The 143,445-nt window shown below is 36.5% G+C and overlaps 11 protein-coding genes and 1 pseudogene across 11 annotated transcripts in view; 5 read left to right on the top strand and 7 right to left on the bottom strand.

Moving 5' to 3' along the window:
• Nucleotides 1-8,333, top strand: part of LOC146169301 (uncharacterized) — a 9,455-nt gene extending 1,122 nt beyond the window's left edge. The window contains exons 4-12 of the mRNA XM_083386533.1: nt 169-571; nt 1,186-1,330; nt 1,882-2,017; nt 2,531-2,742; nt 5,259-5,332; nt 5,798-5,953; nt 6,578-6,725; nt 7,096-7,231; nt 8,128-8,333. Coding sequence (XP_083242659.1) covers nt 169-571; nt 1,186-1,330; nt 1,882-2,017; nt 2,531-2,742; nt 5,259-5,332; nt 5,798-5,953; nt 6,578-6,725; nt 7,096-7,231; nt 8,128-8,333 — 1,616 coding nt within the window. The remainder of the gene's footprint in view (nt 1-168; nt 572-1,185; nt 1,331-1,881; nt 2,018-2,530; nt 2,743-5,258; nt 5,333-5,797; nt 5,954-6,577; nt 6,726-7,095; nt 7,232-8,127) is intronic.
• Nucleotides 8,334-9,991: 1,658 nt separating this feature from the next.
• Nucleotides 9,992-25,436, bottom strand: LOC146169300 (ATP-binding cassette sub-family C member 4-like). Its single transcript, XM_083386521.1, has 25 exons — nt 25,425-25,436; nt 23,239-23,328; nt 20,825-20,988; nt 20,044-20,169; nt 19,598-19,736; nt 18,843-18,953; nt 18,330-18,479; nt 18,096-18,194; nt 17,440-17,631; nt 16,850-17,062; nt 16,718-16,786; nt 16,437-16,551; nt 15,910-16,057; nt 15,499-15,644; nt 14,782-14,928; nt 14,356-14,435; nt 13,712-13,862; nt 13,475-13,594; nt 12,925-13,142; nt 12,077-12,271; nt 11,370-11,528; nt 11,148-11,237; nt 10,690-10,862; nt 10,307-10,412; nt 9,992-10,147 (listed from the first exon to the last, which is right to left on the bottom strand). The coding sequence occupies exons 1-25, from the start codon at nt 25,434-25,436 to the stop codon at nt 9,992-9,994; spliced, it is 3,369 nt and encodes a 1,122-aa protein (XP_083242647.1).
• Nucleotides 25,437-33,075: 7,639 nt separating this feature from the next.
• On the bottom strand, nt 33,076-39,879 carry LOC146169299 (sodium-coupled monocarboxylate transporter 1-like). Its single transcript, XM_083386510.1, has 13 exons — nt 39,772-39,879; nt 39,545-39,648; nt 37,841-38,029; nt 37,152-37,217; nt 36,796-36,915; nt 36,575-36,729; nt 36,233-36,373; nt 35,617-35,835; nt 35,253-35,365; nt 34,821-34,978; nt 34,269-34,456; nt 33,796-33,917; nt 33,076-33,320 (listed from the first exon to the last, which is right to left on the bottom strand). The coding sequence occupies exons 1-13, from the start codon at nt 39,827-39,829 to the stop codon at nt 33,076-33,078; spliced, it is 1,878 nt and encodes a 625-aa protein (XP_083242636.1). The 5' UTR covers nt 39,830-39,879.
• A 662-nt stretch (nt 39,880-40,541) lies between these two features.
• Nucleotides 40,542-48,948, bottom strand: LOC146169298 (ATP-binding cassette sub-family C member 4-like; annotated as a pseudogene).
• Nucleotides 48,949-53,255: 4,307 nt separating this feature from the next.
• On the bottom strand, nt 53,256-59,591 carry LOC146169297 (gap junction delta-2 protein-like). The gene is made up of 8 exons (XM_083386489.1): nt 59,454-59,591; nt 58,381-58,494; nt 57,954-58,061; nt 57,407-57,535; nt 56,598-56,773; nt 55,768-55,918; nt 55,139-55,231; nt 53,256-53,474 (listed from the first exon to the last, which is right to left on the bottom strand). The coding sequence occupies exons 1-8, from the start codon at nt 59,577-59,579 to the stop codon at nt 53,256-53,258; spliced, it is 1,116 nt and encodes a 371-aa protein (XP_083242615.1). The 5' UTR covers nt 59,580-59,591.
• Nucleotides 59,592-62,245: 2,654 nt separating this feature from the next.
• Nucleotides 62,246-85,223, bottom strand: LOC146169296 (centrosomal protein 128-like). The gene is made up of 25 exons (XM_083389168.1): nt 84,948-85,223; nt 83,917-84,112; nt 83,560-83,636; nt 83,170-83,252; nt 82,519-82,701; nt 81,802-81,947; nt 81,063-81,191; nt 76,081-76,241; nt 75,209-75,366; nt 74,515-74,622; nt 73,821-73,948; nt 73,324-73,370; nt 72,304-72,455; nt 71,607-71,706; nt 71,239-71,400; nt 70,579-70,725; nt 69,626-69,790; nt 68,548-68,781; nt 67,400-67,489; nt 66,655-66,757; nt 66,419-66,504; nt 65,495-65,563; nt 64,627-64,670; nt 63,071-63,244; nt 62,246-62,424 (listed from the first exon to the last, which is right to left on the bottom strand). The coding sequence occupies exons 1-25, from the start codon at nt 85,221-85,223 to the stop codon at nt 62,373-62,375; spliced, it is 3,270 nt and encodes a 1,089-aa protein (XP_083245294.1). The 3' UTR covers nt 62,246-62,372.
• Nucleotides 85,224-90,045: 4,822 nt separating this feature from the next.
• On the top strand, nt 90,046-93,152 carry LOC146169295 (WD repeat domain-containing protein 83-like). The gene is made up of 6 exons (XM_083388936.1): nt 90,046-90,203; nt 90,290-90,391; nt 91,100-91,296; nt 91,597-91,776; nt 92,084-92,282; nt 92,752-93,152. The coding sequence occupies exons 1-6, from the start codon at nt 90,155-90,157 to the stop codon at nt 93,030-93,032; spliced, it is 1,008 nt and encodes a 335-aa protein (XP_083245062.1). The 5' UTR covers nt 90,046-90,154; the 3' UTR covers nt 93,033-93,152.
• A 953-nt stretch (nt 93,153-94,105) lies between these two features.
• LOC146169294 (sodium-coupled monocarboxylate transporter 2-like) lies at nt 94,106-103,774 on the bottom strand. The gene is made up of 13 exons (XM_083386478.1): nt 103,714-103,774; nt 103,259-103,362; nt 101,788-101,976; nt 101,477-101,542; nt 100,889-101,008; nt 100,242-100,396; nt 99,656-99,796; nt 98,259-98,477; nt 97,931-98,043; nt 97,127-97,284; nt 95,580-95,787; nt 95,014-95,145; nt 94,106-94,332 (listed from the first exon to the last, which is right to left on the bottom strand). Exons 1-13 carry the CDS (start codon nt 103,772-103,774, stop codon nt 94,106-94,108), a joined length of 1,893 nt encoding a protein of 630 aa, XP_083242604.1.
• Nucleotides 103,775-109,421: 5,647 nt separating this feature from the next.
• Nucleotides 109,422-110,468, bottom strand: LOC146169293 (uncharacterized). The gene has a single exon (XM_083386467.1). The coding sequence runs from the start codon at nt 110,412-110,414 to the stop codon at nt 109,422-109,424; it is 993 nt and encodes a 330-aa protein (XP_083242593.1). The 5' UTR covers nt 110,415-110,468.
• A 3,040-nt stretch (nt 110,469-113,508) lies between these two features.
• Nucleotides 113,509-122,362, top strand: LOC146169292 (sodium/iodide cotransporter-like). Its single transcript, XM_083386455.1, has 11 exons — nt 113,509-113,563; nt 113,648-113,748; nt 114,719-114,907; nt 115,690-115,809; nt 117,170-117,324; nt 118,172-118,390; nt 119,120-119,232; nt 119,474-119,631; nt 120,142-120,332; nt 121,018-121,139; nt 122,127-122,362. Exons 1-11 carry the CDS (start codon nt 113,509-113,511, stop codon nt 122,360-122,362), a joined length of 1,659 nt encoding a protein of 552 aa, XP_083242581.1.
• A 2,484-nt stretch (nt 122,363-124,846) lies between these two features.
• On the top strand, nt 124,847-130,346 carry LOC146169291 (sodium-coupled monocarboxylate transporter 2-like). The gene is made up of 13 exons (XM_083386444.1): nt 124,847-124,892; nt 125,198-125,301; nt 125,435-125,623; nt 126,112-126,177; nt 126,475-126,594; nt 126,854-127,008; nt 127,108-127,248; nt 127,341-127,559; nt 127,895-128,007; nt 128,268-128,425; nt 129,029-129,216; nt 129,540-129,661; nt 130,150-130,346. The coding sequence occupies exons 1-13, from the start codon at nt 124,847-124,849 to the stop codon at nt 130,344-130,346; spliced, it is 1,818 nt and encodes a 605-aa protein (XP_083242570.1).
• Nucleotides 130,347-132,244: 1,898 nt separating this feature from the next.
• LOC146169290 (sodium-coupled monocarboxylate transporter 2-like) lies at nt 132,245-140,189 on the top strand. The gene is made up of 12 exons (XM_083386434.1): nt 132,245-132,302; nt 132,390-132,493; nt 132,823-133,011; nt 133,433-133,498; nt 134,046-134,165; nt 134,234-134,388; nt 134,587-134,727; nt 137,660-137,878; nt 138,110-138,222; nt 138,352-138,509; nt 138,905-139,061; nt 139,945-140,189. Exons 1-12 carry the CDS (start codon nt 132,245-132,247, stop codon nt 140,187-140,189), a joined length of 1,725 nt encoding a protein of 574 aa, XP_083242560.1.
• The last annotated feature ends 3,256 nt before the right edge of the window (nt 140,190-143,445 follow it).

Below are 143,445 nucleotides of genomic sequence, written 5' to 3'. Positions count from 1 at the left end.
AATAAGTTTTTCGTTTAAAACATGATCCCTTGCGATTTTAGTAAATGTAAAGGAAGTGGTGGGCGGTCTGTTGAGACTGAATTCAACAAGGGCAAATCGAGCAATGGCACCATGTTTCATGATTTATGACGCGCAATTAGGGGAAATTGAAATTACTAATTCGTCCAGACATCTTCATGCTCTCGCCTCTGCTGCTGGTGAGCTACACCAGTTTCGACGAGCAGAAAAACTACCCGAAGACGGCCGCCTGGATGAAGAAGATGAAGGCACTGCCCTACTTTGACGAGTGCCAGGCGGAAGGACTTGCAGGTTTAAAGGCTTTTTACGTGGAAAATATGGCCAAGGCTGGCGGCGGCGCTGGCGCGTCACAGGATCCGGTCAAGTTCTACTACAACCCTTTCAGCCCGCCGAGTCGGGCCGCGTGGATGACTTTGAAGGCACTCAACCTGAAGAGCGAAGATAAGGTGGTAGACCTGCAAACTGGCGAGCAAAAGAAACCAGAGTACTTGGCCGTCAACCCGTTGGGGAGGGTACCAAGCGTTGTAGATGGCAAGACCGCGGTCGGAGAAAGGTACTATACATTCGCCTAAGTTGACTTGAGCTGTCGTTGAGCCCTATCAAATAGTTACATGAAACAGGATAGAATAACAAATACACATACGATAAACTCGAGGATAATGTGAGTTTAGAACTTTAAAAGTAGGTATGAACCTTATTGGCTGACAACATGAGAATGTGCCGAAATCGTACAAAGGCTCGGCATATGTAACACAAATCGACACCTGTAAATAAACTATAACTTGTTTTTGTGAACAACCTAAGAAAAACTTTTATTATTATTTTCACAAAGTTGTGTTTATATAAACACACTTCCATGTTAAAATTAGTTGAACCCATGAACCCAAGTAAATTATTTACCCAAAAATTTAAACTAGTTTATCTGACCAAAAAATTCTAATTTAGGTCAAGAGATTTCGAGACTTAATTACTTTAAGACAAGGTACTTAATTGTCTTATCCATAAATAAAACTCTGCTGAGAACCACAGTCTCGAACAATTTAGTATAGTTTTTGAACCATTCACGATTAGCGGAAACACGCATTTTTACAGTGACTTGTGCGAGTTTAAATGCCTACTCTACACATAAAAAATATTTATTTGACAGTCTTTGTTTTGTCCACGCAGTCGTGCCGTGGCTACATACCTGTGCAACAAGTACGACAAGGCAGGAGCCGAGCCGCTCTATCCAAAGAACGACGCAGAACGGGCGCTGGTGGACCAGATGCTTTACGTAAGCGAGAGCATAGACCAAATGATGGAGTCTTACACGGTGAGTTTTTATTGTTAAACCCTTATATGGTGAGCTTTAGTTAGCAGCAAATCTGGTGCAAGTGTTGAACAGCTACAGATTCTTATTTTTGCTGAACGATGGTTTTATGTAAACATAGTGATTTGTTTATTTTATAAGGATCAGGGATATTTGGTAATAAGTAAAACGTACCGAAAAGGTGTTATAAATGTAACTATAAAGTTCATTTAATTAATTATTGAAGTTATGGAGTATGTTTTTTGAATTTATAGACGGCTTACTTTAAGACTCTTTGAAACATTTACTAAATGGTTGTATGTTGGGAACTTCATAAATTATTTGTAGTAATATTAAAATTGACAAAACCATAATATTTAAAATTTACTCACATTTGCGAACTAAGATTTGTGTTCGTAATCGTTCTGGGCACATTTATTTTCTGGAAAACTATAAACAAACGCACTGCAATTAACTTAAAAGGCGACGAATACTACAAATTAAACATTAACTTGCCTATCAATTTACCGAGTTTATTTTAAAAGAGATATTTAAAACCGGTTAATTTTCTTTAGAACTTGGTCGGCGTTGTGTTCAAGGGACAGGAAACAAAACTGGAGAAGGTGGATGAAGTGAGAAAGGCACTGGATCTTATTGAAGGATTCTTGAAAGACAGGCCCTTCATTGCTGCAAAGCATTTGACCGTGGCAGGTAAGATAAAGTTACACTTAACTGTAGCTAACATTTTACATATTTCGTTACCTTACGTTGTCGGGAGTGCAAAAGTTTTTAGTAAACTCCAAACAAACGATGTAAAACTTACATTTGTTTGTTTGAATCAAGTAGCATTACAGAATGATAAATTATATTTTAATATTGTCAACGCTTCGCACCATCTTGTTTCATGAGGTGAAAAAACAAACCAGTTAAAACACAATCCGGTAAAAGTCTATAAAATTCTTACTTTGGCCAACGAAGATCGTTTAAATGTTTTTTTTAATTGCTCTATCTTTTTTTTTAATTGCTCTATCTTTTTTTTTAATTGATCTATCTTCTAAATCGCAATTATCTTAACTGTTTTCCGAATTTCCACCACATAAAACCATGGCGTAACACCATAATATCGTACATGTGCAACAAATTAAGAACCATTGAGTTTCGAATCAGGTAACTGCGGCTAGAACCACTGTATGTAAGCTTCATATGTTTCTATGCATCGCTCAGACTTTTTCATGCTCACCCCTCTGCTGTTGCTGCACCACACCGCGTTCGACGAGTACGACAAGTATCCGAAAACAGCGGCCTGGGAAAAGAAGATGAGAGCTCTACCCTACTTCGACCAGTGCCAGGCTGAGGGACTGGCTGGGACAGACGCAATGTACAAGGGCAGCATCGCCAAGGCTGGAGGCGGCGAAGCACCAGCAAAGAAGGAACCGGTTTCCACCCAATTCTAAAAAGCCGCAGCAGATTTTTCAGCAGGCAACAAGCAAAACGAACGTGATTGAAATATGAGCTGTTCATTCTGCTTTGTTGCTATCTCGGGGTAGATTCTGATGCGGCCTTGGACATGAAATTATTATTACACACCTGTCGGAGTGTCGGAAGCCCACGTCGCCATCGTAATAATGCGAAATAATTACTGTTAAAAATACTACTACAAAGGCCTTATACATATCACATTCACATAATATAAAACAAGATCTTTCGTTGCTGAATTGCCGCTAAACTTAACATAGCTGAAGTAAATTCTGAAAAATATTGTCAAAAATTTTACTTTTAGTCTGTAACAATAAAGCCAGTACCGGACGACGTAAAATGTTGTTATTTGGTAATAAAAAATGTTTTATTAAACGAGTTTTAGGATCTATTCGCTTTTAATGGTTCTGTGGCAATTCGCGAACCAAGATATAATTTGTTACAATATGTATTGCATTGATCAATTACACTATAACATTGTAGTTACACTAACATTATGCAGTGTGTATTTAAAAAAACATATTTATGAGTAGTCAACTTCTTTTTTGTATATGAACAAATAAAATACATTATATCCATTCCTCACGTCGTCATAGAAACATCTCGAAGGTTTTTGTGTGATGGGCGTGGAGTGCGTTCTGCGTTATCATAGTGACTCAGCAGTTATGGCGAACTTTTGCGTGACTAGGGGGCACTGGGGCAAACTAAAAATAGCCTTGGGATGCCTTGGTTGTGAGAAAGGTATCATATAACGCCGGGCGCGTCTGTCCGCTGTACTCTGTTTAGCGAAATAGAACAAAGATATTTTGACCAAAATTGTTTGAAAATTACGCTTTACTTCCACCTAGTGGTATGAATATGCGACGGCGAATAATTAATTGATCGGAAGTGTTTCGACGTCATTAACAGTGGGATATTTAACGTAAGCCTAAGTGTGATAGTGTTTTATTAACTGATTCTGGTTGGACAACATTTAATTTTAATTTTTTTATTACGGTACGTAACTTTTGTTTATATGAAGCATTATGATGAAAACAAAAACAGAAAAACAATAGAACATCATCTATTTTGTCCCAAAACACTTATGATATATATGTAAAAAAAAGAACAACGGATATTTCACTATAATGGTTAAAATTTACGATATTAGTTTGAAGGACAAAATTGGTTTAGTACAGGCGTGAAAGTAGAAAAATGTACTTACCGGAACGTGTAAAAATTTTCCGAGATGACGTCACTAGTTTCAGCATAACAGAATGTCTACCTCAAGTAACCTTAGAATGTACAACAAGTAACATTAGAAATCCTGAGGTTATAAATATTTGTTTAAATTCATGCAACCAGACGGCGGAACAGCCTAATGAAAAAGGGATATAGCCTTATAAAAAAATATATATGCGTGTGCATGTTTTCATGAATTGTCAAAAAACAATATTTGTTTACCGGTACGGTAATACCTGCAAAAATTATATACCGGAAAGTCGTATCAGACTACTTTTAAAACTGTTTAATCAGTCAATAAATACTACCGAAAAAGAATAACTTGAATCAAAAGACATATTAAACGTTTCGCTTGTTCAGCCATGATTTTTCACCTGCATCTCTGGCATTGTTGCTATGCTGTGGCGCAACAATTTCGCAAAATGGCATTGGGTGAATTCTTATTTGAGTTATGCTGAATCATGCAGTTATGTTGAGAGGACGGCAATCAGTTTAGAAACGTATTGGCAATAGTTGCCAACTACAGTACATTTTTAAGGTTATTTTAAATTCTATTTTAATTGAAATCTCAAGATATTGCAAAAACAAACTCCAAATCGTGTTTTCCCGTACATAAACCATTATAAATTTGACGAAAAAGCATACACACCAAACACGTAGTCTTGCACAACAAATGAATTGTTTCTAGTAATAAATTAAAAAAGCTATCCGCCAAAAGGACAACAATTTAGTTAGTTGCCAGTAGTGCTCCATATAAAAGCACTTTTATTTTCAAATGAGATATTAATACGCCTATAACCAGTGCCAATAAGAATACACAAACATAAGTCATTTTTACGAACCAGCGAAAGTCAAAGTTAAGTGTTTCTAGCAGGTGCATTTTAAAACTTGTCGAATTGCAGAAGCTCCTTGCTATTGCGTTGTGCCAAGGAAAATCACTCAAGCGTGCACAAACTCGAGCTGGCGACTTAGCAATGGTGGCGCAACCGGCCATACAGTAAAAGGGAGTAACTTTGCCTGAAAACTATTGCATCTTGAGTGGGGAATAAAAGAACATTTTGAGCAACAGGATTTATTCTCTAACGTGTGTCTAACTGTAAATGCGAGGAAAGGCATTGTTATGCCAAGCCTAGATTTTGCAATACGTGATTTCGTTTTGTAAACTGTTACAAAGCTCTTTTAAAATTCGTGATTTACGTTTTATTAAACTAATTTTTTTCATGCTATTTCAACGTGGCGTCTAATAATATAACAGGAAACCGCTACAGCCGACAAACAACTTGTGATGACTTTGGAACTGTATTGGTTCGAACCAAGTCCGCCTTGTCGGTAAGTGTTTACATTACCATTTTAAAGAATACACGTAAAGCATGTGATAACGCGACTTAAATACAAGTGATTTACCACAGTTGTAAACAAATTATTTAACAAAGTCAAGTCCCAGTCCAAGTCATCAATTCTCTAAGTCAAGTCCAAGTCAAGTCATAGTTTGAGCAAGTCAATTTCAAGTCAAGTCCTTGTCATAAAAAAGAAACGTTAAACAATGGGAATTGTTACAGTGGTACGATTATAAACAATAACTGAACTAAAAAGCAAGAAAACGCAATATATAGCAAGCAAATTATTTTATGTGCAAAAATTAGGATAGATACACTTCATTTTTACCCGAAAAGACTTGTCCGAAAGACTTAAGTCAATCAAGTTATTTGAAAACAGTAACTTAGTGCACTTAAGTCAAGTAATCAAGTAATTGACTTAAGTTACAACGTAAAAACACTTGTTTTGTTCTCTTAGCTGCAACTATATGGCACTGAAAGCTCTTGGATTGGATTGCGTTAAGAGGCCAATCAATCTACTTACCAAAGAGCACAAAAAGGATGAGTTTACCAGTCTTAATCCCCGGCAGAAGGTCCCTTGCATCAAGGACGGCGATTTCGTCATTGCCGAAAGGTTGAAATTTGTTTTGCATCTAAATGTATTTCGCCTGTATTTATGTTGTTATGTGTTTAAAAGCACGTCTTGCTTAATAAGAATGTACGAAATGCGCATGGTTCCACGTTTTAACTGCTTCATTGTTATTGCTTGGCCAGTTGACATAACCGCTTTGGGTAGAAGTCTTCCTCTTTTCTGACTTGCTTTGACCGAAAAATTGGTTAAAACAACGTTTAAACTGTCTGTCATTTTAAAATTTATCATAAATTTGCGAAACAACACCCATTGGCGACAGCCGTCTGGTATTAAGTCTAAACAACGTTTCGTTTACCGTATTGATTTTGTTCGTCTGTATTAAATCGACATGTATCAAAACAGCTCCTATGATTAGAGAGGATTTTCTTAAATATAAACGACAGGATAAATTCTATTCTGTACTTTTCCAAGATGCGGGTGTGATGTTAAACTACGGGTGGCCAACCAATAACTTTCACTCCCATGATTTTCCCCTTTGAAAATCGCGCGAACTTCATCTTTACATATTTTTGCAATTTCGGCGCAATAAGTTACTTTACATTAAAAGACCCTTAAGTTGTTTGTTACCTGTCCTAATTGAAAGAACGACATTCGTTTTTATCACAGCCGTGCGATTTCGGCGTACCTGTGCAACAGATACGAGGGCGAGGGGGTAACAGAGAGTCTGTACCCACGTGACCCCGTGGCCAGAGGCGTCGTTGACCAACTGCTCTACGTCAGTGAAAACGTCACGGACATGATACAGGACTACGTGGTAAGTGATGGCGCCAATGTTGAACTAAAATGATTTGCCAGTCGTATAAAGTAAGAATGTATCCATTTTCGATTGTTGGTATTTGTCATTATTGACCTACGTTTGCATTCAAGCTGCACGATAAGCTACATTTTTAATCGCGCTTATTTCTCTTTGGCAAGTTAACATTGCCATTTTGGCAATTCTGTGACTTGTTAGCAACGCAGGTAAAGATCAGCCCCGACAAGAGTCAGAAAAACATGTAATAGGCCGCAAAAAAATAGATCATTCCTCCACCGTTTTTTTTAAACTAAACATTTATCAATTTGGCTTCCTCAGCAAAACAACTGCGCACCGCAAACTTGCATAAACTAACTGAATATCCCAACAGAATTTCGTGGGCGTCGTGTTCGCCGGTGAAGAGGTGAAAGCCGAGAACATTGGGGTTGCTCGAAGGGCTTTGGGCTTCATCGAGGGCTACTTGGCCGACAAGGACTTTGTCGCTGCCAATCACGTCACTATTGCCGGTAAGTTGTCCACGGCAGCTCTCAAGTTTATGTAAGGCCGGTCTCCAGCACTTCAGAAGTAGGCTATCTTTTGGTTTTTAAATTTTTGCCAAGAATTCGAACAAAAATGGTAGTTGTAGTTTGCATCCCAACCCTAATTCCAAAACGGAATTCCGAAACGTAAACCTGGTAAAAATGTTGATAGACTAAAAACGCTGGTAAATATCTTTATAAAATGACGTTTTTAATCGCACATCAGAATTTAAAGATGTTCTGTTTACAGAATGAAACTTTACAAATGTACGAGCTATTATAAGGCAATGCAAAAAGTGATAAAAACATTGCTGTGGAAGCGAGTTTAGTAGTTTTTAAACATACTATGTGTACAGGAATATAGCTACTTAAAAACCGGTACCGGGCATATAAATAACCAATAGCATGGAATTACCGTTCATTATTGCACGACGCTTTTGAGGTCCTGTAAAGTTTTATCTTGTGTAAACTATGGATAATAAATAACAAGTTATAATCGATATATTCAATGCCACCTGGTAGACTTCTGATTTAACCCCGTAGTCTTTCCTCTTGGTGGTGTAAACTAATGAAACTTGAGTAACTCGCTTTAAAATCAGTTTTACAATTTTACCCTAAAAGAGGCAAATTTGTTTATGCGACGTGATTGGAAAAGTTTGTGGGGCTTTAGACGAATAAAGCTATAGGAAATTTCATTAATTTGTTTACAACACAACCTTTCTTGGGTTTTCTTTATTTGTTTGTTACAAAAAATCGTAATCTTTTGCTGCAGTTTTTTGACAATAAGTTGGTACACTAGGGTTTTAATACGCACAGTTTAAGAACCTTTGCGCTAAATCCTTCTATTCCCTCTTCTAAATCCTTTCTATTTCCTCCTCGCGCAGATATCCACATGTCGTCGCCCCTCACGATGCTAGAATTAACTGACTTCGACTACGCGACCGAGTTTCCCAAAACTGGTGCCTGGTTCCAGAGAATTAAGTCGCTTCCCTACTGGGAGGAGTGCAACGGTGCTGGTCTCGCCTTCATGACCGATATGTTCACGTCACGCGGCAAGAACTTCAGTGACGTCACAGATAAGAAAGAGTAAATCTCTTACGCGATCTCCCTGTCAATGGGCCTATTTGAAAGCTGACATTTTGCTCTTTTTCAACAAATATTATTTTTTCATAGTTGATCTGTGATCCAATCATCGAACTATACATTTCGAATAAAACACTTTTTATTGGGAATTTGACCAAAAGACATATGAAAGCGAGAGTTAAAAACTTTTTCTCTTTTACAAAAAACACGTGCGATTAAGGTACCAACCGTGGTAAAAAATAAATATCGACTGCCTTTATATAAGTAGGACATTTAGGCTAAACTATATATGGTTACTGTGTAAGTGGGAAATCACCGTTTTATTTTATTTTCTACCAGTGAATAATGTTCTGCAATTAGTTTGTGACAAATCTCCTACAGAAATCTTTAAATGACTGTAACAACTTGTTTGTATATAAACTGTTGCTGTACCAGGCATAGTAATAATTGTTAAAAACATCCCTTCTGGTCAATGTAATTGTTAACCTACGTTTCGACCATTTCTTCAAATCGGCTGTCAGGGTGAATGACACCGAACGCTCGTAGTACACATGGAAAAACACAAAGTAAATGATGCAAGAAAAAGCGCGAGGTACAATATGATGTTGTTTTGTGCACAATATTTCAAACGTTATACACAACGTTTAAAACGTTTTCGACTTTCTTCAAATTTGTTTTTTACTCGCAGTCGGGTACGATAATTATGTTCTTTGATCATTTAGAATTGAATATACGTTGTTTTCAATACATTAATTACTGGAACCTAATGTTCAAACAATTCGCAAAGTTTTACTTACTTTTGCTTTTTCTTTCTACTTTCTCACTCGCCATGTATTTAAATGATTTCGTAATACTGACATCTTGTTTTCAATAGTTTTTATTTAAAATAATTGTCCGAAACGACCCTCGTTTTTACGATCAGATTTCCGTGGACAACTAAGAGTTTGACAATTTTATTTACAACAGTTTGTCAAAAAAAAACAGTTTTCCATCAACATTGGTTTCCAAGTTTAGAAACATCGATTTTCGAGAGAGCACTGACACCAAAGGTCAATCAGCCAAACTACCATATTATGGTCTGCATATCAACGTAATTCGTAGTCACAAATAATCTACGTAATATATATGGATAAACGTGGCATAGTCTCGAACCGTTGATTAGGTTTTCTATACGCTTGTTGAAACAAACGTAACCCACTAGGTTTGATGTCAGAAATACGTAAAACGTAATTTGCAATATGAATTTCAAATGGTAAAATAGTACAAAAAGGAGAAGACGATACATTTCACCCGCTAGGTTGAGCTGGGGCAAACTTCTTACATCTCATGACAGTCTACCGACTCATCGCAGATATTGTCATTCAATCTTGGCAGATTTTTCTGTAAAACAAAAGTCACATAGCCCGCTTTTGTGTTTTAATGGCAAAAATCAAACAAGAGTGTTAGCTATTTGGACCAATGACTTCACGGACATGATACTTACCGCAAATCTAAACAAGTGATTATCGCACATATTTGCGACACCAGTAATACAAAACAGGTTTTCATTACCACTACATGACAAAACCCGCACTTTATGATTTGATAGCTGTTTTGTTTGCACTTCAGTATTACGCAATATGATTTGTGTGGAGACAAATCTTTAGCATTTAAGTAGCCTAGATTTCAAAATTGAATAAACACAATACCCTGGGCTTTTGCTCGGAGTGCTGTGCTCCTGTTTAATCCCGTCGCGTTAACCATTTCATTGAATATACTTCTTGGATTGGCAAGTAGTTTGTGGGGTTCATTAAGTTCCGATATGGCACCGTCATTAATTACCTTTAATACAGAAAAGTTGGTAACACGGATAACGTGGTATCAAACAATATACAAACCGTTCATTTTAAAACCAGGTTCAATCAATTATTAGAAAGTAAACTACAAGCCTGAAATGCTCTTATTACCAAAAAAGCCAGTTGAAAAACGATTGCTTTTTACCATGATACGGTCGCAGTCCATGATGGTCTCAACACGATGGGCAACCGTCAGAACAGTGCAGTGCTCGAATGTTTCACGGATCGTCTTTTGAACCACTTCATCCGTTCTAAACAAAGTAAACACAATCACGATAGCTCAAACTCCGAGGAGTCAAACGGGGAACTATTGACTAAAAATGATTGCCATACTTCCAGGACTGCTTAAAGTTCTACAATACTCTTTATTCGCCCTTTTTGTTATTTTTGATTTCGCCCTTTTTGTTATATTTTTGAATTCTCTCGCGTACTCTAGGTAAAATCCCCCCCAAACAAATATTTTTAATCGGCTCAAACCTGTAGAAGGTTCATTGCCATTTTGCGCCAATTACAATGTCGATCTGATACCTCAAGTCGACATTGGCCGTTGCTTCGTCAATCACAAGTATTTTGTTCTGCCTCAGAATGGCTCGGGCTAAACAAAGAAGCTGACGCTGACCCACGCTGAAGTTGGAGCCGGCCTCAGAAACCACCATATCTAATTTGGCTGGAAAACTCTGAATATATTTGTTCATTTCGACCTGAAAGTAAAAACAATAGTTATTGAAACTATGCCTTTTGAGGATAAAATCAATGTAAGCATTTAGAATTAAATTTTATAAATATTTGCGTGGTTAATGTATCAGAGGCTGTTTTTGTTAGACTTAGCAACAAACGGAACACTAATGCTAATTTGTGTTTTCCACTATTTAAAAGAAATTTTTTTAAATATAAACAACGCCAATCTCGACTATCCGGAAAATCTAGTTTCTAAATGACTTTATTATAATTCGTAATAATATTAGACATACAACTATATCGTTTACCTTTCCCAAAGCACACCATAGTTGGTCGTCTGCATAAATTGAAAATGGGTCAATGTTCTTTCGGAGAGATCCCGCAAACAAAGTCGGATCCTTTTATAAAAAGTGTATAATATAAAAAAAACATACGTTGTCAAACAATACATTTTCAATCTTGTTTACTAATAAATAATCATGACAAGATTACGTCGGAATATGAAGCGTTTTTTTTTTCTTGTTGTTTACCTGGGGAATCACCGAAATTGAGGAACGAAGGTTTGTGAGGCCGATCGTTGAAATGTCTACGTCATCGATTAGAACTCTTCCCGCGCTGAGTTCGTTCAAGCGGAACAACGCTGCGATGATGGAGCTTTTTCCGGCACCGGTCCGCCCGACTATTCCAAGCTTTAAAAATGTAAGTAGTGTAAACAAATTATTCAATGAAACATGCACACACATATGTGTGTTAACAACTAAGATTTAGCCCTTCTGAAGCTGCTATTTGACCAACGATTACGGCTGCAATGGCTTTCGATGTACTATAGTGCCAACATATTATAAAATTGCTGTTCAACATGCCTATTAAGTTTCTACGCTTAGTACGTAAATTCCCAAACTGGGGATCGCGACGCTGCTTGGGGTCGGGCAAAAAAGTTACATCTTTAAATTGGTTAATCTGTTCTGTTTGATATGCTAATGGCAAACTTGATGCAAACAAAACCCTTGCAATGCACATTACGCGAACAAATGCGTGTCAAAGCAGACAACGAGAAATTTTACGGTTTAATCTGTTAATCCGCAGAAAATTTTAATGAATTGAAAGGGCCGCAGACTGAAAAGTTTGGGAAGCCCTGAAGTAAGGTAGAGAAATTAAATAGCCAGATAACATTTACAAGGTGGTCGTTAAGTGTAAATAAGAAATATAGATTTGTTCTATATTGCCAAGAAAATACTTTTTCCCCTGCTTGAATTTCAAATGACAGCGAGTGTAAAACTTCCGGACCTTCTTTATAGTGAGCAAACGATACGTTTTCAAACTTTATTCGACCGCTAGATGGCCGCCCAGAGTCGGACTTAGAAGTAGGGATGGTGTGTGGCGCCTCTTGCGGCAAATTGCAGTATTCCTGGATTCGCTCCACTGAGGTCATCTGTATTGAAACATGTGTTACCACGTATAATTCAAACGAATCAGTTTTAAAAATATATTAGACGATGTTTCGTACAAAATAGGAACATGCTTAAATTAAACGATTATTATCTTAAAAAAACAAATAGATCTATCAGGTAAATCACAGTAAACTTGGGTTAAAAATCTCTATTCGGTAAAAATCTAATTTAAATTGAATTTTTTGTGATGTTTTAAGCTGGGCTGCCGAGTCGGTTGAAAGCAACCTCAGTATGACTCCCGAGTCTGTCTTCGGCTGAAAAAATTATAGTGAACTGATTAAAAAAAAACACTCGGCTACTTATGTAATTAAGTTACGGTGAATATAAGGCAATTTACTCATAGGGGTGTCGTATAAGTCATCCTACAACAATATGTGGTGGAATAATATTTCACCTTTACAATTTACGGTTTGGTCCTTAAGGATTTGCTTTTTGATACTGTGCATGCGCACTTCGGACTCGGATAGTCTTATGTAATTTTAATTGAGACCCAAATCCCGAGTCCCGTGCCGACTTCGACTCCGTAGCCCTATTTTCAAGTTGTCAAAACAAAATTGTACACAGTAATCAGCTTCAGTTAGATTCAGGAACACAGTCCCAGAATTTTTTTGTTGTAAATAAACCTGTAACGTACTTGATTTTCAACCTCGGTGCTCAGACGAACGCACCACTGAAAGATGCCCATAATTTGTACCGCATAGGCAAGCGTCAGACCGACCTGACTAGCGTCTATGGACACAAGGGACGTGGTCAATAAGGACAAGAAGGCCACACCGCCAATGAAGAGTACGCTTATGGCATCAAGACGGAAGCTCAGCCATCGGGTACCGCACTGGTACATGAACCAAGCCCCTAACAAAATAGAACATCACGTCCGACATTTAATGCTGGTAATACGATACGTTGCGATACGTTACGATACGTTACGATACGTTACGATACGTTACGATACGTTACGATACGTTACGATACGTTACGATACGTTACGATACGTTACGATACGTTACGATACGTTACGATACGTTACGATACGTTACGATACGTTACGATACGTTACGATACGTTACGATACGTTACGATACGTTACGATACGTTACGATACGTTACGATACGTTGCGATACGTTACGATACGTTACGATACGTTACGATACGTTACGATACGTTACGATACGTTAAATCTTACTGCTATGCACATCTTGAAGACGATGAAACTTATTTTCAAAGCTCTCTTGCATTCCAAAAGCACGGATCGTTGTCAATCCCTGAAGGGTAGATGATTGATGTGAAAACACTGGACTTCTGCCTGTGGTCGTAAACATTGGTTGCTTAACTGGTCGTGAATGTTTGGGGACTTTTGTAACTGCATTTTGATATAATACCCCCGACAAATATTTGTGATACACTAAATAAAGTCACTTACTTGCTCCTTCAAATCGCTTGATGTCACGTGACGTCTTAAGATAGTATTGACGTAACCACAGAAAATAGACAACTAGTGGAATAATGACCAACAGCACAAAGTAGTTAATCACTGCAGCCAGAATCAGGATAGAAACAATGAGCGATAACGTCTGAAAATGTTTTGTTAGAGACTGGAGGCCACGATTCAACTTTAACAACGAAAAAAGTAAATAAATTCAACCTTTAACATCGAAGTTTCACCATAATGTATATAGTATATTCATTCGCAAAAATTTTGTTAATGTGATTCCTGGTAATAAAAAACTGCGTTAGTGATGCGAAACGACCCATATTTATACAAAAATCAATTGAGAATAAAAGGCGGGTTAAAAACCCTTTGTTTGGGAACAACTGTATTGTAAAGAGTTTTCATACAGGTTTCCAACTCGTCACATGAAAAAAAATTGTTACATAACAATACAAAATAAGAAAATATATACGGGGTTGAGTTCGTAAGTTGAATTCAAAATGCGTTTGTTTAAACGTCAGCTTTTTCTAACATAACGGGTTGCTTCATTTACCAAACATATATATTTCGACCAGTATATAATTTAACTATAAACTCTTTGCTGCTGGTTAAAAGTATTGTTCTATAAAACTAACTTGTACGAATTCCATCAACAACCAAGTCAAAATCTCGTCGACCTGCCCCATGTCTTTTGAGAAGCGATTCAGAATTCGACCTGAAATATGTAAATGTTTCGGAAACAAGTTTAACTGAGGACCTCATTGTGTAGTAAGTATATATTGGCGGATCATGGTCGAACGCCAGACGCAACAACTCTTGTTGGAACTACATATTTTTATTTTTGCAAGCGCTGATTTTTAATGTTTACAAACTACGGAAAGCAAAACAACTCGGTTATGAAGGCAACGGTAATTTAAATTAAATAACGATTATTGTGTTTAGCCCAGTTGGTGTGGAGTTTATTGTCGTGAGTTTGAATCTATCAAGCGGACTATATTTTTTTATAGGAAAGCTCAGTTTGACTGTATATCTCTTTTTTAACCCTAAAGATATACACGTACCAACGGGATTTGTGTCGAAGAAGCGGATAGGAGCTTTCAGGATCGCCACAAGCATTCTGTCGTGCATACGCCTCCCCGACACCACCAAGTGGTAGTTTTGCAGAATATTTTGTGACAACATCACAATAACGAAGCCAGCTGTTAAGTCTGTTATTCCAGTAAATTAAAAGCACAGAAATATAATTAAATTAAAAGGCTCACCACGTAGTAAAAATGTAGCATATGGAAACAGGTCGGTATTGCTAAATCGTACGACATATTACCTAAAGGAATTTAATTTACATAGTTTTGATGTATATGTACTTAAACATTGATATAATAATTTCTTTGCTATGTCTTAAAGTAATTTGAGGTTAGTTAATAAAATTGCGTTTGTGGTAAATAACGTAAGCGACGCATATTAATACAAAACTAAATTTACCTGGTAAAATAGACAGATAAATGCAAGGTTTTTAGTTGTAATGTGTATGTAATTTGTTTGACTCAATGAGATAATAAACATACGCATGTCTTATAGCTGTTAATTACACAAACGCTTTGCTTGTTTTACGATTGAAATTATTGGATTTATAACATTTAAAACATTCAATATTAATTTTACACACTTATTCATTGAAATAATATCTTTTGAACATGATAAAATAATATTTTAGGTTTTTTGTGTAAACGATCATCACGATTCAACTGCTGTTTTGAGATTCAAGGATTGTCACTTACAAGAGAAAATGCTTATGTAATAAGTGTTGTCACATTTGCTCTTCATCATCTTTGTAGAGGCATTCGTAAAATTGTTGACACCAACCGAAAAGTTAAATCCAGTTGACAACGACCCAGCCTCGACAATGTTTTGTGACTGCTTGGCCCTAGAACATATTAATTTTATATGTTTTCTTTTTAAAGTCAGAAAATATCGACACCGACTGCCCAAATTAAGTTTATTAAATAACAAAACAAGGAAGTTGTAAAATTACTGAATTTAAACCGCTCAAACGCACATAACATTAGAAATTTGAAACGTTTTTAATTTCCAACTCTTGTGGTATTTGATAGCTAACTTATTCACAATGTTTCAATCGGTGCATGAAAGTTGTAATTTAATTGCTCCATATAGAAATATCCACCACCCACCAAACTGAAATCCACCAATCACAGAGTACAAAAAGGGATTGATTGACAACGAGAAGAATCACCAATGTTGCGAATCTTAGCTTGTTGCTGGCAAGATATTCAACATACGACTGCCACCCTATACTTCCTTGAGATTTTGGTCTTTCTTCTGTTATGTCACCAACGTACTGAGACTAAAATAAACTTATTTAATGATAACTGTTGGACTGTATGGTACTTCTATACTGTTGTAAGATCCAAGGTCCTTTGTTAAATCTCGTAAACACCATAAAGAATAGTACAAAAATACAATTTACGATAATTTACGTTCATTAAAGAATCATGATAACCCATACCTATAAAAATCATCTACAATCAGTATTAATAATTAATTTATTAAAATACCTTGCTTTCACCACTTGTCTTTGTTTTTATATTGTGGTTATGAATTGATATATTTCCATTATATTTGTGCTCAATAGTACTTTCTGAGTATGAAATAAACAGTTTTTCATAGGCTTTGCTAACAAACTGAGTAAGAAATATACCTTTCAATGAAAAATCAATTGTTGATGCATTCTCGTCTGGCAATTTAAGCCATTCTGCAAAATCGTTTTCGCGAAATTGCAATTCGGCGAATGTTCCGACTGAAGATATCTTACCCTGTAAAAAAACAAAGCAGCCAATCAGCAACATGTATCTCGAAAACTTGTTCGATCAAAACGAAAAACCCAGAAAAAAAGTAAGTGTGGGGAATAAACGCAATTAAAAAAACAGATAATTAAAACATTAACGAGGTACTAAGATAAAAAATCTGCATTTTTATTACCTGCTTTAAAACCACAATACAATCTGCCTCTTTCAAGTACTGCAATTGATGCGTGACACATACTCTGATCTGCAAAAACGTTGCAAAAATTCCGACATGTCAAAAAATTGATTATAAAAAGCGAAAACCAACCTTGTGCTTAAGAAATCCACAAATGCACTGCTCAAACAGCTGATTCGCTATAGCGACATCGACTGCACTTAAGGGATCGTCTAACAGGTAGATGTCGCTGTTGAGTCGGTAGGCGGCGCGGGCCAGGTTCACCCGGGCCTTCTGACCCCCGCTGAGGGTAACTCCCCGTTCACCCACGAGGGTGTCGCTACCGTGTTTCAAGTTCTCTATATCCTAAAGTATCGGAATTTAGGGAAATAAGAGCTTTATTGGCAATAAGCTTTATTGGCAATAATGGAATTCCGGGTCTAAATATCACCGCACAATTCTGTGTCGAAATATAACCGTATAGATTGATATATAAACAACTATTGCATTATTTACAATAAAAATCCGCCAAATCTAATTAATTTAAATACTGAAACAAACTTAGCGTTTTTTTTAGAAAATAGTTTTAACTGCCCTTTTAGTCTAATAAAAGGTTAATAGAGGTATCTTCGCATAGAGGTTTTTCTCTTTCCAACGAGGCAGACTAATAGCAGAGAAAAAAAACTTAAATGTATTAGGTTTGTTGTAATAGTTTCCAGCGTATATATATATTCAAAAATAACCTCGGTCAGAGCGCAAGCTTCCACGACGTTGTCGTATCTCTCCTGGTCACACTCCTCCCCGAACAAGATGTTGTCGCGCACGCTCGCCGAGAAGACCCACGGAACCTGGCTGACGTAACTGATTCGACCAGTGACGTCAATACTGCCCAACTTGGCCGGGAGTTCCCCCAGGATGGCGCTTAGTAATGATGACTTGACATAAATAGGGTTAATTAGTTTAATAATGATTTCAAAAAGATAATATTTTATCTGTTGGTATACAGTTCTATTTCTTTGCTGTCCTGGCACTGGTCCTTAAGTTCCGATTAATTGAGCATGATGAGCTTAGCAGGCAAAATTGACAAGACGTTTAACATATGGATTACCTAACCTGGCTAAACTTGCTTGGTTCATGACCAAATTTTGAGAATTTATTCAATTTTTGTGTAATTTCAGTTTCTGTCAAAAAATATTTTATACATTATTTTAACTGATTTTAATATTTGGCCTTACACTATATTGTACTCGTAAACATAATTATCGTTATTTTCTTTTTTATGAAGTATAATTTTTTTTATGAAGTACCAACCCCTAAAATTTCACATTCACTCAAAAGTTTGACTATAAACAAAAAAAATTGACAAAACTTATTTCAGTTCACTAAAAAATCCACTAACCTTGCCGGAAGCAACCGGGCCAACAACGGCCACTAATTGTCCAGGACGAACTGACAAGGTGATATTCTCCAGAGCAATGTCATTGCGATCCGACACGGCCTGTAAGGATATATTTTAAGTACCGTTAGAGCAATTATCATAGATTATTAAAAAAAAAACAGAGTTTGCCTCTTCCAAGAGCCATTTCTGATTTTGGCACACAAGAAGAGCAAGCGGTCGCCATTTACTTTTCACCTCGGTATCTTTCTTAAATGCCAAGTTGACTTCATCCCAGTATGCGGTAAATTCGCAAAAGTCTATGCTGGTGTCCGGCGGGCAGCTGGTAACATTTGCTTCTGAGCTTATCTTGATGGGAATATCAATTTCATCCAATAGTAGAAAAGACTGTTTTGCAAAATAAAATATTCATACGTTTAACTTATAAATTTTAAAGAAGCATTAGAAATAAAATAAAGTTTTAGGTTTTCATATCAGAATTATTGATGCAACGAGAAAACGCGTTCTTTACATACAAGGTCATTCATGATCATGTTCCGACAATAAATAGTCATTAGTGTTAGTAATTTAATTGATATACCAAGGGTTAATAAACAAGTATCACTTATTAATTTTTATTTAGTTTATCGGTGCTGCCGTTCTTCACCGTACTGAATGGACCTTATTTACCACCACGTGCTTCTTAACAAAAAGTTTACAAATCATTAAAAAGAAGCAATGATTAAATTAAATTAACATTTGTTGACTTGCCTCAATTCGTTTTAGACTTATCCTTGTTTCGGCCAATTTTTCAACTCCAGCTGAGAAAAATATACCTAACGGAACGCGGATGGTGGTAAACCAAGTCATAACTGTAAACACCTGTAGAAGCAAACTTTTTATCTTTTCACCAAAACCAATACATTACTTTAGCACATCCTAATCATCTAACCTAAAATATGTGCATAACATTATCCAGGAATTCTGTTTTGATATTTCACAGATGGTCAGTAAATAACTTTCAGGGATTGGTAAAGACAAAATATCCATTAAATTAATAATAATCATAGTTTTATTCAGATAAATGTTACAATAAAGACAACGCTGTTGTAAAGAGGTGTAAACGACACTTTTATAACTTTAGCATAACAAACCCAAAAAAGACGCGTGACTCAGTTTTGTGACAAACATAACAACATGTAATAATAAAATCAAAATGACAACATGTGCATGAGCATTGAGCAACCAGGTTTTAAATGCCACATAATACTGAAATTGTTTATGTTATTTTCAAGTTACTTATAAAATCTTTCTTTGGGTAAATTCTTTATTCCGAGTTAAAAAATTCCGCATGTCAGCCATTTGAGCACTGTTCAAAACGCATATTTGAACCTTTATTTGCGCGGAACAGGCTTTCAGTTAAAATTGTTAAAACAAATATGTAGAATCGTGTGGGTAGCGATTTTTTAAACGAATGCAGTTACACATGTGGACCGGACATTTTAGCAGGAAATAAATAGCCCTACCAGAGCCGAAGTGATTGTTCCACCGAGTGACGAGTAGAGCACGAAGGTGGCGAGTAGCAGAATTCGGGTGTTCGAGTAGGTGATGACATAGTTGCAAGCCTTCAGATAACTCGACCGCAGAATGTTGCGAATCTCTGCTCTGTGAAAGTATACATGGCAAGTTTACCGTTTAAGTGTAAAATAGCCTATTTAAGACTTTTAATGTTACGTTTATATTTCGTTACAGTGCATTAAAATTACAGTTAGTTGCGAAAATAGGCTACGTCGCACTCATTTTCAAGTCTACGACCATTTTTGTACTTTCAATTGTAATTTTTTTTTGCACTTTTAATTGTAAGTTTCCAGACTGCATTATGAAGGTAGCTTGAGAGCGTTTCACTACAACAAAATTCAAATTCTAATAACTATAGAAATATAGAAATAATAAATTTAAATCAAGCATAAACCTTCGTACAGATCCAACAAGGTATTTAAAGGACTCTTCCCAGGCGTAGAACTTCACAACTCTCATTGCCGCAAGTATTTCGCTCATGATCCGAACCCTTGCATCGGTCTGAACCGCTGTTTTTGCCCTGTGTGTGTTTTTGTGTTTGACAAGAAAGTTAAATTGTAACAAAATGTGTGTTAGAGTTGATTTACCGTCGGCGATCACTAGTGATTCTAGTGAGAAACTGGCCCCAATATTTTTTAAGTCATAGTATTGTAAGTTTTTTGTCAATGCTTGATATGAAATATAGTAACATATAATACGTTAGTATAGCCTTTGCAACTCTCATTGCCTCCAATAGCTTACTCATATTGCAAACCTTCGTGGTGGTTTGAACGGCAGTTTTAGCCCCAAGTTCAGGGATAGCGCGAACTATTGACCCACGTGTTACAAAGTGACCAACCACAGATTTTTAATGACCCACCTGGCTCTCTTGAAATACCGAATTATAATTTAACATTTTAGGAACGAAAAAAAGGTTTCGCAAAATTTTTGTTGCAAGGCACACTATACTGTTTAAACCTGGACTTCCCGAATTGGGGATCGTGTAAAATGTTTTAGGGGTCGCGAGTAGTTGCACATTAACTTCGCTTGTTTCGCTTGTCTCTGTAAGAGGTAAAGAGTGGAGGAAAGTTAGGGAAGGGCTATCTCATATTTTAAGAGCTTTTCTGACCATTATAATAAAATGAGACCTTGCAGTCAATGAGTTTGGTTTAACTAACATGGTATAGATACGTTACCTTATTCGTCCGAAATATCGCCCAAAGAAACTTTGACCTAGCAATGCGATGACAATAATGGCCAGGCTAATCAACGAAGACACGCCAACTTTCCGCCAAAGCAGATATACCACCGCGAAAGCCTGCAGAGGTCCGAGCCATATGTAATGAATCAAAGGAAAAAACTGGGAATAACAGTGAACTGTAATAGATATTGAGAGTTAATGCTCACAATATGAAAATCGAAGTTAAATGAGAAAGTTTAAAATGATGATTAGATTGCTTTAGTAGAACTTTTGCCAAAATAAAAACATTTTAAACTCGTAGAGCGACTTAACATGCTGCGAAGAGATTAATGTCATTGATAACAGCATAATGGTAGGGGCTAGGTCAGTGGTTCTCAAAGTTTTTTTTCATATTCCTCCCTTTAAGACTCAAACACTATTAATTCCTCCCCAACAAATACCAAAAAGGAATATTGTCAAAATTTTACAGTATACATATATGATGTGCAAGATTCGTTTTTATGATTTATCTCAGAGATAACAGTGAACATTACAAAAGTAGGGTAGAAAAATGCAAAAAGCTATTTTACCGAACAAAATGTTTTTTTTCATTGTTAATGTAAACCATGAGCTTCATGTCTAAAAAAAGCATGTCAGTTACTTAAGTGTGACTCATTTTTCTATGTTTGATTTCGCACTGGCAATCACGGCTGCGGAGTTGGTTAAAAACAACCCGAGTCCGACTCCGGCTAAACATCATATTTCATTACGTCCCGAGTCCAAATCAGCCTCTGTATTTCACCAATTTACGTAACTAAATTAAGGTGGATATTCCGCAATCCACTCTAGGGTCATGGAAAATATGCCACGAGCATATGCTATTCCACCTTAACAATTTACAGTTTTCTGCCTTATCAGTTTCGAAATTTGGTACTGCGCATGCCGCACACGTCGGACTCGGGTAGTTTTACCTGGTCTTACTTGACTCCCGCGTCCGACTCAGCAGCCCTGCTGTGATCTGACATCTAATTTACGTATCTTAATTGAAATATACTTCGATGCTTTCAAGCCGATACCTAAAAAACACACGTGCTTACTTTTAATGTAGAACAGTGGTTATCAACCTTTTTAGCTTGCGGACGGTAAAATTTTAAAACAATTTTTGCGAACCGATCAACCTTCAAAAATTAAAATCAACCCAAAATGTAATTATGACACAATTATGCAACTTAGAAGCAAATAACGAAAACTTCTATGTAATGAGAAATTTGCTGCTGTCTTTTTGATTCTATTGAAGTTTTTCACGTACAACTGGTTTTAAAGTTTAGAATTTAAACGAGTTGTAGCCTACTTTTAAATAGTCGGGCACAACACTTGCAGCATTGTGACGTAAGATGAAGTCCAAAGTAGACCGTTAACTCTATGTTACGTCACAATGCTGCAAATTACGGAACTGGCTAAGTTCTAAATTTGATGGACAAGCCGCCTTCAACATCTTGCTTTTTGCAATTGAGATATAAATTTGTAATATATTTGGCGGACCGACAGGAAAGTTGACGCGGACCGGCGGTTGAGAACCACTGATGTAGAATGCCCTGCTTTAACGTAGTAAACGTTACGTCAAATTTGGGGCACTGTGACGTAATACGAACGGTTAGTGGTAAACAACAAGTTTGACGCTCATAAAAAACAATAGTAATACAACACAGTTAAGACACTTATTTGTGACACGAACTGGCAATGCGTGCAACCATTTAGTTAGCGCTAGTGTTATTGATGTAATGGTTGCACTTTCTTAAGGTGATATAACGTGCGCGTTAAATCAATTGGCGTGCCATGCAAAATCATCTTGCGTGCCACAAGTGGCACGCGTGCCGGGGGTTGCCGACCCCTGACGTAGGTTAACACAGTTAAAGCAGCATATTGTCTTCACATTAGGCTACTTTAATTCATATAGTAAATAGACGTTCCCATTTAATTTTGTGCACTTGGTTAAATACCTAATGATAAAAAGTGATCCATTTTCATCCACTTTTCCTCCCCAATTCCTCCCTTGAACAAATTTCCTCGCCCAAATTTTAAATTCCCCCCTAAGTGAGCCAAGTGGCTCCCTTTGAGAACCACTGGACTAGGTCAATCTTATAGCAGCAATTAAAGTTGGAAAATTCAAGACAGGAATATTTAACCATTTAATGGGTCTATACGACAACGAGAACAGACATCTTTACAGACTTTTTTTGGAAGAATTACTCGTGGTCTGTTATTTTTTTTATATGCATAGTGAGGGCAATATATTCAAGTTTTGCTTATTTTTGACGCATTTCAATGTCGCTAAAACGATTTGTTTTAATTTTTGTCAAGTAAATTAAACCCGTATAATCGCTTCGAAATAAGTTAAAACAAATCTCACAAGATCGAATAAAGTCTTACCCGGAAGAATCGTATGACGTCAGTGGCCCCAAGGTTTACGATGTGCCCAGTTGTCGCATTTGCAAGTGATTTTTGACTCAAACGCAATGTCTGCAATACAAAGGAAACTTCTCAAACTGAATGAAAGTGCTTATGAACAATTTTTATACAAAAAAAAACTTAGCAACAAAGTTTTGGCTCTACATGACTTATCGAAAAAATAACTTTTATTTTATGCTTTTATTATTCAGTCGCATTTAGAAATACTGAGGGCAAAATTTTAACCTTAGCTACTTTAAAGGCCATTTGGTTGTGAATGATTGTATCTATTTCGGGTATTACTGAAATATTATATTGTCCCGACAGAGACTAAAGATCAGTAACGTGCGGTGACGTTCCTAGATGGTGAGGCACTAATTTTTTCAAGCCACGCTTTTCTTTAACAATCACAAAAACGGTATCGTACTAATAAAGATAAAAAAATTAGCGGCATGCTTTCACGTTTATTACTAAAATGAAACCAAGAAACAGGGAAAGCATAAAAGGCGATTTTTTTAAAGCACAGCCACCGGTAGCGTAGCCAGCCAAAAAATTAGGGAGGTGGGGTCTGGGCAAAAAGTTTAAACTTTTGTTGTTTAGCTTTTGCCATTGTATGAACTGCGTATCGAACACAAATAAATACGCTAGCAAACCGTTTCGAGCAGCAACCTACTGAGTTTTAGCGCAATACTAAAAAATCATTCAGAGAGCAAAAACAAAATGACTAAAAAGTAAAACTACATCAATAAGTAGCCTATAGCGAATTTAATAATAACTAAATCGTTTATGACGTAACAGTGCATGCCAATTGAAGTTCTGGCATGCCTGTGATCGACTTTTGTGATACTGCAAAACAAATATTAAGAGTACACAATATTTATAAATTTTTAGGGGGTCATGGCCTCTGTGGCCCCCTGGCTGAGCCTATGACAGTCACATCCACTCCTTTTTTACCAATCTCTTTGAAAGTTGCGTGTTATTTTTTTGTCCAGTCGTCTGATGCAAACCTTTTAAATGGGAAACAGATTTGCCTTTATTTATGACTCTAACTTTAGATTGATTGAAAGTGTAAATTTTCCTCCATTTTATTTAAATTTTACAAAAAAAAATCCTTTACACTGCAAGAAGTCAATGTAGAAATGTTTCAGAGCTGGGACGTCACATTTGAGGCATGCCTCAAATCCTAGCTAAATCGTTTATCATATTTTCCGAGAGAATTGGGAAAGAAAAAGGAACGCATAATGCAGTACATAGAACTTTTGTGATCTGAAGAGAGGCACAGCTTGGCACTGCCTCTTTTCGCGTATTTCAACGATTTTGAACGCTTGATATGAATAACGCAACAGAAATTGGAAACAATAACGCTTTAGGTATTGAAGTGTAAAATTTGCGGGAGAAGGAGTATGGACTACAGGAATCCATTCAAATTAAAGCACCCAAAAACATGCAATGTGTACTGTACTTTAGCAAATAATATATATTCTGTGATAAACATCTCTGTAATATACGTTTTGCTTTGCCAGATGTTGGCAGGTGAGGCACTGCCTGCCTCCCCTGACCGCACGTCCCTGCTAAAGATAGATATTTCTAACCTTCGCTTTATGCAATATACCTGTTTATCATTTTACAAAGTGGTTATACTTGATGGCCCAAAACTGTGTGACCCCCTTTGATTAGGTTTTGTAAAAATATGTCATAGAACGTAACAATAGAGGTACAACGCTGTTTTAACCTTTAGTACTGTATGATGAAAAAACTGTATTAAAAATATAAAAATACGTAATGTTATAAAAGGAAAGTGTTGTTATGACTAAAGTAATTGACTTGACTTAAGTTCATTTAAGTCACTGTTTTCAAGTTACTTGACTTGTATTGGACTAAAACATCAAGTAAAAAGTTTAAACTAAGTGTCTTCATTTAAAATTTGTTATAATCTGACGAGATTACCAATTTCAATTTTACTGGTTTATCGTTTGATTACTATATCAGTTATTTTACGTGGAGGACTTCTCTAACAATGACTTGTCTGGGATTTGACTTGTTATTTATAAAATAAACTTAACTAATACTTCAGCCATTTCAAAATCACGAGTTTACAACACTGCAAATAGAAATGCATTTATGTTATATACATACATATATATATATATTTGAGATAAAACTAACACCTTTTTGTACATCAGAGCGCAGGTTGCAACACTCAGCTCCCACCCTAATAATTCGCATTTAAAGAAGAACCACTGGTACAAGATTGAGTAAATAAGGACGGTGGCTGTGATTGCGGCAGCGTAAAGGTAGGCTGCAGTGAGAGAAGTTCCACTGCCATCGAAATATCCGATCAGTCCCGCCAGCAAAAAAGGATTCAGCACGGCTATTGTTCTCTGTCAAATATTAAAGATAAGAACAAAACTGCAAAACGAAAATAAACAAGTACATCTGACAGAATTATAGTTATAGGTATGTCAATCAAAAGCATTCTCTCCTGAATTATATTGTGCTAACTATAACTTAGTAATGCAAAAGTGTTTTTCGAAACAGGCTCAGAGGGAAGCAAGTTAAGAAACAACCATGGCAACCATTAATTGGATCCTATTGGTACAAACAACTTCACATTGGAGGAGATCTACAATTCCAAGTCAAGTCATGATAGACAAACACATACGTCTACAATAACTTTGATCTAACCCTTCTGAAGTGGTTGTTTGATCAACGATGCCGGTTTGCGTATCATATTACATAGTCATAGTTCATGGTACGTTTTTGAGATAAATTTCGTTGAAGTGAAACAACTTGCGTATAGTGACAGCCATAAGTTAGGACTATTTCCAATTTTGAGAAACATTTTATCAAATGATGTTTTCTGATATATTTATGTTCACTTACTAACAATAAGTCGTTGTGAAAGAAATATTATTAGGGTCCGCCAAACTACAGCTTTTCTCTAGTATATAGTCAATTACACGTGTTTGCTGAATTTCTCAACATGGTCAAATAAGTTTAATTTAGCTCAAAACGTTACCTTTTTTTATTTAGGTAGCCTAAATTAAAAAATGCAGGCACTAAAAAAATGTTTAAATTCAACTGGCAATTAAATTAATAACCAGATGATTTTAAAGAAATGTTAAATACGTCTTACATTGGCCAGCTCCCACGTTCCGTAAAATAGCTATCTTGCCAAGTATGTTTTTACAACAGATCGCAAAAAACTTGGTCGTTTCCCAGAGGCTTCTGATGATCTCAATTCCTTTCGCCACTCTCTGTATGGTAATTAAAAAGGTGTAACACAGTTAAAGCAGGTTTGTTTTCTTAATTGGTCGGCCGATTCGATTAGTCCAGTGTTTCTTAACAGATGTTTTTCCAGGGTTTTATCCAGGGCTGCGGAGTCGGACTCGGGACTCTGGGCTCAAGGAGTCGGTTTGTTTTGCTGGAGTCGGATTCAGGACTCGAGTAAGACCACGTAAAACTACTCGAGAACCGAGTCGGACATGCGCATGCGCAGTACCAAATTATAAAACTGATATGGCTGCCAACTGAAAATTGTGGAATAGCATATGGTGGAATATTTTTCAACTATGCATTATGAATAAATGAATTATACGAAACTCTTATAATTGGATAGCTGAATATCCACGTTATTTTAGTTACGTAAATTGGCGGAATACAGATTGTAGAGTCAGGGCCGGACTCGGGACTCGACGAAATCGCACATTTGACCGGAGTCGGATTAGTGACTCGAGAGTCAGCCTCGGGTTATTTTTAACCGACTCCGCAGCCCTGGTATTATCAAGCGACAATTAGCGTTGTCAAACCTGTTGATATTATCAAGCTTAAGCAAGAAATTTAACATCTGTTTTGGGGAAAATAAGGGGATGTCAGAATATTTAATTTGGTTGAAGTAAATATTGAAGTAGAAAACTTGTGTGTTGCGTTCAACGTATTTGGTCACAGCTTCTCAAAAATGTGTTACTTTTCAGGAGTTTAAAAAAGATAGTTTAAAACAAAAGCCGGGTGCCGTATTCTTGTCCTTATAGACAGTGCAATTGCTAATTAATATTGATAAGAAGAGCAGGTGTAGTGCGAAATGAAATCGTATTTTGTCTGTCTGCATGGCAAAAGCTATTTTGGACATTTAATCGGCTATTCATGTCCACAAACCTCTCCAAACGTTCGCACATCTGTGTAGAGAAATCGCCGTCCATTAAATCATAAAAGTCTGTTTCTTTTAAGTCTTCCTTGCTGCCATCTTTGAAAATGTCGTTCATCCACCTGTAGGTCAAATATCACGTTGTCAGAACGTTTATCCTTGGTTATCACACGAAGGGTTGTCTAATACTTGGCCCTTTATTGTGATACCGATACCGAAACGCCTCTGCGTATTTTTAATAATATGGCGGTGATGAAGCCCAGGTTAGTGAAGCATTTCCACACATAAAGCCCAGTATTCATGAACATATAACCAATATAAAGAGGTGTGATTATTATTTCTTTGTAATATCTTTGTTTTTAGGCGCCTATACGCTACAATAACTGTATGCTCACCAAAAAGAGAGGTACGACAATATATTGGCGGTGACCATCGGGTTAGGTTTTGGATCTTTCTTTGAAGCCATATTTTCTTCAAAATAAGGTCAATAACCACGTTGAAATTCTATAAGCCTTCAAAGTTGGAAAATTGATTAAAACAAATTCAAAGGAGTTGTAGTTGTTTAACTCAATAGGATTTATATAATATATTACCTGATGGTATCAACTCTGAATCTAACTAAGTACAACAGCGTTAACGAACTACCGCAAACTAAAATATGTTTTTGTTTGTAATGTTTAACGAATATGTTAAACATTTTAAAAATGAGCTTGGTATAGACGAGATATTAACACAAGACAACCCTACATTTGCTTGTATTACTTGGCTTATGTCCTTACCCAAGCAGAAAAGATAAGCAAGAGGTAAGCGGTTTTTCTCTAAAGTTTTTGAAATTTACATACAACCTGTTTTTACTTTAAACCATTCTTGTTCGAATTCTTGCCAAAGGCTTCGCTGTCAGGATTTTTTATTGCAAATCGCTGTTGGGAAATCTGACGTTTTGAAAATTATCGAATTGAAGTTTACTCTTTACTTAACCAACGAAAAATATTCTACTTTACCTGGTCAGTAAACTTATTGCTATAAATCAACTGCTTTTATTCACTGCTGCTAAGAGGCCAAAGTGTGCCTGCGGTTTTGAAGCAACGCTAGGCCAAAGTAACAAACTAAACAAATGCAGAAAATGGATGCTTTGTAGAAGGCTTTAAATAATTGCGTCTGCACTCTGCATTCGATCCTTACAGGCGTTTTTCACACTATTTTGTCAAAAAAAAAGAAAAACACGAAAAAGTGCCTCTCTGGCAAAGTCAATAAAGCGCACAAAGTCGTCACAATGTAGAAGTAATTAGGCATGACCATCAAAATTTAACCAAAAAAGCAGGGTTTGAAGATTGGGCACTTCCGGTCGCAAAGCCTCCTTGGAATTAAATTCAGATTATAATCCTATATAAAGAAATTTTGTACACGTGTTTCAAAAAATTGGCAATGTGGAAGAAGAACTAATCTGGTAAACTTGCGTAAATCGACAAAAAATATTCGTATTAAAAACAAATTGCTCGTAGACGTTAAAAACACGAAAAAGAATGTAAAGCAGGTAATAAAATAAATACTAATTCAGAAGTACAAAAGAATCGAAACTTTTGCACCAACGGTGACATCATTTGAAGAAACTTACCTCATGCTAAAAGGTTCCTACGAATATTATAAGCCTTAACAAATGTTATAGCCAAACATAAGAATGTCTGTATCGTAGATATAGAAAACAAGGAAATTTGACGAGAGGCAGTATAAACCTATATTTGCGCCAGAACGCCACAGGCAAAGCAGTTTCATTGTCTTAACAATTTACTCGTTTTAACGCAAAAGAGCTGTTTTGCATCGCTTTACGCTTGTTACAGTATATATACTTGGAATAGCAAATAGTCAGAACAGATGTGGCCCACACTTATCTAGTAGCACAGATGTGGATCACACCCAAATTTTGCATCAGACTTGTGTCTTGTAAACATCCAGATACTTCATTAATCACGCTATCCGGCGGTGACACCACCAAGCACTTAAACTCGAGTTACTAGTGAACGGCTTTGTCCGCTGCATTTTGTCTGGACTGGGCAAAACTTGACTCAAAGTGACCTTAAAATTGTTGAGGTGTGAATACGATAGGTCGCAATTTGTTGCCCTGAAAAAAAAAAAAAACTTCTTGTACCCAAGGTTTTCGCAATCATGCACAAAAGCAGTATTTATACATTACCCGACATGTTCATTGCAACAATCGTGTATTTTTTGCTTTACACGTTTGTTTAATTGTACACCCCGCTGAGTTCTCGTATGCACGCGCAACAGAAATCGTGATATGGCAACAGACAGCAAAATCAATTTGTTCCAAGGCCATTTCACGACTTGATTACTTGTGAGAGTAAAAAGGAAAAGCCAAACCACCGCAAACGTAACTCAGTATGTTTAATCTCTACTATAGTTTAGTGTTATTAATAAGCCTATTGGTATTTATAGAAGTGATTTGACCAGTGCAATGACATATCTTAATGACTTGGCTCAAGTGCACTTGAGTAAATGTTTTTAAATGACATGACCTAACTCTTTTGGGCAAATTACTTGAATTGTAATTCAGTCATATAGGAAATGACTGACATTAATCGTAGGTGTTCAAATTAAAATTACTTTTGGTAAATTATGGGGTTAATTAGCTTAATATTTAGATCAAAAAATGACTGCTTGAAACGTGATACCAAAAGCAACACACCAACAGAAGAGCCAGATAAACACGTATGAAAACATCTTGATCCTTGACGAAATAAAAACACTAGATTGTCCAATACCTGCTAATTATATTTTTAATTAAAGGTCGTTTGCATTAGGACTAAGCTAAGGGCGATACAAAACACAAAAGTGAACACAAGAAAATAGTGATATAAGCACTGCGTTATATTTGTATGGTTTTTAGCCTAACTATTTAGTACATGTTGGCTGCTGAAAATCATTGGCTTATTTTATGAGGGTAAAGCCAAACAAATTACACTGAACAAATTTTATTTTATATTGGCAAAATCTCAATGTAGGAGACGTGACGCGTTGGGCACAAAAATATTGGCACGTTTTATAAAGCTTTTAGAATATTGGTACTATTTCATAAAGCGCTTATATTGGGAAATCAGCTTTATCCAAGAGCTGTTTCGCTGGATAGCGCAAAATTCACAGAAAAAGAAACCGCAATTAAAGTATATGGTGTCTAACAATGCATTTAAAATTATGGCGGCAAGTTTTTGTTTAAATTACAAAAAAACTCCCGCCTATTGGATTCATTGGAAAAAAACGTTTACGTTTAAAAGGAGATGTGACACTTTCAGCATACAAAACGTATTTGTAAGTTGTTCAATTGCATTTAACAAGTTGATTTTTGCTAACAGGTCATGCGGGAAAGAATGCCCCCTGTGTCTATCACACAGCAATCGAATATGGAACAAAGTTTACATTTAGCTGGATTCTTTTCAGTGAAAAAGAAAAACAATTGTAATAAATAAATGTAATAAATGCGCTTTGCGTCAAATCGTGCAATAAACTACAGGAAGGATATTTTATTTTGATAAAAGCCAACCGAATATTCGAAAACTGAACTACCGTGTTGTATTTGAGAAGGATTAACGTATTTTATTCATATATACAACGTAATCTAAACATATTAGAAACTTATACTGTCAAAATATCATAATTGTTTTCCACAATGTAGCAAAATGCCGAAGCTAGTTTTGGTAAACTTCGTAAACAAATCTTTTAAAACGTGGTAAAATATAGGCTATTAAATAGGGGTAAAAACATTCCTAAAATATGTTTGAAGGTTGACATAAATTAGGAAATAAATTACTTCTGTATGCCGGGAACTGCAAAATACGTTTGTACAGGATTGTTACATGTTTCGCAAAGCCTTATCCTTGAAAATTCATTAAAAAAATACCTATTTTTGAACAAAGAGTTTAAACAGAAATGCATTTAACGAAATAAATTGTACGTCACATCTGACGGGATTGCGGTTTGAGGTAATCTGCAAATAAAATTAATTTCATTTGTTATATGTAATCGGGCGAACATATTTACATTATACTAATTACTGAAGGCGCTTTTAGGGTCGAAAACTAATTTGTGGGGTTCTCCCAGTTCACCATCGTCCAATACCTTAAATCAGTGGTTCTTAACCTTTTTCCTTGCTAACAAAATAACACAATACCAAAATGTGAGTTAGTTTTACATTTATTTGAGCAAAGAAAGAAATTACTGTAACACATTGTTTGTGTCTCATCCAGCATCCCCGCAACCTCTTTGAACAAGCACCTCTTGTGCTCAATTTAGACAGCCTGTTCAAAGTTCACTTACAAGCCACTTCGATTCGCATCATGTCACGTGCCGTAAAATAGTATACTCCACCGCTACCAAGATGGCGTTGGAAATTATGAGAAAAAGCAATTGCAGAATCACAATCATTCTTGTTCAGTTATCTTAAAAAGCTTTGCGTGATCTAGTTGCAATTGTGCTCTTGAATAAATTTCTTGTCAGCGTTACGCATAAAAACAGTGTTTATTTTTAAAAAAAGTTGCCGCGACCCATTGTGGAAATATATTTGCTAATAACAGGTGTTTGAATCTAACTTTTAATAGAAAAGGTTTGTTATCCACTACGTCCATATAAAAGCTTATCGGCCTGTCGTGAATTGTAACTTACATAAACATGTGTATACATCCAGGGAAGTATCCCATCCACTTGTTCCATGTCCTTCGAGAAATGGTTCAGGATTTATCCTGCAGATTAAACTTGGTAAGAATCAGAACTCGTACACAGAGTTCCGCCTTTTTCCTGGTTAAAAGTTTTATTTGGCTGACTTGAACCCTTTTCTTTTATGTGTTAAGCTATCAACTTTTAAAAGAGTGTTTGACTTTGTTGGTATCCCGAAGGCAGAATCTTTAAAAGCACGTTTAGTCCGTTTGTCTTTTGCAAACCACATTTCAGACTGTTTTGGAATACTTTTACTCACAAATAAGTCCCCCAAAACCGACCAACGACGTATTTGGGATAATCTGTTTTATCAAAACAAGTACGAGAAAGGTAAACGAGTTCGTGCGATAGTTAAAATAATTTCGTTTACGTAGTTGAAATCGGCAAAAAATATAACTTGGGAGGGTGACCTGGCTACATAGCTCACTACTGCAACGCAACTTTTTCCGAAAAGTTGGATAGCCCTTAAAGACGCGTTAAAATTGATTGCGTGTTTGGCAAAATAACAAATTTGTTAAACTTACTACTGTTACGTTCAAAAGCATGTTGTACAAAAAAAATGAGAACAATGGTCTCGGTAAAATATAAATTTATTAACTACTTAAGCTGTTCAACGGATCAGTGAGGAATGGATATAAGAGTATAACAGTATTTAGTTTGTTTGTTAGTGTAGCTGTAAGTATATAGGCAGTGTTATAATGTTTCAGAGTACTGATCGCCGAACCAGTAAAACAGCTGCGTCGAGCCCCAGGGGTTGAATCCCCTTAGAACTGCATTGTGTATTAACCTATAGCCTCTTCTTGGTTGCTCAGTCAAAGTGTTCGAATTCATAAAAAAAAAAACTAAGGCTAAGCGCAAAACATTGCAAACCTGCACGTAGTATCGTCAAATTATATTGTTTAAATTGCATCGCATCATTTTTTCAATAATCAAGTACACTTATAACTTTAAAATCAGTCGACATGTAAGCCCTCTTCATTTTGAATATTTGTCAAAGGAACATTCTCCATTTTCGACTGTTTGTCAACTTTAATGCGGCTTATTTGGTTGGAGACGAGGCCGTCGTTTTTGTCTGTGATTGTTTCAATATGTAACGGAACTCCGAATCGCAAAAACTTGCGCACTTTCTCCGGAAGTCTCTTGTTGTCCAAGATGGGAGAAAAGAGTCTTGGGTCGAGATTCTTTGGGTCATTTGCTCCTGAATTGCAAATAAAACGCATTTTGAGTTACAACATTATTTAACATAAAGGATAATGCTCTTCTGATAAAACGTAAAATTAGTATCTCAAATAGGTAAATCGGAAAGTTTGCATGTTTTGCTATATGGTTAATTAAAGCATTACTTTCGGTCTTACATTATTGACTAATATCAGTATTGTAATAATCAATTAACTTAATATTTTCGCAAAATGAAGCCGAATTGACCTGGGAAACAGTAGTGTTTTTAATTTATAGTTTCACTCAAATGTATGCTATGTTACGTTTTTTTTTTCTATTTGCTAATTAAAATATTGCCAGGATCGACAATTTTTCAAATTGTATCAATTTATGTATATTTATGTAATCACTTCACTTGAACTTATAAAATCACAATTACTTATTTACAACACTGTTAATTATTCATAACAATATGTTAAGACGGGGTATCAACTGCACATGAAACACCAACTGACCTGTCAAAAATGAAACACCGAGACCAATAACAATCGTTAGCAGAACTCCCATGAGGCATGTGTACATCAAGGATAAGGCATACATCGGGTTGTAATATGGTTCGTCAGAAGGTTCCAAAGTACTGCACACAAAACCAATGTAAAAGTTGTCGTACAGCGACTTATGGAAATTACAAATGCGCCATTGTAGACTAATATTTAGAGTCCCATTTACCCTCATAACAAAATTAACAATCGGTTGGTACACAAGTAATGTCTTCGTGCATCTTGTGTGAATTATTTGCATTGTTGTTTATAGCAAAACAAGTAGGCTTATTTAATTTAGGCCTGCGCAAGTCATTTTTACTATTTGCTGCTCATTATAAAGCCAAAATTAATTATTTTACTATTCGTCAGAATGTGGATTATTTAAGTAAAAAAAGGGATTTAAACAAACGTTTTGCATTCATTCATTCATTTGGAAAATAACATACGTGAAACTAGTTGTGTTATATACGTTGAAACTGCTTTGAGTAGTGAAGTTGGCCGCGTTATTCTTCGAGCATCCTTCAACCGAAGTTGGCAAAACTCCCTGGGATTCGGGGGATCTCCCTCCCAACAAACCACCGATTCCAATCCAGATCATAATGGCAGAAGACGTAATATGACCTACAATCGCCCCCTAAAAAGTTGACAAAGCAATAACACTAAGCATGTTTCGATGGGCTTTGTAAGACTCCTTCTGGCATGTTAAGCCTTGTTCCGTTCAATATATTTTTATGCATTTTTTGTTTGGTTTTAAGTCTTAATACTATGTTATTATAATTTTGTAAATATTGCTGATTTAAAGGCTTTATTGGATGTTTCCTGATTTAGTCCTAGGAGGATCAAGTTCGCAAAACTGTGAAAAAAAAACAATGTTCAAATAAACTTCAGTAATTAGATAGTCAAAGATAAAATGGTTTTATACAATGATTTAGAGTCACAGTTTTCTTCTTAAATCCAAAAATGTCATGAAAGTCCCTACAAAAAAATAAATTCCTTACCTTTGCATTTGCCCACGGAAAGAATAATCCCAAAGTGTAGACACCCAGAATTGGACCCCCCATAGCCCCACGTATCGTCATCACTATAGATAATATTGTTCCCGTCAACAGGGATGCGGCGTAGGCAAGTGCTGTCACCGTAAAACCAAAGGCAAAAACTAAAAAAAATGTACTTTATATTGGCATGTGTTTGGATAAGTTTACGTTCCTCGTTTCTTAATCTCAGGTGGAGAATCAGCAATATAAGAAAGTGTTACTTTAAGTCAGTCTAAGATATCCTTCAGAACACTTGTATGATAAGTCATTCGTTTCATAAACATTTTAAGCCAGATTGTAAAGATTTTGTCCTATGTGCGTATTATTAACGAGATGCAGGTAATAAATCAAAAAATGAGAATATGTTATATGGTAAAACCATAAAATTTAGGGCACCTAATAATTTTCCAATGACGAGCTTTGAAGTATGGCTGAGATTCGGTCTCTTGACAAGCACAAAGTCCCCGAGAATCTGTGCGCTTAGTGAATTGATCCCAGAGGAGACAGAACTGAAATATACATGTTTAAATTGCTATTACATTTGGTCTGTATGAGTCAAGGTTAAAGGATAAGGCGTTGTGTTTAATATGGGAAATATGTAGGTTAGGATGGCTTGGATCAACTCCTTTCTAATTCCCAAGCCAGATAAAACGATTGTGGTAAAACCGTCGGTAGGCCATATTTTCCAATTATTTTTGCATATTAAAAACTTAATTTGTAGATGTTATAACAACACCCGAGTCACAGTTGTACAGTAAACCTCATTGTTCCGCTGTAAGCGGCTGCCACAAATAATCCGGCCATTCCCGGTGTCTCTTGAAAAATAATGAGCACCAGGTAGGGCATCATTTGATCCTTCATCTTGATTTCGCCCGACTTTAGAGGGTCGCATGTCTCGAAGTAAGCGTAAGCCACACAACCACTTAGTATCGATATCGCGGTCAAGATGATGCTCGGAAACATGGCACTTATCGAAGCTCTAGAATACAAACAAATATTGGGAATCACACTACGTTAGATTACTGTGGTCGTTCATTCATAAGACGCTACTCTAGGTGTAGGTGCCTTAAATGTGGTCCGGCAATTTCGGAAATCATATAATGTCATTATACAGAATCTTTACTTAAGAAAATTCATTGTTTTGCGAGAGCCGACATATAGCTAACCGATCAAGTAAAATAGTGATGTTTTTCATTTTTTTATTTTTTTTTCATGTATTATTCCAGAACATTTTCATATGTTTTCAATTTTACAACCTTGAAATAAAACATGGTGCGTCTACCTTATTAAACATGAAAGCTATATTTAAGCCACATTAATTGCAATAATACAACTTGTTTTATTCGGTAGACACTAAGGATTTTTGGTTTACTTACACCCTGGCACCGTTAACAGATTTGCAAGCCAAGTATCTCTGGTAGATTGACTGGTTTGCACAAGACAGGACCGAATAACTGAGGCTTAAACCAATCGACATTGTCCAAAACGTACTTCGTCTCGTCGGATCAGGATTCATACTGTAATCAAATGTTTTATAAAAATTAGTGCATGAAGCGAACTTTCGACGTTCAAAATCGTTTTGCTTTGGCTAAATTAATATAATTTTTTTCTTGTGAATTTCAGGACATTTAATCGTTTTCAACGTTAACGATAAACTGTTTTCAAGACTAAAATGGCATAACCTAGTGACTCTAGCGAAAATTGGAAAAAAATCGTACTCAAAGAAGTTGTTTCTTCCTCCTCTTTCAACTGCCTGCATGACTTCTCCCATTCCTCCAACCACAATAGCAGCCTTCACCAACGCTGCAAGAGCTCCGGTTACCATGATAGAAGCTTGGGCAACGTCGGTCCAAACAACCGCTTTAATGCCGCCCTAAAATAACTCGTTAATGCATCCGTAATGTCCATAAACGGCATCCTGGATGTTTTAATTACTCACAAAAGTAGTGTAGAGCGTACATATGCCGCTGGTTAGAAATATGCTCCAATGCATCGAAATCGGTGTGACTGCATTCAAAGCAAGAGCGGGGACGTACACAGTCACGCCCATGTAGGTAAGCTGATAAAATAAAACATTCCTATAGGAAACTACATTCAGTAAAAACGTAACTTGCGACAATAACTGGCAGAAAAATTACTCGGTAATCAGTTTAAGAAATTTACAGTACATAAGAGAATGTTTCTCAGGAAAATTAACGGATTTAACGGCAAACAGCATATAGTGACCGGTCACAGCTCTAATAACAAATAAACAATGAACAGCCTATATTTTGGCGTTTAGAAAGAAATTCGAACCATGTTAATGACTTCGGTTCCAGAAACGGCTTGACGCACAATCGGGTGAAACCTTAACTCCAAATACTGCAAAAATAAAAGGGATGTTTATCGTTTATAGTAGGTTGGTTTTCTAGGCTGTCAGGTAAATTGCAAAGAAGCTAAATTTTTTTTTTTTAATTGGTTTACAAAAGTTTACTTTAAAGGGTACAGCTAATTCAAACACGGTTATTTTTTTGATGCAAACTATTTAACACCACTACGACTGCAAACTATTCAACACGACTGTCGACTACAGTCAGGAGTTCATCATAGAAAGTACGGTGCTTAAACGATAGTCGAATCTATACCAGTGGGTTAACGCAGGGTACCTTAACCGAGAACCTCTACCCTTGCGTAGATCCGGTGTGTTACTACACAAGTGCAACGATATTGTTTTGTACAGTTAAAAGTCTAATTTAGCATGACTTCTTAAGACCTTTTTCCATGTGACGTTTAATGATACGCAAGTTGATTTGAATAACACATGGAAATAACCTACGTTAAAAAGTATTTTTTGATTAGAATACGGCCGAAAATGTTGGGCGACTAACATGGCGGGCCACAAACTATTTAAGGCTAGAATGTGCTAACAGAACCACTGCTTGAAATTACAGTTACACAAATAACCCCGTTTTCGCTAGTTACGAAAATATCCACTTTTACTTTACCTCGTATAAGGTGTTAAGTTGCAGATTGTGCATCACAGGAATGTAGTACAAACAGGCAAACAAGGTAGGTACGATTAGTGCGAACGCGTACCAGCCACTGACAAGGCCGAAAGCATATGCCTCTGTCGGAAAGCCGATGACCGTTACAGCAGATATGAAAGTCACCGATATCGACATGCCGAGAGCAACCTGGAAGAATTCGCATAACCAAAACGCCCAGAAAATACCGTCTTGCACATTGAATCGTCATATAGAATTGTTTATAGATATATGAATTAAATTACTTACGTAGTTTAAAATACGAATATGTCACGGTGCTTTTCTAATTTTATCTTTCCCTTAAACCAGGGGTTCCCAACCTTTTACCAATCCCGTACCACTTGAACGTTTTCTAACGCCACGCGTACCACTTCTTGTATAACAGTGGTTCTTCACCTTTTTTCTACCGCGCCCGCCTTTGGTAATTGTTCTGTGCCTTGCGCCCCCCTTAGATATTAAACAACAATAATAAAGGAAATTTGTAGTGTGAAGCGCGAAAGAAATTGCGTTTATTTGGTTTGTATTGGCTAAACCTTAATTTTTGAGACACACAAAAGCTGCTCGTGCTCGATATATTGGTTTTCATCGAGCTAATTTTGACAAACATGTTGTAAAAATTGAAACATTGCGTTAATCGTGTTTTTGAAGGGGCGATGGCACACAATGCAAAGGCTATATACTGCAAATAACATTACAAATTGGCGCAATAAAGTCGGTGTTCCCCCCAATTAATGATGCGCAAAAAGTTGTTCGTAGTTTAATTTTTTGTAGTTTTGTTGTTAAAATTGGCAAAACACAGTTTGTGGAGAGGGTGGCATGCTGCACAACTTAGATCTTCTTCAACCATATCATACTGTTCTGAATAAACACAGCCCCAAAGTTCGCAAATCCCTAAATTATGATCGTGTTTCTTCAGTTACTTTTCTAAACATGTGTGATTTTGATGTTATGCATAAGACAGCATACAAGCAGATTTAGTAACTAAAGCAACATGGATCTGATAAAAAATTATAAAAAGTTAAATTTTGGAATACAACTTGCGCCCCCCTAAGATTTGCTTGGCGCCCCCAGTTAAGAACCACTGTTGTACAACAACTATTTTGATCGAATCATATTTTTGCCTATTTCTAGCTTACAACTAGCATTATTCAATGCTATTTGTAAATTAAGCTATAAATCAGTAGATGATATCTATCAAGAGCAATCGTTTGACATAATTAACGCCCACTGTTAAACAGCGTTGTACGCTTTACAAAGAAACTGTGCTTGTCGACAATTGCTATGACCTGTCTTCTGAAGATCGTAATGGTACGAAACAACAGGAATAATTACGTAACAATGAATAGGCTTTAGGAAATTTTTTTGTAAAAAGAGATCAACAAAATATAAAGTTGTGAATCCAGGTTTTTGTGAAAAAAACGGAAGGCAGTCGCGTATCACCTGGAAAACCGTCGCGTACCACTAGTGGTACGCGTACCACAGGTTGGGAACCCCTGCCTTGAACATTATTACATATTTTCCTTTTAAAAACGCGTATTTTGTAGTAAAAACGCAAGCATAATTTAACGTTGTTTTTATAAGGAATAACACTATGAATACCAAATAATGCATAAGGCCTATAGTGTAATTAATTTATAAGGCCTAGTATAAATTGAAACACGTTACTGGATTCATCTCTTTTCCTCCATAATAGTAGTTGACAACGTTTTTTACTTTACGGTCCTTTACGGCAAAGTAGATCCCAATAAGTCCAGAAAGAACCAAAGTTCCTGCATGTTTAAAAAAATTTATAAGACAATTACAAGAAAATAATATTCAAACTCTACCTAGATCTTTAGTATAGCTTTGCAACTATCGTTAACACTTTAAACGCTTGTAAGTTAATTACCGACCTGCAAAGACGATCACATCGCCGGTTCCAAAGTATTCTGCAGACACTTTTTCCGACATTTTAAACGTTTCACAGACGAATATTCGAGCGAATTAATTTTTGACCTAATTACTGCCACAGTACATGTAAAAAAATGTTGTCAATTTTAGTAAGGTACTTCACAGCGTAGCTGCGACATGGCAAAATCAAAACGTAATCCAACAGAAGCACGCGTTTATAAAGTACAGCGGCGAAATAAGGAAAAAAGGAGATCTGTACGCTTCGGTGCACGTGGATGGACGTCAATAGGTTCTCCACAGGAACCCCTTCAGAAGCGGCCATGTTTGTATAAGCTGTCTTGAGAACGAATGCTTCGAAGGGTTTGTGCGACTTTCGAGACAAGCGTTGAAGAGCTAGAACCAAAGGCAGGTAGACCAGCTTCCATAGCTGCCTTAATAACGGAACCCTGGGGATTGGTGCGACGTTCGAGAAGTGCGGGAAAGCAGTAGCTTCCTTAAGCGGCTGTTGCCAATCGAATATCCTCCGGCATGTGTTGTAGCCACGAGTGTGCAAACGAGAAAACGTCGCGGGTGAAGCGGGCATCTACTCTCAAACCCACGTTGATTGGCTGCTGCGCTGCGCGTTCTAATCGGGAAAGCGCAGATGGCGCGCAGCTGCAGAAAGCAAGCCTTCTTTCGATTGCTGTGCTGGGTTTCGAGCTGGTGTAGCCAAAATCCTAACTGTGTTGCCCAGAGCGTGGGAAGCTTTGTAGAAAAGACGAAAGATATTCAACTAACGTTCCTTATTCTTCGGTTTTTCAACTTCTTCTTTGACTTTTAAAACGCTTTGTTTGTAGTCGTTTACTACAAACAAGGAAAAAACATAAGAAGCAACAACAATTAAATTGTTTTAAGTAAACGTACTATGCAATAAACGAGTTGTAACTAATTAGTACAGAATTAGTACAGGCTAAGTTCTCTTTCTCATTTGCTATATTTCTGTATCGTATTGCGCCTATACGAAAAAAAGGGACGAGTTATTATGACAGCGTACCACACAGCAGCGAGTCTTTTTTAAAAGGTATGGTCTTCATATATTTTAGTTGATGAAAAATAAGCCTGGTGTTTTTTGCAAGTTAATTGTGGCAACTAAATGACTTTACCGTGTCTGCCCACAGTTTTTAAAATTTAATTAGGGTTTTTTAATTAGAGTAAAAAATTATCCCATAAACTAAAATTCGCTTCGTGCAGTAAAAGAAAAAAAAAAAAAAAATTGGTGTTGTACATGGAGCCTTCGGGCTGAACAGATTGGCCCAAAACGTAAACGTACTAAATGTAGAAGAATAAGAAAAAACGTACCTTTAAGCGCAGTGGTTCCCAACTTTTTTGTCCTGTATACCCTTTTAGTCGATATTCAAATCTAATTACCCCCTATAAATTTAGTTTGCTAAAATATCATTTGCATTATTATTTTGGTGTAATTCTTCAAACAGAAATTAAACTCTCGATTATAAGCTCTACAGAAAATGACGTCACATCAGCTCAATCCACTTGCACAATAATTCTAAAACAAGTGAAAGCTCTGTGTTTTTTTTTTCTCGAAAATTCTTCGTTTGTCTAGTTTCTTCATTGTTGCCTTAAATCGATTATACGAGAACTCTTTTTTTATACGAGAACTCTTCTCAGCTCATATATGGTAAATGCAGCAATACCACCTATGACAAAAAACCCTACACATTACAAAGTTCCCATCTATTGGGGAATCCCCCCCTGATTTGGAACCACTGTTTTAAAGTTATAATTTTGTCCATTTGACATAGTAATGACGTCATTTGGTATCGGATTTTGTCGCGATGCTTTCTGTCCGATATATCGGGTATCAGTATCGAAATAAAATGCTAAGTGTCAGACATTCCTATAGCTTCAAGTTTGTCTTAGCCCACTTTGCTAAAATAATATTAAACCAAAGACACCATGTGTCTAATCGCACCCTCTAAATTAAACCCTTCGGCAAACAAAATAATGGCGTTATCCTTGTGCGTGAGTCGATAACACCTTTGTTATCGACAGCCTTTTGTATTGAACTAGGCTAACACCTCTCCAACCTAAAACTTTTAACTATTTAAAGAAACTGTGTGCTGTTCTTAAGGTTATTTCTTCATGACGTCACGTTTTGACGTAACTTTGTAATGTTAAAATGCTTCGCAATATTTTTTTTACTCGAACCAAATCTGAATAATAAAAAGTACCAAAAGTTTAAGAAAGAACCAAAGGTTTGATTTGAAAGATACTACGTTGCTATATTGCACCGGGAAACGCCTTGGCCGATGTATCCCGAGGTACCGTACGCGATATCCGCAGCGTTGCCATCTCATATAGTAAAATAAAATATTTACAAGTTTAATTCTAACTGCTAAAAGACTAGTGGCGTTGTACCGACGAAAAAATCAATTACCACTTCAACTAGCGCGAAAATTTGCTAATCTACCTGAATTTTTCGTGGTTAAACATAGAAAACAATGTTATTTTAAAGTTATTAGGCTGTATAGCTTCTTAATCGCTAATCTGCGTTTTCCCATCCTCGTGCAAGCTTGTTGAAGCCGCATGTTATAACAAATAATTTCACGATAAAACTGTTTGGTTAAAAATCTTGTCTACTGCTTCATATGCGAGGACGTTTAAACGTGGACAAATCAAGTTAAGAAACGAAATGTCACATCTCCAGTGATCTATAATATAATTAATCCCAAGAGGCCTGGCGTCCTATCTGCTTGGCAACATACGTTTAAGAAAAAATGCATTTATTTCGTTGTCAGCACAAATATATATATATTAATATATGAAGGCGATTTTTCTAAATTTTATTAGGCCTATAAACTAAAATGATTACAACAGCGTTATATACAACCGCATGCTTATCTCAGCTTGACCAATTGTGTATGGATCGAAGCTGTTGATCAACGATATAGCGGAAAACGAATTGCTGAAGCTATTAAAAGAGAAATTAATTAAAGGAGACCACAACTAACAGTCGTAATTATTGATTACCTAAACAAGGACCATTTTTATATACCTTGTGTTGAGTTTTCTGAAATTTTATGTGTACACCGAAAACCTATTGGCGCTTTGCATTGATGTTGTTTTTAATAGAACATGAATTTAAGAAAATATTAAGCCCTTTTTAGGTCGATAAGTTCGAAGCCTGGAAGCTTTGTAAACGAGAAAAATTCACACAGTAATCTTCTGTCCCAGAATATTCTTTTCACATGGAACGCACGAACCGTGCTTAACTTGACCCCAAGATAGATCATATTACGTTTAAAACTACTTTGGAAAAGCGTCGCGGTCCGTTTTTTTTCCTTTTGTTATATATTCTCCTCATCCCTTGTTAAATGAAAAATAGTACAGAAGCAGGTTTAACAAATTTCTTATATAATTTTATTTATGTATTTCAAAGAAGCATTTATTCGACACTTGTAACAATACAGTACCTATACTTGTTCGATTGTTCGTCATAAACTGAGATTTAGTCCCAAAGCTTTGGTTGGCACAATTAAAAAAAAAGTAATTTTCAACACCAAAACAAGCTTTTTCATTTTCAAACACAACTTTTCTCAATCAAAAAATATCTTTTTCAAAAGACAATTTTCGTAAAAGCGACGGATATATTTTAAAGAGAACGAAAAGTGATTTTACTTAGCACCAAATATTTAATTGAGCTTTTATCCGTTTTGATGTTTTAGGTATTTTTGTTCGGTGTAAAACATAGCAATAAAAAATTGCGTCTGCTTTTCGTTTAGTGTTACTCACATTTATTTCGAGTTGTATTTGACAGACGGACAAATAACAATAAACCTGTAAAAAGTTTCTTAAACCAAGTTCGCTTCTTAGCATTGCTAACGAACTAAAGCGGAAACGCCCCCCCATAAAACCTAGTCCTATCAACATTCATTTTTCAAACGGACCAGGAGTATAAGATGTAAGCATAATAACCGGTAGCCATAGACATAAGTATGCTACAAGTATCAAAGCTATACTTCAACATAGCATTTTACCAAGCACAATAACCGGTAGCCATAGACATAAGTATGCTACAAGTATCATAGCTATAGGCCTACTTCAAAATAGCATTTTACCATGATTGCAGTCGATAATGGTCTCAACACGATGGGCGACCGTAATGACCTTGCATTTCGCGAATGTTTCGCGGATTGTCTTTTGAACAAGTTCGTCCGTTCTGGGATAAATTAGTATTAAGATGGTGTTTAAGCATTCACAGAACCTGGCTTTGACCACTAACAACATGTGTATTTTTTAATTATCAATTTTATTTTTCCAACTTGTTAAAATTATGTGAACCTTGTTTTGGGTGGCATAACATTCGTAAAATAAACTAATGTTGAAAAACTGTTAACCTAAGTTTATTCTTGATTCGGAAATGTTTAATCTCTACAACAGCAGCATATAAGTAAGTAAGTAAGTAAGTAAGTAAGTAATGTTTATTTTCCGTTGGCGCTGAAATTAAATGCACAAAAGGGCCTATATGAAGAAACAAATTCATGCGCGTTACGACTGATATATCTTACAAAATTGCTATTTGAAGATCGGTTTAACGAATAAATTTAATAAACTGTTGAACATTTACAAAAACACCCCCAAAACCCTTTTCATACATGAGCTTTGACAGGAATTAGGAGTTTTTTAATCTTTAGAATAATAGTGTTTACCTACAATTTTTTCACAAATTCAAACTTCCTCGCCAAGGGCGTCTACGAATATCTTCAAAGGGTTAACGCTTCGGATTTATGTCCAATAAAAAAATTTAAAGCGAGGATTGAAATACCTCGAGTCGACGTTGGCCGTTGCTTCGTAAATCACAAGTATTTTGTTTTGCCTCAGAATGGCTCGGGACAAACAAAGAAGCTGACGTTGACCCACGCTGAGCTTGAAGCCAGCTTCAGAAACCGCCATTTCTAGCTTTGGGGGAAAACTCCCGACAAAGTCGTTCATTTCAACCTAAGTCGACAAAATATGGGCTATTTATTGTTTATGTGAAATATGTAGGAAAAACACCTAATATTTTATTGTTACAATTCACCTTTTCTAAGGCAAGCCACAATTCGTTGTCTGTGTATATTGAAAATGGATCGATATTTTTTTGAAGTGATCCAGCGAAAACCATCGGGTCCTTTAGTGAAGAAATACATTGATAAGTTTTGAAAATATTTTTTGGGGTAAACTTTATTTTTTGGGTCACATTTGAATACAAGTTTTAGTATTCCTCGACAGCATACTGAATAAATTTAAACCTTATTAGTTAGAACTAATTAAGTTGGAATAAAGCAATACTTTCGGTCTTTCTATAGAGTTTATCAAGAACATATTTATGCTTTGCATTGGCATTGGCATTATAGTGCAGAAACCGTTTATGATGATGTCCTCATGCGTTTAAAAAGGGCTGAGCCTTACCAGGGGAATCACCGAAATCAAGGAGCGCAGTTGTGTGAGAAAAAAAAATGTCTACGTCATCTATCAGCACTCTTCCCGCACTATGCTCGTTCAAGCGGAACAAAGCCGCGTCCGACAATTCCAAACTTTGGAAATAAACAATAACACAGAAAGAGTTGCTGTAGTCTACAGTCACCTATAATGCAATTGGCAAATGTGTTATATAAACTTATCGAATACTAACTTTGACACCGTTAATTAATTTATAGGCGTTGTGTTCGATTAGGGCAGGGGTTCTTACCCTTTTTTTCCTTATTACCCATTTCTGTCCAGATCAAAGTGTCATTACCCAAAATCTAATGTTATCTGCCATTTTGCCATACTAAAAATATAAATCAGTGATATTCAACACAAAACAACATTTAATGTGAAGAACGACATCAATCGTATTAGTAAAACAAAAGATCTTGTGTTTTGTATACAATCGATGCAATATTGGGTACGATTTTAGATACTGCACAATGCAAATCTGAATCCAGCAGATCTAACAGCTTGTTTCGGGATTTAGATTCCAAAGCAACACTGTGACGAATCAATTCTTAAAATGATAAAATAGCACTGTGCTTGTTTGGTTGTTTTAAACGGACTCAAAACATCAAAAAAGTGTAAAATAAAGCAACTTTACCACTTACAGCTGTGTATTCTGGCTTAGCTGATTACCCACCTGCTATCCTGAAATTACCCACAGTAATTTCCCATAGGTTAAGAAACGCTGGATTAAGTGATCACTATAAGAGCCTTGTTGGTCCAGTTTGAGGGTTGGAACACGAAAACAACGTTATTTCATATTCTTGCAAAACAAGACTGTCAAAAAAAGCTTTTTCCTTACTTTTTCTCCTGCATTAATTTCAAAAGATAAGCGCCGCAATACTTCAGGCCCTCCTTTGTAGTGAGCAAACGACAAACTGTCAAATGGTATTCGTCCGCTAGATGGCCACCCAGAGTCGGACTTGGATGTGGGATGATGTGTGGCACCTCTTGCGGCAAATCGCAATATTACTGGATTCGCTCTACAGAAGTCATCTATATATACGAAATATGTGGTCACATTCTCTAAAACCTTCTGTTCACTTTGTGGCAAATAAATAATTAAAAATAAACCTCTCATCACGCATTATATTTGAATATATAATTCGATCCCTGTGTAACCTTACCGAGTTCGAGCAGAGTCCCGCCTTTTTCCCTGGGGAAACTTGTTTTAAGGGGAGCGATTAAATATTACACAACAAAAAACAACCTTACCCAATATTTTCTACGAACATAATAAACCAGAAACCTTAACGATTTTGTCTAACCAACATAGTAAACCCTTAACTCCACCACAAACAAAATGATTCAAAAGTTTTCCTATACCGCAATGCACAGTTCCAACTCGGGTCCTACCTCCGTGGCGGCTCCTGGTCTCTTGTGGATACAGTATGCTCAAGGGGACTGGGCGCTTGGCCACTTACTGACTTTAATTCAGGCACTCCCGTTCTCCGTTTTGTCTAATGAGAGAAACCTCAGCCACAGGCCTTACATTTTTCTCTTTACTTCTATTTTCAATTGGTTCAGTCAAAACAAATCCTCATCTCACGTACATGGTTTCCCACTTCCGCACTCTGTCGGACACACCACTGGGAAACGACCAGGAGCTGCATGGTGGACGAAAGAACTAAACCAAGCTGACTGGCGTCCATGTCCACCAGAGATGTGGTCAGTGAAGGAAGAAACGCAACACCGCCGATGAAGATGACATTTATTAGGTCAAGGCGAAGGCCTAACCAACGGTTGGAAAGAAACAGAAACCAAGCCTCTACAAGAATAGCAGTTTATGCCGACAATGGATTTGACTAAAGGACTTGTAAAATGTAAGGATTGACAGAATATTTAAGGTTGACTGGTATTAAAATGATTGTAATATTAACTTACCGCTGTTGACAAAGTTGGGTTTGTTTGGTTTAATTTAGAAAAACTTATTTGAAAGAATACAAGACGTATGGGGCACATAAAGGAAATCACAAATATAATCATAATTAAACTGAAATATTAAATGTAGAAATTGCAATTTGTATTGTGTATATCCAGGGAGGGAGACCACGTCATGTCCCCCGAAAAAACTATATTTTTTTCCAACTTTTGGTAGGTAAATGCATTGTTTTCTTCTTTTTGTTATTAATATATTTTGTTCGTTTTAAAAGCATGCAAACTGTACTATATTGTTAAACAAAAATCCTGGATCCACCCCTCATATATGCACGGCGATTTTAAGCCGAAAAGATGTTCCTAAAACCCTAAAAGATGTAATTAAAATCGAAAAATTTTGCATTTAGATAGTAAAAGTTGAACACATATATTTTTATGCATGATCTGGTGACCTTCACCCTTGGATCTGCTTCTGTTGTGTACTGATTTATAAATAAAAAGTTTTTGTAGCCGATGAGTAATTATAACACCGTCTTGCTACTGTGAACATCTTAAAGACAATGAAAAGTATTTTCAAACTTCTGATCCATCCGAAATGCACGAATTGTTGTTATTCCCTCCAGGGTTAATGAAAGATGTGAAAACACAGGACTTTTGCCTAAAAAAAGAGGAGAAAGTTTGTGTTAACACCGGATTTGTGTTATCGGAATATTCATTAAGTCGCTTTCTTTTCCCTTGGAATAGCTTGATATCACGCGTCGTCTTGACGTAGTATTGACGTAACAACACAAAGTAAATCAACAGCGGGACGATGACATGCAACGCAAAGTAGTTAATCACTGCCGCCAAAATCAGGATGAAAATAATTTGAAAAAACATCTAAAATAAAAGTATAGGACTTAATATATAGAAAATAGCTATAAAAAAATCACGCATATACGAGGGAAATTTGCAATGCCCATTTTGGTTCACGAACTTATTCAAAGATTTGTAGAGAAAGTCCTTTTTTAGCATCTGACATGTTTATTGCTATAGTCCTCAATATGTGCAAAATATTAAAACAAATTTGTATCGAAATTCGCATTGTAATAATATATAATATTCCATTTTAGAGCTATGGCTAATTGTGCGGTTTAGATCGACATCATCTTGAGTAGATCGACATTATCTTGATTAAGACGTTTCGATACGAGCTTGTATTATCTTCAGTTAATGACCAAATATGGCTTAGGACCAGTTGTAGTTATTCTTTTACAATTTTGAAATTTAAGTGCCTTAAAAAACTATCAGTCAGCCAACGTGTAGGCTAAATGCAAATTGGAAGGTCACACGAAAGGACTGGGAGGTCGAAATGAACCCCGAGGAAAGGCAAGGGCGAGAAAATATATATCACCGGTAAAGAGAGTTTGGTATAGACTTTTATAAAGATAGACGCAATTTATGCTTTTTTGGGTTTCTTGCTAACACTAATTGCTAATTCAGTCATTCAGTTGTAAAATCATTAGTGCTAATCTCTGTGTGTTCAATGCGCCAAGTCTCCTTTGGGTAAACGTTTTGCTAACTCAAACCAGATAAACGCAAATTGCTTCGTGGTTCACGCGAATGTTCAATGTTTAGTCGCACAATTGCACACCAGCTTCCTGGAGATCAACACGCTTTTAAAAGTTACTTTAATTCTGACATCACATTATGACGCAACTTGTGACAAAATATGCTCTCCAGCTCCACAAAAAAATCCTAGACCCGCCCCTGGTCTAACCTGCTAATACTTCCATAATATGAGTCATAGCGGAAATACGTGAAAACCATGCGCTTTTGCAAAACGTTGGAAAACAATCTTTTACCTTATTTTTCCAAAAGATCGCGCGAACAACACTTGACTTTGCACAGTAACGATAATAACAGCTAAACGGAGCAACGAAGGCACGCCGATTTCCCGCCAAAGTAGATAGACAACCACAAAAGCCTGCAAGGGTTCAATCCACACGTAATGGATCAGGGCAAAAAACTGAAATCAAATAAAAGTATTAGATTTAAAGTTAGGGCAGTAAAGGAATACTAAGTACATACGAATACTGTGCTGCTGGCAGATAAAAATATGCTACAAACCTAAAAAAAACTTACAAAGCAAAAGTGGGAAAAATGTCAGAGAAAAAAATTAAGACTTCTAAGAAGAAGAACCAGGTGTACATTATTACTACGTTCAATTAAGTCGATGCAAATCAAATCGAATAAGATAATACAAAATATAAGGTAATTCAAACAAATATAACATTACGAAGTTAGTCATGTCTCACGAATACGACAAAGGTTGTAATTGTAAGAGGTTAATATAAACTATTCAGTCAGATCGATTTGAGTTTCCTAAAATAGGAATAATTTATTTAAAGTCGGTACCTTGCCTGGTTTAATTTAGCGGTTTGCAAAAAACAAACAAGCAATCTTGCCTGATCAAATCGTATTAGGTCAGTTGCGCTGAGATTAATGATTTGTCCAGTTGTCGTCGATGCTCGTGATTTCTGGCTTAGTCGCAAACTCTGATAAGCAGCGCTATATTTTCTTCTTTTTATTCAAAACTTTGTAATACATGTGGTATTACAGTAGCGGATAAAAAGTGAATTGTCACTTGAAACAAAATGGAATGGCATCGAAGTAGTTTTCTGTTTAATTAGGTGTTAAATATGTTTTACGTAAAATGTCATTTTATACTATCCCAGGTATAGCGAACGTTATTTGTTGTGTGGGTCACAAACGAACCCTTAATCCTTAAATAACGCTCGAGTGGGCGATACACCTAAATAAATGTTAATTTAATACAAAACTTTGCTTTCGTGGTTTCTCTCAGGTTCTTAATCCAAGTTTTAGACGATTTCCAAATTAGACTTTCACGAATTTAAGAACCACAACAATAAACAAAGTTACACCATTCTATTGTTGTAAAAACGAATTTAGCAAGAATGTTTACAGCCTGGCTTTACACGCGTTTATTGAAGCGAAGTTAATGTAGGAATAATTCGCGACCCTTAAAGCACTTTTTTGCACGACCCTCAATTTGGGAAGCCGTGGTCTCAAGTGTATAATAGCGCATTCTAACAAAGATTTTATAGATTAGAATATCATTTCAGAAATCAAATTTCGTTATTTCTAGTGAAACAAGTGGCCATTAAAAATCCCTGATGGGTCACTTTATGGGTCAGTTGATCGGGCACTCCTGCAGTAGTCCATATGATATATCATGCAACGTAAGGAGGTTGTATAACCAAAGTCCGCAAAATATACCTTTTTGTATATGAGGGCGCTGGTTACAACCCTTAGTTCCGAACCCAGACACATCTAAAGAAGCACCACATGTGCAATAAAGATGTTACAAGGACTGTGGCCGTGATGGTGGCAGCGTACATGTTGGCCGCAGTGAGAGAAGTACCGTTGCCATTGAAATAGTCCAGGAGTCCCGCCAGCCAAAACGGATTCAGCATGGCTATTGCGTTCTACGTAAAGTGACAGATTTGCAGCCTATAGTCATACAAAGTTTATCGATACCTTTAAGTTTAAACCAATGGTTCCGAATCTGGAAGTTGTCCTGCACGATTGGTTGAACCAACATTTGACAAAAAACATCCAATATAAACCAAAATTTTATCCAAAAGAAATACGAACAACCGCCAGTCTAACAATTGTATTGTTGACTTTTGCTTCAGCGAACCAGTCATGTTTCTAACGTGAGCTATTCTTTTCTTTTTAATGAATGGCCTAAGGTCCAGTCCAATAGCCCAGTCTAATATAAATAGAACTCGGGCATGCTTTTGGCGTTTAACCCCAACATTCCAGAAATGTCAGCATGTTGCCTAATTGAATATAATTGTATTCTGGTTTATGTGCAAACCAAAGTTAAGGGGGTCGCGTATGTTTTTAAACACTGGAAAGTGGGTCGCGACAACAAAAATATTGGGAACCACTGCTTTAAACTGATCGTAGGCGACAGTTTTCTGTTTGCTTGTGAATGTAAAACAAATCATAAACTATAGTTTAAGTCGTGTCCACGATTTTTATCTTTGCGAATGCCCATGTGCCATAAAATAACCATTTCGACATTTATGTTCTCATCACTGAGCGTACAAAACTTGGTTGACTTGCAGAAGCTTTTTACGATTCTACTTGGCTTTTCCACTCTCTGAAATGTTAGGCGAGTCGACGGAGTACAAGAAATTAAGACATTACCTTATTAGATTCTCACACAGAACAGGCATGACACCTAATTCAACTCTACCGACCTCTCCAAACGTTCACACGTTTCTATGGGTAATCTTCATCTATCAGTTCGTAAAAGTCTGCTTCTTCCAAATCTGTGCTGCAGCCACGCTTGAAAATGTCGTTCATCCACCTATATGTAAAGTTTTAAACTTGGATATTGTGTATTTGACTGTTCTTGTATCAGACCGTGTTTGGTTAAATTTGTTGTAACATTTCTTCTGAGAAAATTACGCCGTTTGTAATATTTTCTAACTAGAAAAAAAGGTTTGCGAATATATTGGCTGACGACATGGGGTTCGGTCTCGACGGTTTCCTCGACATCATCTGCTAAATTGCAAAAAAAGTTTATTAACCATACGTAAGCCTATAGTCATAGCGAAATCACTTCACTTACAAGTGGTTTACGATTCCATGAGTGTACTTGGTGAATATAGGACCGGCATGCCTTATAACCAGAGTCTCTTTTAAATTACCTTTGAGATGATGTTCGTTTCAAACTATGCCTAAAATATCAATTTAACAGATTTTAAGTACCTCATGCATCTCTCAAACAACATTAACACATGTAATGATATTTAATTCAGGTCACTTTAAATTTCTCATCAGTTTAGTTCTTTAGAGGCTAATAAAAATATACCAGTCGATGATGTGAAAAAAAACGGAGCGTTTTTTTTTTATTTTAACATAATTTTGATCCACAAATAAATTTAGCAAAACAGATCTCTGCTGCCTTGAAAGCAAGTGAAACGGTTAAAGCAAAATATACAAACAAACAAAAATGTCTCGCGCTTTTCTGGCTTGTATTTTTTTACAGATAGTCTGGTACGGTACTTAGCTGTATGCGGAGTTTTTCAACCTTGTGGTTAAATTCAGCCAGGCGCAGAAAACTTATGCAATTCCACAAGCTGATATTTTGTCATTTCATTAATGTTAACCGCCGATTACCATAAAGTTCATCCTCCCAGGATTTAAAGGTAGAATGAAACACAAAAATAGAGTAGTTTCGAGCCCCACGTTTTCTACCATCGGAAACGTAATTCACAACATAAACTTCGAGAAGTTAATTTGATGAAAGTGCTTAAAATGAAACATGTGAGAGACCAGTGATTCGTAGTAAAGTTTGTTTTTATCTATACAGTGTTTTAGAATTTTTTTCACAGATTTATAACTATAGTTATAGAACAATATTATAAAAAACATATAATTTCCTAAATTGCTTGACTTCTTGCGACCAGTAATGATGTACTTTCAAATATTTGTTTTCGCTAATCACATTTTATTCACGTTATGGTAATGCTGTGGTAAATGGCAGTAAAAAACAAATGAGCCCAACTACAATACACTAGTAGAACTCGGTCTACGGATAGACCGTTAACAGAAACTCACCACAAGAATGACACTTCGGAACAAAAAAGTTTTTCTAAATTATGTAGAACTTTTTTGACAATAATGCTTTCTTTTTGGATATTTAATCACTACATCCTTCTGACTATCTTTAACACACTTTTACAAGCGGTAACGTAGCATATCAGTAAAACAATTAACATGCATTTCCACAAAAGCCTCGTCAGTTCATATAGACAGCGCACTAAACTTGCTGGTCATTTTTACGCAGCTATGTTCGCCCGCTTCCCTTTTAATAAATCACAGAACAGCGCAAACTTAACAAAACCATTCGGTCAAGGCTAAAACCACAAACTGGAAATAAAACAAAACACTAATGCCACGCGGCATGCGAATGGTTGGCAACCTTTTCGATAACCTATCGTGCACTCGTTTGTATGTGAATTCACATAGACGAGTACACGCAATTTAGGACTATACTGAACAGATGTGAGCGAGTCTACTCGAAATTGCTGCCGTCTTCTGACGACTCCATCGAGCGATGAAGGTCGCTCTCGGCGTCGGTCAGACTCATGTCGCGGTGTCGCCGGATCCGGCCCGAGCGGCCTGCCATCTGGAATCGCCCGGCCAGGACCGGGTCCTGGTGCCAGCGGCTCTCGAAGGCACTCAGGTAGTCCTCCTGGTGCCTGTGCTGCTTGCTGCGGATCAACTGCCTTATCTGAGTGAGAAGATATATAGTTAAACAGGAGATTAATTGGAGAAGCAGTGTATTTCGGGTCTCACATGATACAAGGGCTATCGTCGTCAAACGGAATAGGCCTAATTGCATTTTTGGGACGTTTGTTGAGTGATGTATCGCAGTGTTGTAAACTTATAAATGACTCAAGTCCCAGTCAAGTCATTAAGAAAGCAGTTTCCAGTCATATAATTGAAATAAAAGTTAACTGCTAAACTATTAAAATTGGTATAGCCTATACTCGTGCAATTATTATTAAGCAATAATTTAACCAAAAAAATACCACAAACACATATATACAGCAATAAAAGTGTTAAAAAAAAAAAAAAAAAGTAAATTTTAATGAAACACACCTAATTTAATTTAATCCCAAGTGATTGACAAATTGACTCCAGTCCAAGTCAAATCATTCGACCAAAATAAGGACTTAAGTCAAGTCAAGTAATTTAAAAACAGTGACTTTTAAAGTCAGGTTCAAGCAGGGGTTCTTAAACTGGATTCCATGGACCCCTTGGGGGTCCGTGAACTAATTTCAGGGGGTCCATGAAGGCCAAATTGGAATATTAGTGTACGTTTAAAAAATTATCCAATTTAGAAAAAAGAGTTTAATTAAAAATAAAACGTTTTACCACTGAATGTCAGACTCCATTTTACTTGAATCATCAACATTTTTCTGACAGGCTATTTGATTGTGACGTCAATTTATGACGTAATTTTTAAAAATTTTTTGCCTACAGTGGTCCACGCGAAAAAAAAAATTTTATGGGTCCGCGATGAAAAAAGTTTAAGAACCCCTGGGTTCAAGACTCAAGTAATTACAACACTGGGTGTATGTGTTTGTATGTATGTTTCGTTTGTTGCGGCTCGCGTATGCTTGTTCCTACTTAAAACGGACCATTACATTATTTCATTGTTGCTGGAAACCATGTGACACTGTTACACAGCAAACTGATTTCGCACAACCGTGGTTCATTGGGGGAACAATAGAAGTAAAAACAATTAAAATACACTAAGAGGCTCAAGCGCGAGTAGAAAACGATAAGGTTTTCCAAGTCTAACATGTCCTCTGTAACACGTTTGCAAATATGTGGTAGCCTCATGCAAAACAAGTGTAACGGGAGGTCTGCGCCGCATATACAAAATTATAGACAACTTTGAAAGCAAATGACTTATATTAAGAAAAGTGTAGGCGCCACGCTTGTCATATAGCATTACTATATCACCCCATAATTGAATCCTAATCAACCAAAAAAATACAGTAAATAAGCTTCTAACCGTATAGATTGCGGAGTGAATTCATGTAAGTAATACACTAAGACAGACTGTAAGTCCTATAGTCTAAAAAAATGGTAAAAGTGAGTAGGCCTACAGCACAAGCAAACATGTTTTTGCATGTTTTTTTATTATGATACAAAACATTATTATACAAAACAAGATAAAACTAAACTAAATATATTTTCTCAGTGATCTATGTTAAAAACATATAATTTGGTATCAATTGTGGCTTCTACGGAATAGTTTTTAAATAGCACGACCTAAATACTGAACAACAAAACGATATTCTTTAAAGCTATCGGAAGCAATTGTTGTGCCTGAAGTTTATTGTTTAAAAAAAGTTAATTCATTTTAAATTTTGGTTAAAATACCTTTTTGAATCCAAAGTACTTGAGTTCCATAAAGTCCATTACTAGACAGACTACCGAAATGACGTACATGAAGTACAAAAAAATATTCTTTTCCTGTAATTAAAACGTATATGGGTATAGGTAATAGGTATAGAATTAATATGTAGCACACAATAATTTACATACTCAATATTGCCATATATTCACAAGAAATATTAGGTTGAACGGCTGTTGCATTAATATAAATCACAGTAAACATACTCCGAGGGGCACGAACTTTTTTCAGACGTGACCTCACAAAGTTATGTCGAAACGTGATGTCACAAAGTTACATTTTACCGTGACGTCATAAACATTAACCTCAAGAACACCACACAGTTAGTTTAATCTGTTAAAGTTACGGAGGTGTTACTTACAATACAAAAGCTACAATATAGAGATGTTATCGATTCGCGCAATGCAAATAAATGCCTTCAAAGTGTTTCAGTTGCCCCCTAAAATTGTTGGGCTGAAAACACACCAAAAAAGGTATATACACAATAACTATTTAGTTCAACGGCTATTGCTTCTATGTAAACAACAGTGCACACAGTCTCATATTAAAAAAAACATTTAGGCATAGTTGTTGTCTACGCAGGTTAAAGTTTTACCATGGGCCTGGAGACGAAGCACTCCACCCTCTGTGGACAAGGATATCCCTCACAACGGTACATTTCGGGTACGTAGAAGCGGAACAGGAGATATTGAAGGCCAATGAATGTTGCCTCGATCCCCATACGAACAAAGATATGGACCAGGTAACTGTAAGCAACAATGCGCAAGAAGTGATAAACGTCAAGTACATTTTTTTATAAACGACCTAGATTAACATATTGTCCTGCGACATCCATTACAAAAGGACTCGGCTTTTTTACGGGTAAATATATAAACCAACAATTTGTTGCCTATAATTAATTTAGCCGAGTTACAGTCACAGGTGTGATGACCGCTGGACAGCCAAATCGATGACGCCACAATAAAACATAAAAAACTCTATTTATCACATGTAAACTTTCGGTGTACCTTGATTTAAAGCAACCAAATGTGACTTTTTTAATTTTTTCGAGCTTAGGTATTTTGTATGCTGGTACTGCGACATGCTGCAGTAAAAATGTTACACCTAAAAAATCGACATGTTCATGAACTAAATTGGGTGGGTTACAAACATAAAAGAAAAAAAAAAGTAAAAGGTAAGATATCCCGTAATTGATAATATTTAAAATGCGTATAGGCAAATCGAATTTTCTATTCAGCAAATTATAGTCAAACTTTCAAAAATACTGTGATTCTAATGTATTTCGTGGCAGTTCGAGTATCGTCTTTAAAGACACTTTCGCCAGTGAAAAATAAAAGTGATGAAAAAATCGAGGTGTTCTTATCCTTGTGAGCGGAACGTACATCCAGTGTTAAATGGGGTTTTATATCAAAGGAACCCACTCACGCCGCCAGGATGGGTGGATCTCGAACAGGCTTCTTTAGCGGGTTTCGTCGCATGGAAACAACTTGAGGAATCGGGACTGGGTCGTTCTCGTAAGCTGGCTCCACGAAGGTCACTGTTTCACTTGCAGCATATTTGTTGCTCCCTTTCCGTGATTTCTTCAGCTCGACACGTTGCCCCTAGCAATAAGGCATACCCCGCAATATAGAAGATGAATAAACCACAGCAATATGTCATACAGCATTTAATTCGTAAAACAAAAGAATTAAAAGCAATAAGCTGCACCGGTCTGAAACGGCGTTCCAGAAAAATATTTTTGCCGGTATGTCAATTTGGTAAAAAGTGTTCTTTTTTCACCCTATAGGCCAACTTTTCTTTTTCTAGACATGTACCACATCATCCTGCCATCGCCTTAACTGCATTTAGACTAAAATCTTAGTGGTATATTAATGTACGACATCGAACGATAACCTAAAGTTTCTTAAGGTGCTTGGCTTTAGACGTCAATTTGTGGCTTACCTTTATTACATCTGAATTTGCAAGTGGTTAAAATTGTTTTTTCATTCTTCTGGTAAAAATATATTTTACGTTCACCCCTGGTTGTACGGTAAGTTTCGTTTGTAAGGTAGCTAAGGCTCACAGAAATGTTTTACTAATATTTTCTATGTTTTCTTAAAAAATATTTGATATATTTCTTTGTGGTATGTAAAAGCATCCAGATTTCTTTGTTTTCTTGTGGCCGATTGTTGTCCAATAAAACTACTGATTTTATGAAAATAATATTATTTCGATAGGTTGTACAATCATCATACCTTTAACTGTGAAACTTTTTCCTCCGAGCTGTTCCAGCCGTTATACTTGGGAGGTGCCTCGTTGGGATATCTCTGGCGAAGACTGAGGTTAACTTCGGGATCCCTTACCATTGGTTCCGTTGCAGCATCCTTTAAATGTATTTAAACATATCAAAGTATTGAAGCTTGTCCTAAAAATGTGGCTCTTAGAAAAAGTGCTTAACGTGACATTGTCTGATGTCGCTTTCCAAAATTAGATAAATGGCATATAAAGCGATAGAAATTTTTTACTCCCTGTTTAATGATATCCCTTATATAGCTCTATTAGCATTATCATCATTACATTTTCGTCATTAGACGCTGACTATATTGTTGCAAAGCGAGCTTTTTAGTGGGCACTTGTAGAAGGCAACTTAGCATACATTATAAACCATACATCGACATGAAAATAAAAACGCATAGAGAAAAGAAGATCTTTGTACGTTGTACCTATATGCTTTGCTATTCACAATACTGAAAAACAAGGTAGGCTAATTAAGCAATAAAATTTGATATAAAGAATCTATACCGCTTGATTTGCTTCCTTCTCCCGTTTTTCCCTCTTTTCTTTGGTGCTGTTTAGAGAGTGCATCGCCCAAACGATAAAGATTATGCTCGGGAGGCACACGAGAAGAATCTAAACAACTGGCGATTAAGTGTACGCACACACATGTATGTAGCAGAGGATACAATACAACAAGAAACAGGCTCGGGGGAGAAAACGCATACCCTTAAAGATAATTGGCATATTTTCCGAAATCCCGTAAAATATTCGAAGATGATAAAAAAGACAAAAATTTATAGGATTAAAAGAAACCAAAATACGCACGAACTCAGGTTAAACACAATTTTTTGTTGATCCTTTGCTAACCACCATGAAATACCCTTATTTCGGCGCCATTAGGCACTCAAGATGCTGAGCTGAAAAACAGCCTTCTGAAACCGGCTAACTTTACCTGCATTGCCCAAAACCGTATGTGCGAGATCGGGCTGAACTTGTTAAAGCACACATTGTCGCATCCCGGCTGCAAAGTGTTGCAAACAAACTTGGACTGCTCGTCGCCATAAACCTGTAAAGCAAGAATTGCAATTTGAGATCAAAAAAAGGTTTTTAAATATCAAGACAATTTGAACTGTTTTTCTCTTCGCAGATCTGTGTCGGCAATAGTTTTTGTATTGACTAGCATAGAAAAAAAATATGCTCAAGTTACATTGGAGCTATGTATTTTTGCTATAGCAGTGGTTCTCAACCTGCATTGTACAGATAGTAATTCGTTTCTTAAGCCATAAATTAGGTCGACGTTTGATTTGATTGGGTTGCCAGTGTTCATTTGTTTGATTTAAATGGTTTTGCAGTGTTTACATGATTAGGTATATTGAGATTGGTTCTAAGCAACATCCCGATTTTAAGAAAGGAACGGAAACAATACGATGACATGGCTCATATTCATTAAATTGGGATTAGTAATGCTATTGCCTTCTTTCCGTTGTTTTAGTTTAAATTTACAAAAGTTTGGTGAAAATAGTTGGGTCGCTAACCTTCGCTATATAGGCTACGCTTAAGATTCGGCTCGCCGCAAAAAAAGATTGAACAAAAATGCCCTAGCCTAATTGTTACGCGAAGACGCTGTGGTTGGTACACGCTCAATCGTGCAGCTTTAAGGTCTTCTGCGTTGGTTAGGAAAGCTAACGCAATTGCAATAATACTTCGGCTGCCGTAATATACATTTTCTTTGTAAAATCTACCTCAATCTAAATTATTTGGCTAGGACTGGGAGCGAAGTTTGTCATTGAACTATTTTTATTTGGCTTTACGGATCACAAGTAGGCCTAAATGCGAGTAGTTATGTTGAAACCAGGTGTTACGCATTGACAATAAAAAGCCGATAAGTGATACGCGTCCGGAAAAGATTAAGAACCACTGCGCTAAAGTGTGTATTTGTGGTGTACTTTTTCCTGAGGTTGAAACGCTATTTCACAAATTAGGGTTGTAAACCTAAATGTGTAAAATGGTGATAAGGCGACTTACTTTATCGCCGACGCTCAAAACAACGATAACGCGAAATATGAAGAGAAACGAAAACCAGTATTTCCCGATCAGTGTCGAGTGGGTAGCGACCTCAGCCAGAAGCTTTTCCAAAATCGACCAACTCATTCTTGCTGTTCAAGCTCGATACAAAAACAACATATAAAGCCTCGCTGTAACAAAGATCGAGGTTATACAAGTTTAACTTAGGTGGCAAGGTAAAGCTTTAAACAGAGATGTTGGCACGCGTGGTTTAAGTAGGATATCAGGACTTGCTAAATCACGACACGTTTGGCCAATATATAACTCTTTTGGAAAATAATACAGGCTACATTTAGTTTGGAGTAAGCGTATCGTAAAGGCAAATACTATTTCAACTGACGTTTACAAGTTTATAAGAATAATTGACCGTTTATGTATTTGTGTTTTACATTTTGTTGTGTAGTACAAGTATTATTTCTGTTTTACTACAAGGACTACTTATTTTTTCCGCGGTTGCTGGCGCTTATTCTAATACTTCTTATCACCTAACCTTAAAGCACAAATAACCCAAAACTTATCCAGATTTACATGGAACTCTATTTCCGTCACGTACAACGTTATCGTAAAACTTGTCTGCCCTTGAAAGCATCAAATCCATTATCACACACTTAAGATGAGATAAATTGCATACAAAGACAGTACAACTAGATAGGTTATCTAAACTGCGCAAGCACTGATAATCTGACATTAGGCGCTTAATGAACTCCAAAAACACGATTTTTTTAATCAAGATCTCCAATGCCTTTAAAACACGTCAAAGGTTGTGCTATCTGATCGCCAGTGCACTTACTGGCTGTACAGAGCGCATAGGCAAGTTCATGCTGGCTTAAAGACGAAAAGATTATACGAGCCCCGAGGCTTTGTTCAGCTGGGCCTGCCCAGCGTATACATATATATGTATACAAGCAGGGGTATGGACTTTTGGCATATCGAAATGACGCCTATTATTGCGCCCTGACCACTTGCCGCTGGCAATGGATTAAAGACGTGACAGAATGAAAATTGCAGACGCACGAAATTAACGCTATAGTTTGGCAAATTGTTTTCAACTGTAAAGTGCCGAAGGGATAAATGTCACGATATCCAGTGTCATACTGCCATCAGGTAAAAAGAACACCACAGTATCTTGTATCCTTGATACGATTAACAGCCAGTTTAAGAAACCAATTAATCGCCTCCGCTTCGTAAATCCGCGTTGCCAGAATTAATTTACTGGCAAACACGATTCCGAGGCGTGTGGCATCAAGATAACGGGAGATTGGATCTTAAGCGGCAAGATATCGGATCTCCTGGCCCGCAGCTAAATCTGCAGAAGTCGCAACACATAGCATACCAACGGTAACCTATATACAATATGCCTGTAATATTTTGAGCGTTCTTTATTTAAGTTAAACAACTAAACAAACATTGTTTTTTTAGGTTAAAAAAGAACTAAAAAATAGGTCGTAAAGGTTATCAGCGGAAAATGCCACAAAACAGCCAAAGGCTTGATCTGTTGTCCGTTTATTATATTAATATATATCATCTTTGTGTAAAAAGCCTCGAAAAAAACAAGAAAAAGAATCAGGATCATGATCCAAAAACATGCAAAAATATTTCTACGCGAGAACGTGCTTTAAATAGGGATTTAACAGGAACCATATTTTACATAAAGTGGCAATTCATATTTGGTTTCACCACTTATCAATCAAATATATGAATGAAAGCCAGAAATTGGATCTTAAACGTCGGAAAACTGCTACAAACAAAATACACCCCCTTAGTCAAGGGTCAAAATTTCAACACAGTAACTAAACCAAATAAAACGCGAATTAAAACTTGTGACAATTTTGCTTTAAGGTTGTAATTGCGGATGGGTAGGAAAAGTGCAATCATGAAAAAGATTTGGCTAAAAGCGTAAATTGAGTAAAAAGTCTAGAAGAGATTCAAATCGATCTTTGGTAAACACTGAATGATAGGTTTGTCTTTATATCGGCGATAAATGCTCAAGGCAAGCGTGTATCTGAACTCCTTAATAAAGGCGACATGTGTTGTTAAGGGGAACTGTTTTGGTTAAGTATTAAGGCACTATTGATCGACACAATACATCACGAAACATATAACGCTATAAAGGCACAGTCGAAGTCTACGCAAAATATCGGTCTACACAGTAACACGGGTATTGGCACACGAACGCTTATAGAAGTAACAATAAGTTTACGCAAAGAGCCCAAATTTGCAAGCTAGAAAAATAAAAGAATATATAGCGGCGATTTGCTCTGTGGACTACGCGCTTCTCAAGAAAATTCAAATACAAATAAAAAATTTAAAGAAGCATCCGACATGTGTGCTTGATTAACGAACATTCTATAGAAATATGAGGCAATAGCAGCAAAATGCACTAAAGCCTTGATAAACTGATACACTTTCTCTTATTTCTGATGTTTTGTCACGGATTGCATTTCATTTTATAACACTTCTAAGATTCCAGAAAATAATACTTAGGATGGTTCGATCCGCAATAGCTCCGTAGTGCTCCGAGCATTGAAAATTAACTTAAAAACTGCAGCTTGTATTTTATACACTTTTAGTGAGGTATTCGAGCCATTCTGAATCACGTGTGTAAACTATGGTTTATACAGCACAGTACATAATTAACGCAGACAAAGCAATTACGTCGAGGAAAAGGACAACGTGACTGCGGTTGTTGCCCTACTTGAAATCGCCGGTCGTAAACGGGTTTGAAAATCTATTTAGTCGTACAACCGAAAATGACGCAAACGAAAACCATTTCAACGATTTTCCCCTAAATTTTATATTTAACACTATTAGAAATACTTGCAACTTTGATTGCTTAAAAAACATTTTAACAAACAGGGTTCCAGCGCACGGAAAGATGTTTCACCTATCTTTTTCCGGCTGAATCTTCGGCGATGAGCTGCGTGGTCGGTAACTACAAGTGAAATAAAAAACATGCTTTTGATTGGAATCGGCTAAAAAGGTGTTTGGAAATGATAACATGTTTCAAAAGGAATACAACTCTTTTTTTGCGCATTACGACTATTTTATAATAATGAACAAATGTCGGTATGTTATCTTAAGTTACTTTAGGACGAGTGCGGTTTCTTGACAAAATTGTAGCCAGCAATTATAGGTGCAATATAGTTGGCTGTAAATTGTTTGATAAGTGTATAAGTGTCAATAATTGTCGAGTCAAAAATATTTTGCAATAACAAATACGTTAGCATTTCTATTTAGTATAAATATCCAAAATTGTCAAACACAGGTAAAAAAAAACACACATTTGAACATAATTAGAGCTCTCTTTGACAAATAAGGTTAGTAAAGTGACTATTTCGAGACTTACGCCCCTAGAAAAAAAGTAACGAACCAACGTCCAAAGCCGTATTCTTAAACTTAAAAAAAAAAGTTTGTTAAAAAAAACTTTCTTAAACAAAAGTTTGATAAAAAAACCCGGAAAAATCATATAATAAAGCCTCGTTGAGTTTCTTGCGCCCATTTAAAGTAACACATTACTTGCCTAAAAAATACCATTCCAAAACATATTACAAATTCCATACCGAAAAGCGATCCCTTACCCGTGAATGACAGGCGACGACTGGCTGATGGTGACGCGTTTGATCGGCGACGGGGATCTCCCCGTGACGAGCCTGGAGGTGGAGGAAGTGATTCTGTCCTCCCTACTCGGGACGCTGGACCTACATCGCGATTCCTCCAGCTCGGCTTGAAGAGACTCGATCGTGTCTTTGTACCTTGATGAATAAAGGGATTTAATCGCTGGGTGCGCGGAATTTTTTGCTGCCTTGCTCACTGCCTTGGGTAAACCGACTTTATATGTATTGGAATATCCAATAAACTCACTTTATTTTTTTTATTTTTGGAAACCAATATGATAAGGTGTAAATAAACGAGAGGAAAAGTAATGAAAAGCACCACATTACTTGATATTTGTCGACTTTTCGATATTAAGTTATTTCATGTTTTGAAAGAACCAGGAATATTTGTAACAAATAAATTTAAGAAATCAATGAACAAAGAATATTTTTTTCACTAGTAAACATAATAGAGATCGACCGATATCCATTTTTTTGGACCGATACCCGATTTCTTACATTTTTCAACCGATACCAGATACCGATTTTTTTTTATATACCTTAGAAATGTTCAAAACTTCAATTAACTAAAAAAAATTCTTAATAATGTTTTAGTTTATATACCTTTATTAATTATTAAACTATTATTTTGCATATTAATTTGACCTGATGCTAAAACGAAAATTTTTTTAATAAAAATATTGATACGTTGTTTGTTGTACAGGAAAACGATATCATATTTTGGTACTAAAATATCGGCAAAAGTATCGGCCTCCATTTAGCGATACCGATATATCGGTAGAAGCCAAATATCGGCCGATATTATCGGTCAACCGATATATCGGTCTATCTCTAAAACATAAGGCCCTTTATACTTTGCCAAAGAATCGCTGTATATATATTTTGACTACGTTTTGGTGGTTCTTGTTAGTAATACAAAAAAACATTACATATTTATAATTTAAGTTCACTAAGGTGTGTTTGCTTAAATATGTTACGATCAGGATTCCATATTGCAGAGTATTTTAAATCTTATTCGAGTGTTCAAAAGTGTTGTCGTGTTTTTCAATAAATGTAGGTAACAATGTTTTGTTTAAATTCTGTAAAATCGAGTATTTAAACTTGAAACTGGTATTCCAAAAACATAAAAAAAATATATTTTTTAAAGTGACTGTATAGTGGCATATACACATTGTTTCTTCTTTATTTGTTGGAAAAAACATATTTTTTCTGGCAGTAAAAGTTTAAAACACTGTTGGTCGAGTTTATTAAAACTCTGAATGGTGCTTTCGCTACATAAATATATGTCGACATTGATATCGTGTTGTCATAACAAGCCTATACAATAATACATGTTATCTTTCAAAACACTTTATTCATTGTTTCCTTCAAATTCGTGTCATACCATCTCAACTAAGGAAAACAGTGACAATTTAAAAGTCAGCCCTCGACTATGAGAACAAAATGTGTAAAACCTTTAAACAAATTCTTTAGAGATTTCGTAATAGATGAAAAAGGTCTAATATGTAAATTTCACTTACTTGACATATCGCTCTTGTATCCTAGCTCGTTCCTTTTGTGATTCCTGTGATTTATCAAAATAACTTTTGAACATTGTTTTTGAAAAAAATCACATCAATTAGCAATCGTTTATAACCAGGTAAAACATTTGTTTTTGTATCATCACTTAAACCAGTGGTTCTTAACATTTGGCAACCTGTCGAACCCCTATGTCATTCTGCAAGCTTTTGTGGAACCCGAAATTTTCGCTTAATATTCGTTTCATCCTCCCAGCAGCTGAAACTGGGCATAATCAAATTATAAACTTGCATTTACATAGGTTAAATTGGCCGAACTTTCCATTTATAACGTTACATGGCACCTTGGCACATAAAAGAGATTCAAATTTGGGTTGAAATAACATCATTTAAGTTTCAAAGGACGTTCTCGCTGAACCCTTGAAACAGCTGCGTTCAGCAACCCCAAGGGTTCGATCGAACCCTGGTTAAGAACCACTGACTTAAACTGTTCGTTCGGGAAACTATAAAGATGACAATAAAATAACAAAAACACAACAATTAAAAATTGTTAGTTAAGTAAAAAGCGTATTCACACACATACACACTCAAATTACCAAACAAAGAAAAACATTATATTACTACGTTTTCTACAAGTTGTGGTTAATTTTAAGAGGAAATCCAATTGGTTTAGCCCCAAGGTAGTTAGTTGACTGTTTCGCTTCCAATTCTATTTTACTAGTTTATTTCCTGTAATCGTTATTCTGCTAGGGATTTTCCTGTCACTAAACGTTTTGGAGAAAAAAGGTCCAAACCCCAGTGTGCAATGATACAAGTTAGCTTTTTCTTTCGATAAACAATTATCATGCAGCATTTGCTGCAGTTTGATTACCTCGACGTCGGTGCAGGTGAGGTTGCTAGGAAAGTCGGTGACGAGGCTTTCCAACCAGCGAGCCTTGCTCTACAAAGGTGAAGGCATGCAACGAACACAACAAGTTCAAGCAGTGCAATTCGCTAACGGTTTATGAGGGATGGTCAAGAAACGTTTGAGTAAAACCCAGGTTCGAAATATGTGCAACTAGTAATTTGTCTTTAGCATCGCACTCAAAATCAAAATTTAATATGGACATTGGTGTTATGCATCACTTTTGTCCTCACGTATTTTAAGAGATGTACTTTAGTGCAATAAACCTGTACGGTATACGTAAATGTACAATGCTTTTTGACAAAAACGTTTTTGCTTATCTGCATATTACTGAAAAAGCTTGACTAAAAACCTGCGTGTTTACTGTTTATTAAAGGTATCAGCAGGTACCTTATTATGTTTCGGGCTGAAGTCACATCTGTTGTATTAGGATTTTTTTACACACACGGTCTTTGTGTGGGACACAGGTCAAATAAAAAACAATAAAATGCCTTGTTAAGAGTGAAAAAACAGGTGGTAAAAACTAAACAAAATATTTGTTTAACTTTAATTACAATATGTTTTGCTTGTTGAGCGTACACAAGATGCAGGTGTGACATGCAGCTTCAGTGAATTAATCAGGTGCGCGCAAAAATCTAATTGAACTTTGATAATAATTGTTTGAGAAAGTAGCACAGATTTGCTTGGGTTTTATATAAACATAACGGCTTCACTTGAAACAAAAAAACAAGTGTATAGAATTTCTGTTTGCCAAGCAAACTACGCGGCAAATAGGTTTACTTCAACAGTTTTGTTAGCACAAACAAACTAACACAAAACAAGGCCACAGAACACTTTTTGGCAAACGTTAGTAACCCCCAAAATTGGCCAAACATCAAGACAGCAACTTACCGTTTCAAGGTCAGTTGTCAGGTTAGCGACGCGGTCTTCAAGGTCATGGACGATAATGCGTGCTTCTTTGTTTTCAAGCAAAAGAGCTGGAAAGCAAATAAATTAAATTAAAATATATACACACGTAAATGAAACCTAAACAATAAAAAATATATACAAATGGGAAATTAAAGCTGAAGACGACAATCTAAAATTCAAGCTACCATAAACAGAATAAGAAATAACGTTCGACTTACATGTTTTTTCTCGACTAAGGGTATCTACCAGCTTATTTTGCTCCGTGACTTCGGCCATTAGGTGGCGCCGGTCATCCTCCATCGAACGACAAACAGTTTTGAGCTGAAATAGTAAATAGGGGAGTGTAAATATATTATATATACGTTCCGTTAGTTTAAAAGCAAATTAAGGACAACAGTTCAGTTTAAGCTTGTTCTTGCAGAAAACTAATCAATTAACATGCGATTAAAAACAAGAATTGAAATCAGGTAATATTTAACCATACAATATTACAAAAAAGTAAGTTGGTGTGGGTTACAAAGAAAAAGTCTTGTATTATTATGAAAAAATTTTATTTATTTTATTAAAATTGACAAGGATCAAGCAAACTTTTTTTCGTGTTATTGTGTTTGTCTTTTTATCAAACATAGTTCAAGGTAGTTAATTTTTGGTTTGTACAAGGTAGTTGTTTATTTGGATTTTTTCTTGGAAAAGAAGCAAGCTAACTTCGATATAGTTCTTGGCATTTAAAAAAATGAAGGACGTAAGCTTTTGTCAATCGCTAAAAAAAAAACAAAAAAAAACTTAGTGGATGTTGTCAGTCGAACGTAGTTGTCAGTACAATTTAAACGAAGGCGATTTCAAGCGCTTGAGACTATTTATTAAATTTTAGTTTGGGTTTCTATTCCATCTGGAGTTGCCAATTTTGCAGGAGTATTGTCTATCAGCCAGTTTAGCCACAACAATAAGGCTAAACAGGCCAACCTGTTCCTTATTGCGATCGAGTTCATCAAGTGCCTTCGACCTGTGATCCATCTTTGCCCTCAGCTCTCTTTTCACTGCGTCGAGACGTTTCTGAAGAGAGAACATGTATTGTGTTATTGGCGCAAAATGTATCTGAGATAAATTGACGACAACTGCCTTGACATGAATATAACTGACTTCAATTGATTTTTAAAATAATAGGTATTAGTTGCGGCCTTAAAGAAAATAGATTGTAATCAAAGCAACAATCGGATAATCGTGCACGTTTACCTTACTTAGCCCAGACAATAATAACTTATTGGAACAAATCAAAATAATGTTGGTTCACCTGGTTTGTCTTTTAAAAAAATGAGAACAAGTGGCACTGTAAACGATTATCGACATGTTCTCTGTGCGCTTGCGCCTTTACTTCGCTAGTTTTTACCGTATTTTTATTCTAACTCTGACCTGATGGAGCACAGTTGTGCAAAAGCTCGTCAAATTATAAATACAATTTGTTGACAGCGCCACCTGTTTTCAGAAATCAAAACAAGGACAAGACGCAACTCAGACGAAATACAGTCAAACTCTCGACTCTCACACCCCCTTTTTAACTCTCGACTCGATGTGGGGTTTGGAGTAGGTAAAGTGTTGTTTAGGCCTAATTTTGACCATTTAGGTTTATTCTGACTTGTTTAGGACTTATTTCGATCTAGACCAGGGATGTCCAACTCAAACATGCCGACGTGCCAATTTTTATCTTATAACTTCTTCCCGTGCCAAAGTTAGCTAATATTTTTTTTCTAATATTAAAAGCGCATTTATACAAAAAATAAAAACAGTATAGTGTTTTAATATCAGAAGTAATTGTTTGTTGTCGAAATTGCTGGGATTGTTTTGTATTGTGAATACACAATGACAATTGGCTGTATAACAAAGTTACCTTGTTTGGCAATTGGCTGTATTTGTTGGGGGCTTACGTGCCATTTTTTATTAAGTCGTGCCTCATGTTGGACACCCCTGATCTAGACGGTATAATACGACAAATAGGTATGTTCTATTTTGGTCTTATTGCAAACTGTGCTTTGTTCCGACGTTGATCTTGTTCTTATTTCGGTCTTATGGCTGGAGTCCAAAATTTAGTCAAACTCTAGAGTCTAGACTCTCACCCGGAGCGCCTGAATCCAGCTGTGTGAGTCTCCTCTTCCTCTCATTGAGTCCGCTTTGAGCGATGAGGAACCTTCTAGGAGGCCGAGGTCGCCTTCCATTTCGGCCACGTCATCTGTGAGGACGCTGCAGAGACTCTCGACTTCTTGCTCGAGGCGCCGCACCTGGTCACGTGACGTGAGGAGGCTGTCCTCGATCTGTTGGGCGCGGTTCGACTCAAGGGCGACGTCGGCACACTGACAGTATATTAGAGTAGGGGGTAACTTTTCGCGTTTTAATTCGAAAGTATTATTAGGATAACCTAAGAAAGTAGGTTCGACATAATTTGCAGATAATATAGTTCTGAGATTTTTTGTAGGATTGCAGAACTACCAAAACATTTAGAGATTACAATTAGTTTATTTTTATTTTTTTTAACTTTGAATGAATTAGAGTGGGGATAATTTTTCGCAAAAAAAGATTATTAAAATTACTTAGAAACTAGATTTGACTTAATTTTACAGATTGTCTAATTCTCAATTTTTTCGTAAGAATGCAGAATTAACAAAAATTTTAGAGATTACAATTGGTGTATTTTTTGTAGTTTTCGTTTTTCGTTAAACCTAAAAATACATATTTAAATTGTATACTTGTAACAACTTTAACCATTATAACAGGTCAATTCAAACACTTAGCATTATTGCATAAATAATATTACTAAGTTTTGGTAACAAAAAGAAAAACAATGCAAGTGGAATTATACAGTACAGTATTGCCAATTTCTTGTTATTTATTTGTTTCGCATTTGTTACTCGCATCTACACTGTACAGAAAAATTGCCTTGTCAAAATCGCCTTAAGTAGATCGTTTTACCTTGTTAAGTTCTTCTGGTATATATTTGTTTATCCAACGCTTCGGCTAACTATTCAGAAAGTCTTCGTCAGGCAATGACACACATGGCCAACAGACGCAAAGTAAAATGACACAAAAAGAAAAAAATGAGATAAGTACGCGAAACGTTGGATAAAAAAATATATACCAGAATAATCTATTTTTAGTATACTATGCCTGGTAGTAACAGCCTATTTATTTATTGTTTACCTTGTTCTCGTAGGACGATTTGACCACGTGGTACTTTTCGCGCATTTTCAGGTTCTCGCCCTCCAGTGACGTCACACGCTCGCTGAGGAAATTCAGTTCGTCCTTGGCTTTGGCGAGAAGTTTCTGCGACTCGCGGTTCGCAGCCTTTGCCTCGTTCATTTCGACCTGTGCGTTTGAAAGAGCAGTGATTGAAATGATTGCACGGTGTATATTATAGTGATTGCACGGTGTAAGGCGAAAAAGACACGGACTTAATTTCTATTCCCGATTCGACTAAGCATTTCTGTTCCGCATAATCTTAAAGTGGGACTAATACTTGATTTGAACTTTTTTTTACTTGTCTGATCTTTGAATTCGAATTAGACTCACCTAAAAACTAGTACCGGATAACACTTCTAATTGTTGGTCGCGTAAAAATCAACGCGACCATAAGACAGCAACGTCCTTGTTACTCAATGACGTTACAACACAATTATTGGCTAACATTCCAGCACCTTGACCAAGACTAAAAGTAAATAAATTACAGTTTTAAGCCTTATTTTAAGAAAAAGTCACCTCAGATTAATTTCCTTGACCCTGTAAACCAGTGGTTCGCAAAGTTTACTAGAAAGACACTAAAAAATGTAAAATCGCCGCACGCTTTCTTCAAAACAAACAAATCACATAAAAATTGAATGCCTTTAATACTACACAGCAAGGTAACAGGTTGATACCATAATATTATATCCAATTAAGTTTTGCAGGCTTGCCTGCGTGTCTATTTTGAAAGAAATAGATAGTATTTTTAATTTTTGAAATTTCGCAAGACACACCGTTGTGCAGCGTCACACAATATAAAAATGCTGTAAGCTTATATTGGCCCAGCAAACTCACGTTAACACAGCATGTTGGCCCAATGTCACACCGCGAACATACGTTGACCCTGTAAACTTAATTTGTCCATGTGAACTTACATTGACCCTGTGAATCTCTCCCTCCAGGAAGGATCGCTCCTCATCTGCCTTCTTGCTCACTCGCTGCACGGCCTCCATCTTGCCCACCTCACCTGAGTGGACCTCGGTGTGCAGTTCGTGCAGCTCCTTCTTGTGCGTGTCGCGCTCCTGGAGAGGAGAGGGAGGAGGAGTGAGAAGAGCGGTACATTACAACTGTTTTGGTTTAAATTGAGTTCTCTACAGTGGGTGGGCAGTTGACCGTTAAACCAACTTAAATTCCTTTAATATAGTTGCAGGCTATAAACGTTGTATATGATGACATATTTGTATGTAAAGCTTGGAAAATCACTATATTTTCGAAATGGTCGAATCAACTTTGTTAGAAATAGCAGTAGCTTGACTATAGAAATCAATTTTCAAGGTGAAATGATCCAACTCCACAAAACTGTTCCACATTAACACAATAATTTTATATTTTTATATAATGTTTTGAGTTTCCATTGTTTTTTCGCGAGTTGCAAAATTATTGCACCCTGTGGTAAAAGTGTACGCAACTTGTGGATAAATGCAAATCTCGTAGCGGGATATGAGCTTCGACCAGGCTCAACAAATTATACTGTAAGAGATACTTGTAAACAAAATAGATTTCCTGCAGCCATGTCCTTTTGCCGAGTGACTTACGATCTGCAGCTGTCTGTGCACCGCGCTCAGTTCCACCTTCATGGCTTCGATCTGCTGGCCCGACTCCTGCGAGCATTTCTCGGCTGCCTTTCGCTCCCGGATCTCGGCCGAACATTGCGACTCCAGCTCGGCGTTGCGCATTTTCGCGTCGCGCAGTTCGGCCTATTGATAACAAAAAGGAAAATCTTGCAAGGCAAAATAGTTTTACGAACTTTTTTTGTTTTATTTCAAAATCACAAATCTCAAAGATATTATAACCCAGGCAAATGTTACCCACAATTTTTGGTATTCAAATTGTATATAGACCAAATTTTGGGTTTTTGCTTTGTGGCCTAGACAATTATGTTTTGTGTTAACAAATCACAAACCTGCATGAATTCCATCTGCTTTTTGGTGCTGTCGTAAAGCGCCCTTGTGCTCTTTGCTTCCTCGTCACCCTGAACAAGCTTTACACTGCATGACGTCATCCTGCAAGGCAAGTTGGAGTTTTTCTAAATTAATTAAACAAGAGAACGAGCGTCTCATTTGGTTTGGACTTACTTACAATTTGCAAAATTGGTTTTACTTTCGCAACTGGTATATTTAATCCATATAAAATACAACTGGAGATACTTTGTGAAATTACATAAAAAACGGCGAAAAACAGCCAAGAATTGGAAAACGGAACCAATAGGATGGAAACTAAAGGATTGCTGAAAGTGGCGACGCAACTCTCTTATGGGGCAACGTTAATGTGATTTATAAAAGGCGCGAGATATAACGTCACATACCAAATATTTTTAAAACGAAAATATTTAGGCCAAGCAAACTTTCGGTGTAAATATATTTCTTTATATAAAACATTTTCTTTACCATTGGTTGCGTAAAAAATATGGTATCTTTCATATAGTTCTATAGTCGTATTGATATTTTCGCAACCCTACGGAGCTTTCGCATTCAACCCCAATTCCACCAATGCGTTTCTGAAGTGGCAAAGCAAGACCCAGTTACAAAGAGCGCCAGAAAATAAAACAAAAAACCAACGATGCCAAGCATTTCGAAATTTTCAGTGAAGCGCGCGCTCACTTTTCCTTGAGTTCCCTTAGCTTGGTGTCCTGCTTGTCGGCGGTCTGCGCGGCGTCGTTCAGCTGACGCATCATGTTGCGTTTTTCCTCGTTGATCTGCTCAACCTCGGCATCCCTGCGACGCAAGCGCTCCTCGAGATCGGCGCGTTTCACCTGGGCGAAAGAGAAACAAGGGTTTTGGTATTTCCATTTTTTGGTAATGTTTTCAGATCACAGTAAACCGCTGTTTGTAATTAATGCAGTTTACGAGGAACCGGGTTATTTCAAGTTTAAGACGTTTTACGAATATAGGCCAATCAAAATGACCATAAACATTTGCAACTGTTCGTAATTCAATCTTGTTTCTTTACGATAGAGGATAAAATAGAGCTACGAGTTAAGGCGGGTTTCACCTGGGCGAAAGCGAAAAACACGGGTTTGGGTATTTGAGTTTTTTTGGATAATGTTTTTAGACTATATAGTAAACCGCTTTTAGGCTGTTCGGAGTTTAATCTTGTTTCTTTTCGATAGAGGATAAAATAGAGCTCCTTGAGATCGGTGCGTTTCACCTGGGCGAAATCGCAATACGGGTTTGGCTAGTTTATTTTTATTTTTTGGCTAATTTTCAGATTGCAGTAAACCGCTTTTAGACTGTTCGGAATTGATCCAGTTTACGAGGATTCAGGATACGTTAAAGTTGAAGACGTTTCACGAAGATAGTTCAGCCGAACTGCCAAGACAAGTTTAACTGTTAGTTATTTAGTCTTGGTTCTCTAAGATTAGAGGATAAAAATTGGGATACAAGTTATTCGGACTTTTGCGGGTCTGAAATATATGGTGTAATAATTAAATCTGTTTAAGTTTGACATTTGCAATCTTGGTTTATCGAACAAAGCATGTTTCAGTGTATTACAATTTACAACCTTACAAAGGATTTATATTTGCAAGTTTGACGACTTCTGCTCTCTAAACCTCTTGCGAATTGCAATACGATTAATTGAGATAATAATGTAAGACAAGGAATAGACAAAATACTACTTACAATGAGGTCGTCCATCTCTTTTCGAAGGTTTTCTGCTTGTTGAAACGCTGCAAAAACACATAGTAAATTTCTAAAAATAACAAATACATCTTGAAAATAAGAGTTAAATTTGTGCACATTATCCTTAAATATATTTTCCCGTGAGCATCCGAGTAAAATGGCTGACTTTATTTTAGCAAAACAAAACGAAAGACTGTATTAGTTAATCCAAATAACTTTCTACACTTTTCTGTCGTAATTAAAGTGAATCATTTTATAAGATGTAATAACATTTTGCCAACTTTATTCTCTTAAGTCGAATCAATTATTGATTCATTCGAATTGATGACTGAAGATGACATTTTGGCGAAAAAAATTCTCTTTGTATCTTATAAAATGACTGTCTTTGATTGACAGAAAATTCAAAATAACATTTGCCTCAATTTAAAGTCATTGTCATCATTAACTTGCAAGGTCGATAAGATACCTTGTTTAAAAAATGTTTAGTTTGCGATTACCGTTGTTCGCTTGGGTTTTGCTCGCCATGTTTTCCTTGACCATTTCCTCGTTTCTGCTGGTGAGCTGCTCCAGATTTTCGCGGAGCCTTTCCGATTCCTTCTCGCTTTTCCGACTTTTGGCTTTCCACCTTTTATCAGGGAGGTTAATTTTGTTAAAAAAGGTTTACCGTATGTAAATGTGATTATAAATTTCGAGCGTTTTAAGTTGGAAAGCGTTATTTTGGTTTGCATAGTATGGAAGCTTGTAAGACACAATATTTAAATATTCGGGCAATCTTCTTAGGGGCAACATTATTGCAACTATAGGGGGAAACATATATATATATATATATATACCAGGCAAACAATAAAGTAAAAAAACAAAATGGACTACGTAAAAAACGTTGGTACTTTAATAAAATTTTGCCGGAAGAACAATTTTACAATTGAAACAATGCCTGGCAGCAAAAGTATATTCGTTAAAGTGTACATTCGGAAGTTGATATTTCTCTTGTATTTTTAAATAGGCCTATCGGATTCTTTTAGACAACACTTTGGTCTGCCAAAATTTGATACTTAATTTGGTGAAAAACACACGTACTTACGGATTCTGCGATAAACAAAGTTTCAATAATTTAATTTTACGTTAAGGTTCTAAATTTAAATTAGTAAATCAGTTTTAGGTAAATAAAGCAAATCAAGCAAAGCAACCCACTGTCTTATTGTTTCTTGTGCGACGTTCCGCAATTCTTCTTTCTCCTTTTCGCATTCCGATTTGAGCATCTCCGACTTCCGTAAGACGGTCACGTGTTTCTCGGCATCCCTGTAAGTTGCAACAACAATATTCGCGTTAAAAACTTAAAAAACAAACCTTTGATAAAAGCTAGTAAGTCATATGGGGCGGTGGAAAGTATTTGTTTTTTAAATATACCTCGACTCGGCGATCGAATTGTTTACAGTGCCCGGATTATTAGAGTTGCGCCACTAAGATTTGAAACCTAATCCTAACAGCCGTTACAGTTTTACTAATCAAAGTTGACACATGCAAAACAGCTACAAAGACTTATTAACTTGTTTTCTTCCTTAAGTTATACGAATTATTATGCTTTATGTGCCACGTTAAAAGGGGGTAACTACTTTTAAAGGCTTGCTTAACGTTTGTAAGTAAGTTATATGGGGAGGGTAAATCTTATGTTTTTAAAGATATATAGACTATAGACGAAAGCTTTTTTGCAGTGGTTGGGTTTTAAGTCGCGAAACTAAGAACTGAAACCTCATTCTAATAGCCGTTACATTTTTACTGATCAAACTTGACACAGTCCCTTCAATGTTTTTTAAAACCCAAAAGTTTAGCTTGTCGTAAAATGCCCATGAAACAAGTTTTTTTAGTTGCGTTGGTGTGGGTTTACCTGGTTTGCTCCTTGAACTTGCGCAGAACGTCTTCCAGCTGGAGGGAGAGCCGGTCCCGCTCCCGATCCGAGTCCTCCAGACTTATTTGCGCGTGGTGGAGCTGATTGAGGATCCTCGCTTGGCCCTGCTCCTTCTTCTCTAAGTCTTTGGTGAGAACCTTCCAAAGACAAAACAAAAGGTTTAGTAAGATTTGCGACAATCGCCTTACGGAAGGCTTTCCAAAATTTGGCATTCGGCGATGTGATTACAGGTTTAAGTGGGCAAAAATTACAAGATAAACCCTGGCAGGGAACGCTGAGGTTTTTCGCAAGTTATTTTTGAAATGAGCGGAATAAAAATAGAAAAAAGGGCAAGGAAAAAAGTCGATCAGGGTCAATACGTCCAAAAAAAGTAAATATGTTAATTGAAGCCGTCGCAGACGCTTTAAAAAATTACGCTTTTACAACCCACTTTGATGTAGAAACGTGAGGACCGATCGTGTGTCGTACACACCGCCACCTTGTCGTTTAGTTATTCAGGCATAGACGCATCCACAACCCAGCACTGTAAGTTGTTTTGTAGCAGTGGTTTTCAAAGTGTAGCCGGTGTCTTCTACATTTTTCGACCGATAAAATACAACAGCCGAGAAACACTATTCACATAGAATTTAATTACAACTTGTTTGACAGCTTATGAGTATTGATTTGACTATTAATGCAATTTAGTTGGGCGATTCCAAAACAAACCTTGGGTTTTAAAAATCTGAGGATACACTTGTAAAAAGTGTAGAGAAAACTGTAAGAACCACGGGATAAGTAGCGATACTGCCCAGCCGGCACCAGTAACTAAATGCGATCCGATATTAGCGGCGTTATATTAAAATCAAATATACCTCGATGTGATCTGAGAGTTGCTGCCTCTGCCGCTCGCTCTTCTCCAATTCTCGCCTCGTCTCATCCAGTTGGACCACGCCAGCCGACCGCTTGAGGGCAGTGCGGAGATCGGCGATCTCGGCTTCCTGGCGCGCGCGTTCCCGGTCGTATCGCTCCGTTGCTATGACAACAAGTCGACAAGTTATCGTCAAAGAACAAGTGGCTGTCGGGATAAACTGTTTGGTCGAAACAGATTAAAAAAAACATAGCGATAAAAAACACCTTTGTTATATTTTTTATGAAAGGTTTAGAACATGGTCTTCAGATAAAAGGACGTCGAACACATATTTTAATGAGGTATTGGAACGTTTTCAAGCATCAAAAAGTTTTACGGGCCCGCAAGTGTCAAAAGGTTAAAAAACACTGCTCTAATATATGTTTGAATAAATTTATATATATTATATATATACACATATATATCTAGTAACTATAATTTGTTAGATAAACGAGCAACATAACTATTTTTGTGTTTTAACATGGGCCTCATTTGGTTTACTTTATCCCGTTATGTAGTGAACCAAATGAGGCCCATGTTAAAACACGAAAATAGTTATGTTGCTCGTTTATCTGACAAATTACAGTTACTGGATTGTGCGCTTTATACCTTGTAAGTGGTTATACATCAAAAAAATATACTTGGCTTTGTTTTTCGACGATTTAGAGAAGTATGTACAGTCAGTGGCGTATCCAGGGGGGTTGGGGGTTCTGACCACCCCTTTTCGTAAGTGACATAATCGTTTTTTGTCCGTTTTCGTCAGAGTTTTACTCACCGTCCGAAGCTGAGTGTTTTTAAATGTAATTGGGTCACGCGCCTTAAGCTAATGCGAAACCAAAATCAAACGCAAAACGCCGTTTTTCGTTTCCTGTTTGGTCGACCGTAAACGCTAGATAGTTTTTCTCTTTCGCCTTTCGTTTGGGTTGGCTGATCAGCAAGTGTGTGTTCGACAATTAATAATAATAAATCAAGCGGTTTCCGTTTTTTTCTCTCTGAAAACGTCGAGTTAGACGGTGCTGATGTTACTCGCTGTTTGTTGTCTGCGTTAATATCAGATGTTGGTGTAAGACTGGGGTCGGCAACCTACTGTAATTCATCGGGCCCGTCGCCTCTTTGACAATCAATACACGAGTCCATTTCAAATACTTTTTGACTATTTTAGCTACATAAGTGCGAAAAATTTTCGCGCTTTGCGCGAATGATCTTACTACGTCCGGTTTGTTTACGTTTTGATTTTGAACTAAATCAGCGCTTCTTTACCGTTGCGCCATGGAAGGCTGCCAAGTGCGTCGCGGACAAACCGAAAACGTATTCAAAAATATTTGACATATATTTTTTAAATTTTTTTATTTTCGGCTATGTAATAAAACCTTGCAAGAAATTTAAAACAAATGCCGTTATACCAAAAAAAAAATCGCGCACGGTTTGCTCGCCAGGTGCGCCCCAACTTAAATCGGTTATAAACGCTGAACTAGAATAACTAACTATTAAAGTTATAACGGACTCCAGCCATAAGACCGAGATAAGAACAACGCCAACGTCATAATAAAACACAATTCGGAATAAGGCCAAAATAGGACTAAAACCTAATGATATTGCTACCGTCTAATTCGGAATAAGTCATAAATCCGTCGGAATAAGACCTAAATGGTCAGAATCAGGCCTAAACAACACTTTAACTAACCCCAAACCCAACCCCTAAGTACATCACTAACTCCCCTAATAATTTCAACACTAACCCATTTTCTAACCCCACCCATTACCCACCAATAACCCCAAACAGGACCGAAAATCCGTTGCCAAAACACCGACGCCCTGACGGCGCCGGTCAGACTATGGCGTCCAAACCTTGGCACCAAAACGTCCGATGCCAGACAGATGGCCCCCGAACGTCCCATATCCTTTACCCACAGGCTCTGGCGTTATTATGGCCATTTAGGTCTTCTTCTGATGAATTTAGGACTTATTCCGATGAATTTAGGTCTTATTGTGATGAATTTAGGACTAATTCCGACGAATTTAGGCTTTATTCCGATGAATTTAGGCCTTATTCCGATGAATTTAGGACTAATTCCGTCGAATTTAGGCTTTATTCCGATGAATTTAGGCCTTATTCTGATGAATTTAGACCTTACTCTGACAGATTTAGGTCTTATTCAGACGATTTTGATCTTATGCTGTACGGGATATTACTGCGTATTTGGCTGTATTATGTTGTTGGTCTTAATACTATGGTTTTATAGATTATTCTGCTTTAGGTATTTTTGCTTTTTAGGTCTTTTTGTGTGTTCCCGTTATAACGTTTCTTCGAAGTAGTTTTATATGTCGCGGTAATCGTAAAACACCCGGGGAAAACGATCTTCGTTTAGTATTGCAGGTGGCGACCGACGTGCTTGTAATTTAGCGTAGTCCCGTACATAGATTTACCAAAATCAATCACACATATTTCACAGTCTTTGGGTTAGTTTTTTGCCTGAAGTTATCGATTGCACACTAAGCGGTTTCGGAGCTGGCGCCTGGCAGGATTGTCGATAACGCAAGTGTTCGCTTTGCGTCCAAATGTTCACTTTTGCTGGACGTTAATTGGCTGTTTCGGATGATTTTTTTTTGAATTTCTGGAACAGCCCTTGTGTACAGTTTTATATAATGCAGGGAGTCGAACCGGAACCGAACCGGAACTTTATGAACCGGTTTTGGGTTAATTTTTTCCGAACCGTAACCGAACCTGAACCGTTTTTTATAAGATTGTAAGGAGCCGAAACTGAACTGAACCGAATAATTTAAAAGTACCTGAACCTTAACCGAACCCGAACCTGTAAATAAAAGCGGTTCGCTCCTGCATGACGTCACAACTTCTTTTTTACAGAGTGAAGTTACACCATGTTCGAAATTTTATGAAAAAAATATGAATATTAAATAAAAAAAATCGTTCATTTTTACTTTTTTGATATTTCAATATTGAGTTTCTGTTTTTTTTTAATACGTCACGTAACTTAGATTGAATGACTTACAATTCAAAGATTACTCTCTACATTTATCGACTCACATTTTGAGATTTAACGCAAATTATATGGTATCTGAACCGGAACTTTATAAACAGGTTTTGGAAATAAATTTAGTCGAACCGGAGATGAACCGGATTCCGAAAAAATCCTTGGACCTCAACCGAACCTGAACCGGAAAAATCAAACGTTTCGACTCCCTGATATAATGTAGCTCAAAATGAAGGCGTCATTAATCGCAACAACTATAATACAGGGTTGCCCTACAATTTTAATAAAATAAAAATTGTACGTTTTTAGAGACTTAAAATGGGATCGCTCGATGATTAAATATAATTCGAAGACAAAACAATACAAATGACATGGTCAATACATATAAAAAACATTTTTAATTGTACTTTCAAAACGCAGCACTTTTCGTTTTTCAAAGATTCTAATATGTAAACTAATTAAAAAAAACAGTCAAAGACTTTTAAAGATTCAAAAACATTGTGCCAACTCGGTAATAGAGCAAGAATTTTAGAAAGAATCAAATAGTTTTTTTTTGAATAAAAAGTAACATATTTTAGTGATAGTGTATATAGAATCGCCCTGATTTAAAAAACTGTAGTATACATTTTCGGCTTGCACTATTAACCTTTTTTAAATCAAAATATAGTGTTCGTCTCTATTGGTGATTAGTAGGGCGATTACTTTTTGACCAAAAAAATTGGAAATTTTGACAAGTTTTGACATAAAAATAATTTATTTTGACAAAATTTTGACCTGTTGGAAATACATTGATTTAAATAACCTATTGTTTAACGTACTGCGTTAGTGTCTTAGCGTCGTCAATCACACGTTTTTGATGATTAACTGAGTACCGGTCGAACACAAATCAGTTATTTTTCGGGTTAATGCAAAACTCATAAAAATACTCAGTTGATATTAAAAAAAAGAACCTTAGACCTAACGTGTAAATTTTGACAAAATTTTTATTTTTTTTGACAAGTCAAAATATAATCGCCCTAGTGATTAGAAAGAAACCTTAAATCGAATTTTCAGAAGGAAACTTATCCTACAGTGCCAGCTTTGTTGTTGGTATTCAAACACTGTCGTTACTACCATAAACAATAAACACACGGCAACGTCGATTTCAATCGGAATGTGATCGGTGTGCTATTGTTCAAGACAAGGGATGGCTGTACTTACCATCGACTGTTTATGGTTAGTAACTAAGTTACCAGCGCTCAGACAAAACTAATGGGCGTGGAATTCTGATTTGATGTCGGTGCGTTGTTTAAGACCAACTTCTGGCTGTTAAGACAAACTTTTGGCTGAGCGTGTGATATAATTATGAAAAATTCCGTTAAAGAAAAATTAGTTGTCAGAAAACTAAGTGAAAAGAACCTTAGCCCTTTCAAGTTGGACAAAACAAAAATATATTTTTTTTAAATATTGTTACATACAATGTATATTTCTTGCACAATGTTTAAGGAGCAAGGCCTTGACGAATCCGTGAAATACAGAACTTACTAAATAAATGGGCAAGGGTATGGTTTATTTCATAAATATACCACAAACAACTTTACAAGTGCATCGATAATTTTTTAATACAAATTAAACTAGATGAAACATTGTCTATAAAATTTGATTAGGATAAGATCATAAGACTCTAATAATCAGAACCCTTGTAAAGGCAAATGCAAAGGCCTTTGCAGTCAGTAAAATTTGCTTTCGTGTTGGGGTACAAAAAATTGTTCAGTTTCCCCTTCGCACATTTAAGCATTCAGTGGACACTTCCTCTCCAAGAGGTAAAAACGAAAACCTTCATAAAAATACAAACGAGGAATCGTACACCGGTAAAGAAGCTCATAGGCGTAAAACTGGGTTCGAATTCAGCAATATGAATCCACAACACAGCTTTCAGCACAATGCAGCGGATGTGGTCGGCGATCGCGCTTACCTTCCAGCTTCTGGCGAGATTCAGCCTCCCTCTCTAACTGCTGTCGTTGTTTGGACGAGTGCTCCTCCACCTGTCGTTCCAGTTTCTCGCGCTCCTTATCCGAGCGGTTTATCAAGGCTCGGAGCTCGCCTGGACGAAAGCGACTTTTTGTTGGTCAAAATCATGGTGGGTGTGCGAATTTTATTTTCCCACGCTTTCATAGATTTACAATTTTACATATTAGGTTGACTTCAATTTTATCTGAATGGAAATGGCAATCGACCGCCTCCATATTGTAAAATATATTTTTAATCAACTTTCATAGTTTTTATTAAATTTAAAACGCCGTTTTTTCGCGGCCATGTTCGAACATCGTTAAATTGCTTGTTGAAAACAGAAAAAAACGCTTAAATCAATGCGAGATAACTCGATGAGAATGTAATAAAAAGCTTAATTTCATGCAAACGAGCTTCTCGTGTAATTATCGTAGATCACAGTGTTTCTCAACCTATGGGTCTCTGTTTAATTTATCTCTAGTAGTTTACTTAGTTAGATTTATTGAGATAGGTTCCGGTCGTCATTATAGTTTAAAAATTTGAGAACATTGCTTTAGAAATATGCTATTACATGGCTCTTCTATTTATGTTGTTTCACTCACAAAAAGTTCTGTTTAGAGAAATAGGTATATAAGTATTTGGGTTGCCACGGAAAAGGTTCGGAAACGTAGAATTTACTCCACCTATACGTGATTGAGTTTTACCTATTTGCGACATCAGAGCCTCCCTTCCTCCTTCGGACTGCTCCAGTCTCCTCCTGGTGGACTCCAGCTCCGTCTCCACGGCTCTCTTTCCAGCATCCATCTGCATCAGTCGTCCTCTCATGGCAACGTCCTCTTCTGTCGGTCGACTAAAGGCATAGGGAGAATGTGGCATAAAACTCCAGCAAAGTATAACACCTCGTTACATCTTACCAAGCACATCACTTTTTGAAGATAAACGAGTTTTCTGGTTTGGGTTGAGATGTGGCATGTGAGTTAGTGATATATTAGTTAGGTTATTGTAAGTTTCTATTAAGTTTATAAATTTACTAACTGTTATAAGAGTTGTACAATCTAGCAAATTATAGTTATCCCGAAGATTTCAGTTTTGTTTAACTTCATTTTACGTTCTGTTAGAATACCAAAAACAATATAGCAACCTTGGCGATATGACAGTAAGTCGTACTTGATAAAAAATGACTAGCTATGATGTACTGCACACCCAATAATGTGCAACAAATCGTGCGCTACTGACATTCGAATTTTCGTTTAATACAAAAAAATTATGGTTTAGCAAACTTGGCGATATGAAAGTGAGTCGTGCTTGGAAATAAATGACTAGTTAGGATGTACTGCACATCCAATAAAGGGCAACAAAACGTGTGCTACTGACATTCCAATTTTCATTTAAGTACAACGATCCACCTAAGTAAGACCTACTTGGTTTGGCTTCTCCGCAACACGTCGCTCGCAACGTCACTTGCAAGTTGCGTGGCGCTGTTGCGGTCCACCTGCATCCCGCGTTCGATCGCCTTCAGCCTTCTTTCCACGCGGTCGGCTGCGCTTCCGCCGCGCAAACTTTCGTTGAGCTCTCGCAGCGACCTTTTCGTGTCCGTTTGGTTTCTGCGACAACACGACCAATGGAAGAGTGTGCAAAACGAAATTTGTAGATTCTATGTGTGTGTATGGTGTACATATATATATATACGTCATTTTCTAAGCCGGAGGATAAAAAAAACGAGGATAAAAAAAAATGAGGATAAAAAAAACGCTTAAACAAAGCGTTTTGCAATATTTGCTGTTCCTAGGGGCACAGCATAAGACTGCAAGGTTTCCATGTCACAAAAATAAATTGAAATAAAATTAAAAAATCTTCTATAAATAACATGATACAGCCAAATTAACACAATTTTCATTGAATTAACAACTTTTTTCGGTTTTACATATTCATTTATATTTTATTGGTTTCTATTTAGCAATGTGCCTGTTGATTAATTTTATATAAAATCAGTTTGAAAACGGCTCAATTTATTTTAAACTTGTTGCCAAATAAAACTTAATATGTATTGAATTGCCATGAAACAAACAAACCTTAAGCGATTTGAGAATTCATCATTCATGTCTTGTTCCATCCTTGCTTGGCTCGCAGACAGGTCATGTACTTTCTCGCGAACCTGATTGTCAAGAATTTTTTTCAAGTAATGTTTCAACAGACAAACAAGAATACCAATCTTTATTTGAAATTGTACTTCAATAACATAATCTAACACATGTTAATAAAACAACGCTCTAAACAACTTTTGGATACCTATCAAGTAAAAATAAAAAATGCCTGGAATGCAAAACTGAGAGTTACACTTAAAAAAACAACAATATTATTCCATTACCCTCACCTACTATAAAGCAAAAGTGACTGTCTTAATCTGACAGTAAAGTAAGCAAAAGCTGTAAGAAAAGGTTGTGCTTTTACAGGGTACTCACGCCAGAGCTGTAGGGTAAATCGCCACCACCTCTTCTTGAGATACCCAGACTGCTTGCTGGTCTTCTGTGGCTTTTTCCTGTGAATGAAAAAAATACAATACGGAAGTTCCTAAAAATAATCCCACTGACATACAGTTGTTAGTAACATAATATTGAAAAAATAAATACATCCACAAATTTTAAGATAATACTGTTTGAAAAATGACTTGTCATTTTAATAAGTATAGCAACCAAAATTTTAGTATATATATTGGACATAAAAGTTGTAATTACTCAAAAACGAAAAATTTAGCTTTCCACACCTGTAGACTACAAACAAAATGGAATTTTACAAATTGAAAAGAAATTGATACATACCAGCATAGTCTGCACCATCGCTTTCATAGCTTTTAAAAGGTGATGTTGGATCCCTGGGTCTTCCAGCTCTAGTAGTTGACGATGAGCGTCTGTACAAGTCACTGCGGTGCATGCTGGGATTTGTGTCCCTGGCAAAAGAGCGCTGTTCCCTTGTCGACCGAAGCTGGTTAATGGATCCTTCCAAGTCTTGCTGAAGCTGTCATTAGAAAAATGGAAGTGTCTACTTGCAGGCGTTTTTATAATTTTTCAATCTGCAAACCCTATTAATTTATTAAAATTTTTAAGCCAGTCCAGGTTTAAAATGTTCAAAATATAACACTGATTATTGTCTGCTTTGGCATGCATTTGTTAAAGTAATGTGTTTTTAAACGCTTTGCTTCGAAAAAATAATTAAATAGTTCATGTGATTAATTAACATGTAACACTTGCAACCCACTAAACTGAGAGGCCCCAAGCAGGGTTGACAGCCCTAGGTTGGGCAGCTCTATTTTAGTGAACACATCCATTTTATGACCATAAACCAGTGGTTCTCAACCTGTGGTATGTGAAGTCATTTTGGGTGGTACGCAGCATGTTTTTAAATAAAATTACAGTTTTACGAAAAAGTTAAGCATTTTTTTTTCTATTGTAATATCTATACATTCATCGTTATGATTGTATAGTTAAATCTTTTATGCTTCATCAATGATAGGAATTATTATCTTTCCGGAACATCTATGCAAATTTATTTTATGACATAAAAAACAACAAAGAATCACAAAACTTGACTACCGGTATCTTGCAAAGTTAAAAAAGGTAAACTTTTTCAAGATTAGTGGGCCGCATGCCCGCATTTGTTTCGAAATTCTCGGGCTGACTAATAAGCTAATCTGCCCCTGTTAATAATCTTATATACATTTTGAGTAAAGTTGAGTTTTTCGATAATTTGTTGGTATGCAACAAGATCATAGAACTTTGAGATGGTACGCGGCGAAAAAAAGGTTGAGAACCACTGCCATAAACAAATAAATATAAAGAGGAAATGTATAAACCTTTGTAAGTGCAGACATTGAGTCATCATGAACATCCTTGAAATCCGACAACTTAGAATCGACACCTTTTAAGTTGCGAGATGTGTCATCCAAGGTATCAGCAAGTCTTTCGACCCTCCGACTTATTGAAACAGGGTCGACTATTGTCACATGACGATTTGCATTTCTCAGTATTCCAGTTGGCGGAGGGGAGGGCAGTCTTCTGCGACTTGCATTGTACTGTAAAGAGCCGTCACTTGACGATGAAGAGTCATAAAGTTGCCTCTTGCTAGGCATATTAGTTTGTGTTTAGCCTAAGGAATAGATTATAACCTAATTTGCCGGACGTCTAAGAACTGTCCTGCAAATAGCCTTTATGGAAAATAAAATAACCGGTTGATAAAAATGAGTCATATAGAGTTTTTTTTTAAATGTCTAAATACCCCTTTAAAACTAAAATCAAATTTCAATTAGTAATTTAGCAAATAAAAGCATTATATTTAGAAAAAATATATCAAAGACTTTTATATTATATTACTATTTCTTTATATTTATCTCCGAGAGGATAGGAGTGAATTTAATAATTTAGGTGTGCATGCAAATTTCTATAAAAAAACCTTAGGTGTGGACCTGTGAAGGAAGCAGCCTGCATTCTGTGGCAGGTGCATGTCCGATATTTTGGCGCTCTTTCACTATTGTACGTAAAAATTATAAAAAAAAAATTTTCTTCAAATGCCGCATACCACAACACATATTGTTTGGGTTAGGGTGCGGGTTAGCGTTTGGTTGAGGGTGGGTCAAGTTATTATTAATAATAAACATAATATTACTTGACCCACCCTCACCCAAACGCTAACCCGCACCCTAACCCAAACAATATGCGTTGTGGTATGCGGTATTACTATTTTTTTTTTTGCATAACTTTTCACGTACAATAGTGAAAGAGCGCCGATATTTTTTCCAAAGAAATTTGTGTGCACACATGAATTGGTATATATTTCGCACTTGAATATAAAAAAGCTAATTTGTGGTAGAATTTCCAACCCAAGGAGTGCAAAAAGACACAATTGCACACCTTCTCCCTCAAATTTCGGTTCTGTACACCGGAGATCTTGGCATAATGTGCCAATAAATGCAGACTGGCACAGGAATGCAGCCTGGGGTTAATTCACAGATGGGTTTATTTTTAGAGAATTAGCTTTAAATACCAATTAGCAAATTCAGAATACCGTATGTTAAATTTATTTTAGTTGCTAAGTTATGAAAGTAGGCTACATTTCGAGAGACTGTTTCAATCCTTAAAAACATTGAACACAAAAACAATGGATAATAACAAATCTTAGAGTTCTACTAAATTTTCGGGGCTAAGTTAGTGTTTGGGTTTAAATATGTCCAGTATTAATGTTGTATTTATTCTTTCATTCTTATTTCCTTCTTGCAATTTAAATTTTTCCTATTTGTTTCAATACTGTAAAAAAGTGGGATGATTCTAGATCTACAAACGGCCAAGCGCCAACTGTTTCATTAAGCTAGTAAGTAACTTGACAAACATATGCCACGTCAAACTACAGAAACCACAAGCAATAAAAACTGAACAACTGTCTATGTTGAAACTTCATACATATAAACAAACAAATTGTATTTCCTTCGATGATCACCGTTTTGAAAACACCGCTCTGTTGTGTTTGCCCAACTGCAAAACGTTAGTCGGGCGTGTCAAATTTAGTCAATATAAATTGTCAAATATATTTGGTTTATGTAATATTCGTTTATATAATTAAACATTATTGCATTAAAACACAAAATGGAAATATTTAAGTATTATATCGATGTAATACGTTGTATTATATGGTTTATGTTAAAACAATTACCTACCAAATAAAAATAAATTATTTTCAAATCGCCGTAAAATTTACTATGTATATGGTTGATTGATTTACAATTTTATTAAACAAATTTTTATATTATTAAGAGTACGCATAATAAGACCTATAAAGCAAGACCAAAAATGAAAAATTACTATAGGACATCATTCCTTTCTTATTATTATCGTTCGTAAGTTAGTGTTGATTACCAACGTCTAATTACAGGTCGAATCCTCCTAAACTGCTTTACGACCGCAAGCATAAAGATTCGGGTGAAGCGTGTTATACTAGCTTAGCGTGGTCCAACTGCAGGCCCGTGTGCCAAAGTTGGCCCGCGAGTTCAGCTTTTTTGGCCCGCGAACTGATAGTCAGCTTTGGTTCAATCTGGCAATATCACACCAATTTTTGTTTTTTTCAATTTTTTGTTTGAAATTATTTCATAACTACCGTAACTGAACAAAGGTATACATTCCATAAAGTTAGTATATATGCCATAGACTATGTATAATTTTCCAGCAATAAGCCTAAGAATCGCAATTTAAAAACATTGGCCCGCAAGATAAAATAAACCTTGTTTTTGGCCCGGGATAAAAAGAAGTTGGACCACCCTGTACTAGTTTATCGTTAAAGTTCGTGAAAAACTGCATAACCTGGTTAAGCAAAATAAATATTTATCTAATCTAAGTTTGCTTTTATATCTAAGAAAATGACGTGCTCACACGCTTTATTACAGAAAACGGGCTAAAATGCTGTGATAGAGAGTTTTTAAAAACACATGCTAGGAAGTAAACCCAGATTCCGGCTTAGATCAGTTTGATGTTTCTTGAATGGCCTAAGCTCTAAAAAGTGTTGGATTACAAGCGCTTTTTCCCTCACCTGGATCGAACGAAGGTCTCGCAACGGACTCCAGCCATAAGACCAATATAAGAACAACACCAACGTCAGAATAAAACACAATTCGGAATAAGACCAAAATAGGACTAATACCTATGGTATCAGTACCGTCTAAATCGTAATAAGTCCTAAATCCGTCGGAATAAGACCTAAAAGGTCAAAATCAGGCCTAAACAACACTTTAACTAACCCCAAACCCCACCCCTAAGTACATCACTAACTCCCCTAAAAGTTTCAACACTAACCCATTTTCTAACCCCACCCATTACCCACCAATAACCCCAAACAGGACAAAAAATCCGGTGCCGAAACAGCGGCGCCCTGACGGCGCCGGTCAGACTAGGGCGTCCAAACGTAGTCACCAAAACGGCCGATGCCAGACCGATGGCCCCCGATCGTCCCATACCCTCTACTTACAGGTTCGGGCGTTATTCTGGCCATTTAGGCCTTCTTTCGATGAATTTAGGCCTTATTCCGATGAACTTAGGTCTTATTCCGATGAAATTAGAACTTATTCCGATGAATTTAGGCCTTATTCCGTTGAATTTAGGCCTTATTCCGATGAATTTAGAACTTATTCCAAAGAATTTAGGCCTTATTCCATTGAATTTAGGCCTTATTTCGTTGAATTTAGGCCTTATTCCGTTGAATTTAGGCCTTATTCCGATGAATTTAGAACTAATTCTGATGAATTTAGGCCTTATTCCGACAGATTTAGGTCTTAGTCAGACGATTTTGATCGTATGCTGTACTGGATATAACTGCGTATTCGGCTTTATTATGTCGTTTGTCTTAATACTATGGTTTTATAGTTTTTTGGGCTTTATGTATTGTTGCTTTTTAGGTCTTATTGTGTGTTCCCCTCGCAACAGCTAGTCGCGCTCAAAGTAAGACTGCTCTCTTGGATATAATTCAGTCTACTAATGGAAACAAATAAAAAACTTCCAAATACAGGCCGTTATTAAAATTTTTTTTTCGCGACCCAAACTGAATAGTCCTGAGAACCAAATTGGGGTCGCGACCCCCTATTTGCGGACCCCTGCCATCCGTCTTAAGTTCTTGACACACGTTGCTCCATTAAAGGAACATTGCCATGGGGTCAATCCGTTTGTGTGGCAAGTAGTCTAGTAGTCTAATTATTGCCTCTTGTCCAGGCAGTTGTATTTTCTTTTGTTTGCGGAATATCTATGGGAAATTTAACGTGATTCACCTCGCGTGTCATAACAAATGACAAAAGTTAAACGAACGTTTAAGTCACATGTTGGAAATGTGACGTAATAATACTAACGGAAAAAACATTCGAGAATCCAATTAGCAGAATTTCTTTTTAGATTCGAAACTGAAAAAACAACCAGATTATCAGTCCTACTATACCAGGTGTTGAAATCTTACAATTCAGTGAATCACGATGCACTTTCAATATTTAACTAGGCTGCAGAACCTATTTAATAAAATTTCATGAAAAATGTATACCCGTACCTTAATTTTTTGTAGCAGTTTCGTAAAAAAACGCTCAGTTCTTTATTTTGAACAACAAAATTACACAGATGTATGCGTAAGTGGCCAATTAACAAAAACGTAGAGACAGAGCTAGGCAATAACAGATCTCAAATTTTTTTTTGCAACAATTATTTCTTGAATAAGCCCCTTCTTTACCTACAATACCGTGATAGGCCTTATTTAAAGGCAAATTCCGGTATATGGAACGTGACTTATTGCGAGTTGAGGTGCACCCAACGACATATATTCTACGTCGTTGGTGCACGTGCACCCAAAGAGAGCGCGCTGGGGGGAAAGACTCTTAAAATAGTAATTCCACTTGCTTTTGTTTAATAGAAGGGGGTCACACACCCGACTGACTAAAGTATATGTACTGCCATATAGCGTTAAATTTATTTCCCGATAGGAGCCGTCAAACATTCCACCAGGTGTCGCACCATGAAGCTATTAGTTCAGCTTCAGCTTTGCCACTGTTGCACAGAAAAAGGATTCTTCTTTTCAACAATGTAAACAAAGCTTGGTAACCTATGAGCAACACAGAACACACTTGCTGAATATATCAACGTTTGTTTAGAAAATATTATGCTGACATACCCACAGCGTTCGTAATCTTTCTACGTATAATATTGATATAGCGCCAAGTAATTAATTGTAATGCGTTTAGAAACAATTTTGAGTCTTTAGTTTTACATTACATAGATCTTACAGATATATTTATTCCCATGGAAAACTACATTTTAGTATCATTGTTTTTTAGGACCTTTATTCTAATATTATTATTTGTTATATAGAAGCTTTTACAATGCTGAAGACAAAGTTTTCATTGTTTTTAAAAATCATTTCATTTAATGAAAAGGCAACAGTAATTGATTTTGACATAGTCCTTATCTGCTGAAGTTTTTTTCAAAATTTGTGGGAAAGCTATGCTTTTAGAATTTTTTTAATAGTGCCACAAGAAGAACAAGCATAATGTTTGTTGGACCATACCAGGGTCCGTCTAATAAACCTGGAGGTCAAGGTATGCCAAAAGTATAAATTTTTTTAAAATATAAATTCATGTCATTAATATTATGAGAACATTAAAATGCACTGCTTTGTTCATAGAAACTAAGGTTGTCGTTGCACCAAAGAAGGTTCTTGTCCCAACAAAGCTTATCCACACAATTGATTGTGACCAAGGTGCTGTCCGAGCTGTAAGATTTAATGGTGAGACTGCTTTTATATGTTGACCCTAAAATTTGCATTAGAAGTGTGAAATAGTGAGGTACCTGAATTCCAAATAGTGAGTACCTGAATTCCATTTCTAAATTTCTATGAACTAACCTTCCCCCAACGCAAATACTTTGTTTCATTTTGCTTATATGATTTTTTAGGCCAGTGGTTCTTAACCTTTGGTAACCTGTCTAACCCCTATGTTATTCTGCAACGTTTGTTGAACCCCAAATTTTCGCTCAGTATTCGTTTCTTCCTCCTAGCAACTGAAACTGGGCAGTTTTAAATTATAAACTTGCATTTATAGAGGTTAAATTGGCCAAACTTTCAATTTATAATGTTGTTTAACATAATGGCACATAAAAGAGATTCTAATTTAGCTTAACATAACAGCATTTATGTTTCAAAAGAAAATTCTTGCCGAATCTTTGAAACAGCTGCATTGAACCCTGGTTAAAAACCACTGGTTTAAGCTATTTGCTAGTATTGTAAATCTAAATTTTTACCTTGTCTTGCTAAGAAATGCACATATTTTCTGCAATCTGTGCGCTGCATTGAACGGATAGCAGATTACCATGCATGGGGGTGTTTTTATGGCCGCCCTGCTGTAAAACCAGTTTCAATATTATACAGCCAAATCAGAGAACTAGCAACCATGCCCAAATAAACCTGTCTACTTTGTGATTTAATGTTAAATTTCAGCTGATGGAAAATACTGCATGACATGTGGTGGAGACAAATCCATCAAGCTATGGAATCCCAGTCGGAAAATGCTGATTAAAAAGTACACAGGCCATGGTTATGATGTCCTTGACGTAGCTGGATCCAACGACAACTCCCAGATTGCTTCCTGTGGCTCTGACAAATCTGTCATGTACTGGGACGTTGCTTCTGGACAGGTTCTGCACGTTGATAAGCCCTTGATACAACTAACAGCTGCAAACTGTATTGTTAATACATGTTAAAGTGTATTGCATTGATTGCTGTCATTGCTTTAACTATTTGCATATTGGTGACACTCATAGGCACCAACAAAAAAAAAAACTCTGGGTTTTTTTAAGTTTGGCGCCCATGGTGATACTAACTGCCTTTTAACTGATTTTGTATAATATTTTTAAAGAATTTCCTTTATTAGGTCAATAAAAGTTTAAACAGACATGCTACACAAGACAATTATGTAAATTCCTTTGTTTATTTAGATAATCAGAAGGTTCAGGGGTCATGCAGGAAGAGTGAACTGTGTTGAGTTCAACGAAGAATCAACAGTTATTTTGTCGGGTTCTGTAGATTCATCAGTCCGAGCATGGGATTGCAGATCTCGAAAACAGGCACCAATTCAAGTTATTGACGATGCTAAAGACAGTGTGTCATCCATCCAGGTCTTAAATTTTGGTTATTTTGAATGCTAGTCTTGCAACTTTTACATATAAATTTGCATATTTTAAAACAATGCTATTTCTATACGAGCAGTTAAGTTGCTTCATAAATTAAGGTATTTATGTATATTTACATCGCATTATGTGGGCTATCAAAAGTTATACATATTGTTGAAAACAAAACTGTTATCTCAAACGAAGCTTTCCAAAATCTTTCAGACTTTTTTTTTTTTTTGGTTTTTAGAAGGATTAAATAAACCAAACCTTTTTTTCTTAAAATAAATATTAGTTAGGCTTTTGTGTACACCAGGTTACAGACCATGAACTTCTTACGGGGAGTATTGATGGTAAGATAAGGCGCTATGACCTTCGCACTGGTGAGCTACATTCTGACTACATTGGGTCGGCCATAACCAGTGTTCAGTTTACCAAGGATGGGCAATGTACTCTAAGCTCTTCCCATGACAGTTCAGTGAGACTGCTCGATGTTAGCACTGGCGAGATGCTCGGTAAAAATAATTGATTTTTGTTTTGTCTAAATGATATCATGTTAAAGCTGTACTACATGTATATATTTAGAACTATTTAAAAGCAAGCAGCTATGGTATTACCATCCTTCTTATCGAAGATTGAAAGCTTCTTGAACACTAAATTATAATCATATATTTTGTTACCAGATACAATTTACTTAAAAAAAATAAATTTTGCACCATGAATATGCTTTGGGTTATCGACCTAAACCTAATTATTACTTCACAGTGAGTTAAAAACTAGTAATTTCTCTGTTTTAAAAACTTGTTTAAAGTTGACACAAAGAACAATAATTTAGATTACAGGTTGTTAACCTTTTTACTTTCCTTACCAAATGTTTGGTACTGCAATCAATTTATAAAAAATGTTTGGTACTGCAATCAATTTATATAAAGGGCCCCTAGAGCCACTGGTGTATGTTAACTAACAATCACAATTCGGTTACAGGCGAGTACACGGGCCACAAGAACAGCAAGTACATGATCGACTGCAGTCTCAGCGTCAAGGACGATCACGTGATTAGCGGATCGGAGGACGGCCACGTGTATATCTGGGACCTGGTTGAAGCCAAGGTCACGCACAAGGTCGCAGTGCGGCCGAACCGGGCAGTCCACTCGCTGTCCGTTCACCCCGATAAGAATCAGATGCTGGTGGCTTGCGAAGACCGGGTTTGCTTCTACTCTGACGAGGATTTCGAACACCCAGACGCAATGGAGCTCGGGGTGTAAAACGCGGGACATTTCTACGGTGGCTTACATTACCACAACCAGTCATGCATTGGAAGACCATTCTCGAGCAAGGTTCTTGTTGCTGTTGGAGTAGAATTGGACGCGCAAAAGGAGAGCAGTATCGATTCGTTGGAGTTATTTTTGTCATTTTTCTTGCCTTTGATGGAATACACGCAATTCCCCGAGTCGGAGGTCGAAAATTTGCTCCTACTTTTTGGCACACTTAAAATTAAATTCAAATTCGACTAACCGCATTTTTTGTGGCGTTTTCTGACCGAACGGTCAAAACCTGATGGCTTTAATACAATAAACCTCGAGACTTCAAATGCTTAGTTATTGCCGATTCTCGTGATCTGTGCGATAACATAAGCCGGCACCAGCATATAGAAGGTGAAAAAAAGTCAAAATACCAAATCGTAAGCCGCCTTGATAAATAGCGCGTCGTCCAGGACAGGTTTATTATAACTTTGATTGAATAAGAACCCTAGTTGGGCCACAATAAGTTCTACTAAAGCTACGCAATATGACTACATAATACAGTTACGTCACTGGAAAACCTAAAATAATAAAAAAAACGAAAAAGTGACATGCTAAACATTTTGTTGCACTGCACGGTTCTGTAATTTGGTTTGATAAATAATAAATCTCAAAGCTAAAGCGTCTAGGAAATCGACATCATCTTGAAAAGATTGTGCCATTAACTGATGAATGATGATAATATAAGTGTTCGAAACGTCTTTATCAAGATAATGCCGATTTTCTCGACCTTTTTTGCTTTGAAATTTAAATATTTTGTTCATTCAAGTTGCCAACCTTTTATGGTCGAACCAACAATCGTAAGCATGATGCTTAAGGGTCTAGCTTTGTTTTAAACAGTGAAAGCAAAAGGGTCAGAAATAAAATCCGTTCCAGTCAAAAGTGTAGGCGTTTTACGAACCGGGCTTAAGTGCAGAGTGGAATAGTAGGCCATACTTTTGGCACTTGCGCGACAAAAATATCTCCAAACTTGTACAAAGCACATGGTGTAAACTTGTACAGGCTATTTACAATTTGCCTAGTGTGAGCAGTCATCTTCAAAATAGTTGTTCTTTTTTCCCGTTTCTCTTGGAGGACGAATCCAAAGACGTGGCAGAGCCCTGGAATTGAACCAGTTCTTCCGGCTTGCCTTCTGAATGCAGCTCCGACGTGCCCAACTCTGGCACACCAAATCGGAAAAATCTTCTAACGGCCGCTGGAAGGTGGGGGTTGTCGAACAACGGCATGAAGAGCTTTGGGTCGCTTTTCTTAGGATCTCTGAAACCTGTGCACCAGTGCATATGCGACGTAAACATCGGTATTGAAAAAGGTAACAAAATCACCGAGACCTTGACAATATAGATGCTAATAATTCGTAGCATAACAATGCTGTGTTTGCGTTTTGCAGAAGCTATATGACAATCCAACCAGGCTAGTATCGATATAATAGTAACATATTGTTTGGAAGAAAGGTCAAGCATTTCAACACAAAATAATAGCTAAAAAACCTAACACAAAGTTAAGAAAAATATTTTCAAGAACGTTTAATTTTTTTAAGTATATTTTTTTTTCAGCATAAAGCAAGCATTTTTTCTTTTGTGTTTCCCTGCATAATAAAAGATCATAACCGGGTAAATAATAGGGAACAGGAACGAATACAATAATTAAATTAGCGCAACAGAGAAAATTATGGGAATTGCGTCACTTACGGTATATTTTCTCTTCGGTACAGTAAGTCATATAAGGTGTGAACCATACAGACGTAAGTCCTTAATTTTTTTCAATATTGAATCGGTTCTTTTTTTTTTGAAAAAATAGTTTATGAGTTCGGCTGTGGAATATAAGACTAGAAATTATATAACTAACTACATCCCGCCCTACACGCCACAACTTTTTGTGCTTTTTTATGCCACAAACCTTTTTTTTAATTCTTGCAATTTAAGTAGGTCATTTTATGCTGACTCACCTGTACATGCTGAGATAAGCATTCCTGTCACCAAAGTGACCAAAAGTCCAATGACCGTGTAATACATGAAAGAAATGGCGTAAACCTGACCGATCAATGTTTCACTGAAAAACAGACAAACACAACGCACTTCTGCTACCGGTATATAAATAAAAATCGCTCAGGTGTTAGGTCACTTATGTTATAACGCACTCTTAGTGAAACCAGAATTTATATATAGTTTAGAAAAATGAAAGCATTATCGTGATCTCATTCACACAAATTAAATCTATTTTATTTTTTGGCTTGCAAAAATCAGAAATCAGAATTTATTGAGAAAATCAGAAATCAAAAATTTTTGCGACAGAAAACAAAATTAATACAATTTTCTAAAATTAATTTCCACGGGAAAATATTACACATTTGTATTCCGGAAAAGTTGGAAAAGTTGACTGTTAGAAAACCTCTGTGAAGATAATAAAACAGCAAAACTCGACTGTTTCCCATATGTGTTACTCATAATTCGATGCTTCACCAACTACACAAACAATGAGCGACTTACTCGTGGCCTGTATCAAGAACAGAACTTGTCCAAATATCAGACGCGGTATGGGGCGTCGAAGAAGCTGTCCAGTTGTAAACATCATTGACAGAGACAGTGGTCATTGGGTTGGTACAGTTGTCGATGGAGGTTGGCAAGCGGCGTTGCCACTTTTCAGGCTTGCCGTGAATCAAGCCGCCAAGCGTCAACCATGCGCTGAACACAAGACCGATGATCTGGCCACTGAAGGCGCCCTGCACAAAAACTACGTTTTCTTTTCCCCCTTTTTTTTCTTTTATTCCTTTAGTATTATTATAATTTACTTCTAGCCTACACATTTCAGTTTCACTGAGTTGGCCAATGCAACTACGACTATGGCTGGAGCATACAGACAAGCCTAGAAAGAGTTGTAATTAATTGCCTAAACGCTTTACTGGAAGTTAGCTCGTTCGTGAAGACCAGAGTGCCATGTTATAACAACCTAGGCCTGCTCATATCAATTTGGATGATATTTTTTGGGATTTGTCGGCAACCTTAGCTCTTTTGTGTGTGTTCTCGGGCTCCCCTGAGAAACAGTAAGCTCAATATAAAAAAAAAACATACCGGTAATTTGAATGAAAAAGGGGTGTGATTCGTGTCTCAGCATAGTTACCTATAATCCGTTTTTCACCTAAAATTTTCAACGGTTTATTTTCGCGAAAAGACTATGTATAATCGCTATACCCAGTGATTGGCAGAAATAGTACGCATAAAATCATTTGTATTGTTAAACATTGCATGTTATGTATAGGCTACTGTATAGTATACTGATCTTCGGTTGGTGACTATACGGATTCGTATATTTTCAGTAAGAAGTTTGTAAGGGTAAGGTTCTTGCGTGTAACTTTAAAGCATTTGCTTAAAGCGCATTAATCTTTGGAATGCTGTGGCTCACACTTGTATTTGGTTTTCAGAAAATAAGCCAAATGGCTTTTTAAGTGCTAAAGGTTCCCGTAATATATATAAATAAGGCCATACCGTGAAAACCTTGGTTGATAAACTATGGTAGGCTACGTTTTCGCGAAACGTTTACGATTGTAATCTCCCGGCGCCAGTTTGTTTACAGTTACCAAACATTGATTGGTAAAACTATTACAACGTCTTGATAGCGGTAAAAGGTACTTTGTCGCAGCACAAATAGAATTTATACATTTGTCAATCGCCGGTAGTAAACCTTTATTACACCGCTACTTAAAAACCTAATTATGAGAAGATGTTGGCCAGGATTGCCATAAAAATGGACATAAAAAGTTTATTTTACATAACAGAATTACATAAACTTTCATCTTTGGATAGCCCATAATTTTTTTATAGTTTCAAATTGGTAAAACAAACATATAGGAATCCCAAAGAGTGCTGTCTCTCATGGCCCCCAAAAAACTATTTGCACATTCTTGGTACCATTGTTAGTCCTACCCCACACACCGGAAGCAGACGATTATTCTTTTCCAAAACAACAGACATATGTAGGCCTATAACAATCGTGAAAATGTCCAAATTGAATCGTTTTGCGGTCCCTTGTAAGGGCTAAAGTAAACTTTTTATCGCACTTACTATGCTGTTGCACCAGGGAAGGAAGATTCCAAGCGTGAAAATTCCCAGCATAGGTCCGCCAAAAGCACCTCGAAAGGCGATCGTTACTGAGATGACTGTGTCCGAAGTGATTGACAACAGGAATGCGATGCCGGTTACCAGGCAGCCCAGTAAAACAGCTAAAAAAACATAGGATATGATGTCACAAGTTACGTCATAACGCGACGTCTTAGTTAAGTAATCTTGGAAATCGTTCTGTTACCGACATAACCGATGTACGATCATGCAACTTTAGTTGGGTTAATCGCGCGAAGAAACAAATTGCTTTTATTGAGTTTCAATTGGCAAATTTATGTTTTAGAAGGAAACTTTGAATGCATAAAACGTATTGAGTATAGGCCCTACATAAAAACATTAGCATATTGCTTCACAGCTGAACGGATGCACCGAAATCCCGTAAAAAAAGTTTGTCCGGGCGCAAGATCCCTTACCATTTTTCAAATTATTACATTAAATTAAACTATTAGAATTGGCAAACCTGCACGAATATGAACAATAACTAAACTAAAAAATCAAGAAAATTGTTTTATGTACAAAATGCTATTTTTTTATATAAAACTGCTTGACAAGGACACATCTTTTATGCCCCCCATTTTGTTTCAAAGATTTAAGTCAAGCAACACTGCGTTTCAGCATAATGAGTATTACGTAGCAAGGCAACTGGGATAAGTAAATATGTACTTCATCAATTGGTTGTTTTATCTGTCTAATCAGTAATCACTAGCGCGTGTCGTGTCCCAACAGTTTTGTTGTTGTTTTCTTTACCTGTCACCTTGCTAAAGAGCAACTGGTGGGCGTTGCTCATATTTGGACGCACGGGTAGAATGAAGTCTTCCAGCAGCATCGCTCCAACTGAGTTGATTCCAGACGAAACAGAACTGAATGAAATAAGTTAAAAATCTGAGCCGCCAAGTGATAACACTTTTAAGCCGTTCAGTAATCACTAAACTTATGCTAACAAACAATTGTTTTTAAATTAGCAGTGCAGCAAAACATATGTATAGTAAGCCTCATAGTTGATGATAGGTACTTAGCTAGATTTGTAAATAAGCAGTGGGCCTAATCAATATTAGCCCTAATCGATTATTATTACCTCAAGGTTCCGCTATAAGCGGCAGCAACAAAAAATCCCGACAATCCAGGCAAATTTTGAAACGCCTCCAGAGCAAGGTAAGGCATCATCTGGTCTGACTTTTGAATGATCTTTTCTTTTAGTGGATCACATCCCTCAAAATAGGCGTAGGCTACGCAACCACTGATGATCGAAATCACGGTAATGATAATCTTTATAATCAGTGCGACACAAGCAGCACTGAAACAAAAAATTAAACAGTCAATGGCGATATTAGTAGTAGCCTATTTGGAAATATTTCCAAAATACAACTACCGGTAGTCATTTAAAACACCACAAACCGAAAAAAATAGCAGCAAGTTAAGAATTCTTGCATTTGGTAATTGTCGAATAATAGTAAAACATGTTTAATTAAACGACCTTAATTTTAAACATCCAAATCAAGTCATGCATAAGTCATTGCAACATAGGTATTTATAATCTTAAATCTCAGCAAAACGAGGTATACAGTTAATTGATGGCGTACATATTTTCTGTGGTTACGCGTTTTTAATCAGTCGAGAAAATGTCTTAAACACTTGGGCAACGTAAAGTTACTACGATTGTGTCAGTTGAACTTTGTTTTCTAAAATAAAGAGTGTTTAAAACATTTTCTCGAGTGATAAAAAACGAGTACACGCAGTCACCACGCAGTCTAATTTACCAACAAGTGATATACAGGAATAAGAACTGCGGCGAAAGAAGAAGGGGATGCGAACATTTTTTGCACAATGTGCGCAAAAATGTGCACGCCAAAATGTGCAAAAATTGTGCGCACATTTTAAACAGCCTTCAAAAATGTGCGCACTTTTTTTAACAATGTGCGCACATTTTTAACAGCCTTTCAAAATGTGCGCACATTTTTAACAGCCTTTCAAAATGTGCGCACTTTTTTTAACAATGTGCGCACATTTTAAAACACCTTCAAAATGTGCGCACATTTTTAAGTTAGAACTCTAACTCTAACTCTAACTCTATCTCTAACTCTAACCCTAACTCTAACTCTAACTCTAACTCTAACTCTAACTCTAACTCTAACTCTATCTCTATCTCTATCTCTAACTCTAACTCTAACTCTAACTCTAACTCTAACTCTAACTCTAACTCTAACTCTAACTCTAACTCTAACTCTAACTCTAACTCTAACTCTAACTCTAACTCTAACTCTAACTCTAACTCTAACTTAAAAATGTGCGCACATTGTGAAAAAACACATTTGTGAAAAAAGTCGCACATTGTGAAAAAAGTGCGCACATTTTTGAAGGCAGTTTAAAATGTGCGCACATTTTTGCACATTTTGTTGTTCACATTTTTGCGCACATTGTGCAAAATAACGCCACGTCCCCTGTTGGAAAGAAGGCAAATAAAAATTAACTTACATTCTTGCATTTGTCACAGATTTACAGGACATGTAGCGCTGACAAATGGACTGGTTACAGCATGCAGTGATGCATTGCGTCGTGCTAAATCCGATTAAAATTCCCCATGTGGTAGTTCTTATTCTTGGGTCAATGTCCAAACTGCAGCAAATGCATTTTTTACGGTTTGGTAAAAATATTTGGTTGGTTGTAAGTTGGTGAAACGTTTATAAGAAAAATTTATGTCATTTTAACACAACAAATCACTGTTTGATAAAAGTAAATTTAGATAGAAACATTTCAAACAAATGAGCTTTGAGATAAGTGAAATAACCTATTTTCTTCATAAAAAAAACTCTAATTTTTACATAAAATGTTTTACTGTGCGTTGGTGCAGAAACTAGAAGACGATTTTTAGGCAGTATTAAATTACCGACAATTATGTAGTTTACGCTAACAAATCGAAAGTTTTTGCACAGCTAGTATAGGCTATATAATCGATTAAAGGTTAAATTATTAGACATTTCAGTTCACACATACTCAGTTAAAATCTGAGTAAGTGAAATTTTAGAGGCATTATGAACCCATATCTACGTGACGAACTTACACAAGTATGTTGTCTCTCTGTCCCCTTTCCAAAGCCGCCCAGACGTTGCCAAAACCGCCGACATGAATCGTGGACTGAATGAGCAAAGCAAGCGCTCCAATGAGCATAATTCCCGCTTGGAAAGTGTCGGTCCACACCACAGCTTTCAAGCCACCCTTGTTTGGAAGTATTGCGAAATATAACTTATTTCTTAGAAGCTTGTTTGTTTAAAGTTGTGGAAAACGCAGACAAAAAGTGCCGTGCTAACATACTCGTTGGAATTTAATAAAGACTCCGTTCAAGGCTCACCCAATATTATCTGTTTTATAGAATATCTTTTAAGGTACAAGTTGAGCTTTAATAAATCAGTTTTGAATTTTTAATTTTATTCGCTGAGAAAAAATGTCAATTTCAAACCCATGCAATGCCAGCTAAAATTATGGAACGTGGTTATTTCATCTTTCCAACCACGTTGCTTCTTTTTCAGCTTAAACTTTTGTAGTGTATTTTTTTGGTAACGCGCAAAAACATAGAGTTATCGCTGTGAATAATAGTTTAAAAGTGTCAACCGAAATGTTATCCACCTTTCCCGCTTATGCTATAGAGGGGCATTCACAGCCCGTTTTGGTGCATTTGCCTAAAACAGAGCAAAACGAGTTATGACTTACCAAGGTGGTATAGAGCGTACACACGATGCTTGTTGCGATAATGCTCCATTCGAGTGGTATCGGGGTTACTGCGTTTAACGCCAGGGCTGGCAGGTAGACAATCGAACCCATATACATAAGCTAAAAAGAGTTAATATGGTAAAAAAGGCATTAGCTTTAGTGGCATGCGGTATTATTAATGTTTCGGCAATACCCTTTGCCATTTGACTAAAGTTTTCCGAGATAAAATTGATTAATCTCGACTAATATTCTGGCTTTTAATCCTTCAGAAATTATTGTAACCAATCAATTAAAGGCTGTTTGAACATAATCTTACTGGACGGTTTTTCATTTTGGTTTATGATTGGTGAACCACCACATCTTTCAACCAACAGGCTGGTTTGTTACTAACTCAAAATCAAACATGCATATAGTATAGTTTGTGACTTTTCCTGGCCATCAGGATGCGCACATCGTTTTGAAAAAAATAACAACTGTAGAAAACTTGCCAAGAGCGTACGTCAAAATGTTTTTGAGTTTGGTTGATTCATATATTTTGTGAGTATGAGCTCGCTAAAACTGGTTATCTAAAATTAAACTTATACTCACCGCGTTAAGGCATTCGCTTGCCGATGCCACTTTTCTAATTGCGGGATGAAATCGCAATTCCAGGTACTGTATGAAAAACAGTTATCAGTGAGATATACGCAAATTGTCAAGGTATTTTACAAAGCCGAACACTTACTCGAGAGGCTTACACCAATAGAGAAAAATGAAGCCTATCACTCTACGAACTAGAATACTTAATTTAGATCCCTACGCGTTGTACGAATCAAAGACGAAACCTATCTATTATAGAGGTGTGAGGAAGCATATGATCAGGTTAATTGCCCAAAGTCCAACAGTAACAAACCGCGTACCTCGTACGACGTAACAAGTCGAAGCCGATGCATCAATGGAATGTAATAAAGGCAGGAAACTATCGTCGGATAAATCAGGGTAAGGGAATACGTGATAGTCACCATTCCGTAGACGTAACTATCGGCGGGAAAGCCGATAATAGTGATGGCGGATATGAAACTCACGGCAATAGAAAACCCGAGAGGCACCTGCACCGAAATAAAGGAAGTTTACTAGAGCCAGATTTACATTTAATTCTGACATGAGTTATTAAAAACAATAATAACCTTTTTTTTTTGTCAAATTTTACTGACATTGATTTTTATGAACTAAAGAAACATTAAAAATTAGTTAACAACAAATGTTAAAGTTAGCTTATAAAATTGTCATTTAGCTTAATTAGAGCAACATGCCGCGGGTAAAAAAGGCCACAACCAGCGGGCCGTAGTTTTTGTTGACAAAAATATATTTTTTGTTCAAATTAGTGGTAGTGCAAACGCCATTGTGCGTTTTCCAGCGCTCTTATTTCGCTTGGCCTAATTTCAGGCTTATTTTATGACTGTTGTCCAGACCCGCGCGATCAGAAGGATGTTATAGTAGGCTACGATCGATTTTTTCAACTTTAATACAACGCCTTTGGTCCTTGGTGCTGGTTTTTCTATCAATGTAGTTTGATATATATCGTATGTAGGCAAAACAAAATGTTCTCCTTGCTCGTATTTTGCTTGTGACTATGGTACTCAAATAGGTCACCATTCGCTACGTGTTCTTTTCGCTACGTGTTGGTTCGTTACCACGGTTTGTAAATATTTTTTAACTAAACTACTATTTAAAAAACAGATGCTTACTAATCCATTAGCGCTATAAACCAGTGCTCCGAACTTTCTTTCACTTGTAGCACACTAACTAGGTTAAAATTTGGCAGCACGCCTATAAATATGTAGGACGAGTGCGAACGACCGTTTACCGGTTTAATGTGCCCAACTTACGAAAACTATAAGTTGGCCAAATAACATGAAAAAACCTGTTGTACCGTGACATACAGAGTGTGGTCTCAAGGTACACAAATTCCGTATATGGAGTGCGTCCAGATATTGCGAATTATTTGTTTTATTTTCAATGTCTTGACTTGGGCATATTAAAGACAAAAAAACATATTACGAAACATTTGTTTTACATTTTTTCTTACGTTTATTGGACTCTTAAAGGTCACCTAATATTTGTTTCATGAAAGGCCGGATAACTGTTAACTTGTTGATTGTGGGCTTGATCAATTTTGTATTGAAAATTGTTAAGTGGACTTTCGTTAAGATGTTACTAATTGAATGATTTAAAAAATGCAGTCAGCTTTATGAAATACTTGAAAAGTTTAGAATTCCCTTGGAATTAGTTGAAATTGCATCCGACACCACTTTACCTGTACTCCTTATGTTATCGCATTTTGTCATAGTGTATTCGCAACCCACTACACGTCTCAATATTTCGGTTTACCGGTGACATTTTCCTTCCTCCATAAAAGTAGTTGTCTACATCCTTTTTCCTGCGGTCTTTCACCGCAAAATAAACTCCAATCAACGCTGCTATAATCAGTGTGGCTGCAAAATAAGTCAATATGACGCAATCAATTCTCTCATTTTTCATTTATTTAACACCCAAAAATGTACCAGGTTAATCATGCAAAATACAGTTTGCATATCTCAAACGTCAAAGCGTGAAAACTTTATGCACAATTAAATGTAAATTAGAAATTATTATTGTGATAACAACCTTTATATGTCAACCAACCTCAAATGAGTAATTTATTTTAGTTTCTCTATTTCTGGTTTGGACTCGGTTAAGACACAGTTACGCGGTGTATTTATATGTTTACGGTTTCTTGCCATAACGATAAGTAAATTTTATCAACTGACATAACTGTTATATCAGCAGCTTGTTTCTTTACCTACCGACAAATATAGCAGTGTCAATTGTCCCAAATCCAACCTTGACTTGTTCAGACGGCAACATCTTAGATTTGAATAAATCACAAGATAATTTCGCAGCAAAGATATCTTACGAAAAGTTTCAAACTATAAGTTCTTACCGACAACTAAAGTGGCCTAGTAGCTTGCGTATCCGATCTTTTTATTCTGCCTACGTCATTTTGTTTGCTAACGTGGCTTACCTTTTACAGCCCTATAAGGGTTCGAAAAAGAGATCCGCTGAATTCCATGTCAAACCTTAGTACTGCTCGAACTTGCGGTTTGTCTATGAGTAAATTTCTTGCGATTACAAATTGCTTTTTTCCGCAAACACGATTTAATTTGCAAATTATCGATCTGACGAAATATGCAATAAATCTCGCGAAAAGGACTTAGACAAGCCATATTTTTTAATTGTTAACCGTTTTTACCTTTGTTGACCTGTGTTACGCCGTTGTGTATTAACAAGCCCATATCTCCATTACTGAACCTGGCAAATTTCCCCTTCATACTTTGGTTGAAATATTTCCGAAATATAGCTGTGCCTATATGTTTCAAAAAGATATCTACTACAAATTACGAATGAAATACAAACTCACAAACACAATTTAGCTTCGTATAGTAGTCAAACCGCCTTGTTGTAAAATCTCATGCATTTACTGGCAGATGGCTATGTCGTGTTTTTATCCTTGTTTAAATTAAATTTAAAAATCCGGTTACTATATTTTAAAAACTATTTGCAGCTATTTTTTTATCACGAACATTGATTATTGTAGGTAAAAGCCTCTATCGGTTCAAACCTTCCATGGTAATTAAAGAAATGCTCCCAGTAGTTTAGAGATATAGACTTGTTTGGATAAATACAATTTCTAAATCACACTAATTTATTTTTAGCGGCAAATCACTAGATGTTTCCAGTGGTCCTATTAGAAAATTCAGTTTTGTAATTGGCGCTCATAAACCTACTTGTAAACGAGCAGTTATTTGCGGAGAATGTTTGCTCAGTTTATTTTTCCGATGGTGAAGGGAAGTTTGCTTGTAAAATGTGCGTTACAGTTTATACGCACTAGGTTTACGAAATGCCTTTTTTACTATTATTGAAATTCGCGCTTTTTTTTCAAATCACATTTAACTATGAAGTATGAACAAACGTATTGTTTATTTATTGTATTGTTTTTTGTTTTACATTACAGTGTGCTAACTATGAGTGCTTGGTATTCAAACTTAAAGTTTTTAATTAAAAAAAAACAGTATTTCTAATCGGCGAATTGTTTTATATTTTGTGTGGCTATATTGCGATGACACCATGGCTTGTCGTTTCTAAATATTTTTAAGAAATCTTTTTCAACAAAATTCCGTTATTACCCCTTCTGATGTATGTAAAAAAGTAAGTTTTGTTGTTTGGCAAATCTAGCTGGTATAGTTCGTATTAATAGCCTATAGAAAAACATTTTTTTATGATAGATACTATGCAAAACACAAGTTGAAATCTATTTTCGTTTCTTGTCGAAGATTATTGTTCGTATGACCCTTAAAAGGTTAAGAAAATAAAGTTCTATTATATTGGATTCATTGCAAGCTGGGTTAAAACTAATCGAGATGAAATGTCCAAACGGAATAGGAGGGTTTAGTTGGATTAAGTGGAAGTCAAACCACAAATTCAACAACCACACACTTTGGATTGGTGTTGCGTTTCGAAATCTACCGTTTTGCAAACCACCGAAAAAGTTTTATAAAAACAATTTTTTTCATAGTTATTGGTTATATCCTTGGACTTACGTTTAATATTCAGTGGTTTGAGTATGAACTAACTCTTTCGTGAGTGAGTAGGAAAGTAATTTTTACCCGAACGCATTCCGCAAACCACAAAACATGGGCCGAACAAGAGATTAAATGTCATTCGTGTGAAAACTCATGTCTCAACAAACATTGAAATCCCCGGTTGCTGGCAACTCGGACTAGTCCTACGCAGGTTTACCGTTACCAAAAAACGACTGGCTGGAAGAAGGGGAATCCTTTTCCAAAGTCTCGTCCCAGAAAGTAACCACAATTGTTGGCTACAATTTTAATAAGATTGTTATAGAAGACTATATAGAGTTTATTTACTGCGTGCTGCATCTTGGGTGACCTTTAGATGACATCTCAAAAAAATATTTACGATTAACTGTTCGTTATATTTTGGTATATTTTGGAATTTTATGATTTTCGTGAGACTGCTTTGGTTGAACAAATTTAAATTCACTGGTTGTATACGGTAACTATAAAGACCAAAGGAAATAAAAAATAAGTTTCCTTTGTTATTTGATTAAACAACAAAATCTTGACCATAAGTTGTGTTAAAGGTTATTTATCAACGAGACCTTATTCGGTTTAGCGACGTTGAATTTCAAAAATAAAAAATAAACGGCGATGATTTTGTTTTTAGAAACTTATGGGTCAAAAATCTAAATTACGAAAATTTGTTGCAAATAAGAGGAGCATTAGGGCATATTGGTTGGGTTTTAGTAAGACTTAGTAGAAGGACCGTTCTTATTTATCATTTATATTAGTGTATAGTTTCGTCCAATCTCCTGTACTGTGCATTGTGCAATCTCTTTCTGGTTTGTTTTATTCGCAGTGTTCTTAGGCAAAATTACATAAACATAACATAAAAACATGTATTAAATATATAAGTGTCATAGACTCTGGGGGCCCAATTTTTCCAGGGTATAAGGCTACAGCCTCAGTAGTTAATCCGGCACTGGTGTTACGTAATCAGCAGTATTATTTTTACCTGCCTGGCTGTTTTATGTTTTTTAATGTTTGTGGTCTTAGCAATTTTATCTTAGGTTGTTATTATACGAACGGTCCATGTTATTGGCAAAACGTATAAGATAAGACATTAGTTTTAATCACAAAGTTTTTATTAGGAGGAAAACATGTTTAACCTAGATCAGGGGTTCTTAAACTGGGGTCCATGGACCCCTTGGGGGTCCGTGAACTAGTTTTAGTGGGTCCATGAAGGCCTCATTAAAGAACTAGTGTATACTAAAGAAGTAACTATTTATTTAAAGAAAACACTTTAATTAAAAATTAAACGGTTTTGCACTGAATGTATAGTTAGGCTTTTTAGAAACCTAAATCGGGGACGCATATTGAAAACTGCCAATAAACTTAAGGCTAGGGAAACCATATTTTCAGCAACCAAAAGAGGACATTTTTTTGCCTGCAAGTAAAACGAAAGTAGAATTGTTACGTTTGACAAAAACGTGCCATATCCACAAGTATTGCATTCAGCTTCGAAATTAATAGGTCCCTTTCTGAAACACGGATACTTCTGGCGTAGCTTATCACTCATCAGTAAACAGAGTTTTCCTTTTCGGCATTATAATTTATAGCTTATTTTGCTTTATGGTTGTCTATATTTAAAGAATAATAAAGCAAAATAAAAACATTTGCTGAAAACCACCTGTATGCTATAGACCAGTGGTTCTTAACCGTATTTCAGCCGCATCCCCTTTTGGTAATTTTCCTATGCCTAGCGCCGCCCCCCTCTCTACGAAAAGCAATTCGGCATTTGAAATTAAACATTACTGAGAAAACTTGAAAATAGTGTAGTTTGTTATCGGTCGTTATATCTCCGATGATATGAAAACATGCAAAGACACTCAAAGAGACTTTGTGCTAAAAAGTTAACAAACGTAAGAAAACACAAGAGTGTGCTTATTTAAAATGAAACGACTATATACCCAACGTTTAAGCACGTCAAACATCTTTTACGTATCGAAAACCAGTGACATGTATCAATAGGGAACCACTCACTAACGTAAAACCTTAAGTTGTATATAGAACTATAGCAGCCATGGTTCGCATTGCAGGATATTCAGCTAACACGTAATCCTGGTGCCATACTGCGTCCAACGTAAATAAAATCTCGTTTAAAACTGAAAATTGGTTACGATTAAAACCGCCGCATTAAATGCGAAATTTTGCTAACTCAACCTAAATTTTGCGCGTTAACATACTTAAAGAAATTTTTAAACCTAAAAGTAAATTTAATTAAGGCAATATACGTATAGTTTGATTTTTATTTCCATGCAGGTAATTGCTATTAAAGTTTTTTATACAATGCAACAAAGTATGTAACTAAAAGCAATTTTGGAACCACTCACAAACGTAAAACCTCTAAGCAGATACGTAATCCCTGTACCATATTGCGTCGAACGTAAGTAAAATCTGGTTCGAAACTGAAAGTTGGTTACTTTTCAAACCGCCACATTAAATGCGAAATTTTGCGAACTCTACCTAAATTTTGCGCGGTAACAGACGTCAAGAAGTTTTTAAACATAGAAGTCTTAAGTTGGAAACATTAGAACTTATTTCTATTAAGGCAATCAGTATGTTATGACATTAATTTGATTTGTAAAGCTGAAAAGCACGACATTTATCGACCCAGAGTTACTAAAAAACGTTAAACTTTAAGTTGTAACAGCAATTGTTTAGACTTGCGTAATGTTCAAGCAAATAATACCGGCGCCAAACTGCGCCAAACTGCGCCATACGTAAAAAAAAATCATGGATAATATATAATAAAATTGCTTAAACAGTGACAGGTTTGCGACGGCACTCACTCGCTTATCTTCTTCAAAAAGACATCTCTCAGCACCCGTCGGATAATATCCATTTAATTTTTTTTACTCACCACTCATAAAAAAGAAACTAGCTCCAGCAACCTCGTCCCCAGAAAAATACTTCTTAACACCCGGTGGAAAAATAGTTAATTTATGTTAAAAATTTGCGTGACAGCCTTACCAACCAAATAAGAAAAGTAAAAAGTATTACTTAGTTTTGGGAAAGAATTGCTAAATGGCTAAGTCAAGAGTTTTTACATTTTTACGTTTTTTTGTTGGAAATCTTAAATTGAAAAATCCGGGACAAATTGGTTAACCGGGCGGGACACCGGGACAAGGCCTCAAAACCGGGACTGTCCCGGCTAAACCGGGACGTATGGCAAGCCTATGTATAGTTAGACTCCATTTAACTTTCTCATTTTTTGTACCGAAATAACAGATTTACGAAGTCTATTTGTATTGTGACGTCAATTTATGACGTCATTTTGGAGAATTTTTTGCGTACCGGGGTCCATGCAAAGCAAAAAAAAATTAGGGGTCCGCAGTAAAAAAAGTTTAAGAACCCCTGACCTAGATGGAACACTGCAAATGTTTTGGCATAATACGCTACGACTATTCGAAAGCGTCCTTTGTAAAATACAGGGGACGAGGAAACTTATTCGCAGTGTTCTTAGTCATTGGGTACTTCAGAATGTGCCCGTCACGCGTCCCAATCCATATACCACGTTCCAAACAGCGATCCATTTCAAATTTTTAATAGACACAGGACGCGGGTCGCTCCCCCGTCAGCGTTTGATTGACGATTTCCGCCGTGACAAAAAAGTTGTTTGGCAAAAAAGCCTTTGGCCACGCGCGGATACGATTAAGCGATAGCAGTCTTCCAACTAATCCAATAATCTAAATCAAAAAACAGCTCCTCTGGTAATTGTAATTGTTAACCAACGTTTCGGCAACCTATACAAGCCGCCTTCGTCAGGGTGAATGACACTGAACGCTCGTACAATAAATGGAAAGCAAAAAAAAGGAAAAAAGCAGAAATAAACGCGGGCAACGAAACGATAAGAAAATAATTAGCGACTGCCTCTAGTCCTTCAGCAGATGCTTGTAGCATGCAGAAAGCATCACGTCAGTTTTGACGTTCATGGTGTTACCCTTCTTATGGATGTTCCACGATTCCAAAAATAATCTTTTCCTGTAGTCTGATTCACGTGCTATTGTTGAAGCGCCACCAAAATCAATTTGGTGGCTTCGGGAAACAGCATGGTATGAGAGTGCAGACTTCTTTGCGTCGTTATTTGCCACGTCACTTTGGTGTTCTTTTCGGCGAGTCTTGAATGACCTTCCGGTCTCGCCGATATAGACCAAATTACAATCCGCACAGGGGATTGAATATACCACACCTCGTTGGTCAAAGGAACTGATGGGGTCTCTGGGGTGACTCAGAAGCTTTCGAAGAGTATTGGCAGGTTGCACACCAACCGCTATACCGAAGTCTCCCAACATACGTCTTAACACATCGGTTAGTTTTGGTATGTAGGGCAGCGTAACAAACCCATCTTTTTTCACAAAACTAACCTGCGTAGCAACAGAATTCGGTCGGTCGTGGAGCATCCAGTTGGGGTAACCGTTGGACTTCAGGGCTTCGTGTACCTTTTTAAGTTCCACCTCGCGCTCAATGCTGTTAGAACATAGGCGTCGGGCCTGGTCCTCAAGTGATCGCACGAAACCTCTCTTTTGGTAAATAGGGTGATGCGAACGAAAATTAAGATACCTGCCGGTACTCGTTGGCTTGTGGTACACTCTTGAACATAAATCACCGACAGAAGTCGTTGTGACTTGGACATCTAAAAATGAAAGGAGGTTTCCCTGTTGCATTTCCATGGTGAATAGAATACCTTTCTGCGCCTGATTAAGATGGTGCAGAAATAGTTCCACCTGATCTTTAGCAATGACGGCAAATATGTCGCCAACATAACGCCGCCAGAACCTTGGTGGGTTGGCAAATGTTGTCAGGGCTTTTCCTTCCAGGGTTTCCATGGTCATGTTGGCGACCACCACAGAAACTGGAGAACCCATCGCTGTGCCCTGTATTTGGTGGTAAAATTTTCTCCTGAATGTTAGAAACGCTTGCTGTAAACAAATTTGCAACCCAGTCACAACATCCGCCGGGAGCCAAGGCGTCCTGTCTTTGAGGCTGTAGTCGGCCAAAATTCTGGATTACGCGATATCCATTGCCAATTCCACTGGTACACTAGTGAAAAGTGACACAACGTCATATGAGACCATAACCTCTTCACCGGACAGGGGAGACAACTGTGTCAACAATTTAACATCATTGCTGCAGTCGAAAAAGGTATTTGGCAGCAACCTGCGCACCATAAGACAATCATTCAAGGAAAACTTGCAAACTGCCTCCGCACTTATTGGATGGGACGCAGCAACCTCAGTAACAACGAGCACCAAGCAATCAGAAGTCTAAGGTCTAATGAAAACATCTTAATTTCACCCGCAGACAAAGGTAACTGTACCGTAATCATGAACAACCAAGATTACGAGAGAAAAATGCTTAACTTATTGCAGGATCCGTCAACATACAAGCACCCACCTCGTGACCCAACACGAAAGTCGGAACGCATCCTTAATAAGTTTGTTGCTATACTTTGCACACGGAGAGGCGGTGTATTTCAGAAGCCATGTTCCACCAGCTGCATAGCACGGACGGTTCTGCGCCACGCATGTATGACTTACCTAAAATACACAAAGAAGGCATCCCACTCAGGCCTATTGTTTCGTTCGTTGGTACGCCAACCTATAATTTGGCGAAATACATAGCGAAAGTCATCTCTCCGCTAGTGGGAAACACAGAGTGGACTGTTCTGAACTCGTCAAATTTTGTTAAATTGTTGACACATTTGTCTCCCCTGTCCGGTAAAAAAAATCGCACTCGCTTCGCTTGCCAGGTGGGTCTTGACTTAAAAACTAACAAACACCGACCTAGATTAACTTTAAATGTTATCGCGTTTCCTAAAATTATTTTTATTACACTTTTATTAGTAGTACGGATGGCGACGTGTGAACTCGAATTTTAAACCAAACCAACGCTTTTTTTTGCGCTTTGCGCCAACACTTTACTGCCTCCGTAAACGTAATTAAACACATTTTAAGGACAAAAACGATCCGCGAGGCCCGGCTGATTCACAGTTGTTCTAACATGATAATAACACAATTCTTTGTTGTCAATTTGTGCGGCCCGCGGAGACCTTTCTGAGTTTGGTTTTGGCCCGCGACTAGAAAAAGGTTGCCGACCCCTGACCTAAACAGACATAAATTGTTGAATTTTTTTTCTTCGAGTATTTTTTGAATCGATTTCAAACTTGCTAGCTCTTCTACAACAGAGTTACTTGCTTTTTCCAATGTTTGAATATGTGTGTGAAAGACAGACATAATTGTGGGTGCAGATGCAAGATGTATATTTTATTCATTTTATTCTAAAATAACTAATTGTTCGATAATTGTAATTGGATGCTTGTGACAAAAAAACAAAGATTTTAACAGTAACAACTTTTCTGCCGCTCTTTGATTCCAGAAAAAAAGTCAGCGATGTTGCTATGGAAAATAATTTTCTGTATTTAACTTCTACAAATCGCAGTAGCCTTATGGTTGTTCAGTTTTAACTGTGTAAATCGAACAAATATTGAAATAGATTGTTGCAAGTGGTTTCAATATCTATGCTCATTACTTCAGTACCATAATTGTGAATAAAGTTTATTAAAACGTGATCTTGACAGCTTACTCCAATCAACGATATGCCCAATGATTTATTCACCTTAACAAACACATTTTTACCAAGCTCACTACGCCTCAATCCTCCGAACATTGTAATGCAATTTGAACGCTTACATTTTTTGGGCGGATGCGTGCGTCACGACGCCAAGTGGAAATTCACAGAAAGTAACTTGTGAGTTGCGTTTGAATGTTTTCGCTTTGGAAAAGAGTTTTTATGTATTGCGTCAGCTTAGTTAGAAACGTCAATCACCATGTTTTTTTATATTTTTATACTGCAAGTTGGTATTTTTTTCGCGCTACGTGTTTATGTTGTTTTTTCGCGCCCCGTGGTTTAGAACGTTTGGTTCGTTGCTGGTTTTCTTTCTTTTATTGTTTGCCTGGTATATATATATATATACATATATATATATGTTTTCGCCTTTAGTTGCAATTATACTGCCCTAGAGAAGATTGCCCGAAGTCAAAACGTTGGCACTTTAATAAATTTTTGCCGGAAGAACAATTGTACCATTGAAAAAAGTAACATATAATAGAGCAATGAGTTTTACTGAGATTAGTTCTACACCAATACAATAGCAAAATAGTTTCCGGTTTGCGAATGTTATAAACTGTAACCCAGCGACCTGGACACCGTTGGAGTTAATGTCGCTCAGATAGCGAAAAAACAATGTTTATTTTTATTTTTGTTTAATTTTCTTAAGTTTTTCTTATGTTGCTGCATGTTTTCTCGATGCAGCATAAAGGTCAAGTGAGTTCGCAACTAAAAGTTTAAAATCAAAACGCGGAATTCATTTGGCCTTGAGCAAACGGAATGTAAGCAAAGCACCAACTTGCTAAAGCGAAAATGAAACTTTCGGATTCCGAACGCGCCACCCTAGCCCGATTCACATCCTGTTTTTCAACGAGAGAGAAAAATACGAATGTTGGATAAATTAGAAAACCGCTGTCGAGTAGCATGCGCGCGTGAGTAAATGCTTCCGAAACGATTTTTTTTACCAGTTTTTACGCGTCTGTCATATTGTGACGTATTATAGTCGATGTATCAACGCTACCAATTCAAATTAGTTTCCTCGGCCCGCGCAGTTACGAATGGTCCATAAGCAGATTCGGTTTGCTTAGGCTTTTGCCCTTACAAACCCGGTAAAAAAATTTCCGTTGTTGAGCCGAGAATGCCAGACTTGTGTTTACTGTTAAGTCAAGTAACACATAGGCTAGAACCACAGTGGCGAAAATTCAGAAATCAACTTTTCGAGTAGTCACAGTGTATCATGTTAAGACAATTCTGAATTGAAGTTTTCAAAGTTCGATGTCTAAGGCATGTTTTCCTCCTCATATATACTAAGTGATTAAAGCTAAACAGTCTCATCTGACTTACATGACAACAATGGGTAAACCCACTTTGGAATATTTTGGTGTTGGCGATATTATTGTGTTTGCAGGTAAGCGGATTATGGAATGTTTAGCGCCTGGCAGTTGATATTCTCCCTTGTTATATTACCAAATAATTTTGAAACACTTTCCAGGTACTTTGATTCTTTCTGGACTAATTGGAATCTACTTTTCCGTTAAGGACCGCAAGAATGGTTTAGAAAACTACTATTACGGAGGAAAGAACATGCATCCGGTAAACTAAATAAATGATATGGAATTGTAAAGTTTTCCCAAACAAGTGATTAAAGTAAATTAAATTGAATAGCCTAGGCCAGTGGTCTCCAACCTTTTTAATTCGCGACCCCAATTTAAATAAAATGAAATCAGAATTTAAATTGCGACCCCATTTTGTTTGCAGATAGGAATAAAAAAAATATATATATAATAATGCTGGAACTAAGTAACATGATCAAATATGCGTAAATTATATACATTTCCAAAGAACTGTGGCTACATATGTGCACCAAAATAATTTCTTTTAGGAAGTTTTATTTCAATTATGAATTTAAATTTAGCACACGAACGACCACCAAAATTTCATTTTGTTTTAACAATAAACTGCATTTCGTGTTATGGTTGCGCCTGCATAATGTTCAGCAGTTTTAAAAGCGCGGCATAACCGCATAAGCATAACCGCATGGCATGCTCTACTTTACGATGTTTTGTTTTTAAATATGCTCATTACGCTGAATTTCGTTAAACAAAGCCATGTGGTTGAAAACGGAAAGAATAGTTAACTCACAATAGTGAAAAGAATCGGGTAAGTTAATTGTATTGAAGTCCAAAAATAAATATTTGCTGAAATCTTTGTAACCTAGCAGGTTTTAACAGCAGAAACACACCTATTTTATGTAGAAGAAACAAAAGCTTATCTTTGCTATGTACTCAATTACGTTTATTAGCGTGACGTCACTGTAAAGAAAACGAAATACATAAATCGTACTAAAAGAGCAAAATATGGTGAGTGATGGCGCGACCCCAGAAAAATTTTAGACGACCCCACTTGGGGTCGCGACCCATTGGTTGGAGACCACTGGCATAGGCTAAATACGTGCAATATGAAAAATGGATCGACGAATTTCAAGCTACTAATTGGGAATCACTTTTGATGTAAACTACGTAATGTTTTACAAGGGAAAAGCCCTCAAATTGTTTTATTTCAGGTCCCCCTCGGTACTTCTATAGCAGTGACATTTATCTCAGCCCTAACGGTGATCGCAATACCGACAGAGGCGTACGTGTATGGACTGGTTACTCTCTGGTTTACCTTTCATTTGGCCATTTCCATTGCTGTAGCCTGCATCTACTATATTCCTCTAATGCACAGTCTACAACTTGACACTATTTATCAGGTACAAAGAACTTAACGGTTTGGCTATAATTGAATAAAGCGGACTAAGTCAGACGTAACGATGGTATAATGATTTTGTAATTGTTTTACTTTAAAACATCTCAGTAACACATAAATTGCAATACATGGGTGTTGTTTGCTTTAAAAAACAAAACTATATAGTTTTTCTTGATTTAATAAATTACTATACTAATAAATTACTATACAATCGAATAATTAATTAATTTACTCAACGGTGGTCTGAAGACGCTTGTAACATAGTTTATAAAACACTGTAAATCTAGCTATTAGCCTACCACAGATTAAACGCACAGATTTTTGCATATCATGATGATGGCAGCTTTACAAAATACTTTATTGAAACACTTAAACTTGCTGACCCTGCAAGTCGCGACGTTTATGCATATTGTTAATCCGAAGTGGCCCTATGATGTTTTAGACTACCCTAAACATCAATATAATCAAAAGCTGAAAGCTCATATGCTATATCTCAACAAAATGTCTATGTTTATGAAAAATATAACGACTTTTCGGTATGGATAAACATGGGAAAGTAAGTTGAGAAGAACTACATAACATAATATCATTAACACTAAATATAGCGTACTCATTTTGGATGTTTTTTTGCCAGTACTTGGAGCTGCGGTTTCATCCGATATTGAGAAGAATCGTTTCGGCCTGTGAAATTTTATCGATGGTGAGAAATTTCAGTATGCGGTTTGATAACGCCGCTAACGCCGCTGTTTTATTTGAATCGTTTAAGCCAAGTTATTAATTTTCCAGTTGTGCTACATGGGCGTATCAGTGTTCGTGCCAGCTCTTGCATTAAGCGCGGTAACGCCGATTTCTATGCAATGGAGCATCCTGCTGACCAGTTCTGTATGTACGCTCTACACCACCTTTGTAAGTCTGTTGGTCGTACATAACATTGATTAACCTCAAATTGTGCACTTTATGTCAGAGGCGCGAGGCCGCAAGCATAAGCTAAAAAGCATCGAAACAGATTAAAATAATCCCAAACTTATCCTAAAGCCAATGTTTGTTATGAATGACAGGCTTGCCAAAAGTGCGCATTTTGGAAAAACTAATTTGGGCAAAAAATTAAAATCAACCACTTTGTTCTAACACTAGTATTACCGCCAGCGGTCAAAATGACTTGAATCTTGAATCTTAGCATATACTTCATTCGCCATATTTACGAAATGCATTGTAGGTACCCAACGTACGTTTTAGCTGCGTAAAGGGAGTTTGATTATTTTTGTATTTCAACTAACATGAACATAAAAAAAAAATTATTTAAAAGCAAATATTTCTTAAATAATCAAAAAGAGATCAAACGGCCCTTTTTATTATACTGCTTGTTAAATGGACCACAATTAGCTATTTAAAAGCATACAAGAACAAGAAAATTAGCAGCACTCAGCGCAATCCGCATAACTTTTATACAATCGTACTTTCCGTAACCAACGGTAATACACAGCATCCACAAGACATTTTTACAGTTCGGTTTTGTTGGTAGTTATAAGTCGTTTCCATTGCTTCCGCTTTCTGCTTTCGTAATCATCAATCGAACTGGATGAATTGTTGACTCAAAATTAAGAACTAGAACTGTTACCAGCTATTGCACCAATTGTTGTATGGATGTTTTAAAGCAAAAGCACAAGAAAAGGCTGTCGTTTAACTTTAAGGCGAATATAATCTGGAGGAATTAAAATTTGCTTTATGATCAAAATGACCGTTGGCGGTAATTTCAGGTAACTCGCTTTCTACCTCATATTGTGGATGTTCTAAAAAACTAAAGATTTTCATGCTAAAAGGCAACCGCATAGACTTGAAAAAAGTCGATAAGTTTGTATACTTTAACAGCCACCTAAGCGGGGAAATAAAGCTATAAACGATTTAAAATAAAAAAAACGGTCAAAATGACCACATCGGTAATTCTAGTCTTAAACACGGACAATCAGTTTACATGCATGATATTTATAGGGTAAGCTGAGGATTTTCCTAAGATAACTTCAGTATTTTCATTTAATTTTAAGTCTATATTTCATACAAGTCTCTTGCAATATCAATCAACAGTAATTATTGAAACAATAAAATATACTAATACTAAATCAGAAAAAAATGCATTATAGGAAATAAAATTTCTCGAACCTAATTCACTAGATTGGAAATTAACCCATTTGGTTATAATGTTTAGTGAATGCCCTAGTCTGGAACTTTCGCTACAGGCCACAAAGGCACAATAAGCTTTCGTTTTCAGGGTGGAATAAAAGCGATCGTGTGGACTGATGTGGTACAATCAGTGGTTATATTTATCGGAGTACTCGCAGCCCTGATAAAAACGACCATGATTGTTGGAGGAATGGGTAGCATTTTCCAAGCTTTGGAACGAAGCGGAAGAAACAATTTTCTCGAGTATAAAAATTTGTTTTGCGACAAGGAAATCTCTACACTTTACTATACTCCGATATTTTGTAAATTTAAATAGTTGTTTCATACGGTGACAATTTGTATAGGTTAAATATGAATTTCAATAAGCACCATTATAATGATTACGTGGAACAAAATTAAAAAAGTATATTGTTTTAAATTTTTTAATTCTTACACCAACACAAATTTCTGCGGTTAATTGTTTCCTTTTACTGTACCGTGTAAAAAAGGCAAGCATTATTTTAATAAAATATATATGGTTTTACCTGTACTTTTCAATGTATAGTTGGACTCCATTCCAAGCCTAATTAATACACATTTTTCGCATAACAATTTATTACTGAATTCAGGTTTAACCCGGATCCAACAATTCGAAGTACGTTCTGGACAATTTTGATCGGGTACAGTATGACTTCCAACAACGAAACGTGCACAAATCAATCAATCTATCAGCGATATTTGTCTTGCAAGACTGTAAATGGAGCAAGGATGTAAGTTTTAAACATTCGCTTAGCTTACAAATGTTTTATCCCAACATATTAAGGGGTTTGGGACAATGGTGAGAACAATAAAGATACATATAAATAAATGTAACCAAGTGATTTTAAGATGTCATAATGCCGATTAAAAGATGCAGAAAAAGCTATAAGGTTTAAAATATGGGTAAACCATTCTAAACGTATTTCCGCAAACTGCATTGCAGGTTATAAAGCAAAAATAAGCCAACATTTTACAATAAAATTAATAAAATGCATTTGGTTAAAGTTCGATATTGTTGATCAATTTACACCACTTTGGTAGATGATTAGATAAACGTCTCTTGTTGATTTAGGGCGGCCATGTCAGCGTTACTTCCGAAAATGATCATCACCTCGATAGCGGTGCTGTGCGGCTGCGCGGCGTATGCCTATTTCGAGGGTTGTGATCCTTTGGAGTCAGGGATGATAACTAAGAAAGATCAGCTGATGCCCTACCTGGTGCTCGTTATCTTCCGAGAAACGCCGGGAATGGCTGGGTTCTTTGTGGCAGCCGCTTATAGCGGAACGATGAGGTACAGTGATACAGACTTGGACAACTAGCAAATAGTTCTCTTATTCAATTAAATAGAGCAAAATGCGGCTAATTTGAATTCTAATCTAGTTCCTAACGTGGTTTTGTGCTCCAGTTCAAATTGTAATCTAGTTCGGATTTTAATAAAAAATGTTAAGTACTTTGTCAATGTCCAACGGCATTCTTAATCTAGCAGTCGAAACATACAATTTACCTTAATACTCTTTGGTCGGAGCGGCTTGTAGGTGATTTTTATAATCTGAGAATCAAAGGCTTGCTGAAACATGTAAAAATCATCCACATATATAAAAATAAATATTTTTATAAGAACTAATTGCGATTTAAATAATTTGATTTTAAGTAATTAGTTGTAATGCTAATACATTTCTAGTTGAAATTTTGGTTTTGAAGAATTCGGTAATTCTTATTCTAATCTAATTTAGAAAAACTGAAATGGTCTAATTCTCATTCTAATCTAATTTTAAAAAGCTAAATTAAATCTATTTGTCCAAGTCTGCTTCAATCTTTGTATTCGAAATATGTTTCATAAATGAATAGGGGGCCTAGATGCTCTTTTATTTTGCGATGCTTATAAACAGGATTATTTAATGCGGAAAATTGTTTACAAGTGTTTTGAAATTCGATCATCATAGATTTTTAAAATGAACTTTTGTAATATTTTTCTTTATTACTGTTATAGTTTTCGTGAAAATTGTTTTTAATTTCGCAGTACGTTTTCTTCTGGAATCAATGCAGTCAGCATGCAGCTACTTGAAGATTTCATCGTCCTAAAGACACCAAACTTAAGCAGCACCAGAAAACTTATTCTAGCTAAAATAACCGGTCAGTGTTTATCAGGAAGGCTTTTTTTCACAAAAAAGCACTAAAAATGTATTTTAAATAAACAACCTTTATGTTTAATTTCTAGAATGCTGTTTCATACGTGTAAAAAATGTTAAAGTCCCTATTCTGTTGTAATTCAATGAAGAGCATTTCGAATTCGTTAAATGTTTTAAAGCCGTTAATTGTTTTTAGGCCTTTTCAACACAAAACCTTTTCATATTTATTTTTACTTGCTGCGCAGTTTTTGCCCTCGGTGTGACGGTAACCGTAGTTGCGTTTGCTGCATCGGCGTTGGACGGAACAGTTCTCTCCATGGTAATGACTATTCGAGGAGCCTTTATGGGTCCAATTCTGGGCATCTACACTCTTGGGGTTTTCTTTCCCTGGTCCAACACGAAGGTTAGCCCAAAATGTGAATACCGGATAAAACATTGAAGTCGTAATTTTGGTATGGATTTTATGGTTTTATTTTTCTCTTGTAACCACTTGTCAATAACATCCTACGTTCTTATCGTGAAAACTAAGATAAAATTGTTAATAAAATAAACAAGACCATGCCAGACTGGTAAAAAGAAAACTATTTGAGCTGATTAAGATAACACTATAGGTTTGACAAAAAAACGTAAAATGTTGTCGACCTTAGTGCCTCCTCAAGTGGTCAATATTTATTCTTAAAATGTTTCATGTGTAAGCCAACTACATTTTCCATATAAATATACGCTAAAATGGCTTTTCTAAAATCCAAACCACAATTTATGTAAATCTTACTTTTATGCTTACTCTATGAAGTAAGGATGTCCGATAATATCGGATCGGAGCTTATACCCAATGCCAACTGTCAGAATCGGTAAACCTGTTTAAAACTATTGCTATTATCGCGCTTTCATACTACGTTTATTATTATCTAAGGGAGCGATGGTCGGACATCTGGTATCCACCATATTAATGGTCTGGATTGGACTTGGTGGTTTGCTGAGTGGGAGATCCCCTGAAACCCAACGTGAAAAGCCGATCTCCACGGAACTTTGTTTGGATTTCAACGCTACCTCTAGCTGGACAACCCCACTAAGTATTAACGCTAGCCACACGACAGATTTCAGGTATAACATACTCATTAACAAATATTACTAAAAAGAAGACACCGGATATTTCATAAAATTACTAATTAGGGATGCGGATTCAAGGTCGGACTCGGGACCCGCGACTTGACGGTCGATTTATTTAGCTAAACTCTAACTCGGGAATTGGGAGTCGAGTAAACCTACGTAAGACTACCCAAATATGAAATCCAACGTGCGCATGCCATTTCTAATCTTCGAAACTAATAAGGCCGCAAACATAAAACTGTAAAGGTGAAATAGCAAGTGGTAAACTATTTGCCAACCACATATTGTGGGTGGATAAAATATATGACAGCCCTACGAGTGGATCGCTGAATATCCATTATATCTTAGTTAGGTAAATGTGTAAAATTTATGCTGTGGCGACGAAGCCGAACTCGGGACCCAGGAATAGACGAAATTGGCATATTTGGTCGGAGTCGGACTAGGGGTATTTTTGGCCAGAGTCGGATTCATATTGTTTGTAACCGACTCCGCAGCCTTGGTACTAGTTAGAGCCCCAATGGGATTTATTTTTTAATTTAAAGCAATACCGGTAACTTTCTAATATTATAAGGCCGTAGTGAAAAGTTTAACCAACCTTTTTGTTTGGTTTATAAATATAGTTATCAGGCGCCTGATTCAATACTTGGCTAACATGATGGATTACTTGTTTTTCGTCTAGCATCACCACTTCATCAAGCCAACGATATTACAACCCGATGTATGCGGTTTCTCTCCTATACACAAGTGTAATGGGTATGATGTTGACAGTCATCATCGGTCTGATGGTGTCCTTTTGCACCGGTAAAGGAAAATTTCTCAGACAGATAACCAGTAGCCGTTTATTCTCGCAAATTAAAAAATAGTTATTTAAAAATAAATGCGGCGAATTTTTAAAACAGTATAATATAATTTTTATGAAAATAATCCGTTTGTGATTGTATCGGTGGATCAGTTGTAGTCCACTATAGACAATGCTGTATAATACTAATGCATATCTGTTGGTTATAACTTAATTTGTCTTATATAGCCATTATAGCATGTTTTACTATTTTTATAGGTGATTTATTTTGCGCAAGTTGTCGTTGCATATCACAGGCCCCTAAATGTTAAATCAATACCATGGATTCTTCACAACATGTTTAGCTTGAAGTAGGACAGTATGTAGGCTCTACTCTAAGCCTGTTTAAATTAAGGATGCAATACCTGCTCTTCGTTCTGTTTTTTCGAAAAAAATGAATAATCCTCCCTGAACACTGAAAAATGCCCAAATGCTCTCCTTTTTGGATTTGGCGCTTTTTGCTTATATTTTATGAGAAAAATATTTTTATATGACTTTTCGACACGATATCTACAGTGATTAAAATGATCGCCTTTACTAAAATATTTAGCAAAATTATTAAATATTCCCGGTAAAATATATTGGCCTCATTTTGTGTCTTTAAGAAGAACTCCATTTGCATTGCACTTTTTGTCCCCAATTCGAGCAAATATTTCATGTTTTAAGCGACGAAAGTTTGGAATGACTATAGCCTCAAATAAAGTTAATTTAAGTGCTACTTTGTATAATGCAAAAATAACTCCCAATTTTGTTCCACCAACACGGCAATGGTTTTCAAGACGGCTACATGTGATAATCTCCGTAAAAATGGTTTGAATAACCGTTTTATTTCAATTGCCAAAATTACACGATTATTCAAGTCGCATTTTCCACTAACAGTTTTAGGAAGATGTAACAACCGCATAACTCCTATAAAAAACTAAGCAAACTAAATGTGTTGAACTCTAAAGGACCAAATGATCCGAAGCAACTCGATCCCAATCTGTTTTCGCCTTTCCTGAGCAACACGCTGTTCCCAAAGCAAGTTCGTAGCTTCTTTCGATTCGGAGTACCAGAAAAGTCTGCATCAAACTCCAAGAAAAAAATCGGGTTTTATTCTTCAGAACAAGGAAGCCGCCTTGAAAAACCGGCGGCAGTTGAAATGCTTCCGGTGGCAAGCGGTCAATTGGATGGCGTTGTTCTTTGATCCTCCACAAAAAACTAGTATTCTATCAGGTAGAATTTTTTATCGAAACGTTGTTGCTTTAATAAAATGTAACCGGAAGAACAATTTTACAATTGTAGCAATGCCTGGCAGCAACAGTATATTGATAGACAAATTGTTATCAGAGCTTTTATCATCTTTCGACTGTTTGTACTTTGTTTCACTTGTCCTTCAGAAAACGAACCTGTGTTGATAAACTTCGACATTATTAGTGCATCACTGCCAAATATTGATGACGCCCTGTACGTTACTGCAAGTATTGCTATGAATTATAATCGAAATGTTCCGAATGTGGTTGAAGGATTGTGAGCGATTTTGTAAATGGGTTGATAAATTAGCAGATTTGTTCCTTAAAGAAGGTGTGTACCTGCAAAAATATCTATACGCAAAATTAGACGGTGGGATAAACGCGTTGGTCGTCGATTTGATTCATCTTAACTGAAGTGCTTGTTGGGGTTTCCGACCCCACCCCCATTTCGTAAGTGACATTATCGTTTTTTGTTCGTTTTTGTAAGGGTTTAACTCGCCGTCCGAAGCTGTGTGTTTTTTTAATGAAATTGGGTCAGGCGTCTTAAGATAATGCAAAACCAAAATCAAACGCAAAACGCCGTTTTTCCTTTGCTTTCCGCGTTAATATCAGATGTTGTTGTAAGACATGGTTCGGCAGCCGCGGGCCTGTGTAATTAATCGGGCCGGCCATCTCTTTGACAAACTATACACGATTCTATTTAAAAAAAATTTAGAATATTTTAACTACACAAGCGCGAAAAATTTTCGCGCTTCGCGCGAATGATCTTTCTGCTTCCCATTTGTTTGCGTTTTGATGCTGTCTTTTCAACTAGATCAGCACTTCTTTACCGTTGCGGGGTGGAAGGCTGACACGTACGTCGCGGACAAACGGAAAACGTATTCAAAAATTTAGAACATATATTTTTTAACATTCATTTTATTTTTTATTTTCGGAAATTCAAAAGAAATGCGGACGTGTGGAATGCATTTTAACCAAACAAACGCTTTTTTATCGCGCCTTGCGCCAACGCTTTCCTGCCTCCTTTAATGTAATTAAACACGTTTTAGACTCGAGGCCCGCCTGATTCACAGTTGTTCTAACATTTCAAAAAACACAATTCTTAGTTAATATTTTGTGCGGCCCGCAAATCACTTTCTGAGTTTGTTTTTCTGACTATAAAACGGTTGCCGACCCTTGGTGTAAGACGTGCTTTTCATTTTAGCTGACTTGGCACACAGCTCGGCGAAGATGTCGCTATTCGAATAACGCCCGGAAAAAAACGATCTTCGTTTAGTATTGAAAATGGCGAGAGACGTGCTTGTAATTTAGCGTAGTCCCGTGCATGGATCTACCAAAATCAATCACACTTTTTTTTCGTTTTTTTTTGAAAACATACTACAAACATAATTGAGATTTGTACGGAGCACGAAATATAAGTAGGCAAAAAGTAAAATTTTGGGGTGATTATGGTCACGTGCCGTCAAGTAAATTACAAGCAGCGTTATTAGTCCACGCAATAAAATAAGTTTTCTTAATAAATTGACGTGAATAAACAATATATTTTAATAATTGACATAAATAAACCAAAAAACCGTATTTAATAAAACATAAGTCGTTTTTTTATGTAAGTGACTTAAATCAAAGTCAAGTTATTTCTTTCGAAAAGAAATCTTTTCGGCCGAAACGTCATTTCGAAAACAGTGACTTAATTGCAGTTAAGTCGTAAATCTTCAATTACTATTATTTCGCAAATTGTGTAAAAATCTTGTATTCCCGTTTCCTGTTTTGTCCAGGCAATGCAATATCATCGGCAAATAATACAACTAAAATAGTTAACAACGTAATGAAAGATCGTTCGGTTTGTATGGGATAACACTTTTTGATTCACATTTTTTGAATATCCGTGTTGAGTAGCGCATTTCAATAAACATGTTAGCTCTTTATCTGTAAGTTGTTTTGCATTAGACAAAAAACCTACTTTGCAACAACACGTTATCCTGTTCAACACATGCACATCCCACGCCCTAAATCCGCCCCTAAACTCCTAATGTATCGCTTGTCATTCTCATTCGTGCGTTGGAAGTTTTAGATAAAAAGCGAGATGTACAGGAAGCGCACACGTTTTGACATAGTATGCACTGAAATAACTAATATGGCCACGTGGCTAGTTCAGTAATGATTTTCGCTTCAAATACAGGCTGGCTCATTTTTTTAATATTTGTGGTGTGGAGCAAGTAAACGTATCATGCTTTTAAACAATCTCAGAGTTTTGTGTAAAGAACACCTTGTGCAACTTATATTAAGTATCTAAGTTGTTAAGGCAAGACAAATATTGCTTTTGAACAATTTACCTAAGGAATTCTTCCCAGGTTTGTTGAAGTTTACCGATAGGTGCAACTGACTAGTTTTTCTTACAGATCTTGTGGCGAACTTGCTTCTCAATAGAGCCTACTATTATGTCGACAGAATATTTTGGGACTGGTGATGTTATCGTTTTTGCAGGTGGATATTTACAACTAACAATAGATTATAGGTGTTCGTGCTTAATGCGCTTAAACAAGGGCCTTTTAAATATTCATTAATGACAACGCTGGTATATTGGTGTGTTCCTCCAAGAACTGTATTGTGCATTTATAAAGAAGAAAATGAACAGTTAATTCCACCTAATATAATACCTTCGGTGCATTTAATAAGTTGATACTGATTTTAATTGCGTACCTGACAGACAACCATAGCCCTGTTGCGCTACGATATTTAGACTATTTAGTGTTACCGGTATCCTATTTTAAAATATTCGTTGTATGTAGGAACGTTGGTTCTTTCTGGTCTTATCGGAATCTTTTTTGCCGTGAAGGACCGCAATGTGCAAAACGTGGAAAACTACTACTACGGTGGAAAGACGATGCAGCCGGTAAAATTGATTTTCTATAACTGTAGTGTAGATTTTCTTCTATACCAAATTTTGGAGCTGAAATGCTGCTTATACTGTTTACAGACCATATAGCTAGTGGAAAAAAATCTCAAGTTCCGAGTGTTTTCCTTAGATACCGTTGGGCACGTCGATATCCGTGACCTTCATATCCGCATTGACGGTTCTGGGTATTCCGACTGATACGTACGTGTTCGGACTTGTTACAGGCTGGAGCACAATGGCAGTGATTGCCCCCACCGTAATCGCGTGCGTTTATTACATTCCGTTAATGCACCGCCTGCAGCTCACCACTATTTATCAGGTAAATGTGACTAAGACTAAGAAACGAGAGTAGGGATAGCCGCCTATATCTCATCGGAGCCATTACCCGATGTCAAGTGGTAGTATTTGTGCCCATCCGATAGCAAATTAAGTAAGGCATTTTAGCCATGATTTTTTCTTTTTTTAAGTACAAAGCAATAGTTGTTTGAAAGTTCTTACTATGTCATATGGATTAAAATACCGTCTTTAAAATGGGTTCATACAATTTCCTCGGCAGTTAGGCTACATTTACTAAAATTTTGCAGGAATTTTTCTGCGATTTGATGTTTACTTCTATTTTTACATTTTCCGACTCTAAAAAAGGTAAAACTTAAGTTTTTTGAGAGTTAATCGTGAGTACAATGTATAACGAATTTTAAACAAAGTCTTATGTGGCATTCAATTTTTTTTAATTTTTTAAAAGCTATAGGTGCTGCAGGCTATGAATAGGCTACATAGCAACCATGTATCACCTCTTTATCTTTTCAGTACTTGGAGTTACGATTTCACCCGGTTATGCGCCGAATTGTCTCCGGAAGCGAAATCATAGCAACGGTCAGAGTTTTATATGCATTGAGGTTTTCGTCATAACGAACATATATATGTTCAAGACCTAATCTACCGCAGAAACAACTAGGATGTGGGAACTACAGGATGTTTAATAGTATATATACAACTATAATTAAATAGTTAACCATAGAAGACTCTGTAGCTTGTTTTCGAAGTCATGGCGTACAAAAACTCCAACCTAAGAGTGGTAAAATCAAGTAAAATATACATCTATATATACGTAGAGAAGTTGCTGTAGTCTGATATATCAACTGTTTCCTAAATTAAACGTTTTATTTCTAGCTTATATACATGGGCGTAACTGTGTACGTCCCCGCTCTTGCCCTGAACGCAGTCACGCCGATTTCAATGCATTGGAGCATTTTGCTAACCAGCGGCATATGTACGCTGTACACTACATTTGTAAGCTTATTTTTTACACTTACTAATAAATGCATAATATTTATTTGGATTATGTAAAATAGTAATGATAAAACAAATGTTTACAATGCTGTGGTTTTTACATGCATGCTGGGTGCTAAAAAATTTAAAGATTTTTAAATTTGGTGCAATATAACTTTCTGCGCGAGCTTCAATATAGTTCTGTATTGTTGTTAGTATATAACTATACTCCTACAAACTTTAACAGTCTCGTTAAACAATAAGCAATTTATGGGTTTAGGGAGGAATGAAAGCGGTTGTTTGGACCGACGTCGCACAGGCTGTTATCATGTTCATAGGGGCGCTTGCAGCGTTGGTGAAGACTGCTATGGTGGTTGGGGGAATGGGAGAGGTCATGCAGGCAATTGAAAGAGGAGGAAGAAACAACTTATTTGAGTAGGCCTAAATACTACTTTATTTTCTCTTAAGCAGCCAAAATAATGCAACAACAATGAAGCATATCTGTGATGTGAGTGTATCCTAAATTTTCTGCAGTATGAACCCAGACCCGACAAGACGTAGCACTTTTTGGACTTTGCTTGTTGGAGCAAGCGTCTCCAACTGTTACATTGCTTGTACGAACCAGTCAATCTACCAGAGATACCTGTCGTGCAAGACGGTTAACGGTGCCAGGATGTAAGTAACGTTTTCTTGTTAAAAATGTTTGTGTCACAATGTAAATCTAATAATGCCCAAAAACTAGTATAATTATATTGTCACACTTCTAGTGCTTCAATAAGCGCCCTCGTTCCGAAGATAATCATAGCGGGAATAGCGGCCCTGAGCGGTTGCGTAGCGTACGCATACTTTGAGGGCTGCGATCCGCTGAAAGAAGGAAAAATCAGCAAGAAAGATCAACTGATGCCTTACCTTGTGCTCCTCGTTTTTCGTGAAACTCCCGGAATGGCCGGATTCTTTGTCGCTGCTGCTTACAGCGGAACAATGAGGTTTGGCAAACCAATCAGAAACAATCTTTGCCTCATATCCTACATATTTTGTATTGCAAACCGTTATTAACCCGTAACTTAACTAGTAATGCAACAGAACTAATCTATAACCAAAGCCACAGTCCAAACCATGACTCAGAACCGCCAATTCTAAAGCCACTTGCTATATGTATAACCTTAACTCTGACAAGCGCAATGGTTGACTTCCATTTGACAGTCAAATAGCAATGCCATCAACACGACAGAAACTCGTTCTACTTTTACTTTCTCAGCTCCAAACAAGCAAACATGTATCAACAAATTTAGTACAAATTGATGTTTAAATTTTGTCGTAGCACTGTTTCATCTGGAATCAATTCCTTGAGCGCTCAGCTTCTGGAGGACTTTGTGCTTGTCAGGCGCCCCAAGATTAATGACTCTTCCAAGCTTATCGTCGGTAAAATAATAGGTAGGCTATACATTTGGTTAGTAGTTCTTACATGTTTATCATTTTGTAAAGTACTGTTATTACTAAGCGACGATAGATCTAAATCAAGGCTCAAATTGTAAAGTCCCATCGACCGAATAAACAAATGGTAGAGGTAAATTATAATTTAAGATAGATCTCATTGTTTTCTTTGTGCTGCAATTTTGGTGTCAACTTTTTTTTTTTTTTTTTTATTGTTATTTTTACTATCACCATCATCATCACTTACATGCCTGTTAAAGCTTTCTGCCTTGGAATTACTGTGACAGCGCTTGCATATGCCGCTTCCCTGATGACTGGAACTGTGATATCTATGGTGATGACAATACGTGGAGCTTTCGGGGGTCCGATCCTGGGTATTTACACCCTAGGTATTTTCTTTCCATGGGTGAATGCCAAGGTATGCGAAATTAAAATAATGAATAAAAGTACACTTACGACTTTATTAACTGAGAAATGGCATTCACATGACAGTTCCTGTGATGCCCTGGTGAAAAGTAATGTCCAATGATTACAGCATCCTCATAATAATGTACCGGAAGCCATAACCGAAATAATTTGGCCAATTTAGCATTATAGTGCAAGCAATAACATACCGGGTGCCTATATAAGGAATGGCTATTACCGAAATCAAATGACTCTTGTAATGTAGTATATCTCACTTATTTCTATATTCAAATAATATCCAACTTGGTAGTTTTTCTGTAATGGGATTGTTGACGTAATGATTTAATTAAGTCTATAGGGGCGCTTCTCGTATTTTTTTAATAAATATCTAAGAATAGACAGATAATTAACGAGTAGTTGACTTACCGGTTACCGATTACGTATGTAGTCCAATAGATGTAGACATATTATTATTAAGTATGTGACACGTCTTCAAATAATGAGTTTGACACGTCTTCAATAATGAGTGTAGAGAGTGTATAAAATATAATATACTTCATATAACATTGAAACACGTTATCTAAGTTTAATCATGATTTTATAATAAACTTATAAGGGAGCAATTGTTGGCCACTTAACGTCTTCTGCCATTATGATCTGGATCGGACTCGGGGGTTTATTAGAAGGAAAATCACCAAAATCTCAAGGAGTTTTGCCAACTTCTGTAGATCAATGCCTGCACTACAACTCCACTAATTTGACAATGCAAAGCAATTTCGTCGTCAACAACGCTACTCTTTTGAAGTAACAAGTAAAACTCATAGTTAAAAACATGAGTAAAAACAGGATCAGACGTTTTGTTTAAAGGAAAATATATTTCGCCAAAGTGGCATCATCAGTTCCTGTAAGAGTACAAATAAATAAAATCAGAGCGCAGCCATCAACAAACCAATAAAAGTAAACAATAAAATATTAAAACATCTTTTGAAGTAGGTTTGTTTCGTTCTTGATTCAGGATTATAGAAATTTTAATTTTTTAATAAATTAATTTTAGTCAATCGAATATATTGAGGGTCGCTATACATAATTTAATGTACTTACTTTTTGAAATATCACTTTCTATTTAGCACCCCAGCGCCACCAAACGAGCCATACTACAACCCGATATACAGCATTTCTGTGATGTACACATGTCTTATGGGAATGCTGCTTACAATAATTATTGGTGTTATCGTTTCTTTTCTGACAGGTTTGTTATTTTCTGACAGGTCGGCTTTAAAGTGACTATTTGATAAAACATTCATAAATTACTCTTTTTGCAATGGTACTCCACTCGAAATTTTTGGCAAAAATAACCGCGATTATAACCGATACCATTTAAAGTCATAATCACGGCCGAATAAAAAAATGATTAAAATGGAAAGTGCATTGGTAATGATCTTCAAGGTATTACGTCTAATTTTGCTTCAGCGTTTTCAGCCTATTTATTCTCGATTTGTAATGTAATATTTTCTCACTTACTTCGCAAGGCAAAAAAACACATTTTCGGTTGCAAAACATAATTTTTAAGGCACAAATTTGTTTATCTAATCGGCAACGATTCCACTACAGTATGGGACTACTAACGATAATATCACTTGGTATCGGGTATCTGATCAGGTCATTTTACAGGCAACCCTAGCTTTGATATATGTTGAACTATAACATTTCTAAGAACAACCTTTATTTCACAAACAGGAGCAAACGATCCCAAGCATCTCGATCCCAAACTTTTTACTCCCATCATGGACAACAAGAGACTCCCGGTGAAATTGCGGAAGTTTTTTCGTTTCGGGGTCCCGGTTCTAAATAGTATAAGCACGGTGGATAAAAAGGGAGATTTTTCTTTCGTCAACCAGGAAAACAAACAGAGAACGTCAATTGTTAAACTTTAAGATTACGCCATTGTAAAACAAATCGGCAGGCATGCAATGTAAAGAAGAATTAATGTTAAATACTGACTTTCGAATCGACCTATTATAATCGTTGATGTTTTCTTGGTTTATACAGCTCGTATGAAATAAACTCGTTCTTACATTGTTTCTCTGAGTATACTTGTAAATTTTTCCCCTTTAACTATAGTTTTCGGTCTTCGGCGCGCGTAAGGCCCGACGCATCGCTTAAGCACAATCATTTAATTAGGCGCTGTGGTACGCACCTTTCACGTTAAGAATGTAACTAGCTTCTAGCTTTTGGGGCCAATTTAGTTCCTATATAAAGCTCTTCTTTTTCGGTGCATGGTGCAGACGGCACCAGCATCAATACGAAGACAAAAAAATACACGCCAGACATAAAATTTTGGTATGTTTTATTTTTCGCAACCTTTTGTTTGCATATGAAGTATTGTGCGCTAGACATTTAATTTTTCGTCTTACAGAAATTCTGCACCGTTTCTTGACTGTATTTGCTTTATGCCGTGCAAAAATTGTACGTTCGCTACCGTCCTTTATTACGCAAGCAATAATAGAAACGAGTGCTGAGTATTACAAAGCTTGATTTCTACAATACTTATACAATTATTAATTGCTGTCAAATATAAGTTTCTTGAAACACAAAGAGTAACTTCGAGCATTTTGTTGCACAAAACTAAACTTTTAACAATTTTGTAAAACTTGTTTTTTAAGCGCTGTATAAAACTTATGGGAATCTTATTTGTTGTTTCAAGCGCCTGAAATGCCACGAATAAAAAAGGTTGCAAATGGGACGATTCATATTTGCACCGAAGCCAGTGAAATAAAACTTTACTATGATTTTTTTTCTAATAAAAAAAAAATTGAAGCAGCAAGTCCACCTATTGAGAAGAATAATGTATTTTTGCCCATACGGAAAAAGTGGAAAAATTATTGAAACCTTCCAAAATTGGTAAGTGCCTCTCCGGCCCTCTTGCGGGTAAAAACTTTACCAGCGGTGTGTTCAACGAGGTTTGGAACAAATTTCTGAATTTCAAACCAGTCGACTGGACAAATTTGTAATAAATATTTAGAGCTCAATTTGTTAACAGTGGATGACAATAGTGTTACAGATACGGAAATGCGATTGATTATTTTTATTGGTGTGCTGAAAATTCATGGGCTTTTTGGTGGACAAACCCTTGAGACAGATTTATTTTCACAGAACGACAAAGTAATTCGAGCTCTTACCGAGAAATAGTTGTTTTAAAAACGGCTTGCCAACCGCAAAAATGGTCATGGTCAGTTTGTTGGTGTAGGTGCAGACGTTTCAGTTACCGTCGAAAAACAAATGCGGGTAAAACCAAATTTCAAAAAGACCATAGTTGGTGTCGGTGCAGACCTTTCAGTTTTTAATAAACTGTGGGTCTGTTGCTTACAAAACGGTATAACAAATAACGGAGGTGATTATTTGCCAAACTAACTTCTGTCTATTAATATACTGCTTCGCTTTCTGACAAAGCAGCGATTGATGGTGAGTGCTCAACTCCAAAATTGAATTAGCACAACAAAAGAACTAGGTTTATTCAATTTTGGAAAAGAAAACGTAGCCTCAAAACATGTTTTATGTGGTTCTCATTAGGGAAGGGCATTTAGGCACCATACCTTCTAACCTGTCGTGAGTATGACTTTCGGAACATATCGACTAAGATGTATATGGAGAAACGCCTTTGCAATATTTTTCATTTTTTTTATTTTTTTTGCGGGAAAATAGTTTTTGCAAATGACAATTTAGCCCAGGCACATAAACACTTGTCAGCTATATTAGTGCCGTAATTGCTGTTGTGTTTTTTTACGAAGTGAGTTTTTGTGTTATCGACTTTTGGTCTGTAATAGTTTCTAAAATGTCAGAAAATGTGTCGGCAGAATACTTTGGAACCGGTGATGTTATCGTATTTGCAGGTCAGTTATTACCGAATTTATTAACCTATACCTGTTTCCAATGTTAAACAGTATTGTCAAAATTATCAAATCGTTTATTACACTCAGGAACCTTGGTTCTTTCTGGGCTTATTGGAGTCTATTTTGCCGTGAAGGACCGCAAACTAAAAAACGTAGAAAACTACTATTATGGAGGAAAGGAAATTAATCCGGTAACGAGTTTCTTTTTTTTGTTTTTTTTTGTTTTTTTCCAACAGCTGTTACTATTTAATAGTATGATTGTCCTTTTCCCACGTGGTTTTATAATTATTGAAATGTAGTGGTCATTAAACTATATATTGCGTATTCTCCCAAAAAGTAAAATAAATTTAACAATGATTGAATAAAAAATGTTAAAATATTAAACTATATTTAAATCAAAAAAATAACAAATTTTTTTAATTTTTTGTACCTTAAAATTAGCCTTTATCTTTCTATAAACCTTTGATTAATTGTGCAAGATAATATTTTTTGTTTTTTTGACAGTTTTGCTTTTTTACAGGTAGCTCTTGGCATATCGATATCCGTGACTTTCATATCTGCGTTGACGGTCATCGGTCTTCCGACAGAAACATATGTTTACGGTCTTGTCAGTGGCTGGTACGCGTTTGCACTAATCCTACCCACCATGTTTGCCTGCTTGTACTACATTCCGCTGATGCACGGCCTGCAACTTAACACCTTATACGAGGTAAAGTAAATAAAATCGTGTTGGCTAAACCGCAAAAACTAGGAAATTTATATCTACAATTTTAAGCATCGTTTGCGTTTACCCAGTGGTTTTCAACCTTCCAAGGTTTGTTATCCTCAAATTGCTCCTCAACACTTGTGGCTTGAATAAAGATTATGCGTTCAAAAATTACTTTGCGTTACTAAACGTCACATAGGAAATTTTAGGAAAATCTAATCAAAAGCAAACATTTTTGCTTATCAAATGAAAAATTAACATTTGAGTTGAGCTATATTGCGAAAGATCTAACGAAACTCGACTCGCGGCCTCAAACCTTGCATATCGTAAACGTGTGCCTTGTTTGAAACAACAATTTAGCCTCGTTACATAAGCAGTTAACTGAACGTGCGAAACCAACCTAAAATCCTTTTATTTTTTACAGTATTTGGAGTTGAGGTTTCACCCGGTTGTGCGTCAAATCGTTTCTGGAACCGAAGTCATAAGCATGGTTAGAATTCTTTTTAAAATCAAAATGTTAATGCACTTTGTTTAGTAATCAAATTTTGTTATAACTAACAAACATATGTACATTCTGTTCTGAGTAAATAAAGTTAGGTTTCATTTTTATGCCTTTATTTTAGGTAAATTTTCTAATAGCAAATTATAGGCCTATGGGGTATGGGCGGATCGAGTACTTTTCCTTGGCGGTATGAAAGTTTTAAATATGACGTCGCAAAGTTACGTCATGACGTGAAGTTATAACTCAATTAATCTTTAAAACAAAAAAATTGGAATGTTTAAATTGGCAAAACTTTACTTTAAAAATACTTTAAAACAGACAAATGCGTATTAAAATTGATGGAAGTAAATCAAAGAAAAATTTTGTAATTAAATAGCATGGATGTCCCCATGGATGTTGCGTTTTGTCTTTCTGAACGGAAAAGTAAAAAGTAATGTTCACTGATTTATATTGCCACTTCTGCGGCTCGTTTCTATTTGCATTTTTTTAAGTTCTTCTTTATTGAACAGTCAACCGAAACCTGTTATATTTTCAGCTTGTGTACATGGGTGTAACTGTGTACGTCCCCGCTCTTGCCCTGAACGCAGTCACGCCAATTTCTATGCAATGGAGCATCTTGCTAACCAGTGGCATATGTACGCTTTACACTACATTCGTGAGTATACATGTAGAATGCACCGTCGTCATTTGTATAAATTTTACATCATTAACGTATTATTGTAGGGCGGCATGAAAGCGGTTGTTTGGACCGATGTCTTCCAGGCTACTATCATGTTCATAGGGGCGCTTGCAACGTTGGTGAAGACTGCTATGGTGGTTGGGGGAATGGAAAATGCCATGCTTGCAGTTGACAGAGGCGGACGAAATAACTTCTTTGAGTACGTATTAGGTGTTTTCAATTCCCACTGTACTTTGTGGTTTGTGATATTTAAGTGTTAAACCTGGTTTATGAAATCAATGGTAAACAATACTAATGACATGAATTCCACTCACAATAATATGAATACCACGATTTAGTTTGCGACAAACTGGTTTGTACGCCGAAAGTGCTCTTTTTATGGAATATCTGATTACAGTATGAATCCTGATCCGACCAGACGAAGTACGTTTTGGACAATGTCGATTGGTATAAGTCTTAGCTACTCGGTCCTAGCTTGCGTTAACCAGTCAGTCTACCAGAGATACTTGGCTTGCAAATCTGTCAACGGTGCCAGGGTGTAAGTAAACCAAAAATCCAAAATGTGTATTAGATATCAATAAAAAATATTAGTAATGTTACGAAATCTTAGCATATAAAAACCCTTAGTTGCCAATTTAAACTTCAAGCGGATAAAAGCATATTGTATTAGTCCAATAGTAAAATACAAAACATATAAAAACTATAATAATGAAAAATAAAAATTTAAAATTATCACACTTTATCTGTTAACAATGCCGTTGTTTCAGAACGTTTATTTGTCCTCGTGACAAGTACCTATGACTAATCACTAGGGCCATTTTTATTTTAACCTACAAAAAAAAAATTTTAACTTGATTTTTATCAAATTTTAACTTTATTTTAACCTAACGAAATTGCTTGTTTGTAGAGGCCACAGTTCTTCCTTAAATTGATGCCAGTTACCCAAACATAATATTTTGTCGATTTCAGACCCAAACGTGATATTTTGTCGCAAAGTCAAGGTGTTTTATGGATTTTAAAAAGTGCATCGTTTTTTTTGGCGATAGATTTAGCTTGCTTAGGCATTTTTGTATTACAGAATGTCAGTAGGCTATTCCTAAAATTCAAACTGTTGATCTTCGAAAAGACCACGTTTATGAAGAGGAAGTGTTTTGAAACAACCAATAAAAAAATGGACAATTTGCGATAAAAGTTATTGCTGATCCAAGTGGGCATTGTGCCATATTTCCTGCTTTTATGGGTTAATATGGTTTAATTGTGTCGCAGTTCCTGATTTACAATGCTTCCACGACGATTTTTACATAAACTACGCTCAAGAAACAGAAAAACTTTGTCAAAAGCCATAATTTGACAAATTTTGACTTTATTAATAAATTTTAACTTTATTGTAAATTTTAACTTTATTTTAACCTATAAACTTCTTAGTAACAGTCCCCTAGGTGCTGAAAACAACTTTATTCTTTGATTCGTGGACAGACGAGGTCCTTAAAAAATTTTAACTTTATTGACTTTTGCGGGCCCTACTAATCACATAACATTTCCAAATTCCTAAATAATTTGAATCGCAACTATAACACCTATAGTCACCCCGAATAACACTATAGTAACAAAAATTTCAAAAATTTTGTTTGGCTACATATTTTTATTGTTTCTGGATAGTTCCGATATGCTGATCAAAAAATGTAATCTGTTTTTTCCTATCATCGATCATTAACTGTCAGTATAGGCCTAGTTATGTAAGTGACGCTTAGCTAACCTGGCTTAGTCGTCGTGTTTATGTAGTGCCCAGAAAGATACTAGAACTGTGCGAACACATAAGTAGCCTAAGCAGCGTCAGAATAGCAAGGATAGGTTAGTATCGCGAAATCTACTTGCTAGTTAGTTTCTTCACCAGCCAAGCAATTACGTCATTAGTATGGGCTATCATAGCAGGTCTATTGCCTTTTAAAGAGATAACTTGTTATTGTAAAATTGAGTTAATATTTTTCCGATTTAGAAGGCGCGGTGGCTGGTAGACAATTGTGAATATAACGTTGGTGGTAAAAAGATTTTTAATAAAATTGTAAAAGAAGCCAAGTTCTGGACAGAATATGGATTGTGTTTTGGGATGCCCATTGGGGACTATTACAAAGCCTGGGCTCCGCATGTAATTCATGGCACCTGTCTAACTAATCTTGAAGGTTGGTTGAGGGGTTCCGAAAGAATCATGCCATTTGCAATTACAAAAGTTTAGAGCGAGCAAAAAAAACATCATGACGATTGTAACTTCTGTATGATAAATATTGCAAACGATCGAAAGGTCAAGGGAAGAAAAGCACTGACTTATCCAAGTAGGCCTATATGCTATAAACCTTTGTCCATTGCACCTGTTGTAACTTTATCAGTTCCAAAGCCACCAGAAAACGAAAGTAGTTGTGTGTTTGTAAAATGGCGATATAGCTTAAGTTGCTTTGAGAGTTTGATCCATATTTCCACATTTTATGGAGTTTGATCCATATTCTACAGTTTTTGTTCTTGTCATTTTAGTTAGGCATTTATGCTGAATGTGAAAACTCTACATCAAACACAACTTCAGACAGTGACGAGGAATGGACACAAGCAACAAGTTTGGTACCTCATGTTCTATTTGGTACCTCATGTTCTAGGGAGTTGCATGATTTAATACGTAATCTCGGGTTAACAAAGACTGCAGCAGGGGTAATTACCACGATTAAACGAGTGGAATTTGTTTTGCGATGGTTGCAAAACTACTGCTTACAAGAAGAGACTTCTCCATTTACTTTGATGTATTCGGGGACCTTTGCTATTGTAGAGATGTGAATGGTTTGTTTAATGCTGTTATAGCGAAGACACTAATCACAAGCTATCCAAAGATGGGATGTCGCTTGTCATTAAAATTTCGTTTTTATGGTCTCATCTTGATTTCTTTCAAGAAAATCTTGGGGACCTCAGTGAGGAACATGGTGAGAGGTTCCACAAACATAACCTATTCAGATAATGAAAATACTGTAGCAGGGCCGCTGGGACAGTGTAATGATGGCAGATTACATGTGGTTTTTGGTAAGGGAAGATACGTTTAGTCATAAAAGGAAATCTCGTTGATCATTTTTAAGCTTTGATTCTTCAAAAAGAGAGTGATTTGTTGTGTTTAGGCCTTGAGATTGATAAAGTGCTGTTAAATTGTCATTGTATGGTTTCAAAGTTCACAGCAAAGTATCACAACAAGTTGAAATCTAGTACATAAGCACCATTAAAACACGCATACAACGAGTAAGACAGTTTCAGTCGAAAAAAACAAAAAGTGTAAATACGTCAAAAAGGGTCGATGGTAGAAAAAAACAATAGAACTTTCGAATCAGCCGTTCAAAAGATATACATGACGCAAATAAAAATCCAAACGAAAATAGTGTTACGTAGTGTAATTTAAAAAGCGGCAAGAGGAATTCAACGGAGTTTTATTTGCATTCTAGAGCATCGGTAAGTGCAATTTTCCCGAAAGTTGTCTTAACCGCGATAGCAACGCTAAGTGGTTGCGTGGCGTACGCTTACTTCGAGGCATGCGATCCCTTAAAGTCGGGAAAAATCAGCAAGAAGGATCAACTGATGCCCTACCTGGTTCTCATTGTTTTTCGAGAGACTCCGGGAATGGCTGGATTCTTTGTAGCAGCCGCTTACAGCGGAACCATGAGGTTTATTGTGAATTATGAACTCTCGAAATGTCTAATATTTCTGGAAATAACCAAAAAAAATTAGCCTCAGTTTTATAAAAGCAATAGTAAATTGGAAAGAAACCAATAAAACTTTTTATAGGTAAACCTCTTACAAAATACCTGTGACAAACACTTAAACTGAATTTGAGCCTAAACCTGACGCGAACTCTATAAATAAATCAACATACAACCCGATTGTTTGTATTTTAGTACAGTGTCTTCTGGGATCAATGCGTTAAGCGCACAGCTTCTCGAAGACTTTGTGCTTGTCAAGAGACCGAACCTCGGTCACAGTTCAAAGCTCATTATTGGCAAATTGTCAGGTGCAGATAATTATTTTTTGTTCTATCGGGTTTATCACGTTTTCTTGTTTTAACATAGTTTGCAAAGGTACTACATTTAATCGCCGTACCCCGCATCTTAATCGTATTTTCCCAACTATACTCGTTTAGTATTTGTCCTTGGTATGACCGTGACAGCACTCGCATATGCCGCTTCCCTGTTGACGGGAACAGTAGTATCTCTGGTGATAACGGTACGTGGAGCGTTGGGTGGTCCGATCCTCGGTATCTACACTCTGGGATTATTTTTTCCGTGGGCCAATGCCAAGGTAAGCAAATTGAAAATAGTTTTAAAGTTGTTAAATTGTTTTTCAGGATCAAAAATGGCTCCAATCATTTGCTAAACGATTGAGAGCTTTAGCGATGCAAATAAAGTGACAATGTTTTTTTCGAGGGTGGGGTATTTAACTTGATTAATTCATAACAAATTATGTTTTTGTGCATGTCTTAGTTTTAAGACATGCAAATCTTAATAAAAACAACATGCTAGATTAAACCAAACATTTGGTGAATAATTGTTTTTTAAATTATATGTTGTTGGAAAGTCTAATGTGAAGTTTAATAGATGGCTGAAAATTTAGTCGACGAACACACATCTATCAAGCATATGTTGGTTTGTCATCTGACGGTTTATCTATTTTAACAGTATAATTTTTGTTCTTAGGGAGCGATTGTAGGTCATTTTACGTCTTCTGCCATTATGATCTGGATTGGAATCGGTGGTTTGTTGGACGGGAGATCCCCTGAATCTCAGGGAATTTTGCCAACTTCGGTTGAAGGATGCTCGAAGAATAACGCGACCAACTTCACCACTCAAAGCAGTTTCAACCTATATAACACAACTAGTTTCATGTATGTTTTTGATGTAGCAGTAGTTTGTTGTTGGACTTAAGTACTGGCATATGTAGAGTGCTCCCTGTAACCTCAAACATGTCTTGAATAGTCAATTAGTAACATTAGGCCTACGTCAGGTAGAATAAAGTGCTTATGGATCCAACAGTGTCCGCTTTGTTTATGTGTGTAGGAGATTTGTACGATATCTCGGTTTAATTTATAACCTTGTTGGCATTTGACAACAGTTTTGTGTACAGCACCGCGGGTCCTCCTAATGAACCATACTACAATCCGATATACTCCTTGTCCCTGATGTATACATGCCTTATTGGATTTCTGTTAACGATTGTTATTGGTCTTAGTGTTTCTTTTTTGACAGGTCAGTTTCAGTTTTTTTTTTTTTGTTATTTTTATGCGCAGTAGTTGGGATAGCAGCCAAATTTACCCGTTTTGACATCCTGTTATGAATGATTAATTACTATATTATTACAGAAATTTTATGCATTTACTCTAGGGCAATAATATCAACTATAGTGTGTCTAAACCTTTTTAGCATGCGGACCGCTAAAATTTCAAAACAAATTTTGCGAACCGGTAGACCTTCAAGAATCAAGATCAACCCAAAATTTAATTACGCAACAGTATGCAACTAAAACTCTTCTTAGCTGGCGCAGCTGGCGAAGTTCTAAAGTTGATGGATAAACCTTCAGCATCTTGAATTTTGCAATTATCTCATTTTAATATACTTGCGGACCGGCGGTTGAGAACGGCTGGACTAGAGACATATGCAAATCTACCGCTTTCACGGTTCAACAGTTGACTGTATGTTAAACAGTATTTTAATTCACAAAGTTTTTATTTGCAATGCAGGAGCAAATAATCCCAAACATTCCGATCCAAGACTCTTCACTCCTATTCTGGACAACAAGAGACTTCCGGAAAAAGTGCGGAAGTTTTTCCGATTCGGAGTTCCATTACACATTGAAACAATCACGGAAAAGAAGGATGTATTTGTCTCCAACCAAAGGAGTAACATTGAAGACGTTAAACAATCGGACATCGAGATTGATCTTTTGACAAGTAACCAAAAAGAAGTCGATTTACATCTCGATTGATGTAAAAAAAAATATAAACAAGCTTGTGTAGTGAGAACATTATACAATTTAATAAATGAATACAACATGAAATATGTTGAGTTTTTTTTCATCACACTTTAAAACATGTAATACGACAAATCAAATCGTAATACGATAACTGCACATTCTTTGACGGTATATAGCCTACTTTTTAAGTGAATTGTTGACGTATGTGTGCTTAGCAACGTTATACAAACGATTGGAGTGATAAAACCGTCACTTTTAACGATAAGTACACCGAAAGCCATCGCAGACTCACCGAATCTGTTGATCTATGATGCAAGCAGAGCAGACCAGAAAAACAACTAGCCTGCAGTGAGGTTCGAACTCACGACTTCCGGTCAAGCCGGGACCGTCGCTCTACCAACTTAGCTATGCAGGCTCAGAAGGGAACGAGTCGAGAAACAACCATGCGCCAATGCTTGCTCAATCTGTTAGTACAAGCAACCTCATAGAAGGGGATCCACAGTACCATATCATTTATTCAATGAAACATTCACACATATGTGTGTTAATAACTGCTGAGATCTAGCCCTTCGAAGCTGCTTTTTGACCAACGACTACGGCTTACGTATAATTAGTACACCGAAAGCCATAGCAGACTCACCGAATCTGTTGATCTATGATGCAAGCAGGGCAGACTAGAAAAACAACTAGCCTGCAGTGAGGTTCGAACTCACGACCTCCGGTCAAGCCGGGACCGTCGCTCTACCAACTTAGCTATGCAGGCTCAGAAGGGAACGAGTCGAGAAACAACCATGCGCCAATGCTTGCTCAATCTGTTAGTACAAGCAACCTCATAGAAGGGGAATCACAGTACCATATCATTTATTCAATGAAAAATTCACACATATGTGTGTGGTGGTGATTTTACAAATGTTTTATTTGCGGTTAATTTAAAAAAAAACGTGTTATTTTCGGTTGAAAACATTGAATCTGCAATAAAATCGAAAGCTTGAGTGGAAGTTGTTCTATATTGATAGAGGGATATTCCTAAAATAACTGCCGTGCTTTTTGATTTTGGTAATTCGGCCAAAAAGAAGCAATGCTTAATATGTTGTTGAAAAGTACACCACAACCGCCAATTTACCTGATAGGTAAACCCTCTGGCCGGATTGGCCGGATTCTTTGTCGCTGTCGATTACAGTATATTCTCTAACACAAACCGTTATTATCTGGTAACTTAACTAGTAACCCAGCAGACAGCTGTTCGATAACCAACGCCGCAACCAAACCAAAACTCAGAACCAACAACTCCTTAAGCCACTTGCTGTGTGTAACCCAGCTTGTCAGGCACCCCAAGATTAGTAATTTTCCCAATTATCGTCGGTATAATAATAGGTATGCTTTACATGTTATTGTTTGTTATTACATGTATATCAATTTGTAAATTACTAGTATTACGAAGCGAAGACAGCCTTCAATCCAGGCTTAAACTGTAATAACGCGTCCACCAAATAAACAAACGGCACACGTAAATTTATATTGTTTATCCTAGATGTCAGAAAGCAACTTTTTTACTTAATCGCTATGTTTTTTTATCATCATCATTACATGTCTGTTAAAGCTTTCTGTCTTGCAATTACTGTGGCAGCGCTCGCCTCTGCAGCTTCACTGATAAGTAGAACTGTGATATCTATGTTGATGACAATACGTGAAGCTTTCGTGTTTTTTGGGGGAGGCCTTCTGTTTAGTTTACAAAAGAGGTAGCTAGCTGGATGGTTTTACTACGGACCGTGTCGACCCCTGATATAGAGTATAGTTGCTTACCGGTTACCGATTGGGATGAAGTATAAAAACCATTATCAAGTAGATTTGTAATACGTCTGTTATATTGAATATATATTATACAATGTGTAACTTCATATAACTTTTAAACTCGTTATTTAAGTTTAACCGTAATTTCATATTAAACTTATAAGGGAACAATTGTTGGCCATTTAACGTTTTCTCCCGTTATGACCTGGATCGGACTCGGTACGCTACAAATTGGGCAATGCAAAGCTATTTCGTCGTTAACAACGTACGCTACCAACTCATGGAATTCTTTATCACGCGATAACAATTTCACAGCGAAAGAAAAAGATGCACGAGAGATAAAAGATAGATGGCACCTATTATGAAGCGACAGATATACCATTACAGACTGGTTAATTTAACTCGAAATGCTGCTAGATTGTTATTTCCCAGCGCACCACGGAATGTTAATTTTTTTCACTGTTTTTTACTGTCTTGAACATCAATAATGAAGGCAAAGCTTTGGCGCATTTACATCGATAAATCACAAAACGAGCACAAACCAGTAAACAGTTTAGCAATCATCATCATTTATAGTACCATACAGAACAGTTACTGGATTGGCTTTTAGGGATATGCAAAATTGGAATAAAACCCAGGCTGTGACTTCTTCCCAAAACTTTGCAACATGTTCTGAAAAGACAAACACGTATTTGTTTCAACATTTAAATTGCAAATGATACAACGGTTGTTTTCACGTATATCCGAAGATTAAGTTTAAATTGAAAGGATCGAAGTGTATGTTTAATTGTGGCTTTACAAGTGTTTTTGTATGTATAACTTGTCCCAAGGAGTTGTGTTTGTTTCCCGACAAAATTTAAATCCCGTTCTCACTTGCGTTGTTCTTTATGTCGACGATCAGTAGCGTATGTTTTCAGCCCATTGTAAGGCTTTTGGTGAGTTATGTACTTGAAATAACTGCCTTAAAATGTTAATGTTTAGTATGGGGTTGGGCGCTTGCCATGGTGTGGTCCCACTCGGGTGGGAGAGCGGCGACCATTTTAATAAAGGTTTTGAAATCTATATTGTTTGGGTGGATTTTGTGTTTAACTGCCAATTGGTCATAGGTAATGTAGTGTTACGAATCGTTTAGTACAGTGTTTCTTAATTAGGGGAATGGATCCCCCTGGGTGAACATTTTTTCCCGGGGTGAACCAACCAAAATAAGTGAATAAGGGTAAACCGTCAGAAATGTATGATAGCTTGCGAGCAGGGCGGATATTCCGGGTGTTTCATTATGTTCAGTGAACAGGTGAGAATTTGTTTTTAGACAAGGGTGAATGAAATCTGGAGATAGATGCTAGGGGTGAACAAACCTAAAAAAGTTTAAGAAGCACTGGTTTAGTAGATCAATGTAGTCAATAACTCCTGAGTAGACAAGCGGCTTTTAATAAAATGTTTCTGTCTTGGTACGTTTTTGTTCACCCAGAGGGGACGG

Source organism: Ascidiella aspersa, chromosome 1 (assembly GCF_963924565.1).
Source record: "Ascidiella aspersa chromosome 1, kaAscAspe10.2, whole genome shotgun sequence".
NCBI lineage: Eukaryota > Metazoa > Chordata > Ascidiacea > Phlebobranchia > Ascidiidae > Ascidiella > Ascidiella aspersa.
The sequence above is the reverse complement of the archived record's forward strand: the minus strand, read 5'-3'. Positions and strand labels throughout refer to the sequence as shown.

Coding starts and splice junctions, on each gene's coding strand:
- LOC146169294 (XM_083386478.1), bottom strand. CDS start 103,774: ATGTTGCCGTCTGAACAAGTCAAGGTTGGATTTGGGACAATTGACACT. Junction 100,397..100,888: donor GTACGCTCTATACCACCTTG/GTAAGTCATAAC, acceptor CTTCCAAACAAG/GGTGGCTTGAAAGCTGTGGT. Junction 95,788..97,126: donor TTCCCTGGTGCAACAGCATA/GTAAGTGCGATA, acceptor GTTTTTGTGCAG/GGCGCCTTCAGTGGCCAGAT.
- LOC146169297 (XM_083386489.1), bottom strand. CDS start 59,579: ATGAGTTGGTCGATTTTGGAAAAGCTTCTGGCTGAGGTCGCTACCCAC. Junction 57,536..57,953: donor AGAAGGAAGCAAATCAAGCG/GTATAGATTCTT, acceptor ATACATTTAAAG/GATGCTGCAACGGAACCAAT. Junction 56,774..57,406: donor AAAAAGTTTCACAGTTAAAG/GTATGATGATTG, acceptor CCTTATTGCTAG/GGGCAACGTGTCGAGCTGAA.
- LOC146169299 (XM_083386510.1), bottom strand. CDS start 39,829: ATGTCGGAAAAAGTGTCTGCAGAATACTTTGGAACCGGCGATGTGATC. Junction 38,030..39,544: donor GAGGAAAAGAGATGAATCCA/GTAACGTGTTTC, acceptor GAATTCTTCCAG/GTTGCTCTCGGCATGTCGAT. Junction 36,916..37,151: donor GAACCGAAGTCATTAACATG/GTTCGAATTTCT, acceptor TTATTTTATCAG/CTTACCTACATGGGCGTGAC.
- LOC146169291 (XM_083386444.1), top strand. CDS start 124,847: ATGTCGACAGAATATTTTGGGACTGGTGATGTTATCGTTTTTGCAG. Junction 124,893..125,197: donor TGATGTTATCGTTTTTGCAG/GTGGATATTTAC, acceptor CGTTGTATGTAG/GAACGTTGGTTCTTTCTGGT. Junction 127,009..127,107: donor GGAAGAAACAACTTATTTGA/GTAGGCCTAAAT, acceptor AATTTTCTGCAG/TATGAACCCAGACCCGACAA.
- LOC146169293 (XM_083386467.1), bottom strand. CDS start 110,414: ATGGGTTCTCCAGTTTCTGTGGTGGTCGCCAACATGACCATGGAAACC.
- LOC146169290 (XM_083386434.1), top strand. CDS start 132,245: ATGTCAGAAAATGTGTCGGCAGAATACTTTGGAACCGGTGATGTTATC. Junction 133,499..134,045: donor GAACCGAAGTCATAAGCATG/GTTAGAATTCTT, acceptor TTATATTTTCAG/CTTGTGTACATGGGTGTAAC. Junction 134,166..134,233: donor GTACGCTTTACACTACATTC/GTGAGTATACAT, acceptor GTATTATTGTAG/GGCGGCATGAAAGCGGTTGT.
- LOC146169292 (XM_083386455.1), top strand. CDS start 113,509: ATGGGTAAACCCACTTTGGAATATTTTGGTGTTGGCGATATTATTGTG. Junction 119,233..119,473: donor TATTCTAGCTAAAATAACCG/GTCAGTGTTTAT, acceptor CTTGCTGCGCAG/TTTTTGCCCTCGGTGTGACG. Junction 119,632..120,141: donor TTCCCTGGTCCAACACGAAG/GTTAGCCCAAAA, acceptor TTATTATCTAAG/GGAGCGATGGTCGGACATCT.
- LOC146169300 (XM_083386521.1), bottom strand. Junction 20,170..20,824: donor CGATATTTCGGACGAATAAG/GTAACGTATCTA, acceptor AAACACACACAG/GGCAAAAACAGCGGTTCAGA. Junction 13,863..14,355: donor TGTTGATGGAATTCGTACAA/GTTAGTTTTATA, acceptor AAACATTTTCAG/ACGTTATCGCTCATTGTTTC.
- LOC146169296 (XM_083389168.1), bottom strand. CDS start 85,223: ATGCCTAGCAAGAGGCAACTTTATGACTCTTCATCGTCAAGTGACGGC. Junction 71,707..72,303: donor CTAAGGGAACTCAAGGAAAA/GTGAGCGCGCGC, acceptor CTTGCCTTGCAG/GATGACGTCATGCAGTGTAA. Junction 71,401..71,606: donor AGCAGATGGAATTCATGCAG/GTTTGTGATTTG, acceptor TGTTATCAATAG/GCCGAACTGCGCGACGCGAA.
- LOC146169295 (XM_083388936.1), top strand. CDS start 90,155: ATGTTTGTTGGACCATACCAGGGTCCGTCTAATAAACCTGGAGGTCAA. Junction 91,777..92,083: donor ACAGTGTGTCATCCATCCAG/GTCTTAAATTTT, acceptor TGTGTACACCAG/GTTACAGACCATGAACTTCT. Junction 92,283..92,751: donor TAGCACTGGCGAGATGCTCG/GTAAAAATAATT, acceptor ATTCGGTTACAG/GCGAGTACACGGGCCACAAG.